This window comes from Pseudophryne corroboree, chromosome 5, assembly GCF_028390025.1.
Source record: "Pseudophryne corroboree isolate aPseCor3 chromosome 5, aPseCor3.hap2, whole genome shotgun sequence".
NCBI lineage: Eukaryota > Metazoa > Chordata > Amphibia > Anura > Myobatrachidae > Pseudophryne > Pseudophryne corroboree.
In genome coordinates this window covers 720,407,998-720,552,176 of record NC_086448.1, presented here as the reverse complement: position 1 = coordinate 720,552,176, position 144,179 = coordinate 720,407,998, and the positions used below count along the sequence as shown (strand labels likewise).

Sequence of the window (144,179 nt, the reverse complement as noted above, 5' to 3'; positions counted from 1 at the left end):
TGTCACTCCTGCTAGCACCCTCCTATGTCACTTCATATAGATTTCCCATGTGTCACTCCTGCTAGCACCCTCCTATGTCACTTCATATAGCTTTCCCATGTGTCACTCCTGCTAGCACCCTCCTATGTCACTTCATCCAGCTTTCCCATGTGTCACTCCTGCTAGAACCCTTCATGTGTCACTTCAGAGCCCCCCCCAACTCATGGCATTGTAGCAGCTCCTTATTACTCCTTTCACACTGCACAAATATCCCGGTATCGACCCGGGTTGGTGTGCGGTGTGAATGGGTCACGGTCGAATTCCTGGGTTGCCCGACCCGATAATTCAACCCGGGTTATAAGCAGTGTTATTCCTGGGTTGAATACCAGGTCAGTGGCAGCGTAAACGGGACCCGTTTACTACATAGGGAGAGGTGGCGCGGAGATCAGCTCATCTCCCAACGCCGCCTCCACCCCCACTGCCGCACTTACACCCCCCCCCCCTACAGCTATGGCAACCAACCCAGCAAATTGCCAGGCCGGGAAGCCGCCTGTTAGGGTCCAATGCCGACCCCATCCGGGAATGACCGTTTCTAATTCCTGGGTGGGATCCTGCATTGGCGATGTGAAAGGGGCTTAAGGATCCTCTGTTTGACGGTGGGTGTTTTATCTCTAGTATCTGGCTTCCTCAGTCCACAGCCCTCATAGTGCTTCTGTGTGTCTTTCTGGAGTGCAGTGGTTACCAGATCTGTTGCTGTAATGTGACTTCAAGTGTTGGGAGCCACATTTATAGAAAGAAAGAGCCACAGGTTGGTCACCGCTGCTCTAGGACGTATGAGAAATATATCTTTCTAAAGTATTTTATATAGTTTCCTAAATTCTAAAGGTGTATCATATAATGTGCTCATAATATTTAATTTTATTTCCTTTTAACTTCCCCCTTGATGCTAGACATGCCCACTATCTGAAAAGTCTTGGGGGGAGGGTGCTGCTGCCATGGCCCATGGCTAGACCTTACACCTCTGGTGCTGCCCATGTGGGGCCACTAGTACAAATTTTTCCAGGGCCGCTTTTTTTTCCCAATCCGCCCCTGCTCACACCCATTAGGGTGAGGTGGAAATAAAATAACATCATATCTTCACTTACAAGCAGGTTGTTGCGTATGCAAAATTATTGTAACAAATGTATTGTATCATGCTTCATGTGAAGGTATTACATTCCTCTGTTTACTGAACATGAATAAATGCTTTAAGTAAATTTTATCACTGTCTTTTAAAAAGTAAAAGTGAATATGTCATAAGGGTATTGAGGAAATATTTCTTATTATACATTTATCAGCGCACCTGAGGTTATTTTGTTTTATACAGTATATACAGAGTACATATATATATATATATATATATATATATATATATACCGGTATATAAATCGAAAATATTACCCACAATTTTGCTAAACTTTGTGACTTGTGACTTAAAAACATCCAATTAAATCAATGAAGCCTCCTCAGCACTGGCTGCAATTGTATGGATTGGGGGTCTCCGGGTGCGCCAGACTAAGGACCTTATTCAGCTTCAGTTGCAGTTTTGTTAAAGTAGCAAAACTGCAACTGGCTGCAATTGCATGCTGTGGGCCACCCAGCATGCAAATGCCCGCCAGCGATGCAATCGCAATTCGCTGATTTATGGAAGCCCCCTGCCTCCGCAGCCAGACTGCAAAGGCAGGCGCATTGCTGGGATTTTTTGGGTCGAATTGGCCGCATGTGACGCATCACGTCTGCCCCGAACCTGCCCCCGTTTTCGTCACCACGTCCACCCAACGCCGAGCCGACACCCCCATAACGCTGCATTGACGCCCAGTTCTGCCACCTAACGCCTCTGCCTGTCAGTCAAGCAGAGGAGTCCGCATAAGTAAGATGCAATCAAATCTCACTGTGGTCCTAATTCAGACCAGATCGTAGCAGATGGGCAAAACCATGTGCACTGCAGGGGAGGCAGATATAACATGTGCAGAGAGAGTTAGATTTGGGTAGGTTATATTATTTCTGTGCAGGGTAAATACCGGCTGCTTTATTTTTACACTGCAAATTAGATTTCAGTTTGAACACACCCCACCCAAATCTAACTCTCTCTGCACATGCTATATCTGCCCCAGCTGCAGTGCACAAGGGGGGTCATTCTGACCCGATCGCACGCTGCACTTTATCGCAGCGGTGCAATCGGGTCAGAACTACGCATGCGCCGGCGCCGCAGTGCGCCGGCGCATGCCAGACAGCCGAAGGGCGTCAGGCAGCTACGATCACCTCTGCCTCATTGACAGTCAGAGGCGGTCGCTGGGCGGGGGAAGGCAGAACGGTGGCGTTTGGCCGCCGTTTTGTGGCCGCGGTCCGGCCAACGCAGGCATGGCCGGACCGAACGGGGGGCGGGCTGTAGCGGCTGCGTGACATCACACGCAGCCGCTGCGGGCCGGGGAGCGATGAGTAGCTCCCAGCCAGCACGCTAAAGCTGCGCTGGTCGGGAGCTATTCTTGAAGTGCAAAGGCATCGCCGCTGTGCGATGCCTTTGCACTTCTGTGGGGGGGGGGGGGGGGGGGCGGCAATGACATGCGGGGCGGGATAGCCCTGTCCTGGGCGTCCCTCCGCATGTCAGTGTGAATGATCATAGCTGTGCTAAATTTAGCACAGCTATGATAATCTCGGAATGACCCCCATAGTTTTGCCCATCTGCTAACAATATTGTTGCTACGATCAGGTCTGAATTACCCCCTGTGTGCAGACTTGCAGTATGGCTGCTGCACGTGCGCACTGTGCACGGGATCACCAGTGTGCAAACACATCGCTGATGCGTCGCGTACTGAATATGATCCCAAGTCCTATATACAGGTCCAATTACACCAATAGCATTTTTTCTGAAGTGAGATCTTCATGTAGGTCTCTCTGTATCTTTTTATATTGGATCCAAAAGCAAGATGTCTTTTTATTTCTACAACGAGACCCTCGCATAACACATTCAGAGTGGCCTTTTCTGGGCTAGATGTTGCTAACCTGTTGTCCTTCCCCTTTCAGGGTGTAAGCTCCCTGATACCAAGTAAAACGCAGTCCAGGTCATATTTGTATAAACCACCCTTATAATGATCTAAATAATATCTTGGTAGACAATGGGGGTCATTCCGACCCGTTCGCACGCAGCAGTTCTTCACTGCGGTGCGAACGGGTTGGAAATGTGCATGTGCGGCGGACACTTTGCACACGTGCGTCATTGCCTGGCAACGATTGTCGTCGGGCAACGCCGCCGCCAGCGACAAATGTGATCGCAGCGGCGATCGCAAGAAGATGGACAGGCGGGAGGCGTTCCGGGGCGGATACTCACCGTTTCCAGCCGTTTTCGGGGAGTGGTAAGAAAAACGCAGGCGTGTCCAGGCGAACGGAGGGTGGATGTCTGACGTCAAAGCCGGGACCTGTATTGCTCGATCCGTCGCACAGGGTAAGCAGGTTTAGGGCTAGTCTTGTTTTGTGTGAAACTTTTTTAGCATAGCAGGGCTGCACAAGTGTTTGCAGCCTTGCTGTGCTAAAACACACTCCCCCATAGGCGGAGATTAGTTGATCGCACCAGCAGCAAAAAGTTGCTTGGTGCGATCAACTCGGAATGAGGGCCAATGTGTTCTGGGTTTTTTTATGTTTCTTAAATGCTTTTGTATATGTGATTTTATAGCCATTTTAGTTTTCCGTACGTAATAGTGTCCACACCCACAAATAATTCTATAGACATAGGCCCTCATTCCGAGTTGTTCGCTCGCAAGCTGCTTTTAGCAGCATTGCACACGCTAAGCCGCCACCTACTGGGAGTGAATCTTAGCTTAGCAGAATTGCGAACGAAAGATTCTCAAAATTGCGAATAGAAATTTCTTAGCAGTTTCTGAGTAGCTCCACACTTACTCTGCCACTGCGATCAGTTCAGTCAGTTTCGTTCCTGGTTTGACGTCACAAACACACCCAGCGTTCGCCCAGACACTCCCCCATTTCTCCAGCCACTCCCGCATTTTTCCCAGAAACTGCAGCGTTTTTTCACACACACCCATAAAACGGTCAGTTTCCGCCCAGAAACACCCACTTCCTGTCAATCACACTCCGATCACCAGAACGAAGAAAATTCCTCGTAATGCCGTGAGTAAAATACCTAACTGTTGAGTAAAATAACTAAGCGCATGCGCTCTGCGAACATTGTGCATGCGCAGTAAGTGACTAATCGCAAAATAGAGAAAATCGGCAACGAGCGAACAACTCGGAATGAGGGCCATAGTTCGAATTACAAGTTACTATATCTCTAAGTTTAGGTTTCTTTTATTATCCTCGTCCCAAATCACTGGTTGCCTCTCCATGTATTTACAGTAAATGCACTTATTGCAAGGATAGCAACCTGGTTTCTTGATAAGAATTTTTGTTTTATGCTGCACGTTACATCCACAGTTCAGTGTGCTCCATCGGATGTTGTGTTTCCTACAAGCATAGCCCAGTGGTCAACAAACCCGTCAGATAGCTCACAGCCGCATTCCGGGTTTGCTGGAACCCTGCTGGCTGCTGCCGCTGCCCAACTTCGGGGGTAGTCCGCAGTTGACTCCACCCGCCGGTCCGTAGCGCTCCTCCGCCGCCGAGGAGACAGACAAGAAGTCATATTTGACCTCAAGTGTCTGTCAGGCAGCACAGCACTATAGCTACCTGGAACTGCCAGGAGCACTCAGCGCTGGCACTCCCGGCACTTCCATTACACCCCTGACAACGAGCATTACACTCTTGGCAACAAGACCCCTGGCAACGAACAGTACACCTCTGGCAACAAGACACCTGGCAACGAACATTACACCCCTGACAACGAACATGACACCCAAAGCATTACACTCCTGGCAACAAGATCCTTGGCAACGAGCCAGACACCCGGAGCATGAAACCCCTGGCAAGGAGCATGACACCCAGAGCATGAAACCCCTGGCAATGAGCATTAAACCCCTGGCAATACATGTGGAACCCCTGACAACAAGAATAAGACCCCTGGCAATGAGCAGGTAATTTATAAGTAATTAGAAATGTTACTGTGGGGCATAATGTGTAATGGGCATGACGGTGTGTGGCATAATGTATCATGGGCACTGCAGTGTGTGGCATAATTTAGCAAGGGCATTGCAGTAGGTGGCATAATGTGTCACAAGCATTGCGGTGTGTGACATAATGTATCACGGGCATTGTGGTGTGTGGCATAATGTGTCACAGGATTTACAGTGTTTGTAATAATATGTCAGGGGCATTGCGGCCTGTAGCATAATGTATTTTGGGCATTACAATGTGTGGAATAATGTGTTAGGGGCATTGCTGTGTGTGGCATAATGTGTCACGGGCATTGCTGTGTGTGGAATAATGTGTAAGCGGCACTGTGGTGCATGGCATAATGTGTCAGGGGTATTACTGTGTCTGGAATAATGTGTCAGGGGCATTGCGGTGCATGGCATAATGTGTCAGGGGCATTGCAGTGTGTGGAATAATGTGTCATGGGCATTGCGGTGTGTGGCACAACGTGTCACGGGCATTGCGGTGTGTGTAAAAATGTGTCAGGGGCAATGCGGTGTGTGGCATAATGTGTAACGGGCATTACGGTGTGTGGCATATTGTGTAAGTGGCATATTGTGTAAGTGGCATTACGGTGTGTGTTATAATGTGTCACGGGCATAATAGTGTGTAGCAGTGCCGTAACTAGACATTTTAGCGCTGTGTGCAAGAAACAGCACCGGCGCCCCCCCCCACCACCAATACACAAAACAGGGTCAGTGTGCGCCATGGGCACGCTGATAAAATATAGGGGCGTGTCTTCATGGGAAAGGGGTATGTCCACAGAGCTCCCTTTTACACATTAAGGCAGGCAGAGCTCGCTTTTACACATCACGGCAGGCAGAGCTCCCTTTTACACATTACAGCAGGTAGAGTCCTCTTTAATACAGTACAGCACGTAGAGCTCCCTTTTACACATTACGGCAGGTAGAGTCCCCCTTTTTACACATTTTGGCAGGAGTTTCCCTTTTTACACATTACTGAAGGCAGTCCCCTTTCTACACATAACAGAAGGCAGATTCCACCTTTTTTCCAAATTAGGCAGGCAGAATCCCCCTTTTTTACACATTACAGAAGCAGAGTCCCCCTTTTTACACATTAGGCAGACAGAGTCCCTCTTTTTTACACATTGCAGCAGCAGAGTGGCACACTGGGGGAGAGCTAGGGAGAAAGCAGGTAAGAGGAACGCGGGGGAGGGGTAGGGAGAGAGCATGTGAGAGGAACGCAGGGGGAGGGCTAGGTTGAGAGCAGGTGAGAGGAACGCGGGTGAGTGCTAGGGAGAGAGCAGGTGAGAGGAACGTGGGTGGAGGGCTAGGGAGAGAGCAGGTGAGATGAACGGGAGAGAGCAGGTGAGAAGAATGCAGGGGGAGGGCTAGGGAGAGAGCAGGTGAGAGGAACGCGGGTGAGTGCTAGGGAGAGAGCAGGTGAGAGGAACGTGGGGGGAGGGCTAGGGAGAGAGCAGGTGAGATGAACGGGTGAGAGCAAGTGAGAAGAATGCAGGGGGAGGGCTAGGGAGAGAGCAGGTGAGAGGAACGCGGGTGAGTGCTAGGGAGAGAGCAGGTGAGAGGAACGTGGGGGGAGGGCTAGGGAGAGAGCAGGTGAGATGAACGGGAGAGAGCAGGTGAGAAGAATGCAGGGGGAGGGCTAGGGAGAGAGCAGGTGAGAGGTATGCGGGGTAAGGGCTATGGAGAGAGCAGGTGAGAGGTATGCGGGGGGAGGGCTATGGAGAGAGCAGGTGAGAGGAATGTCAGGTGCCAAAAGGCTGTGTGGGCGCGCATGATCTGACATCACGCCTGGCGTTGAGGAGCGCAGCCGAGGGGAGAAAGGATTGGTGAAGGACATGCTCTGCCATATCCCCCAAGATCAGCTGCTGCTGGGTTATAGTCCTCATCCTCCAGGCTCCACACCGAGTCCACGTAGTAACGCTGGTGAGCGGTGCAGCCCAGTCTGGGGCGGGGAAGGAGAAGGGGTATGTAGAGCACACATGCTCCTCGGCAGCGCTGCAGTTACCTAGCGGCGATGGCGGGCGGTAGTGTGGTGTGGATCAGAGCTGGATTAAGACTTCGGGGGTCCCGGGGGACTTAAGACAGGGGGGCCCTCAGGTCTAAAATTAAAACCATAATACAAATGTCTATATAAACAGTATATTATATATACATATATTTGTACAGAAATACATGCACACACATATATCATATATATATATATATATATATATATGTATGTATGTATGTATGTATGTATGTATATATATATATATATATATATACACACACACACACTCACATATATACATTGTATATGGGCACAACTTGCTGGCAAAAACTCACACAGTGGAAGAAGAGCTTGAAGTTCTCTTCTCTGACGAGCTGTGGCTGTGTGCACGTTAGTAGTAATCAGTGCTTTCCCTGACTGGCGAGTGACAGCTCAGCTGTCCAATGGTGTGTGCAGCAGCAACCTGCGGCTCCGTGATTGGCTGGAGCGCAGGCTGCAGCTGCACACACCATTGGACAGCTGAGCTGTCACTCGGCAGACAGCCTAGGAAAGCTTTGCTGCGCCGGCGGCTAGCAGTCACTCAGTGAGTGCGGTATCAGAGGGGAGCACGGTGCTGCCGCTGCAGATCGGATCAGTAACACAGATCCGATCTGTGGCTGGTGGCAGGGGGCCCTTTCAGATTGGGGATGCCCGGGGTACTTAACCCTGGAACTCCCCCTTAATCTAGCCGTGGCCTGGCGGATGCCTGCGGAGGTTTTCCCGCCTCACAGCGCATTGCGCTGTGTGCAATGCCCCTCTAGCCCATAGCTGGTTACGGCACTGGTGTGTAGCATAATGTGTAACGGGCATTACTATAAGGAGGAAAAATGACAAATAATGTAACAGGCATGAATCAGGATTTTTTTTTCTGTGGTGGCCAATGCCTGGGTGTGCAGGTTGCAAAACACCCCTTGCAGTTAGGCCACACCCTCTATTTGGAGCGCGGCTCGCGCTAATTGTTTACTTTTTGTATGACAATGGGAGGGGGCACCAGAAACTTTTTTTGCCAGGGGGGTGCAAAATTTATAGCTACGCCAATGCCCACAAGTTCAGTCTTTACACTGAGAGCGCGCCAGCAACCATTCAAGTACAGCATTTTTGTCAAAAACTTTAGTAGGTTTATTTACTCTCAAATAGCTCACACCCCAATTAAGGTTAGAGACCACTGCACTAGCCAGTCCTGCTGAGTTCTATCACAGTCTCATGCTTTGCAGTAAAACTTGAAGCACCAGTCAGGCCTGCTAAGCACTAATCACAGTCTCCTGTGTAAAGCTGTGTTTCTTCTAGCACATGTCAGTTCTGCCAGCATTATTCACTATCTCCAGTGTTTGCTGGGAAGCTTCAAGCACCAGTCAGCCCTACTGAGCACTAATCATAGTTTGTATAAAGCTGTGTTTCTTCAAGCACCAGTCAGTTCTGCAGAGCACTCCAGGCTGTATGACGTCACACACAGCCGCTCCGATAAAACAAAAAAATGGCGTCAGACCGCCTGCCAGCGCATGCAGGATTTAACCTTAAACCTTAAATCAATATTCTGCAATTAAATTGCGGATACAACATGAAGCGGCACCACACATGGATGCAGCGGATGCAACAATCTGCGTCCATCTCTGAATGACCCATTGTGGGTGTATGCACATGCTGAGCCATGCGCAAAACCTTACAAGCAAAACTCCAATTTTTTTTAAAAGATTGGCACATCTGAAAAGACCATCATGTATCATAAACAAGATCCAATCCCAAATTGAGAACTGACAAACCCTGGACAGTTAGAGGGAGTGAAGCCACCAACTCAGAGACTGCCGAACTTTAGGGGACAACGGAAACAACTGCTTGTCCAGATGAGGATACAACTTCTTCCAGCGCTTTGAAAATGCCGCCATCTTTCACAGTACCTGCATAGTTGTACATCACCGGATTGACACCCAATGAGGAAGCAAGATCAATCTCACACAGGCCTGTAGGTCTTGAATCTTGTTTTCTGGAAGAAAAATCTGTTGACTGACTATGTCAAACAAGAGCGTCAGAAAAATCATCCTCTGTGCCGTACTAGGTTGGATTTGGGAAAATTAAGAATACAACTGTGTTCCAAAGTGGATATTATCACCTGCAGTTGACTGCTGAAAATAGTTTGGGACCAAAAAGTCTTGGCCTCGACCAATAAGTCTTCTAAGTAAGGTATGATCATAACAGTGTGACTATAGAGGCCAGGTCCTTGATGAATACTCTGGGAGTGGTAGACAGTCCAAATGGTAAGGCCCGAAACTGAAAGTGACTTACCCCAATGGCACTCTGATATCGAGTGTTGCCAGGAAATCTCCTCCTTTCATAAAAGTGATGACTGAACCGGAGAGACCACCCCTGAATCCAGGAGAGATACCTCTGTCCCAAGCAAGGCAGCTTAATGGATCTGGTCCCTAGAAAGCAGAGTTGCAAAGAAACAGGAATGAGTTGTGTGTTTTGCTTGTTACTCTCTCTGGGGCCAGGTTTATGGGAGACCATAGCTATATGACTCCGGATGCAGCCCACCCTCTGGCCTCCATAAGATCCCCTGGTGATTGGAGGCTGGGCCCTACCAGGAATCAAAAGGGTTAAAACCAGGGAGATCAATGATTCTGTCTATGTCGATTCTGTATCTACATGCCAGGATTGAAACCACAAGGTTCTCCTAGCAGAAATGGACAATGTGTACATATCAAAAGTGAGGAAATTACATCCAAAGACGCGTGACCTATATAGATGGTAGTCTGCTTCATGTTGTCAACAATTACCAATCTTGTGCCAGTTGATCCGACCATACTTCCATAACCTTAGTCGCCAAGGCTCCTGCTAAAACTGGACAAAGAAGTCTCTGCAATAGAGAACAACAACTTAAGAACAGCTTCACACTTATGCTCTGTAGGACCATGTAATGCAGCCCTGCTGGTTGTGAGCAAAACCGTGGACTTAATCAAACAGGCAATAGGCGCATCCACTCATGGGGCAATTTCCCACTTGGCCGCATCTGTATCTGCAAAAGGATAGGTATATCAGCCAGCCAGAGCAACACCCCCTACAAATATCTCTATCACTGTTGACAACACTATCATCTCCCCCGTTCACCAACTCCGCTGCCTGGGCGTCACTCTTGACTCCTCCCTCTCCTTTGCACCCTACATCCAAGCTCTGGCGCAATCTTGTCGGTTCCAGCTACGCAACATTGCTCGCATCAGGCCATTTCTCTCCCAGAGTGCAACTAAAGTTATCATCCACTCACTGGTCATCTCACGACTTGACTACTGCAATGTAGAGATGTGCACTTGAAATTTTTCGGGTTTTGTGTTTTGGTTTTGGGTTCGGTTCCGCGGCCGTGTTTTGGGTTTGACCGCGTTTTGGCAAAACCTCACCGAATTTTTTTTGTCGGATTCGGGTGTGTTTTGGATTCGGGTGTTTTTTTCAAAAAACCCTAAAAAACAGCTTAAATCATAGAATTTGGGGGTCATTTTGATCCCAAAGTATATTAACCTCAAAAACCATAATTTCCACTCATTTTCAGTCTATTCTGAATACCTCACACCTCACAATATTATTTTTAGTCCTAAAATTTGCACCGAGGTCGCTGGATGACTAAGCTAAGCGACCCTAGTGGCCGACACAAACACCTGGCCCATCTAGGAGTGGCACTGCAGTGTCACGCAGGATGGCCCTTCCAAAAAACACTCCCCAAACAGCACATGACGCAAAGAAGAAAAAAAGAGGCGCAATGAGGTAGCTGTGCGAGTAAGCTAAGCGACCCTAGTGGCCGACACAAACACCTGGCCCATCTAGGAGTGGCACTGCAGTGTCACGCAGGATGGCCCTTCCAAAAAACACTCCCCAAACAGCACATGACGCAAAGAAGAAAAAAAGAGGCGCAATGAGGTAGCTGTGTGAGTAAGATAAGCGACCCTAGTGGCCGACACAAACACCTGGCCCATCTAGGAGTGGCACTGCAGTGTCACGCAGGATGGCCCTTCCAAAAAACACTCCCCAAACAGCACATGACACAAAGAAGAAAAAAAGAGGCGCAATGAGGTAGCTGTGTGAGTAAGCTAAGCGACCCTAGTGGCCGACACAAACACCTGGCCCATCTAGGAGTGGCACTGCAGTGTCACGCAGGATGGCCCTTCCAAAAAACACTCCCCAAACAGCACATGACGCAAAGAAGAAAAAAAGAGGCGCAATGAGGTAGCTGTGTGAGTAAGATAAGCGACCCTAGTGGCCGACACAAACACCTGGCCCATCTAGGAGTGGCACTGCAGTGTCACGCAGGATGGCCCTTCCAAAAAACACTCCCCAAACAGCACATGACGCAAAGAAAAATGAAAGAAAAAAGAGGTGCAAGATGGAATTGTCCTTGGGCCCTCCCACCCACCCTTATGTTGTATAAACAGGACATGCACACTTTAACCAACCCATCATTTCAGTGACAGGGTCTGCCACACGACTGAGACTGAAATGACGGGTTGGTTTGGACCCCCACCGAAAAAGAAGCAATTAATCTCTCCTTGCACAAACTGGCTCTACAGAGGCAAGATGTCCACCTCATCATCATCCTCCGATATATCACCGCGTACATCCCGCTCCTCACAGATTATCAATTCGTCCCCACTGGAATCCACCATCTCAGCTCCCTGTGTACTTTGTGGAGGCAATTGCTGCTGGTCAATGTCTCCACGGAGGAATTGATTATAATTCATTTTAATGAACATCATCTTCTCCACATTTTCTGGAAGTAACCTCGTACGCCGATTGCTGACAAGGTGAGCAGCGGCACTAAACACTCTTTCGGAGTACACACTTGTGGGAGGGCAACTTAGGTAGAATAAAGCCAGTTTGTGCAAGGGCCTCCAAATTGCCTCTTTTTCCTGCCAGTATAAGTACGGACTGTGTGACGTGCCTACTTGGATGCGGTCACTCATATAATCCTCCACCATTCTTTCATTGGTGAGAGAATCATATGCAGTGACAGTAGACGACATGTCCGTAATCGTTGTCAGGTCCTTCAGTCCGGACCAGATGTCAGCATCAGCAGTCGCTCCAGACTGCCCTGCATCACCGCCAGCGGGTGGGCTCGGAATTCTGAGCCTTTTCCTCGCACCCCCAGTTGCGGGAGAATGTGAATGAGGAGATGTTGACAGGTCGCGTTCCGCTTGACTTGACAATTTTGTCACCAGCAGGTCTTTGAACCCCAGCAGACTTGTGTCTGCCGGAAAGAGAGATCCAAGGTAGGTTTTAAATCTAGGATCGAGCACGGTGGCCAAAATGTAGTGCTCTGATTTCAACAGATTGACCACCCGTGAATCCTTGTTAAGCAAATTAAGGGCTCCATCCACAAGTCCCACATGCCTAGCGGAATCGCTCCCTTTTAGCTCCTCCTTCAATGCCTCCAGCTTCTTCTGCAAAAGCCTGATGAGGGGAATGACCTGACTCAGGCTGGCAGTGTCTGAACTGACTTCACGTGTGGCAAGTTCAAAAGGTTGCAGAACCTTGCACAACGTTGAAATCATTCTCCACTGCGCTTGAGACAGGTACATTCCACCTCCTATATCGTGCTCAATTGTATAGGCTTGAATGGCCTTTTGCTGCTCCTCCAACCTCTGAAGCATATAGAGGGTTGAATTCCACCTCGTTACCACTTCTTGCTTCAGATGATGGCAGGGCAGGTTCAGGCGTTTTTGGTGGTGCTCCAGTCTTCTGTACGTGGTGCCTGTACGCCGAAAGTGTCCCGCAATTCTTCTGGCCACCGACAGCATCTCTTGCACGCCCCTGTCGTTTTTAAAAAAATTCTGCACCACCAAATTCAAGGTATGTGCAAAACATGGGACGTGCTGGAATTTGTCCATATTTAATGCACACACAATATTGCTGGCGTTGTCCGATGCCACAAATCCACAGGAGAGTCCAATTGGGGTAAGCCATTCCGCGATGATCTTCCTCAGTTGCCGTAAGAGGTTTTCAGCTGTGTGCGTATTCTGGAAACCGGTGATACAAAGCGTAGCCTGCCTAGGAAAGAGTTGGCGTTTGCGAGATGCTGCTACTGGTGCCGCCGCTGCTGTTCTTGCGGCGGGAGTCCATACATCTACCCAGTGGGCTGTCACAGTCATATAGTCCTGACCCTGCCCTGCTCCACTTGTCCACATGTCCGTGGTTAAGTGGACATTGGGTACAGCTGCATTTTTTAGGACACTGGTGACTCTTTTTCTGAGGTCTGTGTACATTTTCGGTATCGCCTGCCTAGAGAAATGGAACCTAGATGGTATTTGGTACCGGGGACACAGTACCTCCAACAAGTCTCTAGTTGGCTCTGCAGTAATGATAGATACCGGAACCACGTTTCTCACCACCCAGGATGCCAAGGCCTCAGTTATCCGCTTTGCAGCAGGATGACTGCTGTGATATTTCATCTTCCTCGCAAAGGACTGTTGGACAGTCAATTGCTTGGTGGAAGTAGTAAAAGTGGTCTTACGACTTCCCCTCTGGGATGACCATCGACTCCCAGCAGCAACAACAGCAGCGCCAGCAGCAGTAGGCGTTACACGCAAGGATGCATCGGAGGAATCCCAGGCAGGAGAGGACTCGTCAGAATTGCCAGTGACATGGCCTGCATTCCTGGGGAAGGAGGAAATTGACACTGAGGGAGTTGGTGGGGTGGTTTGCGTGAGCTTGGTTACAAGAGGAAGGGATTTACTGGTCAGTGGACTGCTTCCGCTGTCGCCCAAAGTTTTTGAACTTGTCACTGACTTATTATGAATGCGCTGCAGGTGACGTATAAGGGAGGATGTTCCGAGGTGGTTAACGTCCTTACCCCTACTTATTACAGCTTGACAAAGGCAACACACGGCTTGACAAATGTTGTCCGCATTTCTGGTGAAATACTTCCACACCGAAGAGCTGATTTTTTTGGTATTTTCACCAGGCATGTCAACGGCCCTATTCCTCCCACGGACAACAGGTGTCTCCCCGGGTGCCTGACTTAAACAAACCACCTCACCATCAGAATCCTCCTTGTCAATTTCCTCCCCAGCACCAGCAACACCCATATCCTCCTCATCCTGGTGTACTTCAACACTGACATCTTCAATCTGACTATCAGGAACTGGACTGTGGGTGCTCCTTCCAGCACTTGCAGGGGGCGTGCAAATGGTGGAAGGCGCATGCTCTTCACGTCCAGTGTTGGGAAGGTCAGGCATCGCAACCAACACAATTGGACTCTCCTTGTGGATTTGGGATTTCGAAGAACGCACAGTTCTTTGCGGTGCTTTTGCCAGCTTGAGTCTTTTCAGTTTTCTAGCGAGAGGCTGAGTGCTTCCATCCTCATGTGAAGCTGAACCACTAGCCATGAACATAGGCCAGGGCCTCAGCCGTTCCTTGCCACTCCGTGTGGTAAATGGCATATTGGCAAGTTTACGCTTCTCCTCCGACAATTTTATTTTAGATTTTAGAGTCCTTTTTTTACTGATATTTGGTGTTTTGGATTTTACATGCTCTGTACTATGACATTGGGCATCGGCCTTGGCAGACGACGTTGCTGGCATTTCATCGTCTCGGCCATGACTAGTGGCAGCAGCTTCAGCACGAGGTGGAAGTGGATCTTGATCTTTCCCTAATTTTGGAACCTCAACATTTTTGTTCTCCATATTTTAATAGGCACAACTAAAAGACACAGAGGTAGCTACAGCCGTGGACTACCGTACTGTGTCTGCTGCTAATATAGCTGGATGATAATGAGATGAAATCAATATATATTATATCACACTAGTACTGCAGCCGGACAGGTAGCTATATTTATTATGTAATGACTGATGACGGACCTGCTGGACACTGTCAGCTCAGCAGCACCGCAGACTGCTACAGTAAGCTACTATAGTAGTATGTATAAAGAAGAAAGAAAAAAAAAAACCACGGGTAGGTGGTATACAATTATGGATGGACGAGCGACTGCCGACACAGAGGTAGCTACAGCCGTGGACTACCGTACTGTGTCTGCTGCTAATATAGACTGGATGATAATGAGATGAAATCAATATATATATATATAATATCACTAGTACTGCAGCCGGACAGGTAGATATATTTATTATGTAATGACTGATGACGGACCTGCTGGACACTGTCAGCTCAGCAGCACCGCAGACTGCTACAGTAAGCTACTATAGTAGTATGTATAAAGAAGAAAGAAAAAAAAAACCACGGGTAGGTGGTATACAATTATGGATGGACGAGCGACTGCCGACACAGAGGTAGCTACAGCCGTGGACTACCGTACTGTGTCTGCTGCTAATATAGACTGGATGATAATGAGATGAAATCAATATATATATATATATATAATATCACTAGTACTGCAGCCGGACAGGTAGATATATTTATTATGTAATGACTGATGACGGACCTGCTGGACACTGTCAGCTCAGCAGCACCGCAGACTGCTACAGTAAGCTACTATAGTAGTATGTATAAAGAAGAAAGAAAAAAAAAAAAACCACGGGTAGGTGGTATACAATTATGGATGGACGAGCGACTGCCGACACAGAGGTAGCTACAGCCGTGGACTACCGTACTGTGTCTGCTGCTAATATAGACTGGATGATAATGAGATGAAATCAATATATATATATATATAATATCACTAGTACTGCAGCCGGACAGGTAGATATATTTATTATGTAATGACTGATGACGGACCTGCTGGACACTGTCAGCTCAGCAGCACCGCAGACTGCTACAGTAAGCTACTATAGTAGTATGTATAAAGAAGAAAGAAAAAAAAAACCACGGGTAGGTGATATACAATTATGGATGGATGAGCGACTGCCGACACAGAGGTAGCTACAGCCGTGGACTACCGTACTGTGTCTGCTGCTAATATAGACTGGATGAAAATGAGATGAAATCAATATATATATATATAATATCACTAGTACTGCAGCCGGACAGGTAGATATATTTATTATGTAATGACTGATGACGGACCTGCTGGACACTGTCAGCTCAGCAGCACCGCAGACTGCTACAGTAAGCTACTATAGTAGTATGTATAAAGAAGAAAGAAAAAAAAAAAAAACACGGGTAGGTGGTATACAATTATGGATGGACGAGCGACTGCCGACACAGAGGTAGCTACAGCCGTGGACTACCGTACTGTGTCTGCTGCTAATATAGACTGGATGATAATGAGATGAAATCAATATATATATATATATATATATAATATCACTAGTACTGCAGCCGGACAGGTAGATATATTTATTATGTAATGACTGATGACGGACCTGCTGGACACTGTCAGCTCAGCAGCACCGCAGACTGCTACAGTAAGCTACTATAGTAGTATGTATAAAGAAGAAAGAAAAAAAAAACCACGGGTAGGTGGTATACAATTATGGATGGACGAGCGACTGCCGACACAGAGGTAGCTACAGCCGTGGACTACCGTACTGTGTCTGCTGCTAATATAGACTGGATGATAATGAGATGAAATCAATATATATATATATAATATCACTAGTACTGCAGCCGGACAGGTAGATATATTTATTATGTAATGACTGATGACGGACCTGCTGGACACTGTCAGCTCAGCAGCACCGCAGACTGCTACAGTAAGCTACTATAGTAGTATGTATAAAGAAGAAAGAAAAAAAAAAAACACGGGTAGGTGGTATACAATTATGGATGGACGAGCGACTGCCGACACAGAGGTAGCTACAGCCGTGGACTACCGTACTGTGTCTGCTGCTAATATAGACTGGATGATAATGAGATGAAATCAATATATATATATATAATATCACTAGTACTGCAGCCGGACAGGTAGATATATTTATTATGTAATGACTGATGACGGACCTGCTGGACACTGTCAGCTCAGCAGCACCGCAGACTGCTACAGTAAGCTACTATAGTAGTATGTATAAAGAAGAAAGAAAAGGAAAAAAACCACGGGTAGGTGGTATACAATTATGGATGGACGAGCGACTGCCGACACAGAGGTAGCTACAGCCGTGGACTACCGTACTGTGTCTGCTGCTAATATAGACTGGATGATAATGAGATGAAATCAATATATATATATATAATATCACTAGTACTGCAGCCGGACAGGTATATATATTTATTATGTAATGACTGATGACGGACCTGCTGGACACTGTCAGCTCAGCAGCACCGCAGACTGCTACAGTAAGCTACTATAGTAGTATGTATAAAGAAGAAAGAAAGAAAAAAAAAAACCACGGGTAGGTGGTATACAATATTATATATATATTATATACAATTATATATATATATATATATATATATTAAACTGGTGGTGATTATTAAACTGGTGGTCAGGTCACTGGTCACACTATCAGCAACTTGCAAGTAGTACTCCTAAGCAGACAATCACAATATATATTATACTGGTGGTCAGTGTGGTCACAATGGCAGTGTGGCACTCTGGCAGCAAAAGTGTGCACTGTACGTTATATGTACTCCTGAGTCCTGCTCTCAGACTCTAACTGCTCCCCACTGTCAGTGTCTCCCCCACAAGTCAGATAATACAGTCACACTATCTATCACTTCAGCAAGTAACTACTAGTACTCCTCCTAATGCTCCCCAAAATTACTACTGTGTCTCTCTCTACTGTCTCACTCTCTTCTCTATAAACGGAGAGGACGCCAGCCACGTCCTCTCCCTATGAATCTCAATGCACGTGTGAAAATGGCGGCGACGCGCGGCTCCTTATATAGAATCCGAGTCTCGCGATAGAATCCGAGCCTCGCGAGAATCCGACAGCGGGATGATGACGTTCGGGCGCGCTCGGGTTAACCGAGCAAGGCGGGAAGATCCGAGTCGCTCGGCCCCGTGTAAAAAAAACTGAAGTTCGGGCGGGTTCGGTTTCCGAGGAACCGAACCCGCTCATCTCTACTGCAATGTGCTCCTCACTGGCCTCATTTGCACCCACATCGCTCCCCTCCAATCTGTCCTCAACTCTGCAGCTAGGCTCATCTTCCTCTCCCGCCGCTCCACTTCTGCCACTCCCTTTCAACAAAATCTACACTGGCTCCCATTCCCCTACAGAATCCTCTTCAAACTCCTCACCCTCACATACAAGGCCATCTCTAATTTCACTGCTCCCTACATCTCCAACCTCCTCTCCCTTCATACTCCTTCCCGCCCACTACGGTCGGCTGATGACCGTCGCCTCTCCTCTGCCTTGGTCACTGCTTCCCATGCACGAGTTCAGGATTTTGCCCGTGCTGCACCCTTTCAGTGGAATGCGCTCCCCCGCTCCATTAGACTCTCCCCGACCTTGCAAAGCTTCAAACGGGCATTGAAAACCCACCTATTTATCAAAGCGTACCCCTCCAATGCATAACCTAGTCCTTAGGCTGCTCCTCCATCCCCCTGCCCCATGCCTTGGACATCTCTGCTTTGCTCGCATACCACCATCAGGCTTCTACCTGCTTGCTTGCACCTCATGTTATCTGTCTGTTGCCCCTCCCCACTAGATTGTTAGCTCTTCAGAGCAGGGCCCTCTTTCCTCTTGTCTAAACCCTCTTCTTGACACATTTCACTCAGCGACCATCTTTACCTGCTTTCTCTCCTGCTGGTAAAGGCTCATCTCTATCTATGGTCGCCAGCCCCAAGTAGTACAATGATTACTCCTTCGCTACTTACATCTAAGCTGTATTATGTTTTGAGAATTGTGGTGCTCTTTGTTACCTGCACTCCATTTTTGTTATTTATTTACTGTTATGCTAAGTTTTGTCTCCCTGTACTGTCCTTTGTACGGCGCTGCAAAACACTTGTGGCGCCCTATAAATAAAATGTAATAATAATAAAATAATATCTAAAACCAGCGGGAAGGTTAAACCTCTGGTCAGGCTTAAACCAAGCATCTCCTAGCACCTCTACAACATGAGCAAAAGAGGGAAATATAATAGCTTGCGTCCTCTTTCCCTTAAAACAATTCAAAGGGAGCAACAGAGGCAGGAGGTTTGTCGTCAACTATGTGGAAAGCTTGGAGGACAGCCAAAATAAGGTTGTCCACTCCCAGACTTTCAAGAGAACTCTCCTCCAAACTAGAATTATCTACCCAGTCTTACAAATCCCCCTTTTCCTCAGAGGAGCCTTCAGCTACTCCACCCTAAAAATATACTCCTGGAGGAGCCTGGCGTTTTCAGGAACTCTGAGAAGAGGGGTCAGGTAATCTGAGTTGGTACATACTCTGAACACTATCCACCTGTTGTACCATTCTAGAATCTACCACAACACCTGTACCCATAGGGGAAGGTGAAATGGTTGGTGGCAAACTTGACTGAGAATCAAAAGGGATGGAAACACTCACCTCCAAATGTTTGCAGATGCCATGTACCTCATTGGCCAGAGCTGCAATAGACTGAGCCATGATCTTTGCAGCGCTGCAAGTGTGCGGGTACGGGTGGGTACGGCGTACCCTTAAGAATTTAGCCGTGGGTACACCGTACCCACGCCGCCGCTCCCTCCCTCCACTGCTGCTCACCGCGCCGCTGCTACCTTCAATTCAGTGCCGGCCTGTGATCACGGATCGGTGCCTAATTGAAGGAAGACACTGAGAGGAAGGAGAGGAGCGGGCTGCGCTCTCCTCCCTTCACACACAGGAAGCAGCAGCGCGGTAAGCAGCAGGGGAAGGGGGGGGCATGTGTACCTGGCACTGGGGGCATATCTGGCACTGGGGGACATTTCTGTATCTGGCACTGGGGGCATATCTGGCACTGCGGGGACATATGTATCTGGCACTGGGGGGGCATTTCTGCATCTGGCACTGGGGGCATATCTGGCACTGGGGGCATATCTAGCACTGGAGGCATATCTAGCACTGGGGGGGCATTTTTGTATCTGGCACTGGGGGCATATCTGGCACTGCGGGGACATATGTATCTGGCACTGGGGGGCATTTCTGTATCTGGCACTGGGGGCATATCTGGCACTGGGGGCATATCTAGCACTGGGGGCATCTCTGTATCTGGCACTGGGGTCATATCTGGCACTGGGGGGGCATTTCTGTATCTGGCACTTGGGGCATCTCTGTATCTGGCACTGGGGGCATATCTGGCACTGGGAGGCATTTCTGTATCTGGCACTGGGGGCATCTCTGTATCTGGCACTGGGGGCATATCTGGCACTGTGGGGGCATTTCTGTATCTGGCACTGGGGGCATCTCTGTATCTGGCACTGGGGGCATATCTGGCACTGGGAGGCATTTCTGTATCTGGCACTGGGGGAATCTCTGTATCTGGCACTGGGGGCATATCTGGCACTGGGAGGCATTTCTGTATCTGGCACTGGGGGCATCTCTGTATCTGGCACTGGGGGTATATCTGGCACTGGGAGGCATTTCTGTATCTGGCACTGGGGGCATCTCTGTATCTGGCACTGGGGGCATATCTGGCACTGTGGGGGCATTTCTGTATCTGGCACTGGGGCAATGGATATCTGACACAGTGGGGGCATTTGTGTATCTGGCACTGTGAGGAAATGTATATCTGGCACTCTGGGGGTATTTGTGTATCTGGCACTGTGGGGCAATGTGTATCTGGCACTGTGGGCTGTATATCTGACACTGTGGGGCAATGTGTATCTGGCACTGTGGGCTGTATATCTGACACTGTGGGGCAATGTATATCTGGCACTGTGGGGCAATGTGTATCTGGCACTATTGGGGTCATATGTGTATCTGCCTGCCCCCATATGTGTATTACGCCCCCATTTTCAGTGGCCACGCCCCGTGTGGCATTTGGTCACACCCATTTTTTGGGGCGCACGCACACAGTACCTGTAAGACATTTTTCTACTTGCACCACTGTCTTTGCCAGTGCTGGCAACACCTCCCCAGGCGTGCAATGACTGATTGCCTCAGTCTCAAAAGCTGCACAAAAAGGGTCTGGGTCCTTGCTACCCCTCTGGAGCTTGGAAGAGCATATAGAACAAACATAGTGCACTTCCACTGCCCCTGCTTGGATTTGAGAAGTTTATCTCCCTTTCCAGCCATACTGAGGATTGTTGAAAAATGAAATAAGTTGAAACAAGTAATTAAAAAATATATACAATAACATTTTTAACCAGATCTCCCTGGGACTGAAACCCCTTTCCCCCGTAACCGCCACACACACACAAACCCCAGCCCCCCACAGTGGAGCACAGTACAGAGTACTGGTAGAGCTGTGAAAATCTCTCCTCTCCCTCTATGGAGAAGGGATAAAGATGTGATAAAGTGGTGATAAGTGGAAGGTAATAGCGCATTATGGATTTGAAAAATGACAGTTAGGAGCTGACTGGCTGGTGCGTTATCACTTTCCACGTATCACTTCTCCAGGCTTAATAATACATCTGCCCCAATATATATATATATATATATATATATTTTACACACAGAATCCCCCAGGGCAAGTGGCTTCTGAGGTCACAGCCCCGGGAACTGAGAGTCGGGAGACAAGGGCTAAGCCACATAGAATCAGCACCAGGGACCTGAATATAAAACCGGGACAGCCACCCGTCACCTTTCTAATCTGGAACTGGAGGACTTTTTACCAATTACGGTTCACAGTCACCTAATTACCGCCGCCATCTGCTGCCCACCCAGCACTACTTCTCAGATAGATTGTAGCGGTTGTATGTATGTACCAAGGCTGCACGGCTCAATAGCCAATTTTGGTTCCATAGTGTCTAGGGTCCTAGCAGGGCCGGCTCCAGACCTACTAACACCCTGAGCGAGAAATTGTGAGGCGCCCCCTACCCCTCTAATGCGCACGCCAAAGGCGCGTACGCTCCTGAGAAAGTGGGCGTGGCCTCGCAACTTTATATTATCAAACTCTAAATATATATTTATTTTCACCCCCCCTCTACACACACAATTAGCAGCTTACATATAACACCCACAGTAGTTTTCCTTACATATAATGTCCCCAGTATAGTGTCAGATACACAAAACGTTCCAGTAGCGTGCCAGATATACATACGCCCCCATTAGTGCAATGCCAGATACACATATGCCCCTAGCAGTGCCATGCCAGATACACAAATACCCCCACAGTGCTGCCAGATACACAAATACCTCCACAGTGCTGCCAGATACATAAATGCCCCCACAATGCTGCCAGATACATAAATGCCCCCACAGTGCTGCCAGATACATAAATGCCCCCACAGTGGATACCAGATACACAAATGCCCCCACAGTGCTGCCAGATACACAAATGTCCCCACAGTGCTGCCAGATCCATAAATGCCCCCACAGTGGATACCAGATACACAAATGCCCCCACAGTGCTGCCAGATACACAAATGTCCCCACAGTGCTGCCAGATACACAAATGCCCCCACAGTGCTGCCAGATACACATTGCCCCCACAGTGCTGCCAGATACACATTATATGCCCCCACAGTGCTGCCAGATACACATTATATGCCTCCACAGTGCTGCCAGATACATAAATGCCCCCACAGTGCTGCCAGATACATAAATGCCCCTACAGTGCTTCCAGATACATAAATGTCCCCACAGTGCTGCCAGATACATAAATGCCCCCACAGTGCTGCCAGATACACAAATGCCCCCACAGTGGATGCCAGATACATAAATGCCCCCACAGTGCTGCCAGATACACAAATGCCCCCACAGTGGATGCCAGATACACAAATGCCCCCACAGTGCTGCCAGATACATAAATGGCCCTACAGTGCTGCCAGATACATAAATGCCCCCACAGTGGATGCCAGATACACAAATGCCCCCACAGTGCTGCCAGATACATAAATGCACCCAGTGCCAGATAACTGAATCCAAATGCGGCGGGGATAGGCGGTGCACAGTGTGCTGAGTGAATGCTGAGGTCTGGGAGCTTCGCTCCCGGGACCTCAGCTACATGCAGTCAGCAGGGACAAGATCGAGCTATGGCAGCAGGTACACCCGTTCCGCCCTCACCCACCGTGACCGCGATATCTGTGGCGCTGCGGCTGCTCTCTCTCCGGCGCCAGTCATCTCAAATATGGCGCCGGTTCTTGAGCCAATCAGAGCTCGCGGCCCGGCAGCCAATCAGGAGCCCCTGCTGCTGGTCCGCGAGCTCTGACTGGCTGACGGCCGGCACCATATTTCAAAAGGGCAGGTGCCCTTAAATAGCCGGCGCCCTGTTCGTCCGCTCCAGTCGAACGTGCCTGGAGCCAGTCCTGGGTCCTGGAGCCCCCATGGGTGCCTGGCAACCCCCTGTCAGAGCCAGAAAGTGGGCTGCGGTCTAAATACAGCCACTGGCTACTAATGCTGTAATTACTACCCAAACTCAAGCTAAGCCTGATTCCCCTTAGTTAGGCTACTTAAGTAAAAAGAACTAGAAATAAAAATAAATCCTAGCTCAACCATGCGTGTCTCTTCTGCAGGCACTAAAAAAATGACCAGCTGGGGGAGTTATAGGCTTAAGAAGTGGCGGTAATTCAGCTCCAAAATTTGTTAATCTTTTAGTGCCTGCTCCTCAGCCATCAGCAGTATCCCCCAGATGAGATGAAAGAGGACTATGGGGGTATTCAAATAATTGCCGTTTTTTTTGACTGGTCAAAAAAAACGGCACTAATTTGACACAGGGTATTCAATTGCTTTTTTTTTTGCCAATTTTTTAATCCATTTCACTTTTTTTTTGTTGAATCGGCATGGGCTAAAATTGTGCCAAAAACGGGCGTAAACTCCCGCAAATTCATCAAAACACGTGTATTGGTGGTGAATTCAATGATACATGGGGTTTTCGCCAGTGCTGGGTTTTTCGACCAGTCGAGAAAACGGCACAGGCATTGAATAGGTCGAATGTAAATGGCGAATAGTGCCGTTTTATCGACCGGTCAAAAAAACTGCACTAATTGAATACACTCCTATGACTGGCGTGGAATTTTTGGCTGATAACATCATGCAGCTGCACATTAAATTAATGCCACAAATCTCTTGTTCCATCACATGGCAAAGCTGCTCTGGTGATCTTGGTGACTGTCAAGGCCATTGGAGTACACTGAACTCAGTGTCATCTTTGTTGAACCATTTTGAGATGGTGGGACAGATTTACTAAAGCTTCTATAAGTGGAATGTGGTGGTGGTGTTGCCCATAAATCGAATCAGATTGTATAATTTCTCAAAATGATAGACAGTATCTGATTGGTTACTATAAAACCATGTTTTCATTTTAGCAGCTTTAGTAAATCTACCATTATGTGTGTTCTGTGACATTGGGGCAGACGTATTAAGCCAGGAGAAGTGATAACGCACCAGCCAATCATTACGGATTTGAAAAATTCGAGTTAGGAGCTGACTTCCCCGGTGCGTTATCACCTTGCACTTATCACTGCTTTATCACTTCCTTATCCCTTCTCCAGCCTACATACATCTGCCCCATTATGCCTTATCCTGCTGGATAGATGGGTAGACTGACCATATAAAATGTACATGTTCAGGAACAATACTGCCCTGGGCATTCATAAGTCTTATAAGTGTGGCAGGATGTTGCCATTTACAGGCCATGTACATGCAAATAGAGCAGTGGTGGGCAACAGGCAAGTCATCAGCAACCTGGCGGGCCTGCATCTGCCGCTCCCCGTCTGCTGCTTCCCATCTCACTTGTTATAAAGCAGACTATGGCCCAAATGTATTAAGCCTTAAGAAGTGATAGAGTGGAGACAGATAAAGAGTGATAAAGTACTAGCCAGCCACTCTTTATCCGTCTCCACTTTATCACTTTTTAATGGTTAATATACATTTGGTTCACAGTGAATGGGACATGACTTCTGTGTCACGTGGCCTTCTCTGCAACATGCAGAAAGGCCACACAGCATAACTAATCAGGGCAAGAAGAGGAGGGCAGAGCCCATTTTATTCTGTACCATGTGGTCTTCCTCCATTTGTGCAGGTGTTTGTAGACATGGGAGGTGTGAGTAACAAAATGGCTGAAGATCATGTTGAGGGAATGTGTTGTCAGAGTGGCACGGGGTGGGGGTATATATATAGTAACACAGTTGGTGAGGTTGAAAAAAGACTAGTAGTCCATAGAGTTCAACCTGAATTATATTGTATTCCCTATTCGATTCAGGTTAAAGGCTATGGGGTATATGCAATTGCGGTCGAATTCCGGCTGGAATTCGACCGTTTTTTAATTCGACACAATTCGACAGTCAGACACCCTCCCGCCGGGACCCAAATTCGACATATTCAATAAAAAATGGATTCGACAGTCCCGCTGTCGAAAAACGTACCAATTGACGGATAGTGTGCGTCCTGGATTCGACTTCATGGATGGCACAAAATTGTTTACAAAACCCTGAAAAAAAATGCGTGGGGTCCCCCCTCCTAAGCATAACCAGCCTCGGGCTCTTTGAGCCGGTCCTGGTTGTAAAAATACGGGGGGAAAATTGACAGGGGATCCCCCGTATTTTAACAACCAGCACCGGGCTCTGCGTCCGGTCCTGGTGCCAAAAATATGGGGGACAAAAAACGTAGGGGTCCCCCGTATTTTTAACACCAGCACCGGGCTCCACTAGTCAGAGAGATAATGCCACAGCCGCTCGCTAGCAGATTTTAGCAGCATTGCACACGCTAGGCCGCCGCGCTCTGGGAGTGTATCTTAGCTTAGCAGAATAGTGAACGAAAGATTAGCTGAATTGCGAATAGAAAATTCTTAGCAGTTTCTGAGTAGCTCCAGACCTACTCACAGATTGCGATCAGCTCAGTCCGTTTAGTTCCTGGTTTGACGTCACACACATGCCCTGCGTTTGGCCAGCCACTCCCCCGTTTCTCCAGACACTCCCGCGTTTTTCCCTGACAGGCCTGCGTTTTTCCGCCCACTCCCTGAAAACGGCCAGTTTCCGCCCAGAAACACCCATTTCCTGTCAATCACACTCCGATCATTTCAACGATGAAAACTCTTAGTTCGGACGTGAGTAAATCTACTAAGTTTTGTGCTAAAATACTTAGCGCATGCGCACTGCGTATCATGCGCATGCGCATTTTTGCCTTAATCGCTCTGTTGCGAAAATCGGCAACGAGCGACCAACTCGGATTGACCCCCATTGCCCCTTTATATATTTGTAAATATTGGGGGTCATTCCGAGTTGTTCGCTCGGTAAATTTCTTCGCATCGCAGAGATTTTACGCTTAGTGCGCATGCGCAATGTCCGCACTGCGACTGCGCCAAGTAAATTTGCTATGCAGTTAGGAATTTTACTCACGGTTTTTTCCTCGTTCTGGTCATCGTAATGTGATTGACAGGAAGTGGGTGTTTCTGGGCGGAAACTGGCCGTTTTATGGGTGTGTGTGAAAAAACGCTACCGTTTCTGGGAAAAACGCGGGAGTGGCTAGAGAAACGGAGGAGTGTCTGGCCGAACGCTGGGTGTGTTTGTGACGTCAAACCAGGAACGACAAGCACTGAACTGATCGCAGATGCCGAGTAAGTCTCGAGTTACTCAGAAACTGCACAGAGATGTCTTATTGCAATATTGCGAATCTTTAGTTCGCAATTTTAAGAAGCTAAGATTCACTCCCAGTAGGCGGCGGCTTAGCGTGTGCAAAGCTGCTAAAAGCAGCTTGCGAGCGAACAACTCGGAATGACCCCCATTAATCATATCTCCTCTTAAGGTGTGTACACATAGTGAGATACTTGCTATGCCCGATTCTGACTATTGCCCTCATTCTGAGTTGTTCGCTCGCTAGCTGCTTTTAGCAGCATTGCAAACACTAGGCCGCCGCCCTCTGGGAGTGTATCTTAGCTTAGCAGAATTGCTAAAAAAAGGTTAGCAGTTCTGCTAATAAATATTTCCCTGCAGTTTCTGAGTAGCTTCAGACCTATTCCTAGATTGCGATCACTGCAGACTGTTTGGTTCTTGGTTTGACGTCACAAACACACCCTACGTTCGGCCAGCCACTCCCCCGTTTCCCCAGCCACTCCTGCGTTTTCGTCTGGCATGCCTGCGTTTTTTAGCACACTCCCGAAAAAAGCTCAGTTACCACCCAGAAACACCCACTTCTTGTCAATCACTCACCGATCAGCAGAGCGACTGAAAAGCATCGCTCGGCCCTGTGTAAAATTGCATAGTTTTGTGTAAAAGTACCCATACACATGCGCAGAACTGCTGGTTTTTAGCCTGATCGCAATTCTGCTAAAAACGGCAGCGAGCAAACAACTCGGAATGACCACCTATATGATTTCCCTTGAACTCCCCCAGAGCCCAGATAGCACAGATTTTGACTATCTGTACTTTCGATTTTGTCTATGTACGATTTTGACTAAGTGACAATTTTGACTATACTTTGTACTAGATAGTACACTAGATAGTCAAGATTGCCTGCACAGTCTATCTAGCCTTGCGATACCGACTCCACAGGAGTGCGTATTATGATTGAATCGGTATCACAAGCTGCCTAATTCCTTGAGATGTGCACTAACGTTCCTTAAGATTTTGACTATCTGTACTTTCGATTTTGTCTATGTACGATTTTGACTAAGTGACAATTTTGACTATACTTTGTACTAGATAGTACACTAGATAGTCAAGATTGCCTGCACAGTCTATCTAGCCTTGCGATACCGACTCCACAGGAGTGCGTATTATGATTGAATCGGTATCACAAGCTGCCTAATTCCTTGAGATGTGCACTAACGTTCCTTAAGATTTTGACTATTTAGTCAAAATCTAACAGATTTATCTCACCGTGTGTACACACCTTTATGCTGGCCATACACTTGTGCGATTGCTTTTGACGCGAGATCGGGCCCGATTTCCCTTGAAGCTCACCTTGAGACAAATCTCATCGAAAGTGCATTTTTACGGGTGTGGTTCATCAAATCGACAGTGTCTAGGTCGACAATGTTTAGGTCGACCACTATAGGTCGACAGTCACTAGGTCGACATGGATGGAAGGTCGACAGGGTTTCTAGGTCGACATGTGCTAGGTCGACAGGTCTAAAGGTCGACATGAGGATTTTTTTTTTGTGTCGTTTTCTTCGTAGAGTGACCGGGATCCCAAATTAGTGCACCGCTTCGCTCGCCATGCTTCGGGCATGGTGCCTTCGCTCCGCTACCGCTTCGCTCGGCACACTTTACCGTTCCAATCGTAGTCCACGTGGATCGTTAAGTATTAAAAAATTCAAAAAAAGAAAAAAAATGAGAAAAACTCATGTCGACCTTTAGACCTGTCGACCTAGCACATGTCGACCTAGAAACCCTGTCGACCTTCCATCCATGTCGACCTAGTGACTGTCGACCTATAGTGGTCGACCTAAACATTGTCGACCTAGACACTGTCGATCTTCAGACCGGATCCCATTTTTACTGCATTCGATGCACATACAATCCTGAGATTTATCTCATGCCCCTTACGACCGGAAATCGACTGGTATCGTATGATCGAATTCGAGCGCATCTCATGCTGCCCAAAAGCACACCAGATTTATCTGCCAGATTAAGAAAAATTTAAATAGTGGGCTGGCCTATATGGGGGATATATAAACATTTGAGGACCTGAACTATGGGACCCATATCTCTGCGCAGGCTTTGGGACATATCATACCTGAAACACGCAAGGCTATTAACAAAGTGCAAGAAAATTACACCACACATTGCTTGTCGTATAACAAAATATTTTATTTGGCAAACTGAGTTTGCGTAGAAAAATATATGCTTTTTATTTCCAGACATAATTGTATATGCAGCCAACATGGCTGAACTTTTTAACAACAAAATAAACGTTTCATTATGCATCATGCATTATGCATTCGGACATGATAACAAAATGCTATATGTAGCAACAGATGTGCTGCATTGTGATACTACACAGTTGAGTGGCACCGCAGGCAGGGGCACAATGCACACATGCAACTTGGTGCAGGTTGATGGGTCCCCGGTTCCATCAAACTGCACCAAGTTGCATGTGTGCATTGTGCCCCTGCCTGCGGTGCCACTCAACTGTGTAGTATCACAATGCAGCACATCTGTTGCTATATATATCAAGGTCAGCATTCCCATTTGAGAAAAGTATAAAAATGCTTATAACACTTTATTTTAAACATGTAGCCAACATGGCTGGACTTTTGCAAACAGTATAAACTTTTCATGATGAAGCACATGAAATTGCTTTGAAAAATATGTTCTTTTTATTTCAAGACATATGTGGCCGACATGGCTAGATGTCAGCAAATATTAAGTTTTCATGATGCACCACATGTGCATCATTACATGTATAAAATGAAATAAAAAATGCTATATATATTGCAACAGATGTGGTGCATTTTGATACTGCAATGTTGAGTGGCACCGCAGGCAGGGGCACAGTGCACACATGCAACTTGGTGCAGGTTGATGGGTCCCCGGTTCCATCAAACTGCACCAAGGGGCATGTGTGCACTGTGCCCCTGCCTGCGGTGCCACCCAACGCCGTAGTATCAAAATGCAGCACATCTGTTGCAATATATAAGTGCTGTATGGTATACTGTGCAGTATGATATACATTGTTTTTAGAGTGGCAGCGCTTTCAGGGGCATAATGCGCACATGCAGGTAGGACCGGCTTCAGGCTCCCCGGCACCATCAACCGAACCCAAGCTGCATGTGTGCATTGTCCACCTTAAAGCAGCGCCACTAAAATGCAACAGATCTATCACCGTATATACCAGGGCAGCAGGAATGTTATATATACCAACAGATGTGGTGCATTCTGATACTGCGGTGTTGAGTGGCACAGCAGCCAGGGGCTCAATGCACACATGCAGCTAGGGGCAGGAAGATGGGGCCCCGGTACCATCAACCTGTCCCTAGCAGCATGTGTGCATTGTCCGCCTGAAAGCGTTGACACTCACCGTAGTATCAGACTGCACCACATCTGTTTGTATGTATAACAAGGGCACCAGTAATTGAGAATCACCCTACATTTGAAAGAGACTTGTCTCCTCCTCCTCGTCCACTTGTCCCCCCTATGACATCAAGGAGGTCATAATTGCGGAGGAGACAGTGGATGTGTGGCTAGCTTGGGAAGGGTAGCAGGTTTGAGGAGGAGATTGGAAAGTGGGGGAAGGGTGCGTTGATGGGGTTGGGGGTTGGCGAAAACGGGAAGGGTGGATGGTTTGCTGAGGAGGGGTTTGAGGAGGATGGAAAGTGGAGGAAGGGTAGTTGGATTGGGCCTGTGGTTGTGGATACTCGGAATGATAGCTTAGATGGGGAGTAGTAGATGTAGGGTAGGTGGGTGGTGGTGAACAAAATGACAATGGGAATTGAGGAGCAGGTGCTTTAGGTTCAGGGCCATGGACTCTCCACTCCGGTGTCAGATGCCCTGATAGTGTTTCGTACAACACCTCCGACACCAGGCACTGGCACTCGACCTGCTGCTACGCAGAAACCTTCCGCATTGTTTTGCTGAAATACGTAGCAAAGTCGTCAAACTCATCAGGTTTACACAGCAGTTGTGAACGTGCCTCCGCTAGGAGAGGGTCCTCTACAAATTTTGTTTTCTGCGGCTTCCTCTTCCCAGTAGGTCGCGGTGGAGAGGTAGGTTCCTCAGGGGAGATGTTGATGAGGGCAGGGGTCCGGCTGAGGTCTTCTTCAGGTGTCTGTAGGGTAAAGAGAAACATATTTAGTGGATAGTCTAACTAATTTTTTTTTCTGCGCCAATTTCCTCCTTGGGACCACCTGATGCAACAATACGCGGCACTGCAAGGAAAAAAAAAGGCAACTTACCCCTTCGGACTCGTCCGTCCAGACTTCCCTCCTCGAACTCGGCCATCACCACCATGGACTCCTTAGCAGACCTTTTCTCAAGGAGGAAGTTGAGATCCTTAAAGTACCACAGCTGTGGCACATACACATTGTCTGTGCCGGCCCCTGACCTCTTGGACTCCTCCATTTTGCGATTTTCCTTCACAAAGACTGTCCGTAGATTGGCGATCTTCTTACGGATCCAGGCCACCAAGGCAGCAGAGAAGGTGGCCTTAGAGTAGTCCACCATCCGTGTGTAAGCAGCCTCCCTCTTCTGCTTATTGCTGTAGTTCGGTGAGGATGTCAGCCACAGACACTCCTCCTCACGGTACAGGTTGATGAAGCCAGAAAGGAACTCACGGTTCTCATAGGACATCTACAGAATGCAAAAAAAGGAAATTTAATAAACATGAAAAAAGTAAACTATTCTGGTTAAATAAAGTTTGTTTTCCAGTTTACTGGTGTGAGTTATCTGAAATATGTAGTGAGAATACATTGGTGTGCAGGGTGCAGCAGCATAACGGTGGGATGTGGGTTGCAGTGGTGCAGTATAATGTTGTTTAGGGCGCGGCTGGGTGGGGCTTGCAGAAGTGCAGCATTTTGGGCAGGGGGGCCTGTATAATCCTGGGTAGAGCAGCAGAAACGGTGGGCAGTGGTGTTAAATAACAATAATAAGCATTGGTGGTCAGTGGCAGAGTATACAGTATAATGGCATTTAGGGCGCGGCTGGCTGGGGCTTGCAGAAGTGCAGAATTTTGGGCAGGGGGGCCTGTATAATTCTGGGTAGAGCAGCAGAAACGGTGGGCAGTAGTGTTAAATAAGAATAATAAGCATTGGTGGTCAGTGGCACAGTATACAGTATAATGGCATTTAGGGCACGGCTGGCTGGGGCTTGCAGAAGTGCAGAATTTTGGGCAGGGGGCCTGTATAATTCTGGGTAGAGCAGCAGAAACGGTGGGCAGTGGTGTTAAATAAGAATAATAAGCATTGGTGGTCAGTGGCACAGTATACAGTATAATGGCGTTTAGGGCGTGGCTGGCTGGGGCTTGCAGTGGCGCAGCATTTTGGGCAGGGGCCTATATAAATGTGGGTAGAGCAGCATAGAGGTGACCAGTGTTGGCAAAGGGGAATAATCATTGGTGGCCAGTGGTATAGCCTACCTTGTGCGGTTTATAAGTGCGGAGCTCTGCAGCGTGCTTCCAGCATCCTCTCCAGTCATGTGCGCAGTGAGGGGAAGAGGAGTGGCCAGGAAGTCGTCTCCTGTCTTCACATATCACACATCGCGGTGAGATAAATTGAAAGTGGTAAAAAAACAGCATGTGATCACGCCCCAATTCGATAAATATTAAGTGCAGCACATAATATCTTGAGACACGAGATTCGACCGGCGTGCCCGCGCATCGCATCGAAAGGTACCTTAAATGTGCATACAATCCTCCGATTTCTCTGACAGATGTGGTCGAAATCGAAGGCTAGTACCGATAATCTCACAAGTGTATGGGCACCATTAATTTAGTCGTCTAATTTCTAGTGTAAACATATCTAACCTAGAAAGCCTCTCCTCATAGTCCAGTGTCTCCAAACCCTTAATCAGTTTGGTAGCTCGCCTCTGAACCTTTTCAAGTTCTAATATGTCTCTTTTACCTACCTCCCAACTGTCCCGATTTTGGCGGGACAGTCCCGTTTTTCACGGTTTGTCCCGCTGTCCCACCCACGGGTCGCAGTGTCCCGCGGGTGGGGGGGCAGTTGGGAGATCCCTCCCTGTCACTCGCTGCTCTGAGGCGAGCAGCGGTGAATAGATGCTGTGCACATGCGCACAGTGTCTATTCATGGCAGAGAGGGACAGGGGGCATGACCAGCAGCTCTCGCAGCGCTGTTCATGCCCCCATAATGACGAAAACGGGGCGTGGCTTGAGATTGCGGCACTTGCCACGAGGCCACCCCCCTTTTCGATAGGCCACGCCCCTGAAATCGGGCGAGCGCCGAAGGTGCGCAATGGTGTCCCTGCTCCGCTAATGTGAAAGTTGGGAGGTATGCTTTTATATTGTGGTGCCCAGAACTGTGGACACAATACTAAAGATGTGGCCGTACCAATAATTTGTACAGTGGCAGGATTATGCTCTCATCCCTTGTCTCAATTCCCCTTTTAATGCATGCTATCACCTTATTTGTCTTTGTTACTTCATTTTAACATTGTGTGTTGCTGCTAAATCTACTATCACTGAACATCAGTGCCGTTTCTTGCGGCGGGCGAGCCGTGCAACCGCACGGAGCGCCCGCCGCGGCACTTCTTGAGGACTTTGAATCCCCCCTCCCCTCTCCTCCCGAGTACCCAGCTCGGGGGGCGGGGCTTTGCAGAATGACGCGATTGCGTTGTGACGTCACGACGCAATCACGTCATTCCGCGAAACCCCGCCCCCCGAGCTGGGCACTCGGGAGGAGGGAGAAGGGGGAGCCAAGCCGGCTAGCGGCGGCGCCGTGCAGACGAGGGAGAGGCGGCTGAAGAGCGGGAAGAACCGCTTCAAATGTAAGTCAGCCCCTCTCCCTCCCTCCCCCCCCCCCACCTGCCGTACTGTGTAAAATGGGGACACCTGTCTGCCGGAATGTGTAAAATGGGGACTCTTGCCTGCCAGAATGTGTAAAATGGGGACGCAGTCTGCCGGAATGTGTAAAATGGGGGCAAGTGCCTGCCTTAATGTGTAAAATAGGGACACTTGCCTGCCGGAATGTGTAAAATGGGGACACTTGCCTGCCGGAATGTGTAAAATGGGGATACTTGCCTGCCGGAATGTGTAAAATGGGGACGCAGTCTGCCGGAATGTGTAAAATGGGGACGCAGTCTGCCGGAATGTGTAAAATGGGAGCACGTGCCTGCCGTACTGTGTAAAATGGGGGCACCTGCCTGCCGGAATGTGTAAAATGGGGACACTTGCCTGCCGGAATGTGTAAAATGGGGACACTTGCCTGCCGGAATGTGTAAAATGGGGACGCAGTCTGCCGTAATGTGTAAAATGGGGGCCCGTGCCTGCCGTACTGTGTAAAATGGGGGCACGTGCCTGCCGCAATGTGTAAAATGGGGACAATTGCCTGTTGTACTGTGTAAAATGGGGGCACGTGCCTGCCGCAATGTTTAAAATGGGGACACTTTCCTGCCATACTGTGTAAAATGGGGGCACGTGCCTGCCGCAATGTGTAAAATGGGGGCACTTTCCTGCCGTACTGTGTAAAATGGGGGCACGTACCTGCCGCAATGTGTAAAATGGGGAAACTTTCCTGCCGCAATGTGTAAAATGGGGACACTTTCCTGCCGCAATGTGTAAAATGGGGACACTTTCCTACAGCAATGTGTAAAATGGGGGCACGTGCCTGCCGCAATGTGTAAAATGGGGGCACGTGCCTACCACAATGTGTAAAATGGGGACACTTTCCCGCCGCAATGTGTAAAATGGGGACACTTTCCTGCCGCAATGTGTAAAATGGGGGCACGTGCCTGCCACAATGTGTAAAATGGGGACACTTTCCCGCCGCAATGTGTAAAATGGGGACACTTTCCTACCGCAATGTGTAAAATGGGGGCACGTGCCTGCCGCAATGTGTAAAATGGAGGCACATGCCTGCCGCAATGTGTAAAATGGGGACACTTTCCCGCCGCAATGTGTAAAATGGGGACACTTTCCTACCGCAATGTGTAAAATGGGGGCACGTGCCTGCCGCAATGTGTAAAATGGAGGCACATGCCTGCCGCAATGTGTAAAATGGGGACACTTTCCTGCCGCAATGTGTAAAATGGGGACACTTTCCTGCCGCAATGTGTAAAATGGAGGCACGTGCCTGCCGCAATGTGTAAAATGGAGGCACGTGCCTGCCGCAATGTGTAAAATGGGGACACTTTCCTGCCGCAATGTGTAAAATGGGGGCACGTGCCTGCCGCCAGGGCCGGCGCTACCATTAGGCAGCTTTAGGCAGCTGCCTATGAGCGCCGGCACTTGAAGGGCGGCGCTGAGAAAAAAGAAAAAAAATTAAAGGTTGTGTTCCGCAATCACCATGAAGGATTTGTCGGGCCGGGGCTGGAGCCGCATGTACGGAGCCTGTCCCCGCCTCCCCCACCTGCGTCTCTCTCTTCCCCCCTCCTCTGTCCTGACGACCGGGGAGAACATCTGCTCGAGGGAGAGGGGCGGCACCTTTATCCAAGGCGACAAGTGGTGAACTGATCTATCCCCCCTCCCAGCCCTGACTAGCGGCGACGGTGGAGAGTTCAAGCTCGGCGTGGAGGTGCGGCACTCAGAGGTAAGGAAATACTTATTCACGGGGGGGGACGACAAGGGGGCATCTCGCTCCCCCCAAATACGAGAGGCGCCATCCACCTGGATCCGGACCGCAATCCCCTGCCTGTGATTGCCGCCGCCACCAGCAGCTGCAGCCAGTGCCGGCCCGACCAACACGCGGAGTAGAGAGCGCCATGTTATGGAGGGCGCTGCCGCTCTTCTCGACTCCCGTGGGGCCGCCTGCCAGCTGTGTGTGGAGTCCATGGCATTGAACTCCGTGCAAGCCCAGGTGCTGCTGTGCTCCGAGGCTGAGCAGGAACTCTGCATAGTTCCCTCCCCCAGCAAAGGGACACACTGCCATTAGAGATGCAATGAGCAGTTCTGCAGAGGGAGGGAGAATCAATCACAGCCGGCCTCCCCCTCCTCTCTCCCTTTCTTCCGCGCTGTGTGTAAAGCACACATGGGAAGAGTGTGGCAGCAGGGAGCTGTGTTGAGATGCTGGCTAGGAAGCAACTGCGGAGCGCCAGCAGCAGTTTCACAGCACCTTCTTCTTCTTGCACCACTGGCTCTCTGCACACCGATGAAGAAGACACTGAAGCGTGGCCAATATCATAGTACCTGCAGAGAGTGGAGTCCTGTCCCTGGTTACCAGCCTGGGGAGGTGAGATTGGCTATTATAGGTCTGCTGGCTGCAGGGTAACATGGAGGTTCAGTAAGGCAGGGTGTAGGAGGACATGGGGGTGCAGCAAAGAAGGGTGACATGGGGTGCAGTAAGGTAGGGTGCATGCCTGGTGTCATGGGGGTGCAGTAAAGCAGTGTGCAAAGTGATATTAAGTGCTGTATGGCTGAGTGCAGGGTGACGTGGGGTATGTAGTTGTGATCCCGGTGTTTGGCATCCCGACAGTCAGAATACAAGCGCCGGTCCGCGGCAGATTTGAAATAGTAGCACCATGTTCATAGGAGCCGCAGTGCCGCCGACCACAGCCTCCTCCTCCTTGCAACGCTGCCGCCCTCTGCCTCCTCTTCCACTACACAGCCGCCACCCTCAGCCGCCCCGTCGCCACCGTAAGTCCTTCTCTACACCTCTGCCTCCTCTGGACCACATCGCAGACAACAGCATCCTCCGCACCGCCGCTGCTAAATAGGTAATCTTACCCTGCTGCCTTTCTCTCTCCCTAGTCCCTACTGTATGCCCTTGCTGTCCCTCTCTCTGTCCCTATGTCCCTGCTGTCACTCTCCCTGTCCCTCTGTCACTCCCTATCCCTGATGTCACTTTCCCTGTCCCTCTCCCTGTCTCTATGTTCCTACTGTCATGCTCTCTGAATTTTGTCTCATTCCATGTGGCATAATGTGATTTTGGCTCATACCGTGTGCTTTAATGTGAATTTTAGCTCATTCTATGTGCTTTAATGTGAATTTTAGCTCATTCTATGTGCTATAATGTGAATTTCAGCTCATTCTATGTGCTATAATGTGAATTTCGGCGCATACCATGTGGTATAATGTAAATTTCAGGTCATTTTGTGTGCTATAATGTGAATTTCGGCTCATACCGTGTGGTATAATGTGAATTTCGGCTCATACCGTGTGGTATAATGTGAATTTCGGCTCATACCGTGTGCTATAATGTCAATTTTGGCTCATATCGTTTGCTTTATGTGAATTTCGTCTCACACCGTGTGGTATAATGTGAAAGGGGCACAAGTACTAGATAGTATAAGGGGTCCTACTATTGTGGTGCATAATGTGTATAAGGGGTATATGGTGTGGTAAACTAAACTGAAGGACACCTTTTGAGTGGTCACGCCCCCTTTTCCAGAGCGCGTAACCTTCACTTTTCCATACCCTAACTTCAAAATTTCCCCTTCGACCACTGGCTACAAGTGACCTGTCTAAGGTGGCTAGAAGTTAGGGGTGCCAAACTGAGATTTTATCTTGCCCCCCCCAACAAAAAAACTTTCTGACACCCCTGTTCACAACACTGTCAGGCAGATGACAGTACCGTGAATAAAGGCACTGAAACGTTGCTGGGACATATTGCGGTAGTAAGTGTATTTCTATATATGTGAGTGCTGCACCTCCGTCTCTTATATACTTGTTCATTTGCGGGCACCCAGACCATTATACAATACTCGGGACAGCCGGACCTCTGGTGTTTATGTATATATATATATATATATATATTTTTTTTAAAGAAAACAGAAAAGCTTTTGCATGTACCCGAGTGCCCTCCCTGAAATTGCCAATTTCAAACATTTTCCTGTACTTATGGGCAGCACTCCACGGATTTCAAAGAAGTATGCACATACCAGAAATAGCTTATCAATGTTTCAGGTGCTGTAATACTGCATCTTACGATGCATCTGAAATGTTGTTAAGCTATTTATGCGTATGTGCATACTTCTTTGAAATCCGTGGAGTGCCACCCATAAGTACAGGAGTCTATCTATCAATATCTATATATAATATATCCAAACATTTCCCAAATCATAACCCCTAATACCTTATACCAACCCTAATAGCCTAACCCTAATACTCTACCCCACACCCCTAACTAACCCTAATTCACTAACATAAACCACTAAAACAACCCTAATGCCATAGTGTGTGTGTGTGTGTGTGTGTGTGTGTGTGTGTGTGTGTGTGTGTGTGTGTGTGTGTGTGTGTGTGTGTGTGTGTGTGTGTGTGTGTGTGTGTGTGTGTGTGTGTGTGTGTGTGTGTGTGTGTGTGTGTGTGTGTGTGTGTGTGTGGAGGGGGGGGGGCGGGCAGCAGTGGAAGATGTGCCTAGGGTGCTGAGAAACCTTGCACCGGCCCTGCCTGCCGCAATGTGTAAAATGGGGACACTTGCCTACCGTGCTGTGTAAAATGGGGACAATTGCCTGCCATGCTGTGTAAAATGGGGTCGCGTGCCTGCTGTAATGTGTAAAATGAGGACTTTTTTTTTATTATCCTGTGGTGGCCGTGATGATGAGATCAGATGAGGCCACGCCCATCTTAACAAAGCCACGCCCATTTTAACGAGGCCACACCCCCTTGTCGGGAGCACGCACGCCGAAGGTGCGTGCATGCTTTTTCTCTTTATATCTATGGGGGGGCGCATTTTTTTATGTGAATGGGGGGGGGGCGCATTTTTAAATCTCGCACTGGGAGCCAAATTGGCTAGAAACGGCCCTGCTGAACATCCCCAAATACTTTTCTAATACAGTCTCCCCTATATTTTCCCCAATTAATTGGTAGGTTGCATGTTTATCTTAGTCCCAAAGTGCATAACTTTACAGTTTTCCACATTAAACCTCATACACCATTTCGTTGCCCAAACTTCCAGTTTAAATAAATTGCTCTGAAAAGATTCCCCATCCACATCTGACTTGATTATCCTACATACTTTAGAATCGTCTGCAAAAATTGACACTGTGCTTTCTAGTCCTTCTCCTAGATCATTAATAAATATGTTAAACAATAGTGGCCCAAGCACAGAACCCTGCGGTATTCCACTGATTACTTTAGCCCAGGTGGAAAACATCCCATTAATCACCACTCGCTGTTCCCTGTTATCAAGCCAATTACTCACCCATGTACAAATAGTGGGGGTAATTCAGACTGGATCGCTGCAGCGGCAGCGATCGCAGTCTGAATATTTTTGTGGAGTGCGCAGTCTAGAGATGTGCACTTGAAATTTTTCGGGTTTTGTGTTTTGGTTTTGGGTTCGGTTCCGCGGCCGTGTTTTGGGTTCGACCGCGTTTTGGCAAAACCTCACCGAATTTTTTTTGTCGGATTCGGGTGTGTTTTGGATTTGGGTGTTTTTTTCAAAAAACACTAAAAAACAGCTTAAATCATAGAATTTGGGGGTCATTTTGATCCCAAAGTATTATTAACCTCAAAAACCATAATTTCCACTAATTTTCAGTCTATTCTGAATACCTCACACCTCACAATATTATTTTTAGTCCTAAAATTTGCACCGAGGTCGCTGGATGACTAAGCTAAGCGACCCTAGTGGCCGACACAAACACCTGGCCCATCTAGGAGTGGCACTGCAGTGTCACGCAGGATGGCCCTTCCAAAAAACACTCCCCAAACAGCACATGACGCAAAGAAAAAAAGAGGCGCAATGAGGTAGCTGTGTGAGTAAGCTAAGCGACCCTAGTGGCCGACACAAACACCTGGCCCATCTAGGAGTGGCACTTCAGTGTCACGCAGGATGGCCCTTCCAAAAAACACTCCCCAAACAGGACATGACGCAAAGAAAAAAAGAGGCGCAATGAGGTAGCTGTGTGAGTAAGATAAGCGACCCTAGTGGCCGACACAAACACCGGGCCCATCTAGGAGTGGCACTGCAGTGTCACGCAGGATGGCCCTTCCAAAAAACACTCCCCAAAGAGCACATGACGCAAAGAAAAAAAGAGGCGCAATGAGGTAGCTGTGTGAGTCAGATAAGCGACCCTAGTGGCCGACACAAACACCGGGCCCATCTAGGAGTGGCACTGCAGTGTCACGCAGGATGGCCCTTCCAAAAAACACTCCCCAAACAGCACATGACGCAAAGAAAAAAAGAGGCGCAATGAGGTAGCTGTGTGAGTAAGATAAGCGACCCTAGTGGCCGACACAAACACCGGGCCCATCTAGGAGTGGCACTGCAGTGTCACGCAGGATGGCCCTTCCAAAAAACACTCCCCAAACAGCACATGACGCAAAGAAAAAAAGAGGCGCAATGAGGTAGCTGTGTGAGTAAGATAAGCGACCCTAGTGGCCGACACAAACACCGGGCCCATCTAGGAGTGGCACTGCAGTGTCACGCAGGATGGCCCTTCCAAAAAACACTCCCCAAACAGCACATGACGCAAAGAAAAAAAGAGGCGCAATGAGGTAGCTGTGTGAGTAAGATAAGCGACCCTAGTGGCCGACACAAACACCGGGCCCATCTAGGAGTGGCACTGCAGTGTCACGCAGGATGGCCCTTCCAAAAAACTCTCCCCAAACAGCACATGACGCAAAGAAAAATTAAAGAAAAAAGAGGTGCAAGATGGAATTGTCCTTGGGCCCTCCCACCCACCCTTATGTTGTATAAACAGGACATGCACACTTTAACCAACCCATCATTTCAGTGACAGGGTCTGCCACACGACTGTGACTGAAATGACGGGTTGGTTTGGACCCCCACCAAAAAAGAAGCAATTAATCTCTCCTTGCACAAACTGGCTCTACAGAGGCAAGATGTCCACCTCATCATCATCCTCCGATATATTACCGTGTACATCCCCCTCCTCACAGATTATCAATTCGTCCCCACTGGAATCCACCATCTCAGCTCCCTGTGTACTTTGTGGAGGCAATTGCTGCTGGTCAATGTCTCCACGGAGGAATTGATTATAATTCATTTTAATGAACATCATCTTCTCCACATTTTCTGGAAGTAACCTCGTACGCCGATTGCTGACAAGGTGAGCGGCGGCACTAAACACTCTTTCGGAGTACACACTTGTGGGAGGGCAACTTAGGTAGAATAAAGCCAGTTTGTGCAAGGGCCTCCAAATTGCCTCTTTTTCCTGCCAGTATAAGTACGGACTGTGTGACGTGCCTACTTGGATGCGGTCACTCATATAATCCTCCACCATTCTTTCAATGGGGAGAGAATCATATGCAGTGACAGTAGACGACATGTCCGTTCTCGTTGACAGGTCCTTCAGTCCGGACCAGATGTCAGCATCAGCAGTCGCTCCAGACTGCCCTGCATCACCGCCAGTGGGTGGGCTCGGAATTCTGAGCCTTTTCCTCGCACCCCCAGTTGCGGGAGAATGTGAAGGAGGAGATGTTGACAGGTCGCGTTCCGCTTGACTCGACAATTTTCTCACCAGCAGGTCTTTGAACCCCAGCAGACTTGTGTCTGCCGGAAAGAGAGATCCAAGGTAGGTTTTAAATCTAGGATCGAGCACGGTGGCCAAAATGTAGTGCTCTGATTTCAACAGATAGACCACCCGTGAATCCTTGTTAAGCGAATTAAGGGCTCCATCCACAAGTCCCACATGCCTAGCGGAATCGCTCCGTGTTAGCTCCTCCTTCAATGTCTCCAGCTTCTTCTGCAAAAGCCTGATGAGGGGAATGACCTGACTCAGGCTGGCAGTGTCTGAACTGACTTCACGTGTGGCAAGTTCAAAGGGCAGCAGAACCTTGCACAACGTTGAAATCATTCTCCACTGCGCTTGAGACAGGTGCATTCCACCTCCTATATCGTGCTGAATTGTATAGGCTTGAATGGCCTTTTGCTGCTCCTCCAACCTCTGAAGCATATATAGGGTTGAATTCCACCTCGTTACCACTTCTTGCTTCAGATGATGGCAGGGCAGGTTCAGGCGTTTTTGGTGTTGCTCCAGTCTTCTGTACGTGGTGCCTGTACGCCGAAAGTGTCCCGCAATTCTTCTGGCCACCGACAGCATCTCTTGCACGCCCCTGTCGTTTTTTAAAAAATTCTGCACCACCAAATTCAAGGTATGTGCAAAACATGGGACGTGCTGGAATTTGCCCAGATTTAATGCGCACACAATATTGCTGGCATTGTCCGATGCCACAAATCCACAGGAGAGTCCAATTGGGGTAAGCCATTCCGCGATGATCTTCCTCAGTTGCCGTAAGAGGTTTTCAGCTGTGTGCGTATTCTGGAAACCGGTGATACAAAGCGTAGCCTGCCTAGGAAAGAGTTGGCGTTTGCGAGATGCTGCTACTGGTGCCGCCGCTGCTGTTCTTGCGGCGGGAGTCCATACATCTACCCAGTGGGCTGTCACAGTCATATAGTCCTGACCCTGCCCTGCTCCACTTGTCCACATGTCCGTGGTTAAGTGGACATTGGGTACAGCTGCATTTTTTAGGACACTGGTGACTCTTTTTCTGAGGTCTGTGTACATTTTCGGTATCGCCTGCCTAGAGAAATGGAACCTAGATGGTATTTGGTACCGGGGACACAGTACCTCCAACAAGTCTCTAGTTGGCTCTGCAGTAATGATGGATACCGGAACCACGTTTCTCACCACCCAGGATGCCAAGGCCTCAGTTATCCGCTTTGCAGCAGGATGACTGCTGTGATATTTCATCTTCCTCGCAAAGGACTGTTGGACAGTCAATTGCTTGGTGGAAGTAGTAAAAGTGGGCTTACGAGTACGACTTCCCCTCTGGGATGACCATCGTCTCCCAGCAGCAACAACAGCAGCGCCAGCAGCAGTAGGCGTTACACGCATGGATGCATCGGAGGAATCCCAGGCAGGAGAGGACTCGTCAGAATTGCCAGTGACATGGCCTGCAGGACTATTGGCATTCCTGGGGAAGGAGGAAATTGACACTGAGGGAGTTGGTGGGGTGGTTTGCGTGAGCTTGGTTACAAGAGGAAGGGATTTACTGGTCAGTGGACTGCTTCCGCTGTCGCCCAAAGTTTTTGAACTTGTCACTGACTTATTATGAATGCGCTGCAGGTGACGTATAAGGGAGGATGTTCCGAGGTGGTTAACGTCTTTACCCCTACTTATTACAGCTTGACAAAGGCAACACACGGCTTGACAAATGTTGTCCGCATTTCTGTTTAAATACTTCCACACCGAAGAGCTGATTTTTTTGGTATTTTCACCAGGCATGTCAACGGCCATATTCCTCCCATGGACAACAGGTGTCTCCCCGGGTGCCTGACTTAAACAAACCACCTCACCATCAGAATCCTCCTTGTCAATTTCCTCCCCAGCGCCAGCAACACCCATATCCTCCTCATCCTGGTGTACTTCAACACTGACATCTTCAATCTGACTATCAGGAACTGGACTGCGGGTGCTCCTTCCAGCACTTGCAGGGGGCGTGCAAATGGTGGAAGGCGCATGCTCTTCACGTCCAGTGTTGGGAAGGTCAGGCATCGCAACCGACACAATTGGACTCTCCTTGTGGATTTGGGATTTCGAAGAACGCACAGTTCTTTGCGGTGCTTTTGCCAGCTTGAGTCTTTTCATTTTTCTAGCAAGAGGCTGAGTGCTTCCATCCTCGTGTGAAGCTGAACCACTAGCCATGAACATAGGCCAGGGCCTCAGCCGTTCCTTGCCACTCCGTGTGGTAAATGGCATATTGGCAAGTTTACGCTTCTCCTCCGACAATTTTATTTTAGATTTTGGAGTCCTTTTTTTACTGATATTTGGTGTTTTGGATTTTACATGCTCTGTACTATGACATTGGGCATCGGCCTTGGCAGACGACGTTGCTGGCATTTCATCGTCTCGGCCATGACTAGTGGCAACAGCTTCAGCACGAGGTGGAAGTGGATCTTGATCTTTCCCTAATTTTGGAACCTCAACATTTTTGTTCTCCATATTTTAATAGGCACAACTAAAAGGCACCTCAGGTAAACAATGGAGATGGATGGATACTAGTATACTTATGGATGGACTGCCGAGTGCCGACACAGAGGTAGCTACAGCCGTGGACTACCATACTGTGTCTGCTGCTAATATAGACTGGATGATAATGAGATGAAATCAATATATATGTATATATAATATCACTAGTACTGCAGCCGGACAGGTATATATATTTATTATGTAATGACTGATGACGGACCTGCTGGACACTGTCAGCTCAGCAGCACCGCAGACTGCTACAGTAAGCTACTATAGTAGTATGTATAAAGAAGAAAGAAAAAAAAAAACCACGGGTAGGTGGTATACAATTATGGATGGACTGCCGAGTGCCGACACAGAGGTAGCTACAGCCGTGGACTACCGTACTGTGTCTGCTGATAATATAGACTGGATGATAATGAGATGAAATCAATATATATATATATAATTATATAATATCACTAGTACTGCAGCCGGACAGGTATATATATTTATTATGTAATGACTGATGACGGACCTGCTGGACACTGTCAGCTCAGCAGCACCGCAGACTGCTACAGTAAGCTACTATAGTAGTATGTATAAAGAAGAAAAAAAAAAAAAAACACGGGTAGGTGCTAGGTGGTATACAATATTATATATATATTATATACAATTATATATATATATATATATATATATATATATATATTAAACTCATAAACTGGTGGTGATTATTAACTAGTACTGCAGCCGGACAGGTATATATATTTATTATGTAATGACTGATGACGGACCTGCTGGACACTGTCAGCTCAGCAGCACCGCAGACTGCTACAGTAAGCTACTATAGTAGTATGTATAAAGAAGAAAAAAAAAACCACGGGTAGGTGGTATACAATTATGGATGGACTGCCGAGTGCCGACACAGAGGTAGCTACAGCCGTGGACTACCGTACTGTGTCTGCTGATAATATAGACTGGATGATAATGAGATGAAATCAATATATATGTATATATAATATCACTAGTACTGCAGCCGGACAGGTATATATATTTATTATGTAATGACTGATGACGGACCTGCTGGACACTGTCAGGTCAGCAGCACCGCAGACTGCTACAGTAAGCTACTATAGTAGTATGTATAAAGAAGAAAGAAAAAAAAAAACCACGGGTAGGTGGTATACAATTATGGATGGACTGCCGAGTGCCGACACAGAGGTAGCTACAGCCGTGGACTAACGTACTGTGTCTGCTGATAATATAGACTGGATGATAATGAGATGAAATCAATATATATGTATATATAATATCACTAGTACTGCAGCCGGACAGGTATATATATTTATTATGTAATGACTGATGACGGACCTGCTGGACACTGTCAGCTCAGCAGCACCGCAGACTGCTACAGTAAGCTACTATAGTAGTATGTATAAAGAAGAAAGAAAAAAAAAAACCACGGGTAGGTGGTATACAATTATGGATGGACTGCCGAGTGCCGACACAGAGGTAGCTACAGCCGTGGACTAACGTACTGTGTCTGCTGATAATATAGACTGGATGATAATGAGATGAAATCAATATATATATATATAATTATATAATATCACTAGTACTGCAGCCGGACAGGTATATATATTTATTATGTAATGACTGATGACGGACCTGCTGGACACTGTCAGCTCAGCAGCACCGCAGACTGCTACAGTAAGCTACTATAGTAGTATGTATAAAGAAGAAAAAAAAAAAAAAAAAACACGGGTAGGTGCTAGGTGGTATACAATATTATATATATATTATATACAATTATATATATATATATATATATATATATATATATTAAACTCATAAACTGGTGGTGATTATTAAACTGGTGGTCAGGTCACTGGTCACACTATCAGCAACTTGCAAGTAGTACTCCTGAGTCCTAAGCAGACAATCACAATATATATTATACTGGTGGTCAGTGTGGTCACAAACAATGGCAGTGTGGCACTCTGGCAGCAAAAGTGTGCACTGTACGTTATATGTACTCCTGAGTCCTGAGTCCTGCTCTCAGACTCTAACTGCTCCCCACTGTCAGTGTCTCCCCCACAAGTCAGATAATACAGTCACACTATCTCTATCACTTCAGCAAATATTAGTAGTAGTAGTACTCCTCCTAATGCTCCCCAAAATTACTACTGTGTCTCTCTCTGTCTCACTCTCTTCTCGAATCTCTATAAACGGAGAGGACGCCAGCCACGTCCTCTCCCTATGAATCTCAATGCACGTGTGAAAATGGCGGCGACGCGCGGCTCCTTATATAGAATCCGAGTCTCGCGATAGAATCCGAGCCTCGCGAGAATCCGACAGCGTGATGATGACGTTCGGGCGCGCTCGGGTTAACCGAGCAAGGCGGGAAGATCCGAGTCGCTCGGACCCGTGTAAAAAAACCTGAAGTTCGGGCGGGTTCGGAGTCCGAGGAACCGAACCCGCTCATCTCTAGTGCGCACGCACCCCAACAGGCAGATTGACAGGCAGAGGCAAGAGAGGGCGTGCCAACGGCGTACGGGGAGCGGGCCTGACAACGGAGGCATTGTTGGGTGGGCCACGGCTGCTACGTGACATCACACGCAGCTGCTACTCACTAGGTACAAAAGCATTGCCACTGTGCGATGCTTTTGTACCTGTGTGGGGAAGGTAGGGCCTGACATGCGGGCGGACTAGCCCTGTGCTGGGCATCCCCCCTCATGTCAGAGTAACTGATCATAGATCTGTTAAATTTAGCACATCTATGATCAACTCTGAATTACCCCGTGTCTCCTATACTGAGCTCCCTTAAATTCAAAATCAGCCTCCTGTGAGATACTGTGTTGAAAGCTTTTACAAAATCCAGATAAACCACATCTACTGCGTTACCCTGGTCGAGATTGTCGCTAACTGGGGGTCATTCCGAGTTAATCGCTAGCTGCCGTTGTTCGCTGAGTAGAGATCAGTGAAAAGAATGGCTAATCTGTGCATGCGTATGCACCGCAATGCGCACGCGTGTCATACGGGTACGAAGTCATTTGTGGTTTTGCACTGGTTCTAGCGACGATTCCAATCGCACAGCCGAACGCAAGGAGATTGACAGGAAGAGGGCATTTATGGGTGTCAACTGACAGTTTTCTGGGAGTGTTTGAAAAAACGCAGGCATGGCTGGGTGTTTGCTGGGTGGGTATCTGACGTCATTACCGTGTCACTCGTCGCAGCAATCATCACACAGGATAAGTAACTACAGGGCTGGTCTTGTTTTGCACAAAATGTGTTTGCAGGCGCTCTGCTGCACAGGCTTTCGCCCTCCTGCAAAGTGAAAATACACTCCCCCATGGGCGGCAACTATGCGTTTGCACGGCTGCTAAAAACTGCTAGCGAGAGAACAACTCAGAATTACCCCCACTATCTCATAAAAGCTAATGAAATTAATTTGGCATTACCTATTTCTCACAAAACCATGCTGGTTCTTATTAATAGCATGGGAGATCTCCAAGAAATCCTGTATGCTGTCCCTTAGTATACTTTCCAATAGTTTCCCCACTATTGATGTCAGACTAACCGGTCTATAGTTACCAGGATGAAGTTTAATACCCTTTCTATTCTAAATATTGGTACTACATCCGCTATACGCCAATCCTTTGGTACCATGACTGATCTAAGTGAACCAATGAAAATCAGATACAGTGACCTTGCTATTTTAGCATATGCGTGATCTGAGTGCTTGTGGAGGACGGAGGTCATCATACGGGGGATGCTTTTGAACAAGTGGCACATCTGAGTAGCATGTGGTGGAATTTTGGAACAGGTGATGGGCATGTGGATGCATTTTGGGTAAGAGATGTGGGGATTGTTTGTGTGTCCTGGAGATTGCCTTTTATTTCATTACATCATAAATACATGCTATGTCATGTAAACATTACTGTAAAAATAAGAATTTACTCACCGGTAATTCTATTTCTCGTAGTCCGTAGTGGATGCTGGGGACTCCGTAAGGACCATGGGGAATAGACGGGCTCCGCAGGAGACTGGGCACTCTAAAAGAAAGATTAGGTACTATCTGGTGTGCACTGGCTCCTCCCTCTATGCCCCTCCTCCAGACCTCAGTTAGGGAAACTGTGCCCGGAAGAGCTGACACTACAAGGAAAGGATTTGGAATCCAGGGTAAGACTCATACCAGCCACACCAATCACACCGTATAACTTGTGATGACCATACCCAGTTAACAGTATGAACAACAACTGAGCCTCAATCAACAGATGGCTCATAACAATAACCCTTTAGTAAGCAATAACTATATACACGTATTGCAGAAGAAGTCCGCACTTGGGACGGGCGCCCAGCATCCACTACGGACTACGAGAAATAGAATTACCGGTGAGTAAATTCTTATTTTCTCTGTCGTCCTAGTGGATGCTGGGGACTCCGTAAGGACCATGGGGATTATACCAAAGCTCCCAAACGGGCGGGAGAGTGCGGACGACTCTGCAGCACCGAATGAGCAAACTCAAGGTCCTCCTCAGCCAGGGTATCAAACTTGTAGAACTTAGCAAATGTGTTCGAACCCGACCAAGTAGCAGCACGGCAAAGTTGTAAAGCCGAGACCCCTCGGGCAGTCGCCCAAGAAGAGCCCACCTTCCTTGTGGAATGGGCTTTTACTGATTTTGGATGCGGCAATCCAGCCGCAGAGTGAGCCAGCTGAATCATGCTACAGATCCAGCGAGCAATAGTCTGCTTCGAAGCAGGAGCGCCAACCTTGTTGGCTGCATACAGAATAAACAGCGAGTCAGACTTTCTGACTCCCGCCGTTCTGGAAACATAAATTTTCAAAGCCCAGACTACGTCCAGCAACTTGGAATCCTCCAAGTCCCTAGTAGCCGCAGGCACCACAATAGGTTGGTTCAAATGAAACGATGATACCACCTTAGGGAGAAATTGGGGACGAGTCCTCAATTCTGCCCTGTCCATATGGAAGATCAGATAGGGGCTTTTACATGACAAAGCCGCCAATTCTGACACACGCCTAGCCGAAGCTAAGGCCAATAGCATGACCACTTTCCACGTGAGATATTTTAGCTCCACGGTCTTAAGTGGCTCAAACCAGTGGGATTTCAGGAAATCCAACACAACGTTAAGATCCCAAGGTGCCACTGGTGGCACAAAAGGAGGCTGAATATGCAGCACTCCCTTTACAAACGTCTGAACCTCAGGCAGTGAAGCCAGTTCTTTTTGAAAGAAAATGGATAGAGCCGAGATCTGAACCTTTATGGACCCTAATTTGAGGCCCATAGTCACACCTTACTGTAGGAAATGCAGAAAACGACCCAACTGGAAGTCCTCTGTAGGGGCCTTCCTGGCCTTACACCAAGCAACATATTTCCGCCATATGCGGTGATAATGCTTTGCTGTCACATCCTTCCTAGCTCTTATCAGCGTAGGAATGACTTCATCCGGTATACCCTTTTCCGCTAGGATCCGGCGTTCAACCGCCATGCCGTCAAACGCAGCCGCGGTAAGTCTTGGAACAGACAGGGCCCCTGCTGCAACAGGTCCTGTCTGAGAGGCAGAGGCCATGGGTCCTCTGTGACCATCTCTTGAAGTTCTGGGTACCAAGTCCTTCTTGGCCAATCCGGAACAATGAGTATCGTTCTCACTCCTCTTTTTCTTACTATTCTCAGTACCTTGTGTATGAGAGGAAGAGGAGGAAACACATATACCGACTGGAACACCCACGGAGTTACCAGTGCGTCCACAGCTATCGCCTGAGGGTCCCTTGACCTGGCGCAATATTTTTTTAGCTTTTTGTTTAGGCGGGACGCCATCATGTCCACCTGTGGCCGTTCCCACCGATTTGCAATCTGCTCGAAGACTTCTTGATGAAGTCCCCACTCTCCCGGGTGGAGGTCGTGCCTGCTGAGGAAGTCTGCTTCCCAGTTGTCCACTTCCGGAATGAACACTGCTGACAGTGCTTGTACGTGATTCTCCGTCCAACGAAGAATCCTTGTGGCTTCCGCCATCGCCACCCTGCTTCTTGTGCCGCCCTGTAGGTTTACATGGGCGACTGCCGTGATGTTGTCTGACTGAATCAGCACTGGTTGGTCTCGAAGCAGGGGCTCCGCTTGACTCAGGGCGTTGTATATGGCCCTTAATTCCAGTATGTTTATGTGCAGACGAGTCTCCTGACTTGACCACAGCCCCTGGAAGTTTCTTCCCTGAGTGACTGCCCCCCATCCGCGGAGGCTTGCATCCGTGGTCACCAGGACCCAGTCCTGTATGCCGAACCTGCGGCCCTCGAGAAGATGAGCACTCTGCAGCCACCACAGAAGAGACACCCTGGCCCTCGGGGACAGGGCGATCAGCCGATGCATCTGAAGATGCGATCCGGACCACTTGTCCAACAGATCCCACTGAAAGATCCTAGCATGGAACCTGCCGAAAGGAATGGCTTCGTATGACGCTACCATCTTTCCCAGAACTCGCGTGCAGTGATGCACCGACACCTGCTTTGGTTTCAGGAGATCCCTGACCATGGTCACTAACTCCTGAGCCTTCTCCTCCGGGAGAAATACCTTCTTCTGTTCTGTGTCCAGAATCATGCCCAGGAAGGGCAGACGCGTCGTAGGAATCAGCTGCGACTTTGGAATATTCAGAATCCAGCCGTGTCGTAGCAACACTTCCTGAGAGTGCGCTACGCTGACCAACAACTGCTCTCTGGACCTCGCCTTTATGAGGAGATCGTCCAAGTACGGGATAACTGTAACTCCTTGCTTCCGGACAAGTACCATCATCTCCGCCATTACCTTGGTAAAGACTCTCGGTGCCGTGGATAGACCAAACGGCAACGTCTGGAATTGGTAATGACAGTCCTGTACCACAAACCTGAGGTACTCCTGGTGAGGCGGATAAATGGGTGATGTCCAGAGATACCATAAAATCCCCCTCTTCCAGGCTGGCAATGACCGCTCTGAGCGATTCCATTTTGAACCTGAACTTTTTCATGTAAATGTTCAAGGATTTTAAATTTAGAATGGGTCTTACCGAACCGTCCGGTTTCGGTACCACAAACAGTGTGGAATAGTAACCCCTTCCCTGCTGAAGGGGGGGGGTACCATTATTATCACTTGCTGGAGGTACAGCTTGTGAATAGCCATCAGGACTATCTCCCTCCCCGTGGGAGAAGCTGGCAAGGCGGATTTTAGGTAACGGTGAGGGGGCGTTACTTCGAATTCCAGCTTGTATCCCTGAGATACAATTTGTATAGCCCAAGGATCCACTTGTGAGCGAACCCACTGGTTGCAGAAATTTCGGAGACGCGCCCCCACCGCTCCTGGCTCCGCCTATGGAGCCTCAGCGTCATGCGGTGGACTTAGTGGAAGCAGGGGAGGACTTTTGTTCCTGAGAACTGGCTGCATGGTGCAGCTTCTTTCCTCTACCCCTGCCTCTGGCAAGAAAGGATGCACCTCTGACTCTCTTGCTTTTTTGAGAACGAAAGGACTGCATTTGGTAATACGGTGCTTTCTTAGGCTGTGAGGAAACCTGTGGCAAGAAAGTCGATTTTCCAGCTGTCGCTGTGGATACGAGGTTCGAGAGACCGTCCCCAAACAATTCCTCACCCTTATAAGGCAAAACCTCCATGTGTTTTTTAGAGTCGGCATCCCCTGTCCATTGCCGAGTCCATAAGACCCTCCGCAAGAAATGGACATTGCATTTATTCGAGAGCCCAGCAGGCAAATGTCCCTCTGGGCATCCCGCATATATAAGACGACGTCTTTAATATGGCTAAGTGTTAGCAATACGGTATCCCTGTCCAGGGTATCCAACCCCTCTGACAGAGTATCTGTCCATGCTGCAACAGCACTGCACATCCAAGCTGAAGCAATAGCCGGTCTCAGTAGAGTACCAGAGTGTGTATACACAGACTTCAATATACCTTCCTGCTTCCTATCCGCAGGTTCCTTTAGGGCGGCCGTATCCTGAGACAGCAGGGCCACTCTTTTAGATAAGCGCGTCAGGGCCTTGTCAACTCTAGGGGAGGATTCCCAGCGTAACCTATCCGTTGGCGGGAAAGGGTACGCCATTAGTATTCTCTTGGGAATCACCACTTTCTTATCAGGGGAAGACCACGCTTCTTCACATAACTCATTTAATTCATGTGACGGGGGAAAAGTCACTGGCTGCTTTTTCTCCCCAAACATATTTACCCTCTTGTCAGGGACAGGGTCAGCCTCTGAAATGTGTAATACATTTTTAATTGCAATAATCATGTATCGGATGGCCTTAGTCATTTTGGGCTGTAATAGTGCCTCATCCTCGTCGACGCTGGAGTCGGACTCTGTGTCGACATCTGTGTCAACCAACTGAGATAGTGGGCGTTTTTGAGACGCTGACGGCCTCTGAGGCGCCTGGGCAGGCCCGGGTTGAGAGCCCGGCTGTCCCCCGGCAGCAATATAATCAAATCTCTTATGTAATGAGTTAACATTGTCATTTAAGACCTTCCACATATCCATCCAATCAGGTGTCGGCACCGACACCACATTTATCTGCACTTGCTCCGCCTCCACGTAACCCTCCTCATCAAACATGTCGACACAGCCGTACCGACACACAGCACACACACAGGGAATGCTCTGACTGAGGACAGGACCCCACAAGGTCTATGGGGAGACAGAGAAAGAGTATGCAAGCACACACCACAGCGCTATATACACAGGGATACACACTACCAGAAGTGAATTTTTCCCAATAGCTGCTGTATCAATACACCTTTTGCCTAAATTTATGTGCCCCCCCCTCTCTTTTTACCCTCTTAGTGCCAGGAGACTGCAGGGGAGAGCCTGGGGAGCGTCCTTCCAGCGGAGGTGTGAAGAGAAAAGGCGCTGGTGTGCTGAGGAAGAAGGCCCCGCCCCCTCAGCGGCGGGCTTCTGTCCCGCTGTTTCTGACTAAAAAATGGCAGGGGTTTTACACATATACAGTCACAGACTGTATTATGTGTCTTTTTTATGCCAAAGGTATTCTTATTGCTGCCCAGGGCACCCCCCAGCGCCCTGCACCCTACAGTGACCGGAGTGTGTGGTGTGCAGTGGGAGCAATGGCGCACAGCTGCGGTGCTGTGCGCTACCTTAATGAAGACAGGAGTCTTCAGCCGCCGATTTCATCACCAACTTATGATCTTCTGGCTCTGCGAGGGGGACGGCGGCGCGGCTCCGGGAACGGACGACCGAGGACCTTTGCCTGTGTTCGAACCCTCTGGAGCTAATGGTGTCCAGTAGCCTAAGAAGCGCAACCTAGCTGTGAACAGGTACGTTTGCTTCTCTCCCCTCGGTCCCACGTAGCAGTGAGTCTGTTGCCAGCAGATCTCACTGAAAATAAAAAACCTAACATTACTTTCTTTACTAGCAGGCTCAGGAGAGCCCACTAGGTGCATCCAGCTCTGGCCGGGCACAGATTCTAACTGAGGTCTGGAGGAGGGGCATAGAGGGAGGAGCCAGTGCACACCAGATAGTACCTAATCTTTCTTTTAGAGTGCCCAGTCTCCTGCAGAGCCCGTCTATTCCCCATGGTCCTTACGGAGTCCCCAGCATCCACTAGGACGTCAGAGAAATGTACAAGGATTTTAGATGTAATGCAGTAATGCTTTGAATTGTAATGAACTGTGAGCATTTCTAAGTGACAATTATATGCAGCACCTAGACACTGTCCAACTGTGTTATTTACAGAAATGAATATATATGTGACTTGCTAGTGCATTACGGGTAGATGTATGAGACAGCGTTACAGGGGGAAAGTGATATCAGCACACATTATGTGTGCTGAAACAGCTTCCCCTCATGGATTACAGCAGCGGAGTGTGCTTTAGTAGCACAACAATGTGCAGTGCAATGTATGAACGGAAAGTAGCGCTGACTTTTCCGACACCTGCAGCTATCGATTTTGACAGCTGCAGTTGTCATTACCCATACACCACAGTCAGGGACAGCGATGTCAGCTGCGGGCTGCGTGTGAGCTCTCACTATAGCTGCAATATTCTGGACATGCACACTGGAACCAGCTAGGCAGGGAGACATAGTGCATCAGCACTTAGCTTATACGCTGTGTGCTCAGGTGGGCAACGTTTTCACTCCTCCGCTTCGGCAGACAAGATGTGCCTTCATGCTTCGCCTCGGTAATGAGGTGCAGGAAGCGCTATAGCGGCACAAACCGTGCCGCTATAATACATCTCCACCTATTTCAGATATAAAGTGCAAAGTATTAACGGTATTTACATACAGAAAAATAATACATAGAGCTTAAAATTGAATGACGACTTATGTGAAACTACACCAGTTGATAGTAAACAAACATGATAATTATAAAAGCAAGCCTATATTCCCTCGAAATTGAGAAATACGGAAATGAAAGAGTTAAACCATTGTAAAAACTGTACATTGAATAACTGAATTGAGAATGTGCTGTTCAGTGCAACCTTGCTCAAATAAAAGTTTCTTGTCACAAACCTGGTTCCAAGAAATTCCAATCTCTGGGGGGTCATTCAGACCTGATCGCTCGCTAGGAGTTTTTTGGACTGCTGTGAGCAGATAGTCGCCGCCCATCGGGGAGTGTATTTTTGCTTTGCAAGTGTGCGAACGCATGTGCAGCCGAGCAGTACAAAAAAGTTTTGTGCAGTTTCTGAGTAGCCCAGGACTTACTCAGCCGCTGCGATCACTTCAGCCTGTTCGGGACCGGAATTGACGTCAGACACCCGCCCTGCAAACGCTTGGACACGCCTGCATTTTTCCAAACACTCCCAGAAAACGATCAGTTGACACCCACAAACTCCCTCTTCCTGTCAATCTCCTTGCGATCGGCTGTATGAATGGATTCTTCGTACAATCCATCGCCCAGCAACGATCCGCTTTGTAGCCGTACGACGCGCCTGTGCATTGCAGTGCAAATGCATGCGCAGTTCTGACCTGGTCGCAGCGCAGCGAAAAATCCTAGTGTGCGATCAGGTCTGAATGACCCCATCTGTCCGCAACTTTGTCAGGGTCAGCAGTCACTTAAGTTTGTATGATGTGGGTCTGACACAGCGTTTAATAAAAAAAAACCCAGCCACCTGGTCTTTCTAGATAAATGATTACACTCCCCCATATCTCTCTCACTCAGGGGCGGCTTGAGCACTATGCCCCTAGATGCCGCCTGGACTCCTGTCGTTAGACATGCCCTTCATCTAAATGACCTTAACTTAACAGAAGCAGGGCGGAAACGGGGGCAGGGCCACCATGGGCTGCGGGAGTCGGACTTGTGGGGATGATTTGAGAGAACAGAAAGCAAGTGTGCACTCGTAGAGGTCTGAGGGGAAGGCAGTGTGATATGTGACGGGGGACAGTGTTAACCGTGAGGGGAATCAGTGAGGAGAGCATGTTTTAATTTTTTAGGGCAAAATGTAATATGTGATGAATCTCTACAGCTTACTGTAGCGATAAATCACTTTAAAATTTTGCTCTTCAAGACCTTAAAAATCTGCCATCCTCACTGAGGTGCAGGGTGCCAAAATGAACACTAGCAGTGGGATCTATGAAGGAGGGGGCAGTGTGTGTGAGCAGTGCGATTGATGTGGGGGGCAGTGTTGAGGATATGGGGGGCAGGGTGTGTCGCCCTGGGCTCCACTTGGTCTAGAACTGTCCCCGCTCCCACTCACTATTAATTTCCAGTGGCTATCACCACAGACTTTCTTTCTGATCTCCCTACAGAGTTATAATTAAGTCCCAGTTATCATCACCCAAATAATAACCTGTAGTACAAATGGGATCAGTATGATTTACCGGCGCCCGGGATGCCGGCTGTCAATATACTGATAGCGGCATCCCGGCCGCCAGTATGCTGTCAGCCGGGTGAGCGCATAGAGTCCCCTTGGGGGATCGCTGCGCTCGCCACAGAATCTATTCCCACTCTATGGCTATTGTTCACGAGTGGGAATAGTCCTGTAGCGCTGGGATTCCAGCTGGCGGTATTGTCGGCTGTCGGGATTCTGGCGTCTGTTTCCTGACCGCAGGGATCCCGACAGCCGGCAAATTAAAGGGATCCCGTACAAATATGTAGTATGGAGTAGCTGAATCCACAGGCAAAACAAATCTGATAAGCATAAGAGTCCAATCTTAATAAATGAACTTTAATATGAGGAAAAATACAATGCTGAAAGTACATACAATAGCAATAAGAATGGCATACAAAAACATGCACATAATTTTCTTAGAAACAAAAAGAAAAGAATTAACAGAGTAGTCTCACTTACAAGAAACTGCAAGAAGACACAATATGGAGCAATTCCTATGTCAGATTGGCTCCCAAGTATTGCACAACGTTTTGCACCCCATCCCCCTCCCCCTGCTTGGCTTTCTGTGTCAATGCAAACTGATACTGTGTGTGTGATATGTGGGGGTTAGGGGTGACATTGTGTGTGTGTGTGTGTGTGTGTGTGTTAGAGATGAGCGGGTTCGGTTTCTCTGAATCCGAACCCGCCCGAACTTCATGTTTTTTTACACGGGTCCGAGCGACTCGGATCTTCCCGCCTTGCTCGGTTAACCCGAGCGCGCCCGAACGTCATCATCACGCTGTCGGATTCTCGCGAGGCTCGGATTCTATCGCGAGACTCGGATTCTATATAAGGAGCCGCGCGTCGCGGCCATTTTCACACGTGCATTGAGATTGATAGGGAGAGGACGTGGCTGGCGTCCTCTCCGTTTAGAAATTAAAATAGATAGGAGAGTGAGAGTGAGACACTTCATTTACTTACTGGAGCTTAGGAGGAGTTATACTAGTGACTGATGACCAGTGACCTGACCACCAGTGCAGTTTTATAATTTATTATTATTTAATAATCCGTTCTGTTCTTGTTCTCTGCCTGAAAAAAACGATACACAGTGACTCAGTCACACTCACATACCATATCTGTGCTCAGCCCAGTGTGCTGCATCATCTATGTATAATATCTGACTGTGCTCACACAGCTTAATTGTGGGGGAGACTGGGGAGCAGTTATAGGTTATAGCAGGAGCCAGGAGTACATATTAAACAGTGCACACTTTTGCTGCCAGAGTGCCACTGCCAGTGTGACTGACCACTGACCACTGTGACCAGTGACCTGACCACACTGACCACCAGTATAGTATATTGTGATTGAATGTCTGCCTGAAAAAGTACACTCGTCGTGTGACTTGTGTGTTTTTTTATTCTATAAAAATTAAAAAACTCATTCTGCTGACAGACAGTGTCCACTCCAGCAGGTCCGTCATTATATAATATATACCTGTCCGGCTGCAGTAGTGATATATATATATTTTTTATATCATTATTTATCATCCAGTCTACTAGCAGCAGACACAGTACGGTAGTTCACGGCTGTAGCTACCTCTGTGTCGGCACTCGGCAGTCCATCCATAATTGTATACCACCTACCCGTGGTTTTTTTTTCTTTCTTCTTTATACATACATACTACATCTCATTATCATCCAGTCTATATTAGCAGCAGACACAGTACAGTACGGTAGTCCACGGCTGTAGCTACCTCTGTGTCGGCACTCGGCAGTCCATCCATAATTGTATACCACCTACCCGTGGTTTTTTTTTTCTTTCTTCTTTATACATACTACATCTCATTATCAACCAGTCTATATTAGCAGCAGACACAGTACGGTAGTTCACGGCTGTAGCTACCTCTGTGTCGGCACTCGGCAGTCCATCCATAATTGTATACCACCTACCCGTGGTTTTTTTTTTCTTTCTTCTTTATACATACATACTACATCTCATTATCATCCAGTCAATATTAGCAGCAGACACAGTACAGTACGGTAGTCCACAGCTGTAGCTACCTCTGTGTCGGCACTCGGCAGTCCATCCATAATTGTATACCACCTACCCGTGGTTTTTCTTTTCTTTCTTCTTTATACATACTACATCTCATTATCATCCAGTCTATATTAGCAGCAGACACAGTACAGTACGGTAGTCCACGGCTGTAGCTACCTCTGTGTCGGCACTCGGCAGTCCATCCATAATTGTATACCACCTACCCGTGGTTTTTTTTTTCTTTCTTCTTTATACATACTACATCTCATTATCAACCAGTCTATATTAGCAGCAGACACAGTACAGTACGGTAGTCCACGGCTGTAGCTACCTCTGTGTCGGCACTCGGCAGTCCATCCATAATTGTATACCACCTACCCGTGGTTTTTTTTTTCTTTCTTCTTTATACATACTACATCTCATTATCATCCAGTCTATATTAGCAGCAGACACAGTACAGTACGGTAGTCCACGGCTGTAGCTACCTCTGTGTCGGCACTCGGCAGTCCATCCATAATTGTATACCACCTCCCGTGGTTTTTTTCTTTCTTTCTTCTTTATACATACTACATTTCATTATCAACCAGTCTATATTAGCAGCAGACACAGTACAGTACGGTAGTCCACGGCTGTAGCTACCTCTGTGTCGGCACTCGGCAGTCCATCCATAATTGTATACCACCTACCCGTGGTTTTTTTTTTCTTTCTTCTTTATACATACTACATCTCATTATCAACCAGTCTATATTAGCAGCAGACACAGTACAGTACGGTAGTCCACGGCTGTAGCTACCTCTGTGTCGGCACTCGGCAGTCCATCCATAATTGTATACCACCTACCCGTGGTTTTTTTTTCTTTCTTCTTTATACATACTACATCTCATTATCAACCAGTCTATATTAGCAGCAGACACAGTACAGTACGGTAGTCCACGGCTGTAGCTACCTCTGTGTCGGCACTCGGCAGTCCATCCATAATTGTATACCACCTACCCGTGGTTTTTTTTTTCTTTCTTCTTTATACATACTACATCTCATTATCATCCAGTCTATATTAGCAGCAGACACAGTACAGTACGGTAGTCCACGGCTGTAGCTACCTCTGTGTCGGCACTCGGCAGTCCATCCATAATTGTATACCACCTCCCGTGGTTTTTTTCTTTCTTTCTTCTTTATACATACTACATCTCATTATCAACCAGTCTATATTAGCAGCAGACACAGTACAGTACGGTAGTCCACGGCTGTAGCTACCTCTGTGTCGGCACTCGGCAGTCCATCCATAATTGTATACCACCTACCCGTGTTTTTTTTTTTCTTTCTTCTTTATACATACTACATCTCATTATCAACCAGTCTATATTAGCAGCAGACACAGTACAGTACGGTAGTCCACGGCTGTAGCTACCTCTGTGTCGGCACTCGGCAGTCCATCCATAATTGTATACCACCTACCCGTGTTTTTTTTTTTCTTTCTTCTTTATACATACTACATCTCATTATCAACCAGTCTATATTAGCAGCAGACACAGTACAGTACGGTAGTCCACGGCTGTAGCTACCTCTGTGTCGGCACTCGGCAGTCCATCCATAAGTATACTAGTATCCATCCATCTCCATTGTTTACCTGAGGTGCCTTTTAGTTGTGCCTATTAAAATATGGAGAACAAAAATGTTGAGGTTCCAAAATTAGGGAAAGATCAAGATCCACTTCCACCTCGTGCTGAAGCTGCTGCCACTAGTCATGGCCGAGACGATGAAATGCCAGCAACGTCGTCTGCCAAGGCCGATGCCCAATGTCATAGTACAGAGCATGTCAAATCCAAAACACCAAATATCAGTAAAAAAAGGACTCCAAAACCTAAAATAAAATTGTCGGAGGAGAAGCGTAAACTTGCCAATATGCCATTTACCACACGGAGTGGCAAGGAACGGCTGAGGCCCTGGCCTATGTTCATGGCTAGTGGTTCAGCTTCACATGAGGATGGAAGCACTCAGCCTCTCGCTAGAAAACTGAAAAGACTCAAGCTGGCAAAAGCACCGCAAAGAACTGTGCGTTCTTCGAAATCCCAAATCCACAAGGAGAGTCCAATTGTGTCGGTTGCGATGCCTGACCTTCCCAACACTGGACGTGAAGAGCATGCGCCTTCCACCATTTGCACGCCCCCTGCAAGTGCTGGAAGGAGCACCCGCAGTCCAGTTCCTGATAGTCAGATTGAAGATGTCAGTGTTGAAGTACACCAGGATGAGGAGGATATGGGTGTTGCTGGCGCTGGGGAGGAAATTGACCAGGAGGATTCTGATGGTGAGGTGGTTTGTTTAAGTCAGGCACCCGGGGAGACACCTGTTGTCCGTGGGAGGAATATGGCCGTTGACATGCCTGGTGAAAATACCAAAAAAATCAGCTCTTCAGTGTGGAGGTATTTCAACAGAAAAGCGGACAACAGGTGTCAAGCCGTGTGTTGCCTTTGTCAAGCTGTAATAAGTAGGGGTAAGGACGTTAACCACCTCGGAACATCCTCCCTTATACGTCACCTGCAGCGCATTCATAATAAGTCAGTGACAAGTTCAAAAACTTTGGGCGACAGCGGAAGCAGTCCACTGACCAGTAAATCCCTTCCTCTTGTAACCAAGCTCACGCAAACCACCCCACCAACTCCCTCAGTGTCAATTTCCTCCTTCCCCAGGAATGCCAATAGTCCTGCAGGCCATGTCACTGGCAATTCTGACGAGTCCTCTCCTGCCTGGGATTCCTCCGATGCATCCTTGCGTGTAACGCCTACTGCTGCTGGCGCTGCTGTTGTTGCTGCTGGGAGACGATGGTCATCCCAGAGGGGAAGTCGTAAGCCCACTTGTACTACTTCCAGTAAGCAATTGACTGTCCAACAGTCCTTTGCGAGGAAGATGAAATATCACAGCAGTCATCCTGCTGCAAAGCGGATAACTGAGGCCTTGACAACTATGTTGGTGTTAGACGTGCGTCCGGTATCCGCCGTTAGTTCACAGGGAACTAGACAATTTATTGAGGCAGTGTGCCCCCGTTACCAAATACCATCTAGGTTCCACTTCTCTAGGCAGGCGATACCGAGAATGTACACGGACGTCAGAAAAAGACTCACCAGTGTCCTAAAAAATGCAGTTGTACCCAATGTCCACTTAACCACGGACATGTGGACAAGTGGAGCAGGGCAGGGTTAGGACTATATGACTGTGACAGCCCACTGGGTAGATGTATGGACTCCCGCCGCAAGAACAGCAGCGGCGGCACCAGTAGCAGCATCTCGCAAACGCCAACTCTTTCCTAGGCAGGCTACGCTTTGTATCACCGCTTTCCAGAATACGCACACAGCTGAAAACCTCTTACGGCAACTGAGGAAGATCATCGCGGAATGGCTTACCCCACTTGGACTCTCCTGTGGATTTGTGGCATCGGACAACGCCAGCAATATTGTGTGTGCATTAAATATGGGCAAATTCCACCACGTCCCATGTTTTGCACATACCTTGAATTTGGTGGTGCAGAATTTTTTAAAAAACGACAGGGGCGTGCAAGAGATGCTGTCGGTGGCCAGAAGAATTGCGGGACACTTTCGGCGTACAGGCACCACGTACAGAAGACTGGAGCACCACCAAAAACTACTGAACCTGCCCTGCCATCATCTGAAGCAAGAAGTGGTAACGAGGTGGAATTCAACCCTCTATATGCTTCAGAGGTTGGAGGAGCAGCAAAAGGCCATTCAAGCCTATACAATTGAGCACGATATAGGAGGTGGAATGCACCTGTCTCAAGTGCAGTGGAGAATGATTTCAACGTTGTGCAAGGTTCTGATGCCCTTTGAACTTGCCACACGTGAAGTCAGTTCAGACACTGCCAGCCTGAGTCAGGTCATTCCCCTCATCAGGCTTTTGCAGAAGAAGCTGGAGACATTGAAGGAGGAGCTAACACGGAGCGATTCCGCTAGGCATGTGGGACTTGTGGATGGAGCCCTTAATTCGCTTAACAAGGATTCACGGGTGGTCAATCTGTTGAAATCAGAGCACTACATTTTGGCCACCGTGCTCGATCCTAGATTTAAAGCCTACCTTGGATCTCTCTTTCCGGCAGACACAAGTCTGCTGGGGTTGAAAGACCTGCTGGTGAGAAAATTGTCAAGTCAAGCGGAACGCGACCTGTCAGCATCTCCTCCTTCACATTCTCCCGCAACTGGGGGTGCGAGGAAAAGGCTCAGAATTCCGAGCCCACCCGCTGGCGGTGATGCAGGGCAGTCTGGAGCGACTGCTGATGCTGACATCTGGTCCGGACTGAAGGACCTGACAACGATTACGGACATGTCGTCTACTGTCACTGCATATGATTCTCTCACCATTGAAAGAATGGTGGAGGATTATATGAGTGACCGCATCCAAGTAGGCACGTCACACAGTCCGTACTTATACTGGCAGGAAAAAGAGGCAATTTGGAGGCCCTTGCACAAACTGGCTTTATTCTACCTAAGTTGCCCTCCCACAAGTGTGTACTCCGAAAGAGTGTTTAGTGCCGCCGCTCACCTTGTCAGCAATCGGCGTACGAGGTTACATCCAGAAAATGTGGAGAAGATGATGTTCATTAAAATGAATTATAATCAATTCCTCCGTGGAGACATTGACCAGCAGCAATTGCCTCCACAAAGTACACAGGGAGCTGAGATGGTGGATTCCAGTGGGGACGAATTGATAATCTGTGAGGAGGGGGATGTACACGGTGATATATCGGAGGATGATGATGAGGTGGACATCTTGCCTCTGTAGAGCCAGTTTGTGCAAGGAGAGATTAATTGCTTCTTTTTTGGTGGGGGTCCAAACCAACCCGTCATTTCAGTCACAGTCGTGTGGCAGACCCTGTCACTGAAATGATGGGTTGGTTAAAGTGTGCATGTCCTGTTTATACAACATAAGGGTGGGTGGGAGGGCCCAAGGACAATTCCATCTTGCACCTCTTTTTTCTTTAATTTTTCTTTGCGTCATGTGCTGTTTGGGGAGGGTTTTTTGGAAGGGACATCCTGCGTGACACTGCAGTGCCACTCCTAGATGGGCCCGGTGTTTGTGTCGGCCACTAGGGTCGCTTATCTTACTCACACAGCTACCTCATTGCGCCTCTTTTTTTCTTTGCATCATGTGCTGTTTGGGGAGGGTTTTTTGGAAGGGACATCCTGCGTGACACTGCAGTGACACTCCTAGATGGGCCCGGTGTTTGTGTCGGCCACTAGGGTCGCTTATCTTACTCACACAGCTACCTCATTGCGCCTCTTTTTTTCTTTCCGTCATGTGCTGTTTGGGGAGGGTTTTTTGGAAGGGACATCCTGCGTGACACTGCAGTGCCACTCCTAGATGGGCCCGGTGTTTGTGTCGGCCACTAGGGTCGCTTATCTTACTCACACAGCTACCTCATTGCGCCTCTTTTTTTCTTTGCGTCATGTGCTGTTTGGGGAGGGTTTTTTGGAAGGGACATCCTGCGTGACACTGCAGTGCCACTCCTAGATGGGCCCGGTGTTTGTGTCGGCCACTAGGGTCGCTTATCTTACTCACACAGCTACCTCATTGCGCCTCTTTTTTTCTTTGCGTCATGTGCTGTTTGTGGAGGGTTTTTTGGAAGGGCCATCCTGCGTGACACTGCAGTGCCACTCCTAGATGGGCCAGGTGTTTGTGTCGGCCACTAGGGTCGCTTATCTTACTCACACAGCTACCTCATTGCGCCTCTTTTTTTCTTTGCGTCATGTGCTGTTTGGGGAGGGTTTTTTGGAAGGGACATCCTGCGTGACACTGCAGTGACACTCCTAGATGGGCCCGGTGTTTGTGTCGGCCACTAGGGTCGCTTAGCTTAGTCATCCAGCGACCTAGGTGCAAATTTTAGGACTAAAAATAATATTGTGAGGTGTGAGGTGTTCAGAATAGACTGAAAATTAGTGTAAATTATGGTTTTTGAGGTTAATAATACTTTGGGATCAAAATGACCCCCAAATTCTATGATTTAAGCTGTTTTTTAGTGTTTTTTGAAAAAAACACCCGAATCCAAAACACACCCGAATCCGACAAAAAAAATTCGGTGAGGTTTTGCCAAAACGCGGTCGAACCCAAAACACGGCCGCGGAACCGAAGCCAAAACCAAAACACAAAACCCGAAAAATTTCCGGCGCTCATCTCTAGTGTGTGTGTGTGTGTGTGTGTGTGTGGTATGTGGGGGTTAGGGGTGACATTGTGTGTGTGTGTGTGTGTGTGTGTGTGTGTGTGTGTGTGTGTGTGTGGTATGTGGGGGGTTAGGGGTGACACTCCCCAGGTCATGTTGGTGAGAAGGGCAAGCCCGGAATGTATAATTCCACATATTTATACAATATTCTGTTTATTGAATCATTTACTGGCAGTCCTATTGGGCTATACATAAATCTCTTGATCACATGACATCTTTTAGGACAAATAATTACCCCACCAGCTGGACATACGTATAAATATTAATTTGAAGGTCACCATGCAAGCATTCTGTACCCAGAGATACCATTATACAGGCAAGTAACCTGTACCTGGAAATACCTTTATATATGCAGGTAATCTGTACCCAGGGACACCATTATGTGGGAAACCTGTACCCAGAGACACCATTATTCAAGCAGGTAACCTGTACCCAGAGACACCATTACACAGGCAGGTAACCTGTACCCAGAAACATAATTACACAGGCAAGTAACCTGTACCCAGAGACACCATTATACAGACAGGTAACGTGTACCTAGAGACAGCATTACACAGGCAAGTAACTTGTACCCAGAGACACCATTATACAGGCAAGGCCTGTACCCAGAGACACCATTACACAGACAGGTAACCTGTACCCAGATACACCATTACACAGGCAAGACCTGTACCCAGTGACACCATTACACAGGCAAGTAACCTGTACCCAGAGACACCATTACACAGGCAAGTAACCTGTACCCAGAGACACCATTATACAGACAGGTAACGTGTACCTAGAGACAGCATTACACAGGCAAGTAACTTGTACCCAGAGACACCATTATACAGGCAAGGCCTGTACCCAGAGACACCATTACACAGACAGGTAACCTGTACCCAGATACACCATTACACAGGCAAGACCTGTACCCAGTGACACCATTACACAGGCAAGTAACCTGTACCCAGAGACACCATTACACAGGCAAGTAACCTGTACCCAGAGACACCATTATACAGGCAAGTAACCTGTACCCAGAGACACCATTACACAGGCAAGGCCTGTACCCAGAGACACCATCATACAGAGAGGTAACCTGTACCCAGATACACCATTACACAGGCAAGGCCTGTACCCAGAGACACCATTATACAGGCAGGTAACCTGTACGCAGAGACACCATTATACAGGCAGGTGACCTTTACCCAGAGACACCATTGTACAGGCAGGTAACCTGTATCCGGAGACACCATTATACAGGAAGTAACTCTGTAACTATAGATCCCATTATACAGGCAGGTAAGGTGCAATATACAGGCAGGTAGGGTGCAATATACAGGCAGGTAGGGTGCAATATACAGGCAGGTAAGGCGCAATATACAGGCAGGTAAGGTGCACTATACAGGCAGGTAAGGCGTAATATACAGGCAGGTAAGGTGTAATATACAGGCAGGTAAGGTGCATTATACAGGCAGGTAAGGTGCATTATACAGGCAGGTAAGGCGCATTATACAGGCAGGTAAGATGTACTATACAGGCAGGTAAGGTGCATTACATAGGTAGGTACGGTGCTTTATACAGGCAGGTAAGGTGCAATATACAGGCAGGTAGGGTGCAATATACAGGCAGGTAGGGTGCAATATACAGGCAGGTAAGGCGCAATATACAGGCAGGTAAGGTGCACTATACAGGCAGGTAAGGCGTAATATACAGGCAGGTAAGGTGTAATATACAGGCAGGTAAGGTGCATTATACAGGCAGGTAAGGTGCATTATACAGGCAGGTAAGGTGCATTATACGGGCAGGTAAGGCGCATTATACAGGCAGGTAAGGCGCATTATACAGGCAGGTAAGGTGTACTATACAGGCAGGTAAGGTGCATTACATAGGTAGGTACGGTGCTTTATACAGGCAGGTAAGGTGCAATATACAGGCAGGTAAGGCGTAATATACAGGCAGGTAAGGTGTACTATACAGGCAGGTAAGGCGTACTATACAGGCAGGTAAGGCGTACTATACAGGCAGGTAAGGCGTACTATACAGGCAGGTAAGGCGCATTACATAGGCAGGTAAGGCGCATTATACAAGCAGGTAAAGCGCATTATACAAGCAGGTAAGGCGCATTATACAGGCAGATAAGGTGCATTATACAGGCAGGTAAGGTGCATTATACATGCAGGTAAGGTGCAATATACAGGCAGGTAAGGTGCAATATACAGGCAGGTAAGGTGCATTAAACAGGCAGGTAAGGCGTACTATACAGGCAGGTAAGGTGCATTATACAGGCAGGTAAGGTGTATTATACAGGCAGGTAAGGTACATTTTACAGGCAGGTAAGGTACATTTTACAGGCAGGTAAGGTGTACTATACAGGCAGGTAAGGCGCATTATACAGGCAGGTAAGGCGTACTATACAGGCAGGTAAGGTGTACTATACAGGCAGGTAAGGTGTACTATACAGGCAGGTAAGGTGTACTATACAGGCAGGTAAGGTGCAATATACAGGCAGGTAAGGTGCAATACACAGGCAGGTAAGGCGTACTATACAGGCAGGTAAGGTGCATTATTCAGGCAGGTAAGGCGTACTATACAGGCAGGTAAGGTGCATTATACAGGCAGGTAAGGCGTACTATACAGGCAGGTAAGGTGCATTATACAGGCAGGTAAGGTGCATTATACAGGCAGGTAAGGTGCATTATTTAGGCAAGTAAAGTGCAATACACAGGCAGGTAAGGCGTACTATACAGGCAGGTAAGGCGCATTACATAGGCAGGTAAGGCGCATTATACAAGCAGGTAAGGCGCATTACTTAGGCAGGTAAGGTGCATTATACAGGCAGGTAAGGTGCAATATACAGGCAGGTAAGGTGCATTATTCAGGCAAGTAAGGTGCATTATTCAGGCAAGTAAGGTGCAATACACAGGCAGTTAAGGCGTACTATACAGGCAGGTAAGGTGCATTATACAGGAAAAGCCATTGAGATAAGGGACTTTATTACTTGCGACACAAAGAATATAGTATATGCTATTACATGCAAGTGTAATCTCACTTACATAGGGCGCACATCAAGACCGTTTAAAATCAGGCTGGGAGAACATATCAGAAATATTAAAAAAGGAATGGACTCCCATTCACTCTCTGCCCATTTTAAATTAGTACATGAGTGTCGCACCTCAGATATAAGTGCGTTCTGTGGTCTAAGGCATATAAAAAGCTCTCAGCGTAATAATAACACAGCAACAAGCCTGGCCAAAATGGAAATGAACTGCATTTTTAATTATAATACATTACACCCTACAGGCTTAAATAACGACTTTGAGCTTAAATGGTTTATGTGATTGGTCCGGTTCTGCGCTGTAAATTTGGTACAATAATATATATAAGAACTTTCCTATATAACTGCCCTTTTTCAATATCTTTCTCCATATATATCACATTGTTCACATATTGTTGTTTTTTTACTAAATCACTCATTTTAGTTTGTGTATTGTATTTATTCATAGTACAACCAAAACGGTGAAGTCCTGGACTTTGTCTTTCATTACAAACCTTAGAAACTACATTTCCCATGAACCTCGTCGGCGGAAGTGCGATACTTCCGGATATGACAGTTTCCGCCTAGAAGGAGAAAGCACAAAAGGACTACGCCTCCCAGAAACCTCAGGAGCGGAAATAATCAACAGAAAGTCCGTCCAATACATAGGACTTAATGAACCACAATCCCCATGATACTCAGCGATGCCGCACTTCCGGTCCGGCGTGAACGAAAGAAATGCTTTACCAATGTGAAATCCTTCATATTTTAAAAACATAAACCCATTGAGGTTGTTTATAAATGATGTGTATTTTGTAATCCTCTGCGGAAACGGCAAGGAGGATCTATATACATAGAAAATAAAGATAAAAATAATAATTAATTATGACATCATTTCCTGCTATTTTTTGATTGGACAGCTGTCCTTTAAATATCGAGTCACAACCACACTCCACCATGTCTCGATAAAGGCCCAGGCCAGGGCCGAAACTTGTTGACAAGCAGGAGTGTGAGTAGTGACAATTCTTTCCGGATTTTTATTCATTGGATTTTTTATTCTTGATTTTATATTTAAAAGGGCTATCCCGTTTTTTTGGGGAACCCCTTTAGTTTTTTCCTTGCCGGTTCTGCCTAGGAACTGTTCTATTTTTGTATATTGTGTGTCTTTATGGTTTTAAGACAATCTGTCTGTATTCGTGACTGCCAATAAATTTCTGTACCCCCCTATATAAAATCCGAGGAGATTGAGTTCCTTTATTTGGGGAGGCAAGAACGTCACCACTAAGAATTTTGGACAGGGGACAGGGGAGCCGAACTTTAAAGATACCTTGATGGGAGTACGAAGACTTTAAGAACTGTGAGTTTTGGGTACGCATAAGTGGATCCCTAGATCTCTCCTGTCACCTTAAAGATACCTTGATGTGTGTATTATCGCCCCTATGAGTGTGAGTTTTTCGGTACGCTCCACCTAGACATTTTCAAGTCTATAAAAGATACCTTGATGTGTTTACCACCCTTCTCGCGAGTGTGAGTTTTGGGGTACGCTCCATCAGTATACCATTGATTACATCCATTGTACCAGGCGTAGTTCAAGTGAATCAGGCCTTGGTACTGGAAAAGAAACCTTGATGAGCTTAAATATATCTGATAGTGTGAGTGGGGTACGCACAGAACCACTACTAGTCTTTGTGTAAAAGATTCAGTTGACATAGAGAAGGAACATACTACACATTGGTTTCTTGTTCTTATATCTCCCCACATGTTGCTATATCCTGGAGAAACTACATCAGTCAATATCCACTGAAGGATCCACTACAGGAAACTGCCAATAAGGGATGTAATGGTGATATTTACAATATAATTGGTTTTATAAAAAGCGCTGTTGGTGTAAACACAGATTTCAAATTTGTGGTTTTGAGAGGCAGGTAAGGCGTATTATACAGGCAGGTAAGGCGTATTATACAGGCAGGTAAGGTGTATTATACAGGCAGGTAAGGCGTATTATACAGGCAGGTAAGGCGTATTATACAGGCAGGTAAGGTGTATTATACAGGCAGGTAAGGCGTACTATACAGGCAGGTATGGTAGATGCTATGGTGCATTATACAGGCAGGTACTCTGCAGGGAGCACCCCATCCCCCGCCAATGGCGGTTGTGGGGAGGTAATGGGGGTGCGGGGTGCCTGCTGACCCTGGCGGCGGATGCCGGGGGAGAGGCTGCCCTCAGGCAGGGTGCAGCACTGCAGACACAGTGGGGTGAGGCTGCTGTGCAGAGAGGAGGCCTCCCCCACCTCACCCGCCCCCCTGACTCCCCCTCTCCGGACAGCGCCCCGGTGCATTGTGGGTGCAGTCCGTTGTTCATTTGCCATTCGACCTCGGCCGTGCAGGAAAGACGCGGCTGCGGCGCTATCTCTTCCACGGTGCTCGGCTCGGGGCTGGACGAGGTGACGCTGGGGGAAGGAGGCCGGCTCTGTGCGACACGTCGGCCGCCGGGTGAGCGGCTCGGTGAGGCGTCTCCCTGTTGGTAGACACATCCCGTCTCACCGGGCGGCGGCACGAGGAAGGGCGCGTGGCTGCCCCCCCACCCCCGGCAGGAGCTCGCGGTCCCCGGTTGGACGGTCCGGGAGACGCCGCCATGGCGGAGATGAACCGCAGGACCTTGGCCTTCCGGGGAGGTGGCGGCCTGCCCGCCGCGGGACCCCCTGTGAACAATAACAACAACAATGGCGTCGGCTCCGGGGTACTCTCCGTGGAGGAGGCCCCGGCCTGGGCCCTGGGCCGGCAGCTGAATGGGGGAGGCGGCGGCGGCGGGCCGGACGAGGAGGAGGTGGAAGTGGAGCTGGACGCCGAGGGCTTGCTGGATGACGACGAGGAGGAGTCCGAGGCCTATCCTGGGGTGGTGCTGGGCGCCCGGGCGGAGCACCGGCAGAGTGCGGCGGGCAGTGCGGCGACCGGGGACAGCAGCGACGATGACGACGAGGAGGAGGAAGAAGAGGAGGAGGACGAGGAAGCGGCGGCAGCAGCGGCCGGTCAGGGCGGGAGGGGAGAGCCGGCGGCCGCGGAGGAGGGAGATGGGCCTCGGCGCTTCGGCCTGATCCCCGCCGCCCGCTCCCAGTCCCTGATGCCTAGCCTGCACTGCTCCTTCCAGGGCTCCTGGCTGCAGGAGTTCCCCTGGCTGCGTTTCTGCCAGGAGACCGGCCTGATGTCCTGTGCCTGGTGCCACAAGGAGCCCGGCCACGGCGGCCACGACGAGCTGGCCAAGGGCACCCGCAACTACAAGCGGGTCCTGCTGCTCCGGCACTGCCAGACCGCGGAGCACCGGCACGGCGACCCCGCAGCCCAGGTAAGGCCGCCCGCTGCCCCCCTCACTGTTGTTGTTATTATTATTACACCACATTGTACTGCAGCATTATTATTATTATTATACGTTGTGTACAGCCTCCCCCGTGTCCAGCACACCCGGCGCTGGGAGGCTCCCCGGCAGGTGACACCTTCATGGGCTGGCTGTGCAGGGGTTACTCTGATCATACTGTATGTGTATAGGGGAGAGAGGGGGCCCTGTAGTATGCACGTAGTGGAGAAGGGAAGGGGCATCGCGTGCATAGTAAATGGAGAAGGCGTATCGCGATCACGGGTAGAAATAGGGGGGGGGGGGGGGGGGTCGCTGTTGGACAGCTGGGAAGAATGTCCTTGTAGATATGGCTGATCCCCCACCCTAAGCTGATTACTGTATCTGCCTCTCCCCGGGAGGGGTGGGGTGACCTACATACACTAAGAGGGGCCTTGGCTGGTGTGGGACCCAGGCCGGAAGCTGCTCCCCGCCCTCCCCTGCCAGTCCCCCAGCTCCCCTTCCTGTCACTCCCCCCTCTAGCCCCAGGTGGGTGCCGGGTCAGGGACGTGTCGCTACGTGGCTGCTCCCCAATGGGTCACAGGTCCCCGTGCATGTGTGTCCCTATGGCTGTTATTGCCAGTGTCCATGTGTGATGATGTCACGCTGCTGCTGCCAGATATCACAGCCTCCATGTACTGTGCTGCCACAATGTGTCAACTACAAACCAATATTTAAATTAGATCATTTCACGTCAGATCCCAGGGCACAAGAAGGAAGCTTAGGGCTTATGACCCATTTTATATCTGTATGATGAGTTGGCCCAGGGCTGCAGCCTTTACATCCAGTTTTGCAGCACAATGTAGATGGTAAAATAAGAAGGAATCAGCTTTCAGCAGGTGCTCCATGATACACCATTGTGCTGTGTTATCCATGCACACCTGTGGTAGTACAACAGCCAATAGGACAGGATACTATCTTCTATGACTAGTTCTTTATGTAGAATATCTAATTTAGCTATATGTTGCATTCTTACAAATTTATATAAATCATACCTTTTTATAAAGCCTATAGCTGTTGGGGACTTTAGTAAAATAGATATGTTATTTTTTTAATTTTTTTTTTGAGGGGGGGGGGCACATAGGATTGGGTCCATGGACCAAATTTGATTATTATTATTTATTATTATTATCCTTTTATTTATATGGCGCCACAAGGGTTCCGCAGCGCCCAATTACAGAGTACATATGCACATAATCAAAACAGGAAAGCAGTGACTTACAGTTGAAGACAATATAGGACAAGTACAGGGCAACTAAGCATAACTACACCAGTAAACATGGAGATAAGTTCCAGGTGGCCAAAAAACTGCGGGATTTGGGCAGTTGAGGATTATTAAAGTAAGAAAAGTATAAGCACATGAGGGAAGAGGGCCCTACTCTTGAGAGCTTACATTCTAAGGGATCATTATAATCTGCATATATGTAACAATTTATATGTGATATAGCCTGTGTGTGTGTGTTTTCCCTTAAATTGCAGGATTTATACTAGCACATGTGCTATGTATTCTAACTATATAGAATACATTGATTTTCTTTATATTTGCTAACCATTTTATTCTTCTTTACAGGAGCCTGAAATAAAACAGGAAGTGCCAGAAAGCTACAGTGACTATAGCACTAAGCCAAATGAGAATTCCTACTGCTATCAGCTTCTGCAAGAACTCAATGACCAGAGAAAGAAAGGCATTCTTTGTGATGTCAACATAGTGGTAAATGGCAAGGTGTTCCGCGCTCACAAGAATATCCTGGTTGCAGGCAGCCGCTTTTTTAAAACCTTATATTGTTTCACAAACAAAGAAAGCCGTGACCAAACCACTGTAACGTACTTGGACGTTGTTGCTATCCATGGTTTTTCAGTCATCTTGGACTTCATGTACTCTGGTAACCTTGTACTTACCAGTCAAAATGCCATTGAAGTAATGACCGTGGCCAGCTATCTACAGATGACGGAGGTTGTCCAGTCATGTCGTAATTTCATCAAAGATGCCTTGAACATAAGTATAAAATCTGAAGCTCCAGAGACCGTTGTTGTAAGCTATAACAAGAGAAAGAATAAAGATGGGGTTCCTTCGCGGGATCAGAAAACAGCCAGCTTCTGGGCCACCCGCAATCTTACTAGTTTGGCAACCAACGCAAAGCTGGAGACAGATGGATTCAATTTAGATGAAACGCCTACTGATAACTTCCAAGCCAATGATTCTACTTGGATTCAGGACAGCTCTCCTGAAGTGACAGAAATTGAGCCCCCCGCTCAGGGAAAGGTGTTTGTGTGGAATGATATGGGTTCTAATTCAGTCAATGTACAAGAGGCCAGCAAGCCAAGGCGGAAAAACCAAACTACGAAAAGATTTGTTTATAACATCCCTCCGAACAGTGAACTTCAGGTAGATGGTAATACAATGCTCCAGCAACCTGTTCCTTACCAAGAAGACGATGTGCAGTGCTTTCAGGATGGAGCAGGTAGGTTGCCGTTCTCAAAGTGCTCAAGTCATGGGAACGTTTACCCTTCTTTATCTGTCTAGGTTTCCTTTTATGTCACCATATTCTCCATTACTTTGCAGTTTTATGGATTTTTTGTTAAATAGTAGTTCATGTGGAGGTCTTACATTTTGGTTTTTCCTTGCCTTTCATAAGCTTGCAGTGTTAGTTCTGCATGTGAAAAATCCGCTTGCTGTGACTTTTTCCTACGTGTATACAGAAGACTATATAGTACACGCACTGTCAACACAAGGACAAAACATACTTCAAACACACACATATGGTTTGTCTCAAAGGGGGGGATTTCAATTGAATGCGATGTTTAGCACCAGGAATGAGTCCCTGGAAGTGATTCAATTGTTCTCATTGCACCATGCACTTAAGTTGGGAGATGCAGTTTATTGCGGCTGATGCCTGGGGCTTAGTCACGGTAAACTGCATTTCTGACTTGAGCGCCTGGCGCGATGCTTTGGTGAGCCCCCACCCAGCATCGCAGCACTAGTTTGATTTCTGCTCACACCTCAGGAAGGTGCATGCAGAGATCCCCTAGTCGTGGGTTTACAGCGCGGCCAGTTGAGTAGCTCTGGGCACTCATTCCCGGAGCCAAACATTGCATTCAGTTGAATTCAAATCAGGTGAGCAAGGTCTATTTCCGCATCAACTTCTGGATCAGTTTATAGTCATTAAATTTAAATCATTTAGAGAACATTCACTTGCACTTGGTATAGCCCTTTTTCTCTATCGTCCTAGTGGATGCTGGGGTTCCTGAAAGGACCATGGGGAATAGCGGCTCCGCAGGAGACAGGGCACAAAAAGTAAAGCTTTTCCGATCAGGTGGTGTGCACTGGCTCCTCCCCCTATGACCCTCCTCCAGACTCCAGTTAGATTTTTGTGCCCGGCCGAGAAGGGTGCAATCTAGGTGGCTCTCCTAAAGAGCTGCTTAGAGAAAGTTTAGCTAGGTTTTTTATGTTACAGTGATTCCTGCTGGCAACAGGATCACTGCAGCGAGGGACTGAGGGGAGAAGGAGTCAACTCACCTGCGTGCAGGATGGATTGGCTTCTTGGCTACTGGACATCAAGCTCCAGAGGGACGATCACAGGTACAGCCTGGATGGTCACCGGAGCCGCGCCGCCGGCCCCCTTGCAGATGCTGAAGACAGAAGAGGTCCAGAATCGGCGGCTGAAGACTCCTGCAGTCTTCTAAAGGTAGCGCACAGCACTGCAGCTGTGCGCCATTTTCCTCTCAGCACACTTCACACGGCAGTCACTGAGGGTGCAGGGCGCTGGGAGGGGGGCGCCCTGGGAGGCAAAATGAGTACCTATAAAGGCTAAAAATACCTCACATATAGCCCTAGAGGCTATATGGAGATATTTAACCCCTGCCTGATTTCTCAAAATAGCGGGAGACGAGCCCGCCGGAAAAGGGGCGGGGCCTATCTCCTCAGCACACGGCGCCATTTCCTCTCACAGCTCCGCTGGTCAGGACGGCTCCCAGGTCTCTCCCCTGCACTGCACTACAGAAACAGGGTAAAACAGAGAGGGGGGGCAAATTTATGGCGATATTTTTATATAACAAAGCAGCTATAGGGGAGCACTTATTATAAGGCTATCCCTGATATATATATAGCGCTTTTGGTGTGTGCTGGCAAACTCTCCCTCTGTCTCCCCAAAGGGCTAGTGGGTCCTGTCTTCATTAGGAGCATTCCCTGTGTGTCTGCTGTGTGTCGGTACGTGTGTGTCGACATGTATGAGGACGATATTGGTGTGGAGGCGGAGCAATTGCCAAATATGGGGATGTCACCTCCTAGGGGGTCGACACCAGAATGGATGCCTTTATTTATGGAACTACGGGATAGTGTCAACACGCTAAAGCAGTCGTTTGACGACATGAGACGGCCGGACAATCAATTAGTGCCTGTCCAGGCGACTCAAACACCGTCAGGGGCTGTGAAACGCCCTTTGCCTCAGTCGGTCGACACAGACCCAGACACAGGCGATGACTCCAGTGGTGACGGTGACGAATCAACCGTATTTTCCAGTAGGGCCACACGTTATATGATTTTGGCAATGAAGGAGGCGTTACATTTAGCTGATACTACAGGTACCACTAAACAGGGTATTATGTGGGGTATGAAAAAACTACCTATAGTTTTTCCTGAATCAGAAGAACTAAATGACGTGTGTAATGAAGCGTGGGTTGCCCCTGATAAAAAGCTGATAATTTCAAAGAAATTATTGGCATTATACCCTTTCCCGCCAGAGGTTAGGGAGCGCTGGGAAACACCTCCTAGGGTGGACAAGGCGCTAACACGCTTATCTAAACAAGTGGCGTTACCCTCTCCTGAGACGGCCGCACTTAAAGATCCATCAGATAGGAGGATGGAAAATATCCAAAAAAGTATATACACACATGCAGGTGTTATACTACGACCAGCTGTAGCAACTGCCTGGATGGGCAGTGCGGGGGTAGTTTGGTCAGAATCCCTGATTGAAAATATTGATACCCTGGACAGGGACAATATTCTACTGTCGTTAGAACAAATAAAGGATGCATTTCTTTATATGCGTGATGCACAGAGGGATATATGCACACTGGCATCACGGGTAAGTGCTATGTCCATTTCGGCCAGAAGAGCTTTATGGACGCGACAGTGGACAGGCGATGCGGATTCAAAACGGCATATGGAAGTTTTGCCGTATAAGGGGGAGGAGTTATTTGGAGTCGGTCTATCAGATTTGGTGGCCACGGCTACAGCCGGGAAATCCACCTTTCTACCTCAAGTCACTCCCCAACAGAAAAAGGCACCGACTTTTCAACCGCAGCCCTTTCGTTCCTTTAAAAATAAGAGAGCAAAGGGCTATTCATATTTGCCACGAGGCAAAGGTCGAGGGAAGAGACAGCAACACGCAGCTCCTTCCCAGGATCAGAAGCCCTCCCCGGCTTCTACAAAAGCCTCAGCATGACGCTGGGGCTTCTCAAGCGGACTCGGGGACGGTGGGCGGTCGTCTCAAAAATTACAGCGCGCAGTGGGCTCACTCGCAAGTAGATCCCTGGATCCTGCAGATAATATCTCAGGGATACAGGTTGGAATTAGAGACAGATCCACCTCGCCGTTTCCTGAGGTCTGCTTTACCAACGTCCCCCTCCGAAAGGGAGACGGTGTTGGAAGCCATTCACAAGCTGTACTCTCAGCAGGTGATAGTCAAGGTACCTCTTCTGCAACAAGGGAAGGGGTATTATTCCACTCTTTTTGTGGTACCGAAGCCGGATGGCTCGGTAAGGCCTATTCTAAATCTGAAGTCCTTGAACCTGTACATAAAGAAGTTCAAGTTCAAAATGGAGTCACTCAGAGCAGTGATAGCGAACCTGGAAGAGGGGAACTTTATGGTATCCTTGGACATCAAGGATGCGTATCTCCACGTTCCAATTTACCCCTCACACCAGGGGTACCTCAGGTTCGTTGTACAAAACTGTCACTATCAGTTTCAGACGCTGCCGTTCGGATTGTCCACGGCACCTCGGATCTTTACAAAGGTAATGGCCGAGATGATGATTCTTCTTCGAAGAAAAGGCGTATTAATTATCCCATACTTGGACGATCTCCTAATAAGGGCGAGGTCCAGAGAACAGCTAGAGATGGGATTAGCACTGTCTCAAGAAGTGCTAAAACAGCACGGGTGGATTCTGAATATTCCAAAATCCCAGTTAATGCCGACAACTCGTCTGCTGTTCCTAGGGATGATTCTGGACACGGTTCAGAAAAAGGTTTTTCTCCCGGAGGAAAAAGCCAAGGAGTTATCCGAGCTTGTCAGGAACCTCCTAAAACCAGGAAAGGTGTCTGTACATCAATGCACAAGAGTCCTGGGAAAAATGGTGGCTTCTTACGAAGCGATTCCATTCGGCAGATTCCACGCAAGAATTTTCCAAAGGGATCTGTTGGACAAATGGTCAGGGTCGCATCTTCAGATGCACCTACGGATAACCCTGTCTCCAAGGACAAGGGTGTCTCTTCTGTGGTGGTTGCAGAGTGCTCATCTATTGGAGGGCCGCAGATTCGGCATACAGGATTGGATCCTGGTGACCACGGACGCCAGCCTGAGAGGCTGGGGAGCAGTCACACAAGGAAGAAACTTCCAGGGAGTATGGACGAGCCTGGAAACGTCTCTTCACATAAACATTCTGGAACTAAGAGCAATATACAATGCTCTAAACCAGGCAGAACCTCTGCTTCAGGGAAAACCGGTATTGATCCAGTCGGACAACATCACGGCAGTCGCCCATGTGAACAGACAGGGCGGCACAAGAAGCAGGAGGGCAATGGCAGAAGCTGCAAGGATTCTTCGCTGGGCAGAGAATCATGTGATAGCACTGTCAGCAGTGTTCATCCCGGGAGTGGACAACTGGGAAGCAGACTTCCTCAGCAGACACGATCTTCACCCGGGAGAGTGGGGACTTCATCCAGAAGTCTTCCACATGCTGGTAACCCGTTGGGAAAGACCAATGGTGGACATGATGGCGTCTCGCCTCAACAAAAAACTGGACAGGTATTGCGCCAGGTCAAGAGATCCGCAGGCAATAGCTGTGGACGCGCTGGTAACGCCTTGGGTGTACCAGTCGGTGTATGTGTTTCCTCCTCTGCCTCTCATACCAAAAGTATTGAGAATTATACGGCAAAGAGGCGTAAGAACGATACTAGTGGTTCCGGATTGGCCAAGGAGGACTTGGTACCCGGAACTTCAAGAGATGATCACGGAAGATCCGTGGCCTCTACCTCTAAGGAGGGACTTGCTTCAGCAGGGTCCCTGTCTGTTTCAAGACTTACCGCGGCTGCGTTTGACGGCATGGCGGTTGAACGCCGGATCCTAAAGGAAAGAGGCATGCCGGAAGAAGTCATTCCTACTTTGATTAAAGCAAGGAAGGAAGTAACCGTGCAACATTATCACCGAATTTGGCGAAAATATGTTGCGTGGTGCGAAGATCGGAGTGCTCCGACGGAGGAATTTCAACTGGGTCGATTCCTACATTTCCTGCAATCAGGATTGTCAATGGGTCTCAAATTGGGATCTATTAAGGTTCAAATTTCGGCCCTGTCGATTTTCTTTCAAAAAGAATTGGCTTCAGTCCCTGAAGTCCAGACCTTTGTTAAGGGAGTGCTGCATATACAGCCTCCTGTGGTGCCTCCAGTGGCACCGTGGGATCTAAATGTGGTTTTGGACTTCCTAAAATCTCATTGGTTTGAACCACTAAAAAAGGTGGATTTGAAATATCTCACATGGAAAGTGACCATGCTTCTAGCCCTGGCTTCTGCCAGGAGAGTGTCAGAATTGGCAGCTTTATCTTACAAAAGCCCATATCTGATTTTCCATTCGGACAGGGCAGAACTGCGAACTCGTCCGCATTTTCTCCCTAAGGTGGTGTCAGCATTTCATCTGAACCAGCCTATTGTAGTGCCTGCGGCTACAAGTGACTTGGAGGACTCCAAGTTACTGGACGTTGTCAGAGCATTAAAAATATATATTGCAAGGACAGCTGGAGTCAGAAAATCTGACTCGTTGTTTATATTGTATGCACCCAACAAGATGGGTGCTCCTGCGTCTAAGCAGACGATTGCTCGTTGGATCTGTAGCACAATCCAACTTGCACATTCTGTGGCAGGCTTGCCACAGCCTAAATCTGTAAAGGCCCACTCCACAAGGAAGGTGGGCTCATCTTGGGCGGCTGCCCGAGGGGTCTCGGCATTACAACTTTGCCGAGCAGCTACGTGGTCAGGGGAGAACACGTTTGTAAAATTTTACAAATTTGATACTCTGGCTAAGGAGGACCTGGAGTTCTCTCATTCGGTGCTGCAGAGTCATCCGCACTCTCCCGCCCGTTTGGGAGCTTTGGTATAATCCCCATGGTCCTTTCAGGAACCCCAGCATCCACTAGGACGATAGAGAAAATAAGATTTTACTTACCGATAAATCTATTTCTCGGAGTCCGTAGTGGATGCTGGGCGCCCATCCCAAGTGCGGATTATCTGCATAAGTTGTACATAGTTATTGTTAACTAATTCGGGTTATTGTTAAAGGAAGCCATCTTTCAGAGGCTCCGCTGTTATCATACTGTTAACTGGGTTTAGATCACAAGTTGTACGGTGTGATTGGTGTGGCTGGTATGAGTCTTACCCGGGATTCAAAATCCTCCCTTATTGTGTACGCTCGTCCGGGCACAGTACCTAACTGGAGTCTGGAGGAGGGTCATAGGGGGAGGAGCCAGTGCACACCACCTGATCGGAAAAGCTTTACTTTTTGTGCCCTGTCTCCTGCGGAGCCGCTATTCCCCATGGTCCTTTCAGGAACCCCAGCATCCACTACGGACTCCGAGAAATAGATTTATCGGTAAGTAAAATCTTATTTTTTTTGTATTGAAAACCATACTCAGCAGAGATCTACTTTCTCTGTAATGCAGTTGAAGACCAAATAGTACATGTAACTAAGCGATATTCAGTATACTCGCCACCTGTTTGTGTGGGAGTCAACTGCAAGCTTGAAGGTAGCTGTGTATTAAGATACCTGTCATTTGTAATGTAGCAAGTACTGTAGTTGTCAAAATTATTGCAGCAGGAATTTAGATGCAAACTGTGTATTCAGCCGATCACTTGGCTTATACACAGTCCAGTCACATTATTATGACTAGCATCTAATAGCCAGGTAACCGCCGCGTGCAGCATGGACAGCAGTTAGACGGGCTGAACTGTCGTTTTAAACACACGTCTAGTAGACCCAGGTTCATTTTTGATGGTGAGCTGCTCCACTGTAGTGTGTTGGTCGACCATTGCGCACCTTCGTAGTCCACGTTCATCTGCCACGTCAATGGCACGTGGTGCTCCATAGTTTCCCACGTCTGTTATTCGCAATGGTGCCATTTGTCCAGTCACAATACACCTTCACAGCAGCACGTGAGCAGTTCACAAACTGCGCTGTGTCCGATATACTGCCACCCTTGGCCCGAAAGCCGATAATCATCCCTTTTTGCAACTTGGATAAATCGCCCCTTTTACCAATGACGGCAACGAGTGATATGTGTGCAGTCGGCCTATCGCACACATTATATACCCATCAAGCCAGCGCATGACACGTGACGTACTTTATGGGCTACACGCTGCCGATGTAAAATGTAGGAAGTGGTTATAATAATGTGACTTGGCCATATATCTATCTAGTACAAGTTACATAATGAAAACAAGTGGTTGCTACAGCTCAGTGGAAACTCTACACCAAAATGCAGTGTTACTGAGCCCTGGGGAGTTCGGGGAGGTGGTTCCATAAGACAGAGAATACTTGTGTCCTGACAATTAGCTATTCTGCTAGTTCAGATAGAGTAACAAAACGCTGCATATGTGGCAACATCGCATTCACTTTCTGTACCGCATTGTGACAGGGGTCGATTCAATTCAGCAACAGTTGAATAGCGCCGCCGCTATTCAATACAGCGACTAGTTACCCTCAATTGTCGGGAATTCTTCTCTCAGCCCCAGGGGGTGAGAGAAGAAAGCGACAAAAGTGCTGCCGCGCGGCCGGCGCGAGGCTGATTCTGTCGGCAATCAGCATCGCCGCGGGTAGTTAAGTCGGAGAATGCTCGTTTTCCCGACAAAACTACATGTTAAGTCGGTGAGAACGGGCATTCTCCGACTTAACTTTAGCTGAATTGAATAGCGTCGGGAGCGAATTCCCGGCGCTATTCAACTGTTGCTGAATTGAATCGACCCCATAGCATTATTACAAGAAAGCGTATGTAAGTGTGCAGAATATATCTGTGTGGGTGTTTGCTTTAGTTTCAACTTCACATGAAGTCTGTAAAGCTTCTGTTTAATGGTTAAAATAAAATCTTAGTTTTTAAATTACATTGGGGTCAATTCTATTCAGCGACAGTTGAATAGCGCCGGGAGTTAGCTCCCGGCACTATTCAATACAGCGCCAAGTGACACCAATTGTTGGGAATTTTTCTCTCACCACAGGGGGATGAGAGACGAAATCCGACAAAAGTGCTGCCGCGCAGCCGACGCGAGGCTGATTCTGTCGGGAATCAGCATCGCGGCGGGGAGTTAAGTCGGAGAATGCCCGTTCTCCCGACAATTCAGCCTGTTAAGTCGGCGAGAACGGCCCTTCGCCGACTTAACATGAGCTGAATTGAATAGCGACGGGAGCCATCTCCCGGCGCTATTCAACTGTTGCTGAATAGAATTGACCTCATTGAGACCTTTTTAACTTAAAGGGAATTCAATTGTTTTTAAAGCTGCGATAATTAATAGGCACCCATTGTTGCAATTCAACTGTTTTGGGCGCCCTTTATTAGTCACGCTCAATTATACAGCTGCAAAACCCGACTGAACTAATGAGCGCAACGGCAAACGTGCTGTTTGGGCGCCCGAACAGACGACACTTCGTACTTTTGTCTTCACCACCTCCTGCACAAAATGTGTCTGCTGTGGCTAATGGGCATCTGATCAGAGCTACAATTGAATAGTTCCGATAGATGCCCATTAGTTTAGTTGCCCATGAAAAAAATTGAATTCCCCCACATTAATTCCAATCTGTGGACGTCTACCAAATATTAAGCTATTCAAAGTATTCAGCCATGCTGTCTTATTGGCTAATCATCAGCCTTATTGCAGCGAGTAAAGCCACCTTTGACGTTGTGTTTGCTATATCACCTAAATCCCTGCATGTTGGGAAATTTACAACACATAAGAATGGAGAGCCTTTTAACTGTCCTTGTAGGATGTTTTCTCTGACGTCCTAAGTGGATGCTGGGACTCCGTAAGGACCATGGGGAATAGCGGCTCCGCAGGAGACTGGGCACAACTAAAGAAAGCTTTAGGACTACCTGGTGTGCACTGGCTCCTCCCACTATGACCCTCCTCCAGACCTCAGTTAGAATCTTGTGCCCGGCTGAGCTGGATGCACACTAGGGGCTCTCCTGAGCTCCTAGAAAGAAAGTATATTTTAGGTTTTTTATTTTACAGTGAGATCTGCTGGCAACAGACTCACTGCAGCGAGGGACTAAGGGGAGAAGAAGCGAACCTACCTAACTGGTGGTAGCTTGGGCTTCTTAGGCTACTGGACACCATTAGCTCCAGAGGGATCGACCACAGGACCCGACCTCGATGTTCGGTCCCGGAGCCGCGCCGCCGGCCCCCTTACAGAGCCAGAAGCAAGAAGTGTTCTGGAAAATCGGCGGCAGAAGACTTCTGTCTTCAACAAGGTAGCGCACAGCACTGCAGCTGTGCGCCATTGCTCCTCATGCACACCTCACACTCCGGTCACTGATGGGTGCAGGGCGCTGGGGGGGGGGCGCCCTGAGGGCAATATAATACACCTTGGCTGGCAAATCATCACAATATATAGTCCCAGGGCTATATATGTGATAAATTACCCCTGCCACAATCCATGAAAAAAGCGGGAGAAAAGTCAGCCGAAAAAGGGGCGGGGCTATCTCCTTTAGCACACTGGCGCCATTTTTTCTTCACAGTGCAGCTGGAAGACGGCTCTCCCCTGTAGTTTTCAGTTTCAAAGGGTTAAAAAGAGAGGAGGGGCACTAAATTTAGGTGCAATTTGTGTATACAAGCAGCTATTGGGGGGAAAAATCACTCAGTTATAGTGTTAATCCCTGCATTATATAGCGCTCTGGTGTGTGCTGGCATACTCTCTGTCTCCCCAAAGGACTTTGTGGGGTCCTGTCCTCAGACAGAGCATTCCCTGTGTGTGTGTGGTGTGTCGGTACGGCTGTGTCGACAGGTTGGATGAGGAAGGTTACGTGGAGGCGGAGCAGAGGCCGGTAAATGGGATGTCGCCCCCTGTGGGGCCGACACCAGAGTGGAAGGTATTAACCGACAATGTCAACTCCTTACATAAAAGGCTGATGACGTAACGGCTGTGGGACAGCCGGCTTCTCAGCCCGCGCCTGCCCAGGCGTCTCAAAGGCCATCAGGGGCTCAAAAAACGCCCGTTACCTCAGATGGCAGACACAGATGTCGACACAGAGTCTGACTTCAGTGTCGACGAGGTTGAGACATATACACAATCCACTAGGAACATCCGTTGCATGATCTCGGCAATGAAAAATGTGTTACACATTTCTGACATTAATCCAAGTACCACATAAAAGGGGTTTTATGTTTGGGGAGAAAAAGCAGCCAGTGTTTTGTTCCCCCATCAGATGATTGAATGAAGTGTGTAAAGAAGCGTGGGTTCCCCCGATAAGAAACTGGTAATTTCTAAAAAGTTACTGCTGGCGTACCCTTTCCCGCCAGAGGATAGGTCACGTTGGGAGATATCCCCTAGGGTGGATAAGGCGCTCACACTTTTGTCAAAAAAGGTGGCCCTGCCATCTTAGGATACGGCCACTTTGAAGGAGCCTGCTGATAAAAAGCAGGAGGCTATCCTGAAATCTGTATTTACACACTCAGGTACTATACTGAGACCTGCAATTGCCTCAGCATGAATAGTGCTGCTGCAGCGTGGTCGGATAACCCTGTCAGATAATATAATACCCTAGACAGGGATAATATTTTGCTAACATAGAGCATATTAAAGACGTTGTCTTATATATGAGGGATGCACAGAGGGATATTTGCCGGCTGGCATCCAGAATTAATGCAATGTCCATTCTGCCAGGAGGGTATTAGAGACCCGGCAGTGGACAGGTGATGCTGACTTTAAAAGGCACATGGAGATTCTGCCTTATAAGGGTGAGGAATTGTTTGGGGATGGTCTCTGGGACCTCGTATCCACAGCAACAGCTGGGAAGAAATTTTTTTACCTCAGGTTTCCTCACAGCCTAAGAAAGCACCGTATTTTCAGGTACAGTCCTTTCGGCTTCAGAAAAGCAAGCGGGTCAAAGGCGCTTCCTTTCTGCACAGAGACAAGGGAAGAGGGAAAAAGCTGCACCAGACAGCCAGTTCCCAGGATCAAAAATCTTCCCCCGCTTCCTCTGAGTCCACCGCATGACGCTGGGGCTCCACAGGTGGAGACAGGTGCGGTGGGGGCGTGTCTCGGGAACTTCAGGGACCAGTGGGCTTGCCCACAGGTGGATCCCTAGGTTCTGCAAGTAGTATCGCAGGGATACAAGCTGGAGTTCGAGGCGACTCCCCCTCGCCGTTACCTCACATCAGCCTTGCCTGATGCCCTCGGAGAAAGGGAGGTAGTACTGGCGGCAATTCACAAGCTGTACTTCCAGCAGGTGAAATCAAGGTACCCCTCCTTCAACAAGGCCGGGGTTACTATTCCAAAATGTTTGTGGTACCGAAACCAGACGGTTCCGTGAGACCCATTCTAAAATTGAAATCCTTAAACACTTATATACGAAGGTTCAAGTTCAAAATGGAATCGCTCAGGGCGATTATTACAAGCCTGGAGAATTTCATGGTATCACTGGACATCAAGGATGCTTACCTGCATGTCCCTATTTACCCTCCTCACCAGGAGTACCTCAAAATTGTGGTACAGGATTGTCATTACCAATTCCAGACGTTGCCGTTGGTCTGTCCCCAGCACCGAGGGTATTTACCAAGGTAATGGCCGAAATAATTATCCCGTACTTGGACGATCTCCTTATAAAGGCGAGGTCCAGGGAGCAGTTGTTCGTCGGAGTAGCACTATCTCGGGAAGTGCTACAACAGCACGGCTGGATTCTGAATATTCCAAAGTCGCAGCTGGTTCCTACGACGCGTCTACTGTTCCTGGGTATGGTTCTGGACACAGAACAAGAAAAAAGGGTTTCTCCCGGAGGAGAAGTCCAAGGAGTTGTCGTCTCTAGACAGAGACCTCCTAATACAAATACAGGTGTCGGTGCATTAATGCACGCGAGCCCTGGGAAAGATGGTAGCTTCTTACGAAGAAATTCCATTCGCCAGGTCCCATGCAAGGATCTTCCAGTGGTCCGTGTCGCATCTTCAGATGCATCGGCGGATAACCCTGTCTCCAAGGGCCAGGGTGTCGCTGTTGTGGTGGCTGCAGAGTGCTCATCTTCTAGAGGGCCGCAGATTCGGCATACAGGACTGGGTCCTGGTGACCACGATACCAGCCTTCGAGGCTGGGGGGCAGTCACACAGGGAAGAAACTTCCAAGGACTATGGACAAGTCAGGAGACTTCCCTACACAAAAATATTCTGGAACTAAGGGCCATTTACAATGCCCTAAGTCAGGCTAGACCCCTGCTTCAACACCGGCCGGTGCTGATCCAGTCAGACAACATCACGGCGGTCGCTCATGTAATCCGACAGGGCGGCACAAGAAGCAGGATGGCGATGGCAGAAGCCACAAGGATTCTCCGATGGGCGGAAAATCATGTGTTAGCACTGTCAGCAGTGTTCATTCCCGGAGTGGACAACTGGGAAGCAGACTTTCTCAGCAGGCACGACCTCCACCCGGGAGAGTGGGGACTTCATCCAGAAGTTTTCCAAATGATTGTACACCGTTGGGAAAAGCCACAGGTGGACATGATGGCGTCCCGCCTCAACAAAAAGCTAAAAAGATATTGCGCCAAGTCAAGGGACCCTCAGGCGATAGCTGTGGACGCTCTGGTAACACCGTGGGTGTACCAGTCGGTGTATGTGTTCCCTTCTCTGCCTCTCATACCCAGGGTAATGAGAATAATAAGAAGGAGAGGAGTAAGAACTATACTCATTGTTCCGGATTGGCCAAGAAGAGCTTGGTACCCAGAACTCCAAGAAATGATCTCAGAGGACCCATGGCCTCTGCCGCTCAGGCAGGACCTGCTGCAGCAGGGGGCCTGTCTGTTCCAAGACGTACCGCGGCTGCGTTTGACGGCATGGCGGTTGAACGCCAGATCCTGAAGGAAAAGGGCATTCCGGAGGAAGTTATCCCTACGCTAATTAAAGCTAGGAAAGAAGTGAACGCAAACCATTATCACCGCATATGGCGGAAATATGTTGCGTGCTGGGAGGCCAGGAAGGCCCCAACGGAGGAATTTCAGCTAGGTCGATTTCTGCACTTCCTACAGTCAGGGGTGACTATGGGCCTAAAATTGGGTTCCATTAAGGTCCAGATTTCGGCTATATCGATTTTCTTCCTAAATAGAACTGACTTCACTGCCTGAAGTTCAGACTTTTGTTAAGGGAGTGCTGCATAGTCAGCCCCCCGTTTGTGCCTCCAGTGGCACCGTGGGATCTCAACGTGGTGTTGGATTTCCTGAAGTCGCATTGGGTTGAGCCACTTAAATCCGTGGAGCTAAAAAACCTCACGTGGAAAGTGGTCATGCTGTTGGCCTTGGCGTCGGCCAGGCGTGTATCAGAATTAGCGGCTTTATCATGCAAAAGCCCTTATCTAATTTTTTATATGGATAGGGCGGAATTGAGGACTCGTTCCCAATTCCTTCCTAAGGTGATATCAGTTTTTCATGTGAACCAACCTATTGTGGTGCCTGCGGCTACTTGGGGCTTGGAGGATTCCAAGTTACTGGACGTAGTCAGGGCCCTGAAAAATCTATGTTCCAGGACGGCTGGAGTCAGGAAAACTGACTCGCTATTTATCCTGTATGCACCCAACAAGCTGGGTGCTCCTGCTTCTAAGCAGACTATTGCTCGCTGGATCGGTAACACGATTCAACTTGCACATTCTGCGGCTGGACTGCCGTACCCTAAATCTGTAAAGCCCATTCCACGAGGAAAGTGGGCTCTTCTTGGGCGGCTGCCCGAGGGGTCTCTGCTTTACAAATTTGCCGAGCAGTTACTTGGTCGGGTTCAAACACTTTTGCAAGAGTCTACAAGTTTGATACCCTGGCTGAGGAGGACCTAGAGTTTGCTCATTCGGTGCTGCAGAGTTATCCGCACTCTCCCGCCCGTTTGGGAGCTTTGGTATAATCCCCATGGTCCTTACGGAGTCCCAGCATCCACTTAGGACGTCAGAGAAAATAAGATTTTACTCACCGGTAAATCTATTTCTCGTAGTCCGTAGTGGATGCTGGGCGCCCATCCCAAGTGCGGATTGTCTACAGTACTTGTATATAGTTATTGCCTAACTAAAGGGTTATTGAGCCATCTGTTGAGAGGCTCAGTTATATTTCATACTGTTAACTGGGTATAGTATCACGAGTTATACGGTGTGATTGGTGTGGCTGGTATGAGTCTTACCCGGGATTCAAAATCCTTCCTTATTGTGTCAGCTCTTCCGGGCACAGTATCCTAACTGAGGTCTGGAGGAGGGTCATAGTGGGAGGAGCCAGTACACACCAGGTAGTCCTAAAGCTTTCTTTAGTTGTGCCCAGTCTCCTGCGGAGCCGCTATTCCCCATGGTCCTTACGGAGTCCCAGCATCCACTACGGACTACGAGAAATAGATTTACCGGTGAGTAAAATCTTATTTTTTCTTTGGTTCTTAGTAGATGAAGCTACATATAATATAAATACTTTTCCTGTAGCCCACCTAATCCTGTCAAGTAGGGTACTATGGTGGGAATTCAAATGTTATCGCACTCCCAATCTCCCGTCTAAAGTAACGGGAGTTCGAGGGGAGATATTCAAATGCCCCATCTTATCACAGTGATTGCGCCCATTACACTCGGGTTTAGGTGTGCAAAACACCTAAACCCGACTAAAGTAATGGGCACAAGCGTGAAAAGACATTTGTCGCGTCCGTCCTCAGCAACATTAGAATACTGCCTGCGGGCGCGATGGGGAGTTTGGATTTGAATCTCACCTATGTGGCAGCCCTGCATGGCATATTTGCCCCATTTCATCCTAATAAAAAACATTTGAATATTAGGAAAGATGAGTTTTAATCATTTTGTGGTGTTGCAAACAATAGTGAGATGTGATAATCGCACTGATTCTGTGGGGCTAAAACATTAATAATATTGGCACTGGTGTGTGTGTGTGTGTGTGTGTGTGTGTGTGTGTGTGTGTGTGTGTGTGTGTGAGAAAAAAAAAAAAGTATATATAAATAAATTATATATAATATATATGCCCATTAGTTTATACGGGTTTTGCTGCTTTCCGCAGCTAAACCCTGTCTAACTTGGGGGGTAATTCCAAGTTGATCGCAGCAGCAATTTTGTTAGTAGTTGGGCAAAACCATGTGCACTGCAGGAGGGGCAGATATAACGTGCAGAGAGTGTTAGATTTGGGTGGGGTGTATTCAAACTGAAATCTAAATTGCAGTGTAAAAATAAAGTAGACAGTATTTCTCTATCGTCCTAGTGGATGCTGGGGTTCCTGAAAGGACCATGGGGAATAGCGGCTCCGCAGGAGACAGGGCACAAAAAGTAAAGCTTTAGGATCAGGTGGTGTGCACTGGCTCCTCCCCCTATGACCCTCCTCCAAGCCAGTTAGATTTTTGTGCCCGGCCGAGAAGGGTGCAATCTAGGTGGCTCTCCTAAAGAGCTGCTTAGGAAAGTTTAGCTTAGGTTTTTTATTTTACAGTGAGTCCTGCTGGCAACAGGATCACTGCAACGAGGGACTTAGGGGAGAAGAAGTGAACTCACCTGCGTGCAGGATGGATTGGCTTCTTGGCTACTGGACATCAGCTCCAGAGGGACGATCACAGGTACAGCCTGGATGGTCACCGGAGCCTTGCCGCCGGCCCCCTTGCAGATGCTGAAGTAAGAAGAGGTCCAGAATCGGCGGCAGAAGACTCCTCAGTCTTCTAAAGGTAGCGCACAGCACTGCAGCTGTGCGCCATTTTCCTCTCAGCACACTTCACACGGCAGTCACTGAGGGTGCAGGGCGCTGGGAGGGGGGCGCCCTGGGAGGCAAATGAATACCTAATTTGGCTAAAAATACCTCACATATAGCCTCCGGAGGCTATATGGAGATATTTAACCCCTGCCAGAATCCGTTAAGAGCGGGAGACGAGGCCGCCGAAAAAGGGGCGGGGCCTATCTCCTCAGCACACAGCGCCATTTTCCCTCACAGAAAGGCTGGAGGGAAGGCTCCCAGGCTCTCCCCTGCACTGCACTACAGAAACAGGGTTAAAACAGAGAGGGGGGGCACTAATTTGGCGATATGCTTATATATATATATTAAGATGCTATAAGGGAAAACACTTATATAAGGTTGTCCCTATATAATTATAGCGTTTTGGTGTGTGCTGGCAAACTCTCCCTCTGTCTCTCCAAAGGGCTAGTGGGTCCTGTCCTCTATCAGAGCATTCCCTGTGTGTGTGCTGTGTGTCGGTACGTGTGTGTCGACAGGTAGGAGGACGATGTTGGTGAGGAGACGGAGCAATTGCCTGTAATGGTGATGTCACTCTCTAGGGAGTCGACACCGGAATGGATGGCTTATTTAGGAAATTACGTGATAATGTCAACACGCTGCAAGGTCGGTTGACGACATGAGACGGCCGACAAACAATTAGTACGGTCCAGACGTCTCAAAAACACCGTCAAGGGTTTTAAAACGCCCGTTTACTTTAGTCGGTCGACACAGACACAGACAGGGACACTGAATCCAGTGTCGACGGTGAATAAACAAACGTATTCCTTATTAGGGCCACACGTTAAAGGCAATGAAGGAGGTGTTACGTATTTCTGATACTACAAGTACCACAAAAGAGGGTATTATGTGGGATGTGAAAAAACTACCATAGTTTTTCCTGAATCAGATAAATTAAATAAAGTGTGTGATGATGCGTGGGTTCCCCCCGATAAAAAATTATGGGCGGTATACCCTTTCCCGCCAGAAGTTAGGGCGCGTTGGGAAACACCCTTTAAGGTGGATAAGGCGCTCACACGCTTATCAAAACAAGTGGCGGTACCGTCTATAGATAGGGCCGTCCTCAAGGACCAGCTGACAAGGCTGGAAAATATAATAAAAAGTATATACACACATACTGGTGTTATACTGCGGCCAGCGATCGCCTCAGCCTGGATGTGCAGAGCTAGGGTGGCTTGGTCGGATTCCCTGACTAAAAATATTGATACCCTTGACAGGGACAGTATTTTATTGACTATAGAGCATTTCTATATATGCGAGATGCACAGAGGGATATTTGCACTCTGGCATCATGAATAAACGCGATGTCCATAACTGCCAGAAGATGTTATGGACACGACAGTGGTCAGGTGATGCAGATTCCAAACGGCACAGTATGGCCGTATACAGGAAGAGGACTTGTTTGGGGTCGGTCCATCGGACCTGGTGGTCACGGCAACTGCTGGAAAATCCACCGTTTTTTACCCTAAGTCACACATCTGCAGAAAAAGACACCGTCTTTTCAGCCTCAGTGCTCTCGTCCCTATAAGATCATATCTGCCCAGGGATAGAGGAAAGGGAAGAAGACTGCAGCAGGCAGCCCATTCCCAGGAACAGAAGCGTTCCACCGCGTCTGACAAGTTCTCAGCATGGCGCTGAGACCGTACAGGACCCCTGGATCCTACAAGTAGTATCCCGGGGGTACAGATGGGAATGTCGAGACGTTTCCCCTTCGCAGGCTCCTGAAGTCTGCTTTACCAAGTCTCCCTCCGACAAGGAGGTAGTATGGGAAAAAATTCACAAGCTGTATTCCCAGCAGGTGATAATTAAATTACCCCTCCTACTACAGAAAAGGGGTATTATTCCACACTATATTGTGGTACTGAAGCCAGAAGGCTAGGTGAGACTTATTCTAAAAATTTTTTTTTGAACACTTACAAAGGTTCAAATTAAGATGAAGTCACTCAGAGCAGTGATAACGAACCAGGAATAAGGGGACTATATAGTGTCCCGGGACATCAGGGATGCTTACCTCTATGTCCCAAATTTGCCCTTCTCACTAAGGGTACCTCAGGTTCGTGGTGCAGAACTGTCACTATCAGTTTCAGACGCTGCCGTTTGGATTGTCCACGGCACCCTGGGGTCTTTACCAAGGTAATGGCCGAATTGATGATTCTTCTTCGAAGAAAAGGCGTCTTAATTATCCCTTACTTGGACGATCTCCTGATAGGGGCATAGTCCAGGGAACAGTTGGAGGTCGGAGTAGCACTATCTCGGATACTGCTACAATCAGCACGGGTGGATTCTAAATATTCCAAAATCGCAGCTGATCCCGACGACACGTCTGCTGTGCCTAGGGATGATTCTGGACACAGTCCAGAAAAAGGTGTTTCTCCCGGAAGAGAAAGCCAGGGAGTTATCCGAGCAAGTCAGGAACCTCCTAAAAACAGTGCATCATTGCACAAGGGTCCTGGTAAAAATGGTGGCTTCCTACGAAGCAATTCCATTCGGCAGATTTCACGTAAGAACTTTTCAGTGGGATCTGCTGGACAAATGGTCCGGATCGCATCTTCAGATGCATCAGCGGATAACCCAATATCCAAGGACAAGGGTGTCTCTCCTGTGGTGGTTATAGAGTGCTCATCTTCTAGAGGGCAGCAGATTCGGCATTCAGGATTGGATGCTGGTAACCACGGAGCCCAGCCTGAGAGGCTGGGGAGCAGTCACACAAGGAAAAAATTTCCAGGGAGTGTGATCAAGTATGGAGACTTTTCTCCACATAAAAATACTGGAGCTAAGGGTAAATTTATAATGCTCTAAGCTTAGCAAGACCTCTGCTTCAAGGTCAGCCGGTATTGATCCAGTGGGAAAAACATCACGGCAGTCGCCCACGTAAACAGACAGGGCGACACAAGAAGCAGGAGGGCAATGGCAGAAACTGCAAGGACTTTTCGCTGGGCGGAAAATCATGTGATAACACTGTCAGCAGTTTTTCATCCCGGGAATGGAAACTGGGAAGCAGACTTCCTCAGCACGACCTCCACCCGGGAGAGTGGAAACTTCATTGAGAAGTTTTTTCCACATGATTGTAAACCGTTGGGAAATACCAAAGGTGGACATGATGGCGTCCCGTCTGAACAAAAAACGGGACAGGTATTGCGCCAGGTCAAGAGACCCTCAGGCAATAGATGTGGACGTTCTGGTAACACCGTGGGTGTACCAGTCGGTGTATGTGTTCCCTCCTCTGCTTCTCATACCTAAGGTGCTGAGAATTATAAGACGTAGAGGAGTAAGAACTATACTCATGACTCCGGATTGGCCAAGAAGGACTTGGTACCCGGAACTTCAAGAGATGCTTACAGAGGTCTTATGGCCTCTGCCGCTAAGAAGGGACTTGCTTCAGCAAGTACCATGTCTGTTCCAAGACTTACCGCAGCTGCGTTTGTCGGCATGGCGATGGAAAGCCGGATCCTACGGGAAAAAAGGCATTCCGGAAGAGGTCATTCCTACCCTGGTCAAAGCCAGAAAGGAGGTGACCGCACAACATTATAACCACGTGTGGCGAAAATATGTTGCGTGGTGTGAGGCCAGGAAGGCCCACAAAGAAATTTCAACTCGGTCGTTTCCTGCATTTCCTGCAAACAGGAGTGTCTATGGGCCTCAAATTGGGGTCCATTAAGGTTCAAATTCGGCCCTGTAAATTTTCTTCCAGAAAGAATTGGCTTCAGTTCCTGAAGTCCAGAAGTTTGTCAAGGGAGTATTGCATATACAAACCCCTTTTTTGTGCCTCCAGTGGCACTGTGGGATCTCAACGTAGTTCTGGGATTCCTCAAATCACATTGGTTTAAAACCAGTCAAATATGTGGATTTGAAGCATCTCACATAAAAAGTGACCATGCTCTTGGCCCTGGCCTGGACCAGGCGAGTGTCAAATTGGTGGTTTTTTCTCAAAAAAGCCCATATCTGTTTGTCCATTCGGACAGGGCAGAGCTGCGGACTCGTCCCCAGTTCTCTCCCTAAGGTGGTGTCAGTGTTTCACCTGAACCAGCTTATTGTGGTGCCTTGCACCTACTAGGGACTTGGAGGACTCCAAGTTGCTAGGAGTTGTCAGGGCCCTGAAAATATGTTCCAGGACAGCTGGAGTCAGAAAATCTGACTCGCTGTTTATACTGTATGCACCCAACAAGTTGGGTGCGCCTGCTTCTAAGCAGGCGATTGCTCGTTGGATTTGTAACACAATTCAACTTGCACATTCTGAGGCAGGCCTGCCACAGTCTAAATCGGTTAAGGCCCATTCCACAAGGAAGGTGGGCTCATCTTGGGCGGCTGCCCGAGAGGTCTCGGCATTACAACTCTGCCGAGCAGCTACGTGGTCAGGGGAGAACACGTTTGTAAAATTCTACAAATTTGATATCCTGGCAAAAGAGGACCTGGAGTTCTCTCATTCGGTGCTGCAGAGTCATCCGCACTCTCCCGCCCGTTTGGGAGCTTTGGTATAATCCCCATGGTCCTTTCAGGAACCCCAGCATCCACTAGGACGATAGAGAAAATAAGAATTTACTTACCGATAATTCTATTTCTCGGAGTCCGTAGTGGATGCTGGGCGCCCATCCCAAGTGCGGATTATCTGCAATACTTGTACATAGTTACAAAAATCGGGTTATTATTGTTGTGAGCCATCTTTTCAGAGGCTCCGTTGTTATCATACTGTTAACTGGGTTTAGATCACAAGTTGTACGGTGTGATTGGTGTGGCTGGTATGAGTCTTACCCGGGATTCAAAATTCCTCCCTTATTGTGTACGCTCGTCCGGGCACAGTACCTAACTGGCTTGGAGGAGGGTCATAGGGGGAGGAGCCAGTGCACACCACCTGATCCTAAAGCTTTACTTTTTGTGCCCTGTCTCCTGCGGAGCCGCTATTCCCCATGGTCCTTTCAGGAACCCCAGCATCCACTACGGACTCCGAGAAATAGAATTATCGGTAAGTAAATTCTTATTTTACCCTGCATAGAAACAAAATAACCCACCCAAATCTAACTCTCTCTGCAAATGTTATATCTGCTCTCCCTGCAGTGCACATGGTTTTGCCCAATTGCTAACAAACTTGCTGCTGCGATCAACTCAGAATTATCCCCCTGGTGCGATAATGAAAGGGTGCCCAGAACAAATGACTAGCAACAATGGGCGCCCTTTAATTATCACTAAAAAAAAACCAAATATTTGAATAGCCCCCGTTTATCTTTAGTTATCCCGTAGAAGGCACTGTAGAGGTGTTTTTGGGTACATTGCTCTTTACTGAAGCATCAAATTGAATCTGATATTCCTGAAGGTAGGAGGGATGTCGCCTGTATCTCTCAAACTAATCTCTACAGCAGGGATGGGGAACCTTTGGCCCTTCAGCTGTTGTTGAACTACACATCCCAGCATGCCCTGCAAAATTTTTAGCATGGCCAAATAGCAAAACTCTAGTAAGGCATGCTGGGATGTATAGTTCAACAACAGCTGGAGGGCTGAAGGTTCCCCAACCCCTGCTCTACAGTATAGTGGGCAGAGGAAACCATTGCTTAGCCTCATGTCCTGGCATTGATAATATGAGGGAATTATGTCAGTCTGTGGTATGTTTTGTTGGTTAATGGTTTATTAAATTTCATTGTGTTCTTCTGAAAGGCATTTTTACCTTGAAATTTACTGAAAGGTATTTTGATATTGACATTCCCCCCCTTTAGACGGGTCTGGGACTGAGGGTCGACAGCAAAAAGGTCGACACACCTTAGGTCGACGCCAAATGGTCGTCATGGACAAAAGGTCGACATGAGTTTTTTTATGTTTTTTTGGTGTCGTTTTCTTTGTAGAGTGCCCGGGAACCCCAATTAGTGCACCGCGTCCCCTCGCATGGCTCGCGGCTTCGCTCGGCACAGATTACCGTTCCAATCGTAGTCCACGTGGATCGTTAAGTATGAAAAGGTTAAAAAAAAAGAAAAAAACGTGAAACTCATGTCGACCTTTTTCCATGTCGACCTTGTCCCTGTCGACCTTTTGTCCATGTCGACCAAAGGTGTCGACCAATTGGCGTCAACCTTTTTGCTGTCGACCTTGAGTCCGGATACCCATTAGACATGTAAATCCATGCACAATTATTTTTCATCTTGAAAACATTTCAAAAGATCTTTATTCATGTTGTCACTTGCTATTCTGTTGGCTGCTGCAAGTGCATTGTCTGATTACTATTGTTGTGTTGCTTACAGTTGGTTGGTATAATTAGGTTGTGTAAAGAACCACACCTGGGGGCTCAATTACATGATAGTTTACTGCTGAGGTGACGCCTGGTCTTGCTGTGAAGTCACACCCTCCCCTGTGTGAGTAACATGAGATGCACTGCATGACAAAGACTACATACATACAAAGGCTGGGGGTAAAATGACTTGTTTTGTTTCCAAGATTATATTTAATTATTTCCCCCACAAGCCCTCACTAACATTAAATTGTCTGTTTTGCGAATCATAGGACCAATTCACATGAAAATGCTTACCTGTCCACTAGGATGTCCGATTATGGGGCCTAATTCAGGCCTGATCGTAGCAGCAACTTTGTTAGCAGATGGGCAAAACCATGTGCACTGGGGGGGGGTTTGCAGATATAACATGTGCAGAGAGAGTTAGATTTGGGTGGGTTATATTGTTTCTGTGCAGGGTAAATAATACTGCCTACTTTATTTTAAGGGGGGTACTCACGGATCGATTGCTGCTTAAAATCTAAGCAATCTGACTAGATTGCTTAGATTTTAAGCTTGATCGCTCCATGTGTACCCCCTACAGCGATAACGATGCGCAGCCCCGCGCATAGCTATCGCTGGTGTTAGATTGGCCTGCCGTGCAGGCCAATCTAGCGGGTTGCTCATTTCACCCGCTGGGTGAAATGAGCGCCCCTGTCTCCCCCCGCGCGCTCAGCACACATCGCGCTGTGCTGAGCGGTGGGATAGATGTGTGCTGAGCACAAATCTCTCCCGCATCGTCCAGTGAGTACTGGCCTTTAGATTTCAGTTTGAACACACCCCACCCAAATCTAACTCTGCACATGTTACATCTGCCCCCCCTGTAGTGCACATGGTTTTGCCCATCTGCTAACAAAGCTACGATCAGGTCTGAATTAGGCCTATGGGCCCTCATTCCGAGTTGTTCGCTCGCTAGCCGCTTTTCGCAGCAGTACACACGCTAAGCCGCCGCCCTCTCTTAGTGTATCTTAGTTTAGCAGAATTGCGAACGAAGTATTCGCAATATTGCGAAAAGATTTTTCTGTGCAGTAGCTCGAGACATACTCTTCCAATGCGATCAGTTCAGTGCTTGTCGTTCCTGGTTTGACGTCACAAACACACCCAGCGTTCGCCCAGACACTCCCGCGTTTTTCCCAGAAACGGCAGCGTTTTTTCACACACTCCCATAAAACGGCCAGTTTCCGCCCAGAAACACCCACTTCCTGTCAATCACACTCCGATCACCAGAACGAAGAAAAAAACCTCGTAATGCCGTGAGTAAAATACCAAACTTCTTAGCAAATTTACTTGGCGCAGTCGCAGTGCGAACATTGCGCATGCACAGTTTGTGGAAAATCGCTGCGATGCGATGAAAAAGAACGAGCGAACAACTCGGAATGAGGGCCATGGTTGGGCCATTTTGTCAATGTCTGCATATTGGCAAAAGGGTCGGTGATCCCCGTTATTGAAAAATATTCTGTTTTAGTTTCTGCGCATGGAATTCAATGAAGCGTAATTGGACCAAATACATTGCAAGTTCCAAGGTGTTGTTATTCATTTACTAGCTTAATTTTAGCTGAACTTCGCTTAGAATTTAATTCCTTCCACAATGTTTGTAAAGCCTTGCAGTGTGTGCGCTATATCCCTACTGGCTCTAATATTGAGCAGAGAAAAAGCCCTGATATATCAAAGATGAATATCTGTTAAAAAAAAAAAAAAACTACTGACAGATGTAGAATGCACATGTGAATAAGCACCATCACTGATCAAACAGGCCCAAATAGGTTTATTTTTAACACAACTGGAAAGTTGTGAGGGAAAACAAAAAGGAGATTTATGGTAAGACTTACCATTGTTAAATCTCTTTCTGCGAGGTACACTGGTTTCCACGGGGAATAACATCGGGGTGTAGAGTTGGATCTTGATCCGAGGCACGAACAGGCTTAAAGCTTTGACTGTTCCCAGGATGCACTGCACCGCCTCCTCTATAGCCCCGCCTCCAGGCACTGGAGCTCAGTTTGTAAGTTGGTGCCTGCAAGGCAGGCAGCTAACAGGTAGTGCAGCCCTAATAAGAGCTTTTAAGAAGAAAGAAGACTTCAAGGGGCTGCAGCACAGGCATGTCATGCTGATATTCTGTGCTGCGGCTCCATCACCTCCCCCAGTGGTGTTGCATACTCCCGCGCCCTGGTTGCCGGGAACTTACAGCTTAGGCGCTCTGGTCATCGGGCACACATCGCCGCTGCTGCTCTCTTGGATCACGTGGCCACGCTTCAGGGAGGAGGTAAGAGGGTCCCAGCGGAAATCGCAATCCGGTCGCGGTCCCAGGAGACGCACCGCTGGCGTGGACACTGTGGCCGTGCAGGGACCCCACTATATCCACCAGGGCAGGGAGCACAGGTCAGATTTACTAAAATCCATTTATTATAGGCTCCATAATACCCGGTGGTGAAGTCAAGCAGAGGGGATAAGGCGCTGACCTGTAGCCCTTCCCCCAGCTCCAGGCGCCATCTACAGCAGGTGTTCCCGCCCTCTCTCTCTCTCTCTCCCTCCCTGTCGGCGTTTGGGTGCCATTTCACAGAGCTGCGCTGATCCTGGGACTGCTGGGCACTGTCCCCTCTGTAAAGCCGCCTGTCTCATCAGCGCTGTGCATTTACAGGACACTGAAGTATTCTACATGTCGTTTAGACAGCGTTAGTTAAGAACAAGTGCACTACTATATGAATATTTAGTACAAGTATTCTGTGATACACATCCACTGTTTACTGTGCATTGTTATATCTGTATACATACATATCTCTATGTAGTATTACTAGTCCAGTGCAGTCTTATTGTTTATATGTAATAATTTCTGCATTGTACCTGTGACTGTGTGCCTATAGCTGCTGTGTGGATTCTATTCTGTGTATCACACATATTGCTATCACTATATTCTGTACCCTGGGGAACTAAGTGCGTCAGGGTCTCGTATACCATATAGTGTTCCACAGGATATACTGTTTTGTATTTTTCACTGTGTTTCAGTCACCTCATACCACTTAAATCCTCTGTTTGTGCTCTGAAATTGCAGTCACATAGCTGAGGTGTTTTTTTTGTCAGGTATTGTGTTTGTCTGGCTATATTGTACTGATACACCCTAAGGCTACATTCCCAATAATGTCTGCTGCACAGGGTGGGAAATATGCAGACGCTCCTGCATCATACAGTGCTGATGCCACGGATTTACCTGAGGAAATGATTTCTGCTGCGTTTCCAGGTACTGGGTGTTCTGCACCCCCTAGTCAGCCCGCAGCACCTGTGGCAGATCCACCTTGGGCTGCATTTTCAAATATGCTGACTATGCTTGTAACAAGACTTACGCCTCCTGTGGGACCTCCTGTGCCATTACAGCCACATATTGTCCCTGTAGTTAATCCACCATGGGCGGATACTCTGTCAACTCAGTTACAGCAATTAAATCAGTCCTTGGTTAAACAAAAACCTAACCCTCGCCCTACTGGGACCAACGGGTCATCTAAGCGGGCCATTTCTTCCTCACAATCCACTAATATTTCAGATGATTCTTCCGATTCGGATGGGGAATATACTGATCCATCAGGTGCTGATACTGCTGCTTCTGATGAAGATTCTACAACACAGGTTGATGTTCCTGACCTAGTGGAGGTTATCAAGTTGATTCTTCAGATTGATGATGAGATTGACCCTCCTGATACGTCTAAGAAACCTGATAAGTTCGAACGTCCGAAGGTTACTCTATTAGTCTTACCACATTCTGACCATTTAATTGACATACGTCTGGAATCCTGGTCTTCTCCAGGAAATACATTTTCCCTGTCTAAAAAGATGCTAGCTCGTTATTCTATCTCTGCGGAGTTGAGTAACAAGTGGGGAAACCCCACCACCACCAGTGGACTCACATGTAGCCCGTCTTGTGGTGTCATCTACTTTGCCTGTCACCACAGTCACCTCTTTGAAGGAACCGACGGATAAGCGTCTGGAGGGTTGCTTGAAGTCTGTTTACACTCTTACAGGTGCTGTACATAGACCCACTATGGCAGCCTCTTGGGCTGCAAAAGGCATTGAAGCATGGGTTCAAGCAATTGAGGATGAGCTACCTCTTTTTCTGACACTGCCATTATCTGTCTTATATTACCACAGCCTCCCACTATATTCAGGAGGCAGCCTCTGATGCAGGCATTATGGCGGCCAAGGCATCTACTACGTCTATCCTGGCTCGCCGGATTCTGTGGTTACGGTCCTGGTCGGTAGACCTGAACTCTAAGAAGACCTTGGAGGTACTTGTAGATGATCTAACAAAATTGTGGCCGACTTGGCGTCGGCCAAGACTGCATTTCTCCCAAGTACTAATCCTTCAGTTCCGAAGGCTAAGAGCACTACTTTTCATTCCTTTTGACCTCCAGGTAAAGCAAACGGTCAGGCATACCCGAGACAGGCTCGCACTTCCAAGTCCTCTAAGCCCAAACCTAAACGTTCTTGGGCCGCCCGTCGGCCTGCTTCCAAACCGGACAAGCCTGCTGCATGACGGGGCGGGCCTCCCCCTGGGGGACCCCAGGGTGGGAGGCCGACTTCTGCAGTTCATCCAGGTATGGTTAAAGACCACTTCGGACGCCTGGGTGCAGGAAGTGGTCTCTCACGGGTACGCAATCTCTTTCGATACGTCCCCCTCGCCAGTTTTGCTCAACAGTTATCCCTTCGGATCCGTTAAAAGCACAAACTCTACATTTGTTTGTCCAATCCCTCCTGGATACAGTAGTGATCGTGCCGGTGCCTCTGTCTCAGAGAGGCAGGGGATACTATTCGACGCTGTTTCTAGTTCCGAAGCCAAATGGATCCTCCCGACCTATACTCAACCTCAAATCTTTGAACAAATTTGTGAGGGTGTCCAAATTCCGTATGGAAACTTTGCGTCCTATTGTACTGGCTATGGGAACCCAAGGACTATATGGTATTCCTGGATATACAGGATGCTTACCTACACATACCTATTGCCAGGTCGCATCAGAAATATTTTCGGTTTGCTATTGGCAACCTTCATTATCAGTTCCAAGCCTTGCCTTTCGGACTGACCAAGGCTCCTTGGATCTTCACCAAGGTCATGACGGCCCTTCTCCGCCGTCAGGGTATCTGAAACCTGCCGTATATGGACGACTTGTTGATCCTGACGAACTCCCCAGAGGTTCTCCGCCGTCATCTTGAACTGACGTCCAATTCCTGCAAGGCCACGGGTGGCTCATCAACTGGAAGAGATCCTCACAGGTCCCTGCTCAGAGCATGGTACACTTGGGGGCATTACCGGACACACACAACCAGCGTTTGTTCTTGTCACCAGAGAAGGTCCTGAAACTTCAGGACAGAATCCGATACTTCCTCTCTCACCAGTGTGTCGATACACTCGGCGATGCAAGTACTAGGCCTCATGGTGTCTGCTTTCGACATGGTCAGAGTGCGCTCAATTTCATTCCCGCTCTCTGCAGAGGTTAATTCTTTCCAAGTGGGACGGCCTGCCTCACCAGATCAGATTTCAAATGATCTCCTTGACTCAGGGGGATCGTCTGTCTCTGAGTTGGTGGCTACTGGACCAACAATTGAGCAAGGGTCGTCCCTTCTGGATCTCCAACTGGGTCCTCCTTAACGATGGATGCCAGTTTGTGGGGTTGGGGCGCGGGGTTGGAGCAACACTCTCTCCAGGGTTGGTGGACCAGGGAGGAGTCTCTCCTCCCGATAAACATTCTGGAATTGCGGGCAGTGTTCAATGCGTTGACACTGGCCCTGACTTTCGTACAGAACAGGCCTGTTCAAGTACAATCGGACAACGCCACCACGGTGGCGTACATCAATCATCAAGGCGGCACTCGAAGCCACATGGCAATGATGGAAGTGTCTAAAAATTCTTCGCTGGACGGAACGCCATCTGCCAGCAATATCGGCAGTGTTTATTCCAGGGGTCCTCAACTGGGAAGTGGACTTCCTCAGTCGTCAGGACGTACACGCCAGGGAGTGGAGTTCTTCCAACTCCTTGAGGACAAGTGGGGTCTACCAGTGTAGACCTGATGGCGTCACGACACAATCACAAGGTTCCGGTCTTTGGAGCAAGGACAAGGGATCCTCAAGCAGCGTTCGTGGGCGCACTGGCAATTCCATGGAACTTTCGGCTGCCATACGTGTTCCCTCCAGTGTCACTCCTGCACAGGGTATTACGGAAGTTCAAGTAAGAAGGAGGAATACTGCTTCTAGTTGCTCCAGCATGGCCCAGACGGCATTGGTTCTCAGACCTGCAGGGTCTCTCGATCGAGCGTCCTTTTCTACTTCATCAACACCCAGACGTCCTCGTTAAGGGCCCTTGTGTTTACCAGGACCTGGCAAGACTAGTTTTGATGGCGTGGGTCTTGAAGCTTCACTCTGGAAGGCCAAATGATTTTCTGAGGCGGTTATTCAAACTATGTTGAAGGCCCGCAAACTGGCTTCTGCACGGATTTATTATAGGGTCTGGAATTCTTACTTCACCTGGTGTGCTGCTAAGAATTATGATGCATACAAGTTTAGTACTTCCAGACTTTTTGGGCTTTTTTGCAACAAGGCCTGGATTTAGGACTTCTGGCCTCCTTCAAGGTTCACATTTCTGCCTTGTCGCTGTGGTCGTTTTTTTTTATATATTTTTTTTTAATCTATTTCTGACGTTCATACGTTCACTCAGGGCGTACTATGGATTCAGCCTCCCTATGTCCCTCCTGCGGCTCTATGGGATATGTCTGTTCTTAATGCCCTTCAAGAGTCTCTGTTTGAAGAGTCTGTGGACCTTAAATGCCTTACGCCTAAGGTCATTTTTATGTTGGGTATTGCCTCTGCTAGGAGGGTGTCAGACTTCGGCGCTTTGTCCTGTCCACACTTTCTGATTTTTCACCGTGACCGGGCAGTTCTTAGAACTTGCCCTGGTTATCTACCTAAGGTGGAGTCCTCTTTTCACCTTAACCAAGAGATTGTGGTTCTGGCCTTTATCTCTCCTGGTTTGTCCTCCAAAGAGCGGTCTTTGGATGTGGTACGGGCTCTCCGTATATATGTAGAAAGGACTGCCTCTATCAGGAGGTCAGATTCTCTTTTTATACTTTTTGGTTTTCACAAACGTGGCTGGCCTGCGAATAAGCAGACTTTGGCCAGATGGATTAGAATGGTGATTGCACAAGCTTATGCGCAGGCTGGACTCCCAGCTCCTGCTGCTATCAAGACCCATTCTGCTCGGTACGTTGGAGCTTCTTGGGCGGCCCACCGTGGCGCGTCCGCTGAACAATTGTGCAAGGCGGCTACGTGGTCCTCAGTGAACACGTTCATCAGGTTCTATCCCTTTGATGCTTCCGCCTCCCAGGATTCTTCCTTTTGGATGCCGGGTACTTGTGCCCGCTACAGTGCGTCCTCTCCCATGAGGACATCCCCGATGTTATTCCCTGTGGAATACCAGTGTACCTCGCTGCAGAAAAGAGATTTATGGTAAGACTCACCATTGTTAAATCTCTTTTTGCGAGGTACACTGGTTTCCACAGGGCGCCCACCCTGACGCACTTAGCTTCTTTGGGTTTGTATGGCATTAGCTGCTAGTCCCTTTTCCTGTCGTGAGATTGTATGTGACTAACATCTACCTTCTCTTTTACTTGCTACTGCATTGGACTGGTTAACAAAACTGAGCTCCAGTGCCTGGAGGTGGGGCTATAGAGGAGGCTGTGCAGTGCATCCTGGGAACAGTCAAAGATTTAGCCTGTTGGTGCCTCGGATCAAGATCCAACTCTACACCCCGATGTTATTCCCCGTGGAAACCAGTGTACCTCGCAGAAAGAGATTTAACAATGGTAAGTCTTACCATAAATCTCCATTTTGTTTTCCTCACAACTTTCCAGTTGTGTTAAAAATAAACCTATTTGGGCCTGTTTGATCAGTGATGGTGCTTTATTCACATGTGCATTCTACATATGTCTTTTTTTTTTTTTTTTTTTTTTCCCTGTCTTTTTTTTTTTTTTATTTTATTTTTTTTTTTTTTACGGATATTCATCTTTGATACATCAGGTCTTTTTCTCTGCTCAATATAAGAGCCAGTAGGAATATAGCGCGCACACTGCAAGGCTTTACAAACATTGTGTAAGGAATTCAATTCTAAGCGAAGTTCAGCTAAGGGGTCTATTCAATTTCAGTTGGTGTATCATCTTTGATATATCAGGTCTTTTTCTCTGCTCAATATAAGAGCCAGTAGGAATATAGCGCATACACTGCAAGGCTTTACAAACATTGTGGAAGGAATTCAATTCTAAGCGAAGTTCAGCTAAGGGGTCTATTCAATTTCAGTTGGTGTTGCCGTCAAGTCGGAAAGACAGCAATTTCCGACTTTTCTTTAGGTGGAATCAGGATTTGACCTATTCAACTGAGTTGCCGTTTTTCTGACTTGTCGGAAAACATGTGGATCGGCGGATTAGCTGTGGATCCACGGATTTTGTTTGATTTGCGGCCATTTCCGATAGGTATTTGGCCCGTTTTTGACAATGCTGATTCAACTTAAAAAAAATTCGGATCAGCATTGTTGAAAACGGGCAAAACCTGTTGGAAATGCCCGCAAATTGAATACTGAACTGTTGGATCCTCTCCTTCGGAGACTCTATGGAGGAATTCAATTCAGCACAAGTTTTAAGCACTTGCCTGATGTAATTCCGTTGTCCGTGCTGTAAACTAGCGGTTTGAGGATTTCTGCTTGCACTCTCCTGAGGTGCAAGCAGAAATCCAACTCGAGTAGTGCCGCAACATTAGTTATGGGCTTACCGCGTGCGGAAAAGCTACAGACATTATTAGCGCTATACTGCATCTCCTGACAAGTGCTGGGTGTGATGCTGTCGATCGAAGAGCTTCATGCACTTAACACCCGTATGAAAAAACTTAAGAGAGAGGGCTCGATTTAATTCTGCGCAGATTGAATAGCGCTGGGAATTAGCTCCCCATGCTATTCAATTCAGCGCATTGTCATGTTGGGGAAGGCCGGTTCTCGTGGACTAAACATGGTGTTTTGTCGCGAGAATTGACATTCTCTGTCTAAAGTGCCTTGCGTGATGCTGTTGCTGCTGCGCTAAGGGCAGAGATCAGCATTGCATCAGCACTTTTGTCATTGGGGGTACGAGAAGAAATCTTCTTGTTTGGTGTCGCAGCACGCTGAAATGAATAGCACCAAGAGCTCATTTCCGGCGCTATTCATTCCGCACTGAATTGAATAGAACCCATAGTGGTGTATCTGATGTGCCGGTACATCACGCTAAAACTAATTCATTCCCAATTAATGTTTTACTCTCCCGCACCCCAGCCCCCACATATATTTTTTTTCTTCAATTTTAGTGTTGAACATGAAGGCTTAAGTCTTGTTCTTCAGGACGTGTTTGTTCACTGTGAGGTCCAGCACGTCCATATTGCTCACACTGAACAGAATAAACTTGTGCTCAGACGTGTCACAGTGCCATTATTATGTTTGTACTTGGATTTGATCTCGCATCTCCTCTGAATGTGACATAATATGACTACATTTGTTTTCAGCTAGTTCAGAATATCCAATATAAGTTCAACTGATCAGGGTGTCATGTGAACTGTGGTTACTGAGAGACATTAACTGAGAATCACGAGTCCTATATTAACTTCATTAGGGTCCATTACCTGGTTTCCCAACAATTCTCCCGGTTTAGCAGGGTTGGTTCTACCCATGAGCCTGACTTTTGACACGTTACAAGAACAACTACTGCTGAAGGTTGTGAACGTTTTCTATCTGTCATAACTACACATGACATGTATGTTTTAAACTATTGTAGTACATGGGGTCACTTCTGTCTCTGCAAGATTCAATTTACTTGTTTAGGGTCAGATACCACCGGTTACCAATTCATACATTATGCTTTCACGGTGTGTGCTAAATCCATCCAGCAGGAACGATTTGTATTTGCAGGCCTAAATCATAATTACCCTCTGGTGTCATCAGCACATTGGTTACAGAGCTTGTGGGATTTGCCCAGACCTTGTCAAGTACAGAAGAATAATAATAATATTATAATATTATTATTTATTATTTCTACCTCATTTTAAGCAGAGATGTGTCAATCCTTCAAAAGAAGGCAGTTGGAGAAGTTGCACATAGCAACCAAATCAGCTTCGACCTATCATTTTATAGCATGTATTTGATAAATGATAGGGCGAGATTCAAGCACCCATTTTCCGGCAGCTATTCAATTGTTTCTGCACAATAACATTTCAGCATACTACCCCCAGGGGTGGCAAGCTGAAATGTGCAAAATGTGACCATTTAGTCTGGTTTTAAGAGGTTAAACCTGACTGCGTGATAGAGGCGAAAAAATAGATCAATTGAATATTACCCTGCGATCTCCCCTCACTTAAGATCGGGAGCGATATAACAATTGGATCTCGCCCCTAGAAGTTGATTGGTTTCTATGGGAGGGTGTTCAATTGTTTCTCCACGTGGCCACCACTAGATTGTTGCTCCATTCGGACGGCCTGACACACTTCAGCATGCAGCCACCCTGTGCTGGTGAGCTGAAATATGCCCCTTTTTTGATCGCTCCTATTAGTTTAGTTGCTATATGCGCTAAAACCACCTGTCACTAATGGGTGCAATAAACAATATCCATTGACTAATGATGTTTTTTTTTTTTCTTTTTCTTTTGTTTGTTTTTTAGGACCCTCAAGTGAGTTTAAGTTCGGTATGTTCCCAGAATCGTGGCCAAGAGAAACGTGGGAAAACGGTAAACCTATTACTTCTATTGAGTGTGCTAGTTTTTGTCAAATGTTCTGCCAGTACTTCTGCCTTGTTTAGCTTTCCTCTTTGTAGTAATTTATGTTAAGATTATTTAATCTCCTTTTGTGTTGTCTTAAAATTTCATCACATGTACTTTTTAATCACCTATATATTTCAAATGCAAACTGAGGGCTGTGCTTCCATTTGTTACATATTGTCTGCTTTTCTTTTTACTTTGACCTTTTATATTTGAAACCCAAGTGTGTATATATTCTTATTGGGTAGAGTCTTCACTGAGCCTTACGTTGCAGAGATCGTGCTGGTTGTTATTGGATGTCATTGGTGCTACATAAAGGCCTTGAGATTTTTGTCCTTAGTGTATGTCACCCTGGCAGGTGCTCACATCTCCAGTCACTTGACAGGTCACTAGGAGTCAACCAAGTGGGTACACTTCTGTATTTCTGGTTGCTTGCTCATATTTATGGCAGTTATCACCCCACCCTTTTCTGAGAACAATGGATTTTGTCCCAAGGGTCTGAAACCTCCCGATCCTGAGATATTTGCATTGCTGTAGACTTGTGAAAACATGAAAATCAGGGTCTGCCATGATTATAAATGGCTGCCATGTCTAAAGGGAAGGGAATAAAAGCAATATATATGTAGTTAACTGGCAACTTGTGTTGGATAACTTTGTCTGCAGCAGTAGCTGTTCAGGAGCCATATATCTGCTGCCAGGCTCTGCTGTCCGCACGAATTACAGGGATCACATTGTCGGGGGGGGACCCAAAGTTTTCTGTTCTGCTCAGTAATACTTGCTAGTCTCCAGTGCTTGTGGAGCCTAAACCAAATGAGAGCCGGTGGCTTGGTAACACATGACCGTGCAGCGATGAGCCATCTGCAGTATATGTTCATAGACTCCATCTTTCACAGATTTGGCTCCACTGAAAAGTAATAGTCCAAACTTAACACAGAATTAGGAAGAAATGAGAGGTGTGATCAGGCCCTCTGCCCACAACAAGAAGTAACGTGCTGCAGAGAGACTTCACTTGCTGGTGTGCACATCTGACATGCAGCGCTACACATACTTACCAAGCTTCCCAGGGAATATGATGTCACCTATTTATCATCATCCCTACCACACAGCACGCAGCCTTCACCAATGTGGCAGAGAATGGAACTGCTGACCAGCTGCCTGGAGCTGGATCCCCATGCTGTGCTGCCCACGTGTGGATAAGGTCTGATCCCAACACTCGGCGACAATAGCGCAGTAACTGCCACCAGGCATAGTCGTCTGCTCGTATGCTGTGGGCACGCAGTTGGGGTTGTTCCAGCAGCGTGGGTACATAAACCCAGCCTTCTGTCTCTCCCAAGAGAGTAAGGAGCTACAAGAAAAACTTCCTCCAGTGACTCCTCACCTCCTCCAGTGACTGCCCCTAAATTGAGCGCCACAGTGCAGACACATTTCTCATATAAAAAGAATGGGACGGGTGTGGTGTGCCACGAGGTATGGCAATATTGACCACTACCTGCAGTACACTGTAGCGTACAGGGCTAGAGTTCTGTGGTCACAGCTGCATATGGTATAGACTGAAGGGGTTGGGTATTTGTGAGCATCGGTCACATAACTACATCCCAACTGAAGAGCCAACATTTGAGGGGGGAGGATGTTAACTACAAGGAGGGGTTTCCCAGGCCCAGATGTATCCCTGATGAGGGATAGTTGAGTCTGTGCGTGTGTGACAAGGGTGTCGTCTGTTAATCATCCGGAGGAATGATCAGGTCCCTGTTGCTAGTCATTCACATATAATAGTTGTGTGGTTTAAAAAGACATGGTGCAGTTATTGTGCCTGAGCAAATAGCGTTGCCGCTTAAGGGACTTGGACACTGTATTTATTATTTCCCTTTGTATCCAGAACACTGTGTAGTTATTTTCCCTTTGTATCTACCATCTAATGTAAATATTTATAGATAGTTGTGTGAAAATATTATTGTGGTGAAAGTTTGCCTATTGTATATATGTTGGTGCTAGTAAAGGCTCCCATCCACTAGTCCGATTTGGGCACTTTTCTTCAGATTTAGGGGTCTATTCATGAAGCAGTGAAAAGAGTGGAGAAGTGAAGCTGTGGAGAAGTTGCCCATGGCAACCAATCGGCTGCTTTATACAGTTGTATAGTATGCAAATTATAAATGTTACTTCAATGCTGATTGGTTGCCATGGATAACTTCTCCACTGGCTCACTTCTCCACACTTTTCACTGCTTCATGAATAGACCCCTTAGACACATCTGACCGTCAAATCCTAAGAAAAGTGTCACATCGGATGTCTCTTCCGATCCGATGCGCAGTCCTGTGTCAGATATGTCTGAACTACAGATCTTTGAGGCTGCCCCAACTATTTATCTGAATCTGAAGACATCTGAGTGTTTTTTTTTTTTTATTTTTTACTTCAGATGTATCTGATCAGATTTATCTGAAGAGTCAGTTGACTGGCATCTCCTTGACCACTCCCACCCACCACAGGACACGGCAGCAGTAGCATCAGATCAATCACATGTAGTGGTGCACATACACTTGTACGATGCCCCGCGACATCGCGGGGCATCGCAACGGCAGTTCAGGTGCGATGAAATTGCACCTGAATTGCCAAAAAGATGACCATGCAATAGATCGCATGGTAATCACGTGATGGGCACGTCACCGCCGAGTGGGAGCGGCGGGTGCCCATCGCACATCGCAGTGCGATATATAGCATGTGATTCGATAGCATGCAATTCGATAAATATTATGTGCAGCACATAATATCTTGAGACGCGATATTCGACCGCCGTGCCCGCGCATCGCGTCGAAAGGTACTAAAATGTGCATACAATCCTTTGATTTCTCACAGATGTGGTCGAAATCTAAGGATAGTATCGATAATCTCATAAGTGTATGGGCACCATAGCATGTGTGCATCAGATATATCTGTAGTGAATGTAGTGAAAATTAAAGCCAGGATCTGATCCGATTCCCAGGTCGCTCCCAGGAGAGTTCAAGAGAAATCTGATGCGATCTGCAGTTCAGACAAGTCTGAGTAGTGGATGGTCACCTTATAGTCTGACTGCAAAGCTCAGCATTCAGTATTTGTCCATTATTTATCTCTTTCCCAGAGCCTGCTGCCAGTCTGTCTGTAGTGTGGTACTGCATTACAGCACAGTAGCTTGGGCTACATGGCACAATGGCGTGGGATGTGTAGTCAAGCCTGAAAATATGTCAGAAAACTCACAGCTTTGAGATACAACACAGTAAAAAAAAAAAAAAAATATATATATATATATTACTTTGGTGAGTGCTGGGTTCTTTGTTTGTATTTGTTTATATATATATATATATATATATATATATATATATATATATATATATATATATATATATATATATATATATATATATATATATATATATATATATATATATATATATATATATACATACATATACAACTGCTCGGCTCCGGCACTCCCTGCTATGCACAACTTGCTCAGGTGCCTTCCCTGTGGGACATGCCCACACACATGTAGAGATTATTTTGAAGGCGGCACTCAAAGACTTACACAAATGGTGAAAAAACATCCACGTGTGGATGTTGTTTTAATGCGTGTTACGTTTCGGGGACGTGTGTGTGATATATAGATAGATATATATATATATATATATATATATATATATATATATATATATATATATATATATATATATATATATATACATACACACACACCGACATTGGGCACAGCAGAACACCTTTTTTATTTTTCATTTCATGTTCCTTTTAACAAGTTGGATTTCCCTTTTTACCCCACCTCCGATGCTGAGTTTTTGCTGTCTGAATGTATGTGAAGTACATTGAACTTGTGGCCCACATTCATATATAAATATGATGGTCCTAATATCTGTTAACGATTTTAGGATTTAACTTGTGCCCTGAGAAGTATACTGATGTTTCTCTGACGTCCTAAGTGGATGCTGGGGACTCCGTCAGGACCATGGGGATTAGCGGCTCCGCAGGAGACAGGGCACAAAAGTAAAAGCTTTAGGACTAGGTGTTGTGCACTGGCTCCTCCCCCTATGACCCTCCTCCAAGCCCCAGTTAGGTTTTTGTGCCCGGCTGAGAAGGGTGCAATCTAGGTAGCTCTCCTGAGCTGCTTAGAATAAAAGTATAGACTTAGGTTTTTTTATTTTCAGTGAGTCCTGCTGGCAACAGGCTCACTGCATCGAGGGACTAAGGGGAGAAGAAGCGAACTCACCTGCGTGCAGAGTGGATTGGGCTTCTTGGCTACTGGACATTAGCTCCAGAGGGACGATCACAGGCCCAGCCATGGATGGGTCCCGGAGCCGCGCCGCCGGCCCCCTTACAGAGCCAGAAGAGTGAAGAGGTCCAGAAATCGGCGGCAGAAGGCATCTTGTCTTCAAGAAAGGTAGCGCACAGCACTGCAGCTGTGCGCCATTGCTCTCAGCACACTTCACACTCCAGTCACTGAGGGTGCAGGGCGCTGGGGGGGGGGCGCCCTGAGACGCAATGAAAACACTATTTATGGTAAAAAGTACATCACATATAGCTCCTGGGCTATATGGATGTATTTAACCCCTGCCATTTTACCTCATAAAAAGCGGGAGAAAGGCCGCCGTGAAGGGGGCGGAGCCTATCTCAGCACACATGCGCCATTTTCCCTCACAGCTCCGCTGGAAGGACGTCTCCCTGACTCTCCCCTGCAGTCCTGCACTACAGAAACAGGGTAAAAAAGAGAGGGGGGGCACTAATTTGGCATATAAAAACATATATAGCAGCTATAAGGGAGAAACACTTATTTATAAGGTTGTCCCTATACATATATAGCGCTCTGGTGTGTGCTGGCAAACTCTCCCTCTGTCTCCCCAAAGGGCTAGTGGGGTCCTGTCCTCTATCAGAGCATTCCCTGTGTGTGTGCTGTGTCGGTACGCGTGTGTCGACATGTATGAGGAGGAAAATGGTGTGGAGGCGGAGCAAATTGCCTGTATTAGTGATGTCACCCCCTAGGGAGTCGACACCTGACTGGATGGTCTTATTTAAGGAATTACGTGATAGTGTCAGCACTTTACAAAAAACTGTTGACGACATGAGACAGCCGGCAAGTCAGTTAGTGCCTGTCCAGGCGTCTCAAACACCGTCAGGGGCTCTAAAGCGCCCATTACCTCAGTCGGTCGACACAGACACGGACACTGACTCCAGTGTCGACGGTGAAGAAACAAACGTATTTTCCAGTAGGGCCACACGTTACATGATCACGGCAATGAAGGAGGCTTTGCATATTTCTGATACTACAAGTACCACAAAAAAGGGTATTATGTGGGGTGTGAAAAAAACTACCCGTAGTTTTTCCTGAATCAGAAGAATTAAATGAAGTGTGTGATGATGCGTGGGTCTCCCCCGATAAAAAATTGCTGATATCTAAGAAATTATTGGCATTATACCCTTTCCCGCCAGAAGTTAGGGCGCGTTGGGAAACACCCCCTAGGGTGGATAAGGCACTCACACGCTTATCAAAACAAGTGGCGTTACCGTCTCCTGATACGGCCGCCCTCAAGGAGCCAGTTGATAGGAAGCTGGAAAATGTCCTAAAAAGTATATACACACATACTGGTGTTATACTGCGACCAGCGATTGCCTCAGCCTGGATGTGCAGCGCTGGGGTGGCGTGGTCGGAGTCCCTGACTGAAAATATTGATACCCTTGACAGGGACAGTATTTTATTGACTATAGAGCGTTTAAAAGATGCGTTTCTATATATGCGTGATGCACAGAGGGATATTTGCACCCTGGCATCAAGAGTAAGTGCGATGTCCATTTCTGCCAGAAGATGTTTATGGACACGACAGTGGTCAGGTGATGCGGATTCCAAACGGCACATGGAAGTATTGCCGTATAAAGGGGAGGAGTTATTTGGGGTCGGTCTTTCGGACCTGGTGGCCACGGCAACAGCTGCAAAATCCACCTTTTTACCCCAACTCACCTCTCAGCAGAAAAAGACACCGTCTTTTCAGCCTCAGTCCTTTCGTCCCCATAAGGGCAAGCGGGCAAAAGGCCAGTCATATCTGCCCCTGGGTAGAGGAAAGGGAAAAAGACTGCAGCAGACAGCCTCTTCCCAGGAACAGAAGCCCTCCACCGCTTCTGCCAAGTCCTCAGCATGACGCTGGGGCCTTACAAGCGGACTCAGGTGCGGTGGGGGGTCGTCTCAAGAGTTTCAGCGCGCAGTGGGCTCACTCGCAAGTGGACCCCTGGATCCTACAGGTAGTATCCCAGGGGTACAGATTGGAATTCGAGACGTCTCCCCCTCGCAGGTTCCTGAAGTCTGCTTTACCAACGTCTCCCTCCGACAGGGAGGCAGTATTGGAAGCAATTCACAAGCTGTATTCCCAGCAGGTGATAATCAAAGTACCCCTCCTACAACAGGGAAAGGGGTATTATTCCACACTATTTGTGGTACCGAAGCCAGACGGCACGGTGAGACCTATTCTAAATCTGAAATCTTTGAACACTTACATACAAAGGTTCAAATTCAAGATGGAGTCACTCAGAGCAGTGATAGCGAACCTGGAAGAAGGGGACTATATGGTGTCCCTGGACATCAAGGATGCTTACCTTCATGTCCCAATTTGCTCTTCTCACCAAGGGTACCTCAGGTTCGTAGTACAGAACTGTCATTATCAGTTTCAGACGCTGCCGTTTGGATTGTCCACGGCACCCCGGGTCTTTACCAAGGTAATGGCCGAAATGATGATTCTTCTTCGAAGAAAAGGCGTCTTAATTATCCCTTACTTGGACGATCTCCTGATAAGGGCAAAGTCCAGGGAACAGTTGGAGGTCGGAGTAGCACTATCTCGGGTACTGCTACAACAACACGGGTGGATTCTAAATATTCCAAAATCGCAGCTGATCCCGACGACACGTCTGCTGTTCCTAGGGATGATTCTGGACACAGTCCAGAAAAAGGTGTTTCTCCCGGAGGCGAAAGCCAGGGAGTTATCCGAGCTAGTCAGGAACCTCCTAAAACCAGGAAAAGTGTCAGTGCATCATTGCACAAGGGTCCTGGGAAAAATGGTGGCTTCTTACGAAGCGATTCCATTCGGCAGATTTCACGCAAGAACTTTTCAGTGGGATCTGCTGGACAAATGGTCCGGATCGCATCTTCAGATGCATCAGCGGATAACCCTGTCTCCGAGGACAAGGGTGTCTCTTCTGTGGTGGCTGCAGAGTGCTCATCTACTAGAGGGCCGCAGATTCGGCATTCAGGATTGGATCCTGGTGACCACGGATGCCAGCCTGAGAGGCTGGGGAGCAGTCACACAGGGAAGAAATTTCCAGGGAACGTGGTCAAGTCTAGAGACTTCTCTCCACATAAATATACTGGAGCTAAGGGCAATTTACAATGCTCTATGCCTAGCAAGACCTCTGCTTCAAGGTCAGCCGGTGCTGATCCAGTCGGACAACATCACGGCAGTCGCCCACGTAAACAGACAGGGCGGCACAAGAAGCAGGAGGGCAATGGCAGAAGCTGCAAGGATTCTTCGCTGGGCGGAAAATCATGTGATAGCACTGTCAGCAGTGTTCATTCCGGGAGTGGACAACTGGGAAGCAGACTTCCTCAGCAGGCACGACCTCCACCCGGGAGAGTGGGGACTTCACACGGAAGTCTTCCACATGATTGTGAACCATTGGGAAAAACCAAAGGTGGACATGATGGCGTCCCGCCTCAACAAAAAACTGGACAGGTATTGCGCCAGGTCAAGGGACCCTCAGGCAATAGCTGTGGACGCTCTGGTAACACCGTGGGTGTACCAGTCAGTGTATGTGTTCCCTCCTCTTCCTCTCATACCCAAGGTACTGAGAATTATAAGACGGAGAGGAGTAAGAACTATACTCGTGGCTCCGGATTGGCCAAGGAGGACTTGGTACCCGGAACTTCAAGAGATGCTCACAGAGGACCCATGGCCTCTGCCGTTAAGAAGGGACTTGCTTCAGCAAGGACCCTGTCTGTTCCAAGACTTACCGCGGCTGCGTTTGACGGCATGGCGGTTGAACGCCGGATCCTAAAGGAAAAAGGCATTCCGGAAGAGGTCATACCTACCCTGGTCAAAGCCAGGAAGGAGGTGACCGCACAACATTTATCACCGCATTTGGCGAAAATATGTTGCGTGGTGTGAGGCCAGGAAGGCCCCCACGGAGGAATTTCAACTCGGTCGATTCCTGCATTTCCTGCAAACAGGAGTGTCTATGGGCCTCAAATTGGGGTCCATTAAGGTTCAAATTTCGGCCCTGTCGATTTTCTTCCAGAAAGAATTGGCTTCAGTTCCTGAAGTCCAGACATTCGTCAAGGGAGTACTGCATATACAACCCCCTTTTGTGCCTCCAGTGGGATCTCAACGTAGTTCTGGGATTCCTCAAATCACATTGGTTTGAACCGCTCAAATCTGTGGATTTGAAATATCTCACATGGAAAGTGACCATGCTGTTGGCCCTGGCCTCGGCCAGGCGAGTGTCAGAATTGGCGGCTTTGTCTCACAAAAGCCCATATCTGATTTTCCATTCGGACAGGGCAGAACTGCGGACTCGTCCCCAGTTTCTCCCTAAGGTGGTGTCAGCGTTTCACCTGAACCAACCTATTGTGGTGCCTGCGGCTACTAGGGACTTGGAGGACTCCAAGTTGCTAGACGTTGTCAGGGCCCTAAAAATATATATTTCCAGGACGGCTGGAGTCAGGAAAACTGACTCGCTGTTTATCCTGTATGCACCCAACAAGCTGGGTGCTCCTGCTTCTAAGCAGACGATTGCTCGTTGGATTTGTAGTACAATTCAGCTTGCACATTCTGTGGCAGGCCTGCCACAGCCAAAATCTGTAAATGCCCATTCCACAAGGAAGGTGGGCTCATCTTGGGCGGCTGCCCGAGGGGTCTCGGCTTTACAACTTTGCCGAGCTGCTACTTGGTCAGGGGCAAACACGTTTGCAAAATTCTACAAATTTGATACCCTGGCTGAGGAGGACCTGGAGTTCTCTCATTCGGTGCTGCAGAGTCATCCGCACTCTCCCGCCCGTTTGGGAGCTTTGGTATAATCCCCATGGTCCTGACGGAGTCCCCAGCATCCACTTAGGACGTCAGAGAAAATAAGAATTTACTTACCGATAATTCTATTTCTCGTAGTCCGTAGTGGATGCTGGGCGCCCATCCCAAGTGCGGATTGTCTGCAATACTTGTGCATAGTTATTGTTACAAAAATCGGGTTATTATTGTTGTGAGCCATCTTTTCAGAGGCTCCTCTGTTATCATGCTGTTAACTGGGTTCAGATCACAAGTTGTACAGTGTGATTGGTGTGGCTGGTATGAGTCTTACCCGGGATTCAAAATCTTTCCTTATTGTGTACGCTCGTCCGGGCACAGTATCCTAACTGAGGCTTGGAGGAGGGTTATAGGGGGAGGAGCCAGTGCACACCACCTAGTCCTAAAGCTTTTACTTTTGTGCCCTGTCTCCTGCGGAGCCGCTAATCCCCATGGTCCTGACGGAGTCCCCAGCATCCACTACGGACTACGAGAAATAGAATTATCGGTAAGTAAATTCTTATTTTTAATTTGTGTTTCCTGATGTTTAATGACTAGGTAAATGTGTAATGGTCTGCCTGATGCTGTTTGGTGATCCCTAAGTGTTATAATTCAAAATATATATGTATTTTGTCTTCTTTCTTAGGAGATGCTTCAGCTGGGCTTATGAATAAGTTAAAATGTCCTCACTGCAACTATGTAGCAAAATACAGAAGAACACTTAAGAGACACTTACTAATTCACACTGGGGTGAGATCCTTTAGCTGTGACATTTGTGGAAAGCTGTTTACCCGCCGAGAACACGTCAAGAGACATTCCTTGGTAAGTTGTACTGATCCTGACCTGTCATTAAATGACGCTGGGGGTAGATTACAGCTTGTTCCTCTGTGAAAGAGCCATTTGCATTATTTATAACTTAGAGAGTTTACTTTATTAATTGGCCCAAGAAGGTATTTCACATTGCACTCTCCTATCCTGCATTAGTAGCCTGTAACTATGGCCCTCATTCCGATTTGTTCGCTCGCTAGCTGCTTTTAGCATCATTGCAAACGCTAAGCCGCCGCCCTCTGGGAGTGTATCTTAGCATAGCAGAATAGCGAACGAAATATTAGCAGATTTGCTACTAAATACTCCTAGATTGCGATCAGCTCAGTCCGTTTAGTTCCTGGTTTGACGTCACAAACGCCCTGCGTTCGGCCAGCCACTCCCCCGTTTCTCCAGACACTCCCGCATTTTTCCCTGACACGCCTGCGTTTTTTAGCACACTCCCGGAAAACGCTCAGTAACCACCCAGAACGCCCCTTTTCTGTCAATCGTTTACCGATCAACAGTGCGACTGAAAAGGGCCGAACGGACACCAGCAAAACTGCTAAGTTTTTAGTTAAATAACTTAGCGCATGCGCGCTGTGTACCATGCGCATTTAGCAACAAATCGCAGCATAGCGAAAATCGGCAACGAGCGAACAACTCGGAATGACCACCCATGTGCGATATAGAGGCCCTGTCACCACGAGAGCAAAGCCATTAACATCTGTGGGCTCGATTCAATTAGATGACAGTTGAATAGCGGCGGGAATTAGCTCCCAGCGCTATTTGTTACAGCGCAGTGATAAATCGGAGAATGCCCATTCTCCCGGACTAATCGGTGTTTTGTTGGAAGAACAGGCATTCTCCAATTTAAGTGCCTGTTGCAGCGCTGTTTCCGCTGCGCCAAGGGCAGAAATCAGCATCACGCTGGCCCCTACGTTGGTGCGAGATGAAATCCCATCATTGAGTTTCACATGGCGCTGTATTGAATAGCGCCAAGAGCTAATTCCCGGCGCTATTCAACTGTCATTGAATTGAACTGAATCGAATCATGCCCACAGTGTCTACTGTAAATCTGAGTGCTTATTGGCTGAATACGCTATTGCATTGGTTGGGCTACACTTCATGTTCTATTGCGCACCTTTCTTAGGTTATTCTATTAACAATCCTTAAACTTGATGCAAAAAAAAAAAAGTCCCCATCATGCTTCTGTTGAAGCTGTAGAGGAACATGTATGAAGCATGCTCTGTATGCAGAGTACTCCCTGAGTAGCAATCGTTCTCTCTTTCTGACACCCCTGGTTTGGTGGGACTGACATCTGTCTGATTACACACTTTGTCGACTTGTCCGCCAAAAGAGCGGCCTATTAGGTAAGCCTACACACTTACCAGTCGGCCCCTCAGTATGTTGGGCTAGATGTCACAACTGGGCAGACGTTGAAATGTGCGCACCCACTTGTGATGTCGGCGGTCCCTGCAGACAGTGTATGTGCAGTTGGCACATACACTGCCAGACTTGAGATATATCATGCAGGACAGACGCGATATGGCTGTGAATGATGCCATCCAGACATAGCGGATGTACACACCCACTGATGACTTACAAATATATAGCTTGTCACTCAAATGAATAGTATATCTGTCCAGTGTGTAGCCAGCCTAACTGATGGTGCTGACCTAGAGTACTGCTCGGTTCTGGGCAAAGTCTACCATTATATATGATTGTATGAAATAAGAAAATGATCTCAACATATTTCACAGTCTGTAAAAATGATGAAAATGTTTCTCCCGTGAGTTACATGAATTTGGCAGTGCTATTGCCTTTGTTATATGCTTTATGCTTAATACCTATTGTACCTTGTACAAAGGCTATATATAACTTGTCTGCAAGTTTATAATGATGCTCATCATTGTCTCAATATTACTCATGGGTAAGGACTCCAACTCAAATATAGGAATCTCTGTAATGGTGAGCAAAGAGATAAATCCTCTTCTACTTGGCGATTTATGCCAAGTATTAATTAGTTAGAGCTATGTGAGCTAGAACTTGTATTTGGCTATTTTATAATTTATTGGGCATCTGTTTTAACTCAGGTGATTAGTAAAGAAGTCATTTTAAAGCAACGCTTATCTCACAATATTTCTCTTGTGTTATGTGCAGGAATTAGGTGAAATGTTTGTATAATCTATTTTGGATACATTCTGTTTCTTTGGGGACACGTAACTATGCATTATCCATTCTCCTCTAAATTATCTGATAAAGTACATCCACCTGTATGGAAAGGGAGGGGGATACATATAGGGGTTTATTCAGTTAGTGTCAGATACTCTCCAACACTTCACTATTCTATTGCGGGTCGTTTCCGTGCTGATTCCAACCATTCATTTTCATACTCTCTTATGGGTGAAAATGATTGGTCGAAATCTGGCCCATTTTCGACCGCGGTGAGGTCGAAAATACATGGATGAGCTGAGATTCTGCTCATCCTTGTGTTTTTCGACATTTCAGAATTTTCGACAGGGCGGACAAACGGAACATAAATTGAATACTGAAGTGTCGGAAAGTGCCGATTATCGGCGGAAAGTGCCGTTTTTCCGCCCTGTCGAAAGTGTGAACAGTAATTGAATATTGCCCATAGATGTAAAACCAAATGGAAAAGTTTTTTTGTTTTTTTAATTTATTTTTTTGGAGTATAGTGTACTGTATGGTAACTCAAGGGAAGGACTAAGCTGCTGTCAATAAGCGCAGGTGTAAATTTTCTTTTGTTGCAATCTGTGCATAGAGATGTTGCTGACACAGCTGTGGGTGGTCTTCTCTAAAAGCTACCTATGCTGGTTCTCCAGATAGGCTGTTTGATAGACACATGCTGTTACTGTAGTCCTCCTTCCATCTTGCACTGGTCACTAAACCATTTTGTGTTTTGTTTTTTTTCCCCCCATCTTGCATTCAGGTGCATAAGAAAGACAAGAAATACAAGTGTATGGTGTGTAAAAAGATATTCATGCTGGCAGCGAGTGTAGGAATCCGACATGGCTCTCGGCGCTATGGAGTTTGCGTAGACTGTGTGGATAAATCCCAACCAGGGCTTCAAGAGTCTGGAGTAGAACAGGTGACGGACCCAGACTTTCCTAGGGATGAAGAGTATGACGATAATGACCCTGTGGAGACAGTGGATGCAGACGACGACCTAGTGGATGAAGGAGAAGATCCAAATGACCATTCCCGTTGGTCAGAGCAAAATGACCCCTCGCGCTGGGGAGATCAGAACAATTCCTCACAGTGGGAGCGACAGAAACCCCAACCTCGGTGGGACGAGTCAGGAGACGTTTGTATGACAATAGATGACTGACTGCCAATTGGCATTTAAACTCAAGGGTGCTGCAGCTGGATGTGGGTGGAAAGCTGAGGGTTGAAACGTTATTGGACTGAAGGCTTATTAAATATGGTACTCTGCTGGACAATAGTTGTTGCTGTGAAAACTGTAGGGTCAAAGCCTTATAGCAAAAAAAGTTTATTTTCTTTTTTTTTTTTTTATTTGCACAGGACTGTACAGAATACAACCGTGTTTGGTTGAAATTTACAGAGTCCTAACATCTCCAATCAGTTATCAAAGAAATGTATTTTTATTTATAGGATATAGCTATGTTGGTCCTATCAAAGCCTAAAAAAAAACTACTATTGTAATGTTAATTATGTGTATCAGTTAAGTTTTGTTAGAATGGAGAGATTATGTCGAATCAAGGTATGAATGTGATGTCCTTTACACTACTACAAGAGTGAATTAATGTTCAGTCTTTTACATGCGTTGCTAATCCCTCTTCCCCCTGTAAGGATGCAACTGCTTTAAGCTCAAATGCAGACCCTTCTCAAATGGGTTACGGGCGAGGTTCCACATTTTGTTAGCAAGTTTGTGATGAAGATTGGTTGAAAGGAAACAAAAAGGAAAACAAAAACAAATCATGGCTTGTGTTGGATCACATTTCTCCCACCTGTAGAAATTTAGGGTTTTGAATGATTCACTGTAATTGTATTCACATTTTGTTAAGTTATTTTTTTTTAGTCTTGTCGATTCTTTGTTGGCGCCCCCTATGTGTTCACCGCTCTGTCCTTGGAATTCAGGTCACGCCAAGTGTTTCAGTCACGTGTTTGTGATACGATGATATCACGAGCTATGATGAAGTCAGGTCTACATTTTGCATAATATAAAGGGATTACCGAACAGAAATGATCAGCAAGTCTCTCTAGACTGCAGTCGTCTTTCTAGTTCAGTCACTTGCTCATAAATTGCTGCTTTTTAATATTAACAATGTTTTTCATAGACTATGGGTGAATGTAATCTTTAATAGTCTGGCAATGTAGATTCCTGCAAATGACCCTCATAGTTAGGATTTCAGTTCATGTTTAAAGCTGGGTATACGTTCTACCATTCTTCCCAGATTCCTGACTTTAGCACTTGGCTAATTATGCATAAATTATTTTACAGATGTAAATTATTTTATTTTATTCTGTTTTAACAACTGGCCTCTGTTAGAGCAGACACTCTGTTCCCCCTTATGTGCTACAACATCCCAGTTAGTCATGTCTAACCAGGTGGGTTGGATTAATTTGATTATGCATTAATAAATAGCTCCTTAATTCAGGGACAATTTCCGAATACGAGAAGTCATCTAAGAAAATGAGTTCAATTGGCTCCTCTCTGACCTGCTATATTGATTAAAATTGAAACACACACAGAATATTACTAAATCTGGGTCGGATGTATTAAGCCTGGAGAAGGCATAAGGAAGTGATAAACCAGTGATATGTGCAAGGTGATAAAGGCACCAGCCAATCAGCTCCAATATGTAAATTAACACTTAGGATCTGATTGGCTGCTGCCTTTATCACCTTGCACATATCACTGGTTTATCACTTCCTTATGCCTTCTCCAGGTTAATACATCTACCCCTCTGTTTCTTAAAGTCAAACGCATATTGATTCTGGATCTAATGGTCTGTAGGGTTGCACAGGTGTTTCTGTGGGATGTTTCAGGCACTTTCCACAGAAGGAACCCACATTAGGCGCTCTGTGGATGTAGTCCCCGGACCTGGTGTAAGGTCACCGCGTAATAATGAGCAGCGTGGTTTGGTTGCACAGAGCTTACACTATCCTATATGTACTGTATGACGCTCTGGACCCCTTTCTTGTTTTATAATAGGTTGAAACTGAATTGTGATAGCTGTTTGGAGTTTTTATGTAGACTGCCAGGCAATTCTGAGTGCTCAAACAGATTTCTTATTTGTTAAATAAATGCTTTATGATTGCCCCTTCTGTTAATAGGAATATCATGTCGGGTTGAGTTTTTCAAATGTGTATAAACTGCAATTATCTCTTACAGTTTTATTATTTATTTTATATATATATAAATATATTTTTATTTTTTGGAGGGGGGAGCAATATTGCAATGACTATCTATTTAGAAGAACAATAGATTAGCTAATTCTAATGTCTCGCCCCCTTACAATTTTTAATTATTTTGTTTCTTACACCAGCTCACGCGGTGACGACCGTCTCTGGGTCTGACCCTGGTACGGTTTAAGCTGGAGCTACTTTTTCAGGTGGTTGATTATAAGACCTGTTCAGCTAAGAAAGAGGAAATGAAGCATTTCAGACCAGCAGGAAACATTTAATAAGTGGCCACTCCGGATTTCTTCCATCATCTTACTAAATGGGGCAAATGTAATAGGTTCCGGGTTTGCCAGAGGTGCGAAATGCTGATTTCAGAGTTTTTTTTAATGCGGCAATCGTTGTTGCTGCTTCAAAAATACCTCCACAATCAGCCGGCATCCCACACCGCCGGCAAACTCTGACCCTATTACATACGGCCAAATATCTTTGCTGCCTAAATGATACCACATTCAGTAACAGTCCCGCGTATATGATAAGGATTGCATTTCTGCAGTCAGAATATCTCCTTTACGTCACTGAAAGCATAATACCTCCTAAACTTGTAACCTTTTCCACTTGATGATTTTTTGTTTTTTTTGTTTCTGGTGGGGTCCAAAATAAATTTTTGTTTTAAAAAGAGTGTATTTTAAACATGTTCTGCTTTTGTGAATATGTAAGTAGTGTATGTCAATTCTTTTTTTCCCCTTCTCCATTTCTCATCTAGACTCCTATAAATAGTTTAAATAATTTGCTCCTTGTAGAACTGTCAATATATACATATATATATATAAATATTTAAATATTATAATATATATACATTTCACAAAATTCTGCTTTATTAGGAGCAAACTCACTCAGAGCTTAGAACCTTGGACCTGGCTTTAAATTCTGTTGTGCTTTTCTTTTCTTTTTTTTTCTTTTTTTTCTTCACAAGATCTTATTCTATTGAAACAGAGTTGTTTTCCTACTTCAATCATTTATGTATATTCGATAAATTATGACCAAATGTGATGTTAGATTGCATACAGTAAATTTAAATATACACTTGGTACACTATTATTGTTGTGGCTTTTATTTGGCTTGCCTGTTTTAATTAAATCGGTCACATGACTTATTTTTTTTATTACTGTAACATGGCTAGCGGGTATGATGGATGGATGGCGGTGAAAGATGTGTGCCCAACTTCTACTCAAGCATTTTGACACTAACCAGAACAAGTACAAATATTTTATTCCAGTTGATCAGTTCTTTCTAATTGCAAAGGGACACAAAAATCTTATAACAAAATTATTATTTTTTTAAATCTACAAAACGGTTTGCAATATCCAAAAGCTACTCCTTCCGACATGTCACAAATAGTTAAATCTCAAGAAGTACTTTTTATAGTTATATTTCCAGTCAGCAGGAATATTGTATTGTGTAGATCAAAATATGGTATATATGAAACATTCCTGTTTAACAGTCAATAGTGCAATTCCTCATTGTCAAATGGATATTTCCTACAATCAAGAAAATAATGTAACTTTTAAAACTCAGTCCCAAGGGATTAGTAAAGGACTATGAAAATGTAAAATTAATCAGAAATATAAATTATAATAGAAACGACCTGAATTGGAGTGAATCAGATCTGCGTCTGTATAACGCGCACGCACACACGCACACATATACACATACCTGCTTTTGGTAGGAGCAAAACTGGTTTGTAATATTTCTAACTCTACGTTATTCGAGGGCTGTTCTGTTTTTTCCCTTCAAATTTGTCATGAACTAATAAACATTTATTGATCCATATTAGCCTGGCTGTTGTATGCGTGGTTTGGCTTTTAAGATAATTGGAAAATTTGTTTCTTAGTCAACACCACCTTGTATTAAATTGATACTTGGCGGGACAAGGGGTCAAAGCTTAGAGAAAGATAAAGTACCGGCCAATCAGCTTCTGTAAAATGATAGAAGCTGATTGGTACATTATCTCTTTCCTTCCAAGGTTTGATAAATCTCCTCATTGGTGTGTTGAGAATTACATTTTTTTTTTTTTTTTGGGGGGTGTTTGCATCTCCTATTTGGTGAGCAATGGAGTCACATATTTGACTTTCTATGTGTTCCATGATGGAATTGTGCATAACGCTCACAGCAGTGAGACACCTCTGGGAGAGGAAAATCGCCTCACACAAGCATCTTACTTTATTCCAAATTGTAATAATACACCCTCTATTATTGTAAAGTGTATGACTGCACCTTGGAGTTCCATGGCTTCTATAAAAGCACTCTGCCTGCGGCCTCGTGGATTATTACATGGCAACAGAATGATTCAGCAGCTTCAAATATCTGTGTGTATATGTATGTATGTTTGTGTGTATATGTGTGTGTGTGTATGTGTGTGTGTGTGTGTGTATATATATATATATATATATATATATATATATATATATATATATATATATATTTCTCTATCGTCCTAAGTGGATGCTGGGGTTCCTGAAAGGACCATGGGGAATAGCGGCTCCGCAGGAGACAGGGCACAAAAGTAAAGCTTTTACAGGTCAGGTGGTGTGTACTGGCTCCTCCCCCTATGACCCTCCTCCAGACTCCAGTTAGATTTTTGTGCCCGGCCGAGAAGGGTGCAATTCTAGGTGGCTCTCATAAAGAGCTGCTTAGAGAGTTTAGCTTAGGTTTTTTATTTTACAGTGATTCCTGCTGGCAACAGGATCACTGCAACGAGGGACAGAGGGGAGAAGAAGTGAACTCACCTGCGTGCAGGATGGATTGGCTTCTTGGCTACTGGACATGAAGCTCCAGAGGGACGATCACAGGTACAGCCTGGATGGTCACCGGAGCCACGCCGCCGGCCCCCTCACAGATGCTGAAGCAAGAAGAGGTCCAGAATCGGCGGCTGAAGACTCCTGCAGTCTTCTTAAGGTAGCGCACAGCACTGCAGCTGTGCGCCATTTTCCTCTCAGCACACTTCACACGGCAGTCACTGAGGGTGCAGGGCGCTGGGGGGGGGGCGCCCTGGGAGGCAAATGAAAACCTTTAAAAAGGCTAAAAATACCTCACATATAGCCCCAGAGGCTATATGGAGATATTTACCCCTGCCTAAATGTACTAAATAGCGGGAGACAAGCCCGCCGAAAAAGGGGCGGAGCCTATCTCCTCAGCACACGGCGCCATTTTCTGTCACAGCTCCGCTGGTCAGGAAGGCTCCCAGGTCTCTCCCCTGCACTGCACTACAGAAACAGGGTATAACAGAGAGGGGGGGCAAAATAAATGGCAATATATTAATATAAAAGCAGCTATAAGGGAGCACTTAATCATAAGGCTATCCCTGTCATATATAGCGCTTTTTGGTGTGTGCTGGCAGACTCTCCCTCTGTCTCCCCAAAGGGCTAGTGGGTCCTGTCTTCGTATAGAGCATTCCCTGTGTGTCTGCTGTGTGTCGGTACGTGTGTGTCGACATGTATGAGGACGTTATTGGTGTGGAGGCGGAGCAATTGCCAAATATGAGGATGTCACCTCCTAGGGGGTCGACACCAGAATGGATGCCTTTATTTGTGGAATTACGGGATAGCGTCAACTCGCTTAAGCAGTCGTTTGCCGACATGAGGCGGCCGGACACTCAATTAGTGCCTGTCAAGGCGCCTCAAACACCGTCAGGGGCTGTAAAACGCCCCTTGCCTCAGTCGGTCGACACAGACCCAGACACAGGCACTGATTCCGGTGGTGAAGGTGACGAATCAACCGTATTTTCCAGTAGGGCCACACGTTATATGATTTTGGCAATAAAGGAGATGTTACATTTAGCTGATACTACAGGTACCACTAAACAGGGTATTATGTGGGGTGTGAAAAAACTACCAGTAGTTTTTACCGAATCAGAAGAATTAAATGACGTGTGTGATGAAGCGTGGGGTGCCCCGATAAAAAACTGCTATTTTCAAAGAAGTTATTGGCTTTATACCCTTTCCCGCCAGAGGTTAGGGAGCGCTGGGAAACACCTCCTAGGGTGGACAAAGCGCTAACACGCTTATTCAAACAAGTGGCGTTACCCTCTCCTGAGACGGCCGCACTTAAAGATCCATCAGATAGGAGGCTGGAAAATATCCAAAAAGGTATATACACACATGCAGGTGTTATACTACGACCAGCTATTGCGACTGCCTGGATGTGCAGTGCTGGGGTAGTTTGGTCAGAGTCCCTGATCGAAAATATTGATACCCTGGACAGGGAAAATATTTTACTGTCGTTAGAACAAATAAAGGATGCATTTCTTTATATGCGTGATGCACCGAGAGATATCTGCACACTGGCATCACGGGTAAGTGCTATGTCCATTTCGGCCAGAAGAGCTTTATGGACACGACAGTGGACAGGCGATGCGTAGAGGAGTTATTTGGGGTCGGTCTATCGGATTTGGTGGCCACGGCTGCGGCCGGGAAATCCACCTTTCTACCTCAAGTCACTCCCCAACAGAAAAAGGCACCGACCTTTCAACCGCAGCCCTTTCGTTCCTTTAAAAATAAGAGAGCAAAGGGCTATTCATATCTGCCACGAGGCAGAGGACGAGGGAAGAGACAGCAACAGGCAGCTCCTTCCCAGGAACAGAAGCCCTCCCCGGCTTCTACAAAAGCCTCAGCATGACGCTGGGGCTTCGCAAGCGGATTTGGGGGCGGTAGGCGGTCGTCTCAAGAATTACAGCGCGCAGTGAGCTCACTCGCAGGTAAATCCCTGGATCCTGCAGATAATATCTCAGGGGTACAGGTTGAAATTAGAGACAGAGCCACCTCGCCGTTTCCTGAAGTCTGCTTTACCAACGTCCCCCTCAGAAAGGGAGACGGTTTTGGAAGCCATTCACAAGCTGTATTCTCAGCAGGTGATAGTCAGGGTACCTCTTCTACAACAAGGGAAGGGGTATTATTCCACTCTTTTTGTGGTACCGAAGCCGGATGGCTCGGTAAGGCCTATTCTAAATCTGAAGTCCTTGAACCTGTACATAAAGAAGTTCAGGTTCAAGATGGAGTCACTCAGAGCAGTGATAGCGAACCTGGAAGAAGGGGACTTTATGGTATCCTTGGACATCAAGGATGCGTATCTCCACGTTCCAATTACCCCTCACACCAGGGGTACCTCAGGTTCGTTGTACAAAACTGTCACTATCAGTTTCAGACGCTGCCGTTTGGTTTGTCCACGGCACCTCGGGTCTTTACAAAGGTAATGGCCGAGATAATATTTCTTCTTCGAAGAAAAGGCGTATTAATTATCCCATACTTGGACGATCTCCTAATAAGGGCAAGGTCCAGAGAACAGCTAGAGATGGGTTTAGCACTATCTCAAGAGGTGCTAAAGCAGCACGGATGGATTCTGAATATTCCAAAATCCCAATTAATGCCGACAACTCGTCTGCTGTTCCTGGGGATGATTCTGGACACAGTTCAGAAAAAGGTTTTTCTTCCCGAAGAAAAAGCCAAGGAGTTATCTGACCTGGTCAGGAACCTCCTAAAACCAGGAAAGGTGTCTGTACATCAATGCACAAGAGTCCTGGGAAAAAATGGTAGCTTCTTACGAAGCAATCCCTTTCGGCAGATTCCATGCAAAGGGATCTGTTGGACAAATGGTCAGGGTCGCATCTTCAGATGCACCTGCGGATAACCCTGTCGCCGAGGACAAGGGTATCCCTTCTGTGGTGGTTGCAGGAGGCTCATCTATTGGAGGGCCGCAGATTCGGCATGCAGGATTGGATCCTGGTGACCACGGATGCCAGCCTGAGAGGCTGGGGAGCAGTCACACAGGGAAGAAATTTCCAGGGAGTGTGGTCGAGCCTGAAAAAGTCTCTTCACATAAGCATTCTGGAACTAAGAGCAATCTACAATGCTCTAAGCCAGGCGGAACCTCTGCTTCAAGGAAGACCGGTGTTGATCCAGTCGGACAACATCACGGCAGTCGCCCATGTAAACAGACAGGGCGGCACAAGAAGCAGGAGGGCAATGGCAGAAGCTGCCAGGATCCTTCGCTGGGCGGAGAATCACGTGATAGCACTGTCAGCAGTATTCATCCCGGGCGTGGACAACTGGGAAGCAGACTTCCTCAGCAGACACGACCTTCACCCGGGAGAGTGGGGACTTCATCCAGAAGTTTTCCACATGCTATTAAACCGTTGGGTAAAACCAATGGTGGACATGATGGCGTCTCGCCTCAACAAAACACTGGACAGGTATTGCGCCAGGTCAAGAGATCCGCAGGCAATAGCTGTGGACGCGCTGGTAACACCTTGGGTGTACCAGTCGGTATATGTGTTTCCTCCTCTGCCTCTCATACCAAAGGTATTGAGGATTATACGGCAAAGAGGAGTAAGACTAGTGGCTCCGGATTGGCCAAGAAGGACTTGGTACCCGGAACTTCAAGAGATGGTCACGGACGATCCGTGGCCTCTACTTCTGAGAAGGGACCTGCTTCAGCAGGGTCCTTGTCTTTTTCAAGACTTACCGCGGCTGCGTTTGACGGCATGGCGTTTGAATGCCAGATCCTAAAAGGAAACGGCATTCCAGAAGAAGTCATTCCTACCTTGATAAAGGCAAGGAAGGAAGTCACCGCGAAGCATTATCGCCGTATTTGGCGAAAATATGTTGCGTGGTGCGAGCAGCGGAGTGCTCCGATGGAGGAATTTCAACTGGGTCGTTTTCCTACATTTCCTGCAATCAGGATTGTCTATGGGTCTCAAATTGGGATCTATTAAGGTTCAAATTTCGGCCCTATCAATATTCTTCCAAAAAGAATTGGCCTCAGTCCCTGAGGTCCAGATTTTTATCAAAGGAGTACTGCATATACAGCCTCCTGTGGTGCCTAAGGTGGCACCGTGGGATCTAAATGTAGTTTTAGATTTCCTCAAATCCAATTGGTTTGAACCACTAAAGAATGTGGATTTGAAATATCTCACATGGAAAGTGACTATGTTACTGGCCCTGGCTTCGGCCGGGAGAGTATCTGAACTGGCGGCTTTGTTTTATAAAAGCCCTTATTTAATTTTCCATTCGACATAGGGCAGAGCTGCGGACGCGTCCGCATTTTCTCCCGAAGGTGGTATCAGCGTTTCACCTGAACCAGCCTATTGTAGTGCCTGCGGCTACAGACGACTTGAAGGACTCCAAGTTGTTGGACGTTGTCAGAGCCTTAAAAATATACATTTAAAGGACGGCTGGAGTCAGAAAATCTGACTCGCTGTTTATACTGTATGCACCCAACAAGTTGGGTGCACCTGCTTCTAAGCAGTCGATTGCTCGTTGGATTTGTAACAAAATTCAACTTGTACATTCTGTGGCAGGCCTGCCACAGCCTAATTCTGTTAAGGCCCATTCCGCAAGGAAGGTGGGCTCATCTTGGGCGGCTGCCCGAGGGGTCTCGGCATTACAACTCTGCCGAGCAGCTACGTGGTCAGGGGAGAACACGTTTGTAAATTTTTACAAATTTGATACCCTGGCAAAGGAGGACCTGGAGTTCTCTCATTCGGTGCTGCAGAGTCATCCGCACTCTCCCGCCCGTTTGGGAGCTTTGGTATAATCCCCATGGTCCTTTCAGGAACCCCAGCATCCACTTAGGACGATAGAGAAAATAAGAATTTACTTACCGATAATTCTATTTCTCGGAGTCCGTAGTGGATGCTGGGCGCCCATCCCAAGTGCGGATTATCTGCAATACTTGTACATAGTTATTGTTAACTAATTCGGGTTATTGTTTAGGAAGCCATCTTTCAGAGGCTCCTCTGTTATCATACTGTTAACTGGGTTTAGATCACAAGTTGTACGGTGTGATTGGTGTGGCTGGTATGAGTCTTACCCGGGATCAAAATCCTCCCTTATTGTGTACGCTCGTCCGGGCACAGTACCTAACTGGAGTCTGGAGGAGGGTCATAGGGGGAGGAGCCAGTACACACCACCTGACCTGTAAAAGCTTTACTTTTGTGCCCTGTCTCCTGCGGAGCCGCTATTCCCCATGGTCCTTTCAGGAACCCCAGCATCCACTACGGACTCCGAGAAATAGAATTATCGGTAAGTAAATTCTTATATTATATATATATATATATATATATATATATATATATATATATATATATATATATATATATATATATATATATATAATTATAATATAAATATATTTTCTGCTGCGGGGTACACTGGGCTCCACAGGGAATGAAATTGGGGTGTAGAGTAAGATCTTGATCCGAGGCACCAACAGGCTAAAAGCTATGACTTCCCAAAATGCATAGCGCCGCCTCCTCTATCGCCCCACCTCCGTGCACAGGAGCTCAGTTTTGTAGATGGTGCCATGCAGTACAGGCATGCAACAGGGAGGCTGCTCCAGCAGCCCTGAGAAGAGCTTTTAAAGTGAAAAATGAAGACTTCAAGGGCACCTCCCCCAGTGGCGCTGTACACTCCCACGCCCTGGTTGCCAGGTACCTACAGCGGAGGCTCCGGTTTCTCTCAAGTTAGTCACACACACCACCGCTGCTCTCCAGGATCGCGTGGCCGCAATCAGGGAGCAGGTAAGTGGGTTCCCCAGACGTGACCCGCTGGAAATCGCGATCCCGCGCAGCCGGTGGGAGGCGGGCCACGTGCTGGCGTGGACACTGTGGTAGTTCAGGGTCCCCACTAGACCACCAGGGCAAGGGCACAGGTCGGTTTTGATAAAAAACAGTTTATTAATAGCCCACAGTATCTGGCGCTGTGCATTTTGCAGGACACTTAAGTATTCTACATGTCTGCTGACAGTGTTAGTTAAGAAAGGGTGTGTTTAGTCAGGGTTATATAGTACAAGTACCCTGTGATCTACATCCAGTCTTTACTGTTCATTGTTATATCTATTGAGTGTATAGCTATACTTAGTATTACTCTGTATTGCTAGTCCAGTGCAGTTTTATTGCATGTCATAATGTCTGCATTGTACAATGTGACTATGTGTGTGTGTGGGCATATAGCTGCTGTGTGACCTCCATTTCGTGTATCTCACTCAGATTGCTATCCCTATATTCTTTAACCTGAGGGGGCTAGGTGCGTCAGGTTTATCATTTAATGTAGGTATTTCACAAGATATACTCTGTATTTTTCTCTGTGATTTTTAGTCACCATATACCTCTTGAATTCCCTGTTTGTGCTGGTACATTGCACAGGGGGTCTTGTCAGGTATTGTGCTGCTGATATGTACTGTGTTGCCTTGCATTGAGCTTTCGAATATGTCAGCTACAAAGGGCAATGGTGCTGGGGCTGATCCCACATTGCGTGGTAGTGACGCTGCAGACACATCTGAGGAAAATATAGCAGCTGAGGGTTCAGGTTTGGGGGGGTTCCTTGCCCCACAGTGGGATCGTAGCAACGGGGGTTCAAAATGACCCGCCTTGGGCTACCTTCTCCACGCTATTGAATACGCTGGTAACTAGACTAACGCCCCCTATGGGACCTCCTGTGGCGGTACAACCGCTTATGGTTCCCGCGGTTAACCCGCCATGGGCAGATCTACTGCTCAGTTACAGCAATTGAGCCAATCACTGACTACTCAGAAGTCTAACCCTCGCCCGCCTAAGACCAAGGGGTCCTCTAAGCGGGCCATTACTTCCTCACAATCCACCCATGTTCCAGACACTTCGTCTGATGAAGATGGCGTATATACTGACCCCTCAGACACTGACCCAGATGCTTCTGATGGGGAATCTGTTTCGCAGGTGGATGTTCCTGACTTGTTGGAGGCTATCGGGCTCATTCTTCAAATTACTGATGACCCGGAGCCTGATGCTGCCCCTAAGAAACCGGACAGATTTAAACATCAGAAGGTGGTTAAACAAGTTTTACCTCATTCTGACCATTTAGTTGACATATGTCAGGAGTCCTGGAAAAATCCAGAAAAGAAATTCACGCCTCACAAGTGATGCAGGCTCGCTATCCCCTTGCTGCGGAGCTAAGTGAAAATTGTGAGACACCCCCGCGTAGTGGATTCGCAGGTGGCGCTGCTGGTGGTATCCTCAACTCTGCCAGTAACTACCGTCACGTCTCTGAAAGAACCGACGGATAAGCGTGTGAAGGGTTGTTTTAAAGGCGATTTACACCCTAGCGGGTGCTGCGCATACGCCCACCGTTTCAGCGACATGGGCTGCAGAGGCGATTGAAGCGTGGGCTCAGGGGTTGGAAGCTGAGATGTCTTCCAACGCTTCTGATCATGCTAGACAATGCTTATCGTATATTGTCACAGCTTCTCATTACATTAAAGAGGCGGCTTCTGATGCCGGTATTCTGGCGGCCAAGGCTTTTACTACGTCCATACTGGCTCGCTGGATTCTATGGTTGTGGTCCTGGTCCGTGGATCTGGACTCTTAAGAAAACCCTGGAGGTACTCCCTTTTAAGGGAGACAGCCTTTTCGGAGACCTCAACAAGATTGTGGCTGACTTAGCTTCTGCTAAAACAGTTTGCCTACCTAGTACTGCTCCTTCGGTACCGAAGGCTGAGTACTTCCTTTCGCTCCCTTTGTCCTTTAGGGAAAGCAAAGGGTCAGGTGTACTTGAAACAGGCTCGCACTTCCAAACCCAATAAGCCCAAACCCAAATGGGCCTGGGCTGCCCGTCAGCCTGCTTCCAAGACTGACAAGCCTGCTGCATGACGGGGCGGGCCTCCCCCTGTGGGATCCCAGGGTGGGGGGGCCGACTTCTAGGGTATACCCAGGAATGGTTGAAGACCACTTCCGATGCCTGGGTACGGGAAGTCATCACTCGAGGTTACGCCGTATCCTTCAAAAATCATCCCCCTCATCGATTTTGCCTGACAGACGTCCCTTCGGATCAGGTGAAGGCAAAAACTCTTCATTCGGTGGTAGAGTCCCTCCTGGACATAGGAGTGGTAGTACAGGTGCCTCTGGCTCAGATAGACAAGGGGTACTATTCACCGCTGTTCCTAATCCCGAAACCGAATGGGTCCTTCTGGCTCAATCTCAAGTCCTTGAACAAATTTGTGAGTGTCCAAGTTTTGTATGGAAACTCTTCACTCTATTGTTCTGGTCTTGGATCCTGTGGACTATATGGTCTCCCTGGACATACAGGATGCTTACCTGCATATTCCCATTGCAATGTCGCATCAGCAATACCTGAGGTTTGCGGTTGGCAACCTCCATTACCAATTTCGGGCGTTACCTTTTGGTTTGACCACGGCTCCGCAAGTCTTCACAAAGGTCATGGCGGTAATGACGGCTGTACTCCGCCGTTAAGGGGTCAGGATCCTACCGTACCTGGACGACTTGTTGATCCTGGCAAATTCCAGAGAAATTCTCCTACGCCATCTGGATCTGACTATCCAGTTTCTGCAAGCCCACGGGTGGCTCATCAACTGGTAGAAATCTTCCCTGGTCCCTGCTCAGAGCATGGTGCGCCTGGGGGCATTGTTGGACACTCACAACCAGTGGTTGTTCTTGTCTCAGGAGAAAATCCTGAAGCTTCAGGGCAGTATTCGATGCTTCCTATCTCGTCCGCGAGTGTCGATACATTCGGCAATGCAAGTGCTAGGTCTCATGGTGTCTGCTTTCGACATGGTGGAGTACGCTCAATTCCATTCCCGCCCTCTGCAGAAGCTGATTCTTGCCAAGTGGGACGGCCTGCCTCACCGGATCAGGTCGCAAATGATCTCATTGTCTCCGGAGGTCCGTCTGTCACTGAGCTGGTGGCTTCAGGACCAACGATTGAGCAGGGGTCGTCCCTTCTGGATCTCCAGCTGGGTCCTTCTGACGACGGACGCCAGTCTGAGAGGTTGGGGCGTGGTGTTGGAGCAACACTCCCTTCAGGGTCGGTGGACCAAGGAGGAGTCTCTCCTCCCGATAAACATTCTGGAATTGCAGGCGGTGTTCAACTCATTGAACTTGGCCCAGCATTTAATACAGAACAGACCTGTTCAAGTACAGTCGGACAACGCCACCACGGTGGCATACATCAATCATCAAGGTGGCACTCGAAGCCGCATGGCAATGAGGGAAGTATCACGGATTCTTCAGTGGGCGGAACGCCATCTGCCAGCCATATCAGCAGTATTACACTATAAATTGGAGGGTTCTGCGCACTGAGTGTCTTTATTCTATAGCTAGCCAGGGTGTGCTGCTCGTTCTGATGGGTGTTCCAACCCACCTATATGTAAATGGAGAAGCTTAGTGGATATACCACAATAGAACTGCGCTCAACCCCTAAGGTGTGTGTGTTTAGCTAACGAATGCACATCAGATGTAATAAAGGATAATGTATGAACAGACCCAAATTTGAGTTTGCACTTGGATATAGAAATCACAAAAATAACAATATGATGCGAATTAATTGTTGTGAGCCACTGTATTTATTGTATACTGGCCAATCTAAAGGTGTGTGGTTAATGCCCAGGGTGGGCGATATTGTCTCTTATAAAGTTCATGCAGGTGGGCGATATGGTCTCTTATAAAGTTCATGCAGGTTAGAATACAGACTGTGGCGTCCCACACATCTGCTGTTGAAAAGTCTTTAGGAAAAAATAATAATAACAAATGCTGGTGTTGGTAAAAAATCTCTAAAACCTTCACTATGCCCTGAGCTTACGGTGGTGGCATAAGTGGGGTAAAAAAGGGGGTCTCCGGACTGGTTTCCTCTCTCTGCCCCTGCTGCCCGTGGTGCGTCCTTGTTCAGACGCCCCCCGGGTGCTGGACTGTCAGAGTGGTGGACCTGTCTAGCGGCGGGGAAAGGATTGGGAGGAAGACCGAAAGGTTGAAACGCTTTGGAGGAACTACAAAGAAAGAACCACTTCATCAGGAAGACTCTTTCCCACGTCGAAAAGACCCGGTCACGTGACCGGACCAACCCGGAAGCCAGCAGCGCTGCTAGGATACCAGACAGTGGAGGAAGCCGGTGACGGAGCGCGGCGTGCGGCTGGAGCGGGCGACAGGTGAGTTCTCTGTAAGCGGTGGGAGAGGCGCAGCTAGCCGCTCTGCAGAGCGGCATCTGAATCCTTTCCCCGCCGCTAGACAGGTCCACCTCTCTGACCGACCTGCACCCGGGGGGCGTCTGAACAAGGACGCACCACGGGCAGCAGGGGCAGAGAGAGGAAACCAGTCCGGAGACCCCCTTTTTTACCCCACTTATGCCACCACCGTAAGCTCAGGGCATCGTGAAGGTTTTAAAGATTTTTTACCAACACCAGCATTTATTATTATTTTTTCCGAAAGACTTTTCAACAGCAGATGTGTGGGACGCCACAGTCTGTATTCTAACCTGCATGAACTTTATAAGAGACCATATCGCCCACCTGCATGAACTTTATAAGAGACAATATCGCCCACCCTGGGCATTAACCACACACCTTTAGATTGGCCAGTATACAATAAATACAGTGGCTCACAACAATTAATTTGCATCATATTGTTATTTTTGTGATTTCTATATCCAAGTGCAAACTCAAATTTGGGTCTGTTCATACATAATCCTTTATTACATCTGATGTGCATTCGTTAGCTAAACACACACCTTAGGGGTTGAGCGCAGTTCTATTGTGGTATATCCACTAAGCTTCTCCATATCGGCAGTATTCATTCCGGGGGTCCTAAACTGGGAAGCGGACTTTCTCAGTCATCAGGACGTACACGCCGGAGAGTGGAGCCTCCATCCAGAAGTGTTTCAACTCCTCGTGGACAGTTGGGACCTTCCAGATGTGGACCTGATGGCGTCTCGACACAATCACAAGGTTCCGGATCCTCGGGCAGCGTTCGTGGACGCTTTGGCAATTCCATGGAACTTTCGGCTGCCGTACGTGTTCCCTTTGTCACTCCTGCCCAGAGTAACAAGGAAGTTCAAGCAAGAAGGAGGAATCCTAATTCTGATCGCTCCCGCGTGGCCCAGACGTCATTGGTTCTCAGACCTTCAGGGTCTCTCGATAGAACGTCCCCTTCTACTTCCACAGCGTCCAGATCTCCTCGTTCAGGGCCCTTGTATATATCAGAATTTAGCCCGGTTGGCTTTGACGGTGTGGCTCTTGAATCTTCTGTCTTGAGGGCCAAAGGATTTTCTGAGGCGGTCATTCAAACCATGTTGAAGGCCCGTAAGCCGGCTTCTGCTCGTGTTTACCATAGGGTCTGGAATGCTTACTTTACTTGGTGCGCATCTAACAATCATGACGTTTACAAGTTTAGTACGGACAAACTTTTGGCCTTCCTACAACAGGGCCTGGACTTGGGCCTTCGTCTGGCCTCCATCAAGGTTCATATTTCTACCTTGTCGGTTTGGTTTCAGAGAAAAATCGCGACCTTACCTGATGTGCATATGTTCACTCAGGGTGTGTTGCGGATTCAACCTCTTTTTTTTGTCGCGCCGGTGGCTCCTTGGGACTTGTCGGTGGTTCTGGAGGCGTTGCAAGGGTCTCCGTTTGAGGCTCTTGAATCTGCAGACCTTAAGTGGCTTTCTCTTAAGGTAGTGTTTCTGCTGGCTATTGCCTCTGCTAGACGGGTGTCGGATTTGGGTGCCTTGTCTTGTAGGTCACCATATCTGATTTTTCACCATGATCGGGCGGTTCTTAGAACACATCCCGGGTATTTACTTAAATTGGTATCTTCTTTCCACCCTAATCAGGATATTGTGGTTCCGACCTTTGCCTCTCCTGAGTTGTCTTCCAAAGAGCAGTATTTGGATGTGGTACGGGCTCTCCGTATCTATGTGAAGAAGACTGCTTCCCTTCGGGAGTCAGATTCTCTCTTTGTACTGTTTGGTTTTCACAAACGTGGCTGGCCTGCTCACAAGCAGAACCTGGCCAGATGGATTAGAATGGAGATTGTACATGCTTATGTACATGATGGTCTTCCAGCCCCTGCTACCATAAAGGCCCATTCTACTCGGTCGGTTGGACCTTCTTGAACAATTGTGTAAGGCGGCTACGTGGTCCTCAGTGAACACGTTCATAAGGTTCTATGCCTTCGATACTTCCGCCTCCCAGAATGCTTCCTTTGGACGCCGGGTTCTTGTGCCCGCTACAGTGCATCCCCTCCCATGAGGAACTGCTTTAGGACATCCCCAATGTCATTCCCTGTGGAGCCCAGTGTACCCCGCAGCAGAAAATAGATTTATGGTAAGAACTTACCGTTGTTAAATCTCTTTCTGCGATGGTGCCCACCCTGACGCACTTAGCTTCTTTGGGTTGGTATGGCATTAGCCGCTGACACTTTCTCCTGGCGTGAGAGTGTGGTGTATGTGGCTACTAACAGTTGTCGTCTCTTTTGCCTGCTACTGCATTGGACTGGTTAACAAAAACTGAGCTCCTGTGCACGGAGGCGGGGCTATAGAGGAGACGGCGTTATGCATTCTGGGAACAGTCAAAGCTTTTAGCCTGTTGGTGCCTCGGATCAAGATCCTACTCTACACCCCAATGTCATTCCGGGTGGAGCCCAGCGTACGTTGCAGAAAGAGATTTAACGATGGTAAGTTCTTACCATAAAGATGCACATATATCTGTATAAATAACTAGTGTCTGTGGCAACAGCATGTGACTGCTTACGTGTTTGGTTCATGTGCTACTCATTTACTATACACTAGGTGATTAATGGCGCCCGGCGGGCGCTCTTCACACCGTCGTAAGGGGCTACGCCCTCTTATTCCTTGCACGCCCTTGTGGCGTGCAATATTTGTACTATATGGAGTATTACCTCCAATCATAATTGTGTGATTGATAAAATATTGCACGGACAAAGGGGGTGCGATGGTTAACGGGTCGTAGCCCCTTGCAACGGTGTGAACAGCGCACGCAGGGCCTGATTAATCACCTAGTAGGTGCTGTGGTTGGGGTAGTGGCGGGTGCCGCGGATAGGGGAAGGGGTCCGGGAGTGGTGGGGGAGGGGCGGGTGCCGGGGGTGGGGATCCGGAGCCACCGGGGGAGGGTGGAGGTGCCATGGATAGGGCCCGTAGGTATTGCAAGTGGGGGCGGGGCGGCTAATGCTTCTGGAAGCAGCTAAGCTGCTGTCCTGCCTTTGACAGTGTCTTTCCTGGAGACTCGCACAGCAACCAAGCAACCAGTCACTATTGTTAGTGCCGGTGTCCCAACGCGCCGCATTACAGGGAAGAAGATGCACTCAATAAACTACAGCTCCCAGCAGGCCTTAGCGCCGGAGGTGTCATTTATTTAGTGCATCTACTTCCCTGTAATGCGGCGCGTTGGGACACCGGTGTTAACAGTAGTGACTGACTTGCTGCATCAGTGTAAAAGGTGAGAGTGCTGTGCAGTGTCAGTAACACTGCACACGCACTCCACAGCACTGTCACCTTTTACATTGATTCAGCGTCCAGACATTACCCTCTGCGATATCACCCACTCTATCCGTTACATTAGCCATCTCGGCGCTTCCAGGCCGGCAGCCTAGGTGCTGTGTTACGGAGTCAGGGCCTCAGGTGATCTGGGCGTGACTGTGGCGGTGAGGCACTTCTGTGACATCACGCGCAGAGGAGGCTCTGGGGTTCCGAGAGTATGTGGCGCAGGGAGGGCTATGAAAGCCTTCCGCTGTGCCGCTGTCACACACATCTATGTCGGTGGTGGCAGCAGCAGCTTTTGTTCTGTGGCTAGGGAGTGAGGATTGTTGATGCCGGAGGGGGTAGGCGGACTGGCAGCAGGACATATGACGCTGCAGTAAAAGGATCCCCCCCCCCCTATCTACAGTGCAGAGACTTGCTGCAGATGCAGTGGTATACCCTCCAACTGTACCTTTTCTCTTACGTCCTAGAGGATGCTGGGGACTCCGTAAGGACCATGGGGAATAGATGGGCTCCACTGGAGAGACGGGCACTAAAAAGAACTTTAGGTATGGGTGTGCACTGGCTCCTCCCTCTATGCCCCTTCTCCAGACCTCAGTTTAATACTGTGCCCAGAGGAGACTGGGTGCATTACAGGGAGCTCTCCTGAGCTTCCTGTAAAAAAGTACTTTGTCAGGTTTTTTATTTTCAGGGAGACCTGCATCGTGGGACTGAGGAGAGAGAAGCAGACCTACTTCTGTGAGTTTCAAGGCTCTGCTTCTTAGGATACTGGACACCATTAGCTCCAGAGGGAGTCAGAACGCAGGTCTCTTCTAGCGGTTCGTCCTGGAGCCGCGCCGCCGTCCTCCTCGCAGAGCCGGAAGATAGAAGCCGGGTGAGTATAGGAAGGCAGAAGACTTCGAAGGCGGCTGAAGACATCAGAGCTTCACTGAGGTAACGCTGCGCGCCATTGCTCCCAACACACACACAGCGCACACTGTGGGTGCAGGGCGGGGGGGGTGCCCTGGGCAGCAATGTATACCTATAGAACTGGCTGTAAAGACACATTTATGTATTTTTAGAGTAAACCCTACCAGTTTGTTGAAAGAGAGCAGGTCCGGCGCCATTTTCTACACAAGCACACGCTGAGAAGCTGGCTCCCCAGACTCTCCCCTGCTGATCTCCGGTGACAGAGGGTTTTAAAGAAAGGGGGGGGGCACATAATTTGGCACAGTGTATAGCGCTATATCTGGGTAAAATGTATTCTGTTTCCCAGGGTTATTGGCGGTGGGTGTGTGCTGGCATACTCTCTCTCTGTCTCTTCAAAGGGCCTGGTGGGGAAACTGTCGCCAGATAGAGTTTTCCCTGAGTGTGTGGTGTGTCAGTAGGTGCGTGTCTGCATGTCTGAAGCGGAAGGCTCTCCTAGGGATGAGGTGGAGCGCATGAGTGTGGTATCTCCGTCGGCAATGCCGACACAGGACTGGATGGATATGTGGAATATTTTAAATGCAAATGTGAATTTATTGCACAAATGTTTAGACAAAGCAGAGTCCAGGGACAGTTCAGAGGGTCATACTCTGCCTTTCCCTATGTCACAGGGGCCTTCTGGGTCTCAAAAACGCCCACTTTCCCCAGTAGTTGACACAGATACCTCCAGTGTCGATTATGATGATGCGAGGTTGCAGCCAAAATTGACAAAAAGTATTCATTATATGATCATTGCTATAAAGGATGTGCTGCATATTATAGATGACCCGGCGGTGCCTAATCCAAAAATCCACGTTTAAAGAAAAGAAGCCTGAGGTTACTTTCTCTGACGTCCTAGTGGATGCTGGGAACTCCGTAAGGACCATGGGGGATAGACGGGCTCCGCAGGAGACTGGGCACTCTAAGAAAGAATTAGGACTACTGGTGTGCACTGGCTCCTCCCTCTATGCCCCTCCTCCAAACCTCAGTTAGAATCTGTGCCCGGCTCGAGCTGGTTGCACACTAGGGGCTCTCCTGAGCTTCTAGTAAAGAAAGTCCGCCTACCCCCTCCGGACTTAGGGGAGAGAAGCGAACCTACCTGCTTGCAGCTAGCTTGGGCTTCTAGGCTACTGGACACCATTAGCTCCAGAGGGATCGAACACAGGCCCAGCCTCGGTCGTCCGGTCCCGCAGCCGCACCGCCGTCCCCCTTGCAGAGCCAGAAGCAAGAAGAACGTCCTGGAAATCGGCGGCTGAATACTCCGGTCTTCATTAAGGTAGCGCACAGCACTGCAGCTGTGCGCCATTGCTCCCTATGCACACCACATACTCCGGTCACTGATGGGTGCAGGGCGCTGGGGGGGGGGGGGGCGCCCTGGGCTGCAATTAGAGTACCTTAAAATGGCAAAACAACACATAATATAGTCTAATAAACTATATATGTGTAAAAATCCCCTGCCATAATATTAATAAAAGAGCGGGAGAAGCCCGCCGAAAAAGGGGCGGGGCTATCTCCCTCAGCACACTGGCGCCATTTCCTCTTCACAGCTCTGCTGGAAGACAGCTCCCCAGGCTCTCCCCTGCAGTTTCCAGGCTCAATAGGGTAAAAAAGAGAGGGGGGGCACTAAATTTAGGCGCAAAACTGTATATTATAGCTGCTATAGGGAAAATCACTGTGTGTAGTGTAAATCCCTGTTTATATAGCGCTGTGGTGTGTGCTGGCATACTCTCTCTCTGTCTCCCCAAAGGACTTGGTGGGGTCCTGTCCTCAGTCAGAGCATTCCCTGTGTGTGTGCGGTGTGTCGGTACGACTGTGTCGACATGTTTGATGAGGAGGCTTATGTGGAGGCGGAGCAGGTGCCGATAAATGTGATGTCACCCCCTGCGGGGTCGACACCAGAGTGGATGGATATGTGGAAGGTATTAACCGACAGTGTCAACTCCTTACATAAAAGGTTCAATGACATAACAGCTGTGGGACAGCCGGCTTCTCAGCCCGTGCCTGCCCAGGCGTCTCAAAGGCCATCAGGGGCTCAAAAACGCCCGCTACCTCAGATGGCAGACACAGATGTCGACACGGAGTCTGACTCTAGTGTCGACGACGACAAGACTAATGTACATTCCACTAGGGCCATCCGTTGCATGATTACGGCAATGAAAAATGTGTTGCACATTTCTGACATTAACCCAGGTACCACTAAAAAGGGTATTATGTTTGGGGAGAAAAAGCAACCAGTGGTTTTTCCCCCTTCAGATGAGTTAAATGAAGTGTGTGAAGAAGCGTGGGCTTCCCCTGATAGAAAACTAGTGATTTCTAAAAAATTACTAATGGCGTACCCTTTCCCGCCAGAGGACAGGGTACGTTGGGAGACATCCCCAAGGGTGGATAAAGCGCTCACACGCTTGTCAAAAAAGGTGGCACTACCGTCTCAGGATACGGCCGCATTAAAGGAGCCTGCAGATAGAAAGCAGGAGGCTATCCTGAAATCTGTATATACACACTCAGGTACTATACTGAGACCTGCTATTGCTTCAGCATGGATGTGCAGTGCTGCAGCTACGTGGTCTGATTCCCTGTCTGATAACATTGATTCCCTTGACAGGGACACTATATTGCTAACCATAGAGCATATTAAAGACGTAGTCTTATACATGAGAGATGCACAGAGGGATATTTGCCGGCTGGCATCTAGAATAAATGCAATGTCCATTTCTGCCAGGAGAGTATTATGGACTCGGCAGTGGACAGGTGATGCGGATTCTAAAAGGCACATGGAGGTTTTGCCTTACAAGGGTGAGGAATTGTTTGGGGATGGTCTCTCGGACCTCATTTCCACAGCGACAGCTGGGAAGTCTACATTTTTACCTCAGGTTCCCTCACAGCCAAAGAAAGCACCGTATTATCAGGTACAGTCCTTTCGGCCCCAGAAAGGCAAGCGGGTTAAAGGCGCGTCCTTTCTGCCCAGAGGCAGGGGTAGAGGGAAAAAGCTGCACCATACAGCCAGTTCCCAAGAACAAAAATCCTCCCCTGCTTCCACTAAATCCACCGCATAACGCTGGGGCTCCACTGGTGGAGCCAGGTGCGGTGGGGGCCCGTCTCCGGAACTTTAGCGACCGGTGGGTTCGCTCACAGGTGGATCCCTGGGTTCTACAAGTGGTATCTCAGGGATACAAGCTGGAATTCGAGACGTCTCCCCCTTGCCGTTACCTCAAATCAGCCTTGCCAGCTACTCCCCCGGACAGGGAGGTAGTGCTGGCGGCAATTCACAAGCTGTACCTCCAGCAGGTGATAATAAAAGTTCCCCTCCTTCAACAGGGACGGGGTTACTATTCCACAATATTTGTGGTACCGAAACCAGACGGTTCGGTGAGACCCATTCTAAATTTGAAATCCTTGAACACTTATATAAGAAGGTTCAAGTTCAAAATGGAATCGCTTAGGGCGGTTATTGCAAGCCTGGAAGAAGGGGATTACATGGTATCACTGGACATCAAGGATGCTTACCTGCATGTCCCCATTTACCCACCTCACCAGGTGTACCTCCGTTTTGTGGTACAAGACTGCCATTACCAATTCCAGACGTTGCCGTTTGGTCTGTCCACGGCACCGAGGGTATTTACCAAGGTAATGGCCGAAATGATGATACTCCTTCAAAAGAGGGGAGTTATAATTATCCCATACTTGGACGATCTCCTTATAAAGGCGAGGTCCAGGGAGCAGTTGTTGGTCGGAGTAGCACTATCTCAGGAAGTGCTACAACAGCACGGCTGGATTCTGAATATTCCAAAGTCGCAGCTGGTTCCTACGACGCGTCTGCTGTTCCTGGGTATGATTCTGGACACAGAACAGAAGAAGGTGTTTCTCCCGGAGGAGAAGGCGAAGGAGTTGTCATCTCTGGACAGAGACCTCCTGAAACCAAAACAGGTGTCGGTGCATCACTGCACGCGAGTCCTGGGAAAGATGGTAGCTTCTTACGAGGCAATTCCATTCGGCAGGTTCCATGCAAGGATCTTTCAGTGGGATCTGTTAGACAAGTGGTCCGGATCGCATCTTCAGATGCATCGGCTGATCACCCTGTCCCCGAGGGCCAGGGTGTCTCTGCTGTGGTGGCTGCAGAGTGCTCATCTTCTAGAGGGCTGCAGATTCGGCATACAGGACTGGGTCCTGGTGACCACGGATGCAAGCCTCCGAGGTTGGGGGGCAGTCACGCAGGGAAGAAACTTCCAAGGACAATGGTCGAGTCAGGAGGCTTCTCTACACATAAATATTCTGGAACTAAGGGCCATTTACAATGCCCTAAGTCAGGCAAGACCCCTGCTTCAAAACCAGCCGGTGCTGATTCAGTCAGACAACATCACGACGGTCGCCCATGTAAACCGACAGGGCGGCACAAGAAGCAGGATGGCGATGGCAGAAGCCACAAGGACTCTCCGATGGGCGGAAAATCACATGATAGCACTGTCAGCAGTGTTCATTCCGGGAGTGGACAACTGGGAAGCAGACTTCCTCAGCAGGCACGACCTACACCCGGGAGAGTGGGGACTTCATCCAGAAGTCTTCCAACTGATTGTAAACCGTTGGGAAAGGCCACAGGTGGACATGATGGCGTCCCGCCTAAACAAAAAGCTAAAAAGATATTGCGCCAGGTCAAGGGACCCTCAGGCGATAGCTGTGGACGCTCTAGTGACACCATGGGTGTACCAGTCGGTTTATGTGTTCCCTCCTCTTCCTCTCATACCAAAGGTGCTGAGGATAATAAGAAAAAGAGGAGTAAGAACTATACTCATCGTTACGGATTGGCCAAGAAGGACTTGGTACCCGGAACTACAAGAAATGATCTCAGAGGACCCTTGGCCTCTGCCTCTCAGACAGGACCTGCTACAGCAGGGGCCCTGTCTGTTCCAAGACTTACCGCGGCTGCGTTTGACGGCATGGCGGTTGAACGCCGGATCCTGATGGAAAAGGGCATTCCGGATGAAGTCATTCCTACGCTGATAATGCTTTGCTGTCACATCTTTCCTAGCTTTTATCACCGCATATGGCGAAAATATGTTGCTTGGTGTGAGGCTATGAAGGCCCCCACAGAAGAATTTCAGCTGGGTCGATTTCTGCACTTCCTACAGTCAGGAGTGACTATGGGCCTAAACTTGGGATCCATTAAAGTCCAGATTTCGGCCCTGTCTATTTTCTTTCAAAAAGAACTGGCTTCACTGCCTGAAGTTCAGACGTTTGTCAAGGGAGTGTTGCATATTCAGCCCCCTTTTGTGCCCCCAGTGGCACCTTGGGATCTCAACGTTGTGTTGGATATCCTAAAATCACATTGGTTTGAGCCACTTCAGACCGTGGAATTAAAATATCTCACGTGGAAAGTTGTCATGCTTTTGGCCTTGGCTTCGGCTAGGCGGGTGTCAGAATTGGCGGCTTTGTCCTGTAAAAGCCCCTATCTGATTTTCCATATGGACAGAGCAGAATTGAGGACGCGTCCCCAATTCCTCCCTAAGGTGGTATCAGCGTTTCATTTGAACCAACCTATTGTGGTGCCTGCGGCTACTCGGGACTTGGAGGCCTCCAAGTTGCTGGACGTAGTCCGGGCCCTGAAAATCTATGTTTCCAGGACGGCTAGAGTCAGAAAGACTGACTCGCTGTTTATCCTGCATGCACCCAACAAGCTGGGTGCTCCTGCTTCTAAGCAGACTATTGCTCGCTGGATCTGCTCCACGATTCAACTTGCACATTCTGCGGCTGGACTGCCGCATCCTAAATCAGTCAAAGTCCATTCCACGAGGAAGGTGGGCTCTTCTTGGGCGGCTGCCTGAGGGGTCTCGGCTTTACAACTTTGCCGAGCTGCTACCTGGTCGGGATCAAACACGTTTGCAAAATTCTACAAGTTTGATACCCTGGCTGAGGAGGACCTTGAGTTTGCTCATTCGGTGCTGCAGAGTCATCCGCACTCTCCCGCCCGTTTGGGAGCTTTGGTATAATCCCCATGGTCCTTACGGAGTTCCCAGCATCCACTAGGACGTCCGAGAAAATAAGAATTTACTCACCGGTAATTCTATTTCTCGTAGTCCGTAGTGGATGCTGGGCGCCCATCCCAAGTGCGGATTGTCTGCAATACTTGTATATAGTTATTGCCTAACTAAAGGGTTATTGTTATGAGCCATCTGTTAGTGAGGCTCAGTTGTTATTCATACTGTTAACTGGGTATAGTGTCACGAGTTGTACGGTGTGATTGGTGTGGCTGGTATGAGTCTTACCCAGGATTCCAAATCCTTTCCTTATTGTGTCAGCTCTTCCGGGCACAGTTTCCCTAACTGAGGTCTGGAGGAGGGGCATAGAGGGAGGAGCCAGTGCACACCAGTAGTCCTAATTCTTTCTTAGAGTGCCCAGTCTCCTGCGGAGCCCGTCTATCCCCCATGGTCCTTACGGAGTTCCCAGCATCCACTACGGACTACGAGAAATAGATTTACCGGT

At 47.7% G+C, this 144,179-nt stretch overlaps 1 protein-coding gene across 1 annotated transcript; it reads left to right on the top strand.

Annotated features, from left to right (window-relative positions):
- The first annotated feature begins 68,851 nt into the window (after nucleotides 1-68,851).
- ZBTB10 (zinc finger and BTB domain containing 10) lies at nucleotides 68,852-121,605 on the top strand. The gene is made up of 5 exons (XM_063923981.1): nucleotides 68,852-69,904; nucleotides 71,520-72,411; nucleotides 105,092-105,157; nucleotides 114,908-115,083; nucleotides 118,019-121,605. Exons 1-5 carry the CDS (start codon nucleotides 69,197-69,199, stop codon nucleotides 118,415-118,417), a joined length of 2,241 nt encoding a protein of 746 aa, XP_063780051.1. The 5' UTR covers nucleotides 68,852-69,196; the 3' UTR covers nucleotides 118,418-121,605.
- The last annotated feature ends 22,574 nt before the right edge of the window (nucleotides 121,606-144,179 follow it).

Coding starts and splice junctions, on each gene's coding strand:
- ZBTB10 (XM_063923981.1), top strand. CDS start 69,197: ATGGCGGAGATGAACCGCAGGACCTTGGCCTTCCGGGGAGGTGGCGGC. Junction 105,158..114,907: donor AAGAGAAACGTGGGAAAACG/GTAAACCTATTA, acceptor CTTCTTTCTTAG/GAGATGCTTCAGCTGGGCTT. Junction 115,084..118,018: donor ACGTCAAGAGACATTCCTTG/GTAAGTTGTACT, acceptor TCTTGCATTCAG/GTGCATAAGAAAGACAAGAA.